A 142,268-nucleotide genomic window follows, 5' to 3' on the forward strand; every position below is an offset into this window, starting at 1 on the left:
CTTGAAGATGCATGCTTAAAGTAACATATATTCATTTTTCTGACCAACTTCTCATTTCAGTTCATGATTATTTCATTCTCGCTCGGAATGGGCCCAATTCCCTGGCTTATCATGTCTGAGGTACTTACTTTTCCATTTATCATGTATACTTTTCAGCTTGCTCTTGAATTCTCTTGGTACCTGTTTTTGACAATTTCTGAGCAATTGGAGTTGGTCCAATTATCAGATACTGTTGACTGAGATTGCCTGCTGATTGAATAGCAGCTACTGCTTGACTCTTAGTAGTGCTAAATTGTATATTGTGCACTAAGCTACTTCGCTATGAATGTGGTCATCGACCCTAAGTTGTATGTTGCACTTTAAGCTGGTTAATCGGTTCGGTCATAGATTATTTTCCATCTATCTATTGATTAGTCTCTTAGATCCCATTCGTGAATATAGACATGCTACACGTCTCATTTATCTGGAATGACACGGGCAACTGTTGATGAAATTTTTTGTGCTTGCTTTACGTTATTAAGAATTTTTTTGAACTTATTACGTGCATTGGGTATTGTAGATTCTTCCAATCAAGATCAAAGGCCTCGCTGGAAGTACTGCAACATTAGCCAACTGGTTATTCTCGTGGGTAATAACAGTGACTGCACCGTTGCTTATGGCTTGGAGCAGTGGAGGTATCTTTCTCTCTCACTTACACCACATGTATAGACATTTTGGTTCCCATAACATAAGATTCCCTCACTATGTGCACCTGTGGCTGAGCCAGAATTTTAGAGTCAATATAAAGAAGTGAAACATGAAAAAGCCAGGGGGCTTCGTCAATTGGCACCCCTCGGACAAAAGGTGGCTCTGCCACTGATGTACACACCATAAACATGTTGCTTAAAAGTTTCGGCATTTCATACGTGTAGCTTCTTAGACCTGAACTGACTTAACGTCTGCACATCTTTTACCAGGAACCTTCACTATTTACATGGTTATGTGTGCTTTCACCGTGGCGTTCGTGGCAATTTGGGTACCGGAGACGAAAGGGAGAACTTTGGAGGAAATTCAATTTTCCTTCAGATGAAGAATCTTTTTTCTATTCCACTGTTCTTTGTACTCCCTTGTTCTTTTTGTCACAAACTCAATTTCCCTTGTGCAAAAGTTTCAATTTGTCACATATATAGGGAAGAGTTAGTTGCACATGCTGCTTCAGAGTGTGTAAATTTCATCTTTGATCTTGCCACATACTGAAATTTACTGTGATTTTTTATTTATTTTTTTGTATATTAGAAGGGTGATTATATCATTCAATTTTAAATAATGTGCTAAAGGGTAAAAATGTAATCTTTAATTCAGGTGTCTGTGTAATCTTTGTTTCTGATTAACCTATGTCATTGTTTTATTTACCGTTAAACCTCTTTATAATGATGTGTTTGTTTAGATATATTTTGGTTATATTGAACATATAATATAACATGAAATCGATTAAGAAAAACTTGATCGTTATATGATAAAAAGTGGAAAGAATATAGAGGAATTTTAATATAGTTTGCAAATATACTTTATAACTCTTTGGTCCCTGTGCATGGCGTTTACAAGTTTTAAAATAAGTGTCATTTTAATTTTTTTTCCACATTCATTAGAAAAAAAATATTACGTACAAAATAGTATAGTTGGAAACAATTATTAATATTTTTTTTTTTGAAAGGTAGAGGGCACAGTCTCATTATGAGTGACACCATAATTATTTAGGGGCCCAGAACACTTCTTTTCTTTGTCCTGTTTATTGCATTTTCAAGCATCTTTTGAAAAATTTAACAGTATAACATGTGGATTTCAGTAATTTGTCGCACATATTTAATTCACGAAAGAAGTATGTTCAACACTACGTAAATGTATATTGTAAAATAAGATGCATTTTCTGTGTATAAAATAAATTATATTGACGGTTTATATAATTTAAACTCTTTTTTTAATTATAAATTTTTAATTCAGGAGTTTTTAAAGTTTGGCTGCAGTTCACCAAGTCGTTTGCATGATGATAATATTCAAAATCCCTTGGCACAGTGTTGTCAGAATCTAAGATTAGGTAATGAAAAATAAAAGCTTTCCTTTGTTGACCTTTTTTGTCTGCTGTATTTTAAAATTTATCATTCTTGATTCATTAAGCACTCAATCAATTTACTGTATCAGCACAATTATTTATTCCAATCATTTGAACGATTTAACTAAATAAACTAATCTTTAATTTTTGGTTTTAGAAATCAAACTTCGCAGGGCACAAGTTGGCGCATGACATAATTTGTTAATATTCTTGCCAGAATTGAAAAACCAAAACATTTAACTGAGAATTTTTTCTTTACTTTTTTTTTGAGGATCAAATTTGATCCTGGAATAATGCCTGGACAGAGAAACACCACCATAAATTTTTTGTCCTTTTAGGAAACAGAAAGCCAATTTTGGGCCTTTCACATTCTTCTATAACATCAGCCACAGAAATTAAAGGAGGGTAGGTTAAGAGTTACTCATGCTATTCTATTGTATTCTATTCGTTGAAGTGGGTGAAAATAACAGGAGAAGAAAGAATTATGTAATTTCTTTTGTTTTGATTGAGGAGTGCATAAACTTGCAATTTCCTCAAGTTAAAAACAAATACAAGTTTTCGTAATGCTAATGATACATATATAAATCAATTGCACTAACCCAGAAACTTCTCGGGAAATAACATAGAAGGTTCCTTCACGCAAAGAAACTTGGATGAATCAACTTGTGTCTGTTGCTGCTGCCTCATTAAGCAAGGAATCTCAATTTTACAACAATGGTTACAATCCATCCACACATTACACAGGCATCCCCCGCCTAGTGCATTTCATAGTCGAATCTTTCCACATGCAGATTTGAAACATCATCTTTGCAGCCAAATGAGGTTCTCCCTGCCCAACTATACTGGACAACAAATGAACATCAAGCAAGCCTAGATGCGAGGTCCAAAATTAAACGAACAAAAAGGTGAAGAAAACATCTCACGTTAAATGTAACTGTTATTTGCACATCTTTCAAAGTACAGACAGTCCTAAATACGCAGTCACTGGCAGTCCAAATACAGACTATCTCCCTTAATTACACCAGAGCAGGTTGACAGTATTACTAACACAATTTCCAGAACCAGGCAATACTGAGAAATCGTTAGCACTTCATTGTCATGTTAATGACAAACCTTATGTCTCACCTAAGGCCAACAAAAGATAAAAAGGACTCTCTCTTAGGACTTACTAGACTGAACTCTTGAGGATGATCAAGTATACAAAATAGATATAAACAAATAGAAATTGATGGACATGCCATTTATGGAATTTGGCTGCCAGTGAGAAATAACAGAGGTCCATTAGTAACTTGAATCCACTACTCATAAATTCAGTGTGAACAGATGTTTATCGGGAAGATAACTACAATTAAAATAGAAATTGCTACATATATGAAGTCATAGGAGTAATAGATTGAAATGGTACAGCACAAATTAGCATAAGGCCCTAAACCAAGAAAAGGAAAAAAGATACTTGATTCATGAATAGAAAAGAGAAAAGGAAAAAAAATGGAAGCAGAGCATCACTCAGCTTAAGAGGCCGTTGGACACTGAAGCAGCTACAGATAACATTGGACTTGCCTAATCATGATTTCCAAGATGTTATGATACTACTTTTCAGGCCCTTACCCGGATCCCGCGCATAGCAGCAGCTTCAGTGCACCGGGCTGCCATTTTTATGATACTACTTTTACAGGATACCTATCGATACAATCCCCCCAAGGATCATTGGAAGAAGGCTTTACATTTCGTAGTGCCTGCCAAACAGCACTGTTACATTTAAAACCGCTTCCAAATGCAATCTGCCAAACTTTGTTACCTTTCCTCATTCTTCCTTTGGCCTCTATATACGCCAGTTCATACCAGATGGAGCTGGATGAAGTATTTCCAAAGCGATGCAGTGTCATTCGAGATGCCTCAACGTGAACCTGTGTCAGCTGTAAATTCTTCTCCAGCTCGTCAATAACAGCCCTTCCACCAGCGTGTATGCAGAAATGATCAAAGGCCAACTTGAAATCTGGAATATAAGGCTTCATATGCTTATTGAATATTTTCTTAATTATCAGAGTACCAAAGAACAGAAGTTGCTCGCTGATGGGTAGAACAAGAGGACCCAAGGTAGTGATATTCGTCTTAAGCGCTCCACCAGCGATTGCCATGAGATCTTTTGACAAAGAGACCCCAGTTTTTCCAGCATCATCTTGTTCTTGGTAAACACAACGAAATGCCTTATCATCAGCCCCGCGATGCGTCCTAACAACATGAACAAGCTTATATTTCGCCCTTCTTCTATCCACGGACTTGTTAGACAGCAAAACAGCAGAACCCCCGACTCTAAACAAACAATTTGGTATCAGCATGGACTTCTTATTCCCAAAATACCAATTCTGAGTAATATTCTCAGTACTAACAACAACGGCATAGGTATTTCTGTGCACTTGCAACATGTCCTTAGCAAGATCAACCGCTATTACACCAGCACTACAACCCATACCTCCCAGGTTAAAACTCCTTATATTACCTCTCAACTTATACTTGTTCACAATCATAGCTGAAAGCGATGGAGTCGGATTGAACAAACTACAATTCACAACAAGAACACCTATTTTCTTAGGTTTCACAGATGTATTAGCAAACAATTTGTCCAGGGCACCAAACATGACTTGCTCAGCCTCTTCCCTCGCAGCCTCCATAGAAGGCTGCGGGGGAAGCTGATGCATAGCTTCAGGGACATAAGTATCATCCCCGAGGCCAGAACGTTCCAGAATCTTCCTCTGAAACTCAAGCGAAGACTCATCAAAATCACCTGTGAGCCGCGAATGCTGCATGAACCGTTCATACGGAGCCTTGAGATGCTCAGGAGCTTTATAACAAGAGTAATCAACCAAATAAACCGGCCTCGGCCGAGTCATGATGTAAACCGTGGATCCGAAAACCAAAACGGCGGAACAAATAATAACAGAGACTAGATTATACTTCAAGTGTTGCCATAACTGACGAATATCATCAGGATTCATTTGTGAAACTTCAATTAAAATCACAGCCATCACAGGAATCAAACATAGAGTCAACAAATGAGAGATCAAGTAATGGTAACCTAGTTTAACGTACTTCAAGTTTACACTCTGAAGGAAATCCGGTAACCTCCGACTCTGCTGGATCTGAACTCCGACTGTCTCATCACCACCACCACCGCCGCCGCCGTTCACGGTGTTGACTTGAGTGCCGGCGGCTCCGTCCATGGCGGCGGTGAAAGAGAGAGAGGATAAATTGGGGAAGACTTCTCTCACTCTTCTTCTTCTCTCTACTACCACTGAAGCTGACTTTTTGGAAATTGCAATTTGCAGAAAGATTCCATTATACGTAAAAACGCTGTGCTTTTATAATAGTATAACTCAACATCCATTTTCGACTAGTCATTTTCTATCATTCTCCACATAATTTTATTAAGAACTATCCAAAAGTACATTTTAATTTTTTTTAAAAAATCATATATCCAAAAGTTAAAATTTATGTGGAGTAAATAAGAAGAAAATTCAATTAAGAGACTATTATCTAAAGATATTTGGATCTAGAAATCGGAGAGGAACTTCATTTATATTTTAATTCAAAAATTCTAGCAGGCAATAATAAATCTTTTTTTTTCTCCTTCCTTCAATTCATATTGAATCCGTCTCAATAATAAAGATCTTTCTATAAAAGGTGAAGCTTTATCTTTCTCATAAATTCACATATCACGTTGGATAAAGAAGTAACTATTCAAATTGTTTGGGTAGTTAAGATATTACTAAATAATTAGCATTTAGATTAATTTTTTGTCGCACACTTAAATGAGAGACAGAGAGAGTAAGTTAATTTGACTCAAAATTTAAATTTGATCTTGAATCTTAGATTAATTAATGATGCGTGGATATAGATGATCAAACCTCCGTCTATAAGGTGGAGGTGCTTGAGCTACTCTCGACTCGCCATATTCGAGTTTTGATGGGATCTAATAGACGGAGAAGCGTGAATTATTTTTGACTCGTGCTATTCAAGTTATGATAAAACTGAATAAATGCAATACATTCGGTTTTACTTGAAAGACTAATATTCGAATTTTAAAATAAAGAACTTTTTTTCATTTTGTCATATATAAATACAAATCTAAATTAATTAAATTAATGTGTATCGAAATCAAAACTTTATAAAATTTCCAAATTGCAAATTTTATATATATAATGAATAAAGTGGGCTAAAGATAGAACAAAAAGATAATGTGATTTGAGTGATCTTGTTTGATTGCTTGTATTATCATATAAATTAAAATTGTGTTATGTTATACATTGTAGGGCTGTTATTAGTAATACTTTCTTTTTTTAATTTTCAGGACAGCCAAGGTGCTTCCTATGGACAGAGGGGATGAAACATTTGATCACTTAATTAATTTTAATAATATTAATATATACATAAAAATAAAAACGGAGCATCTCGTGATTTTGTCATTAATTTTATTGACATACTAAATTCCTTATCGACAGGTTGTACAAATATATATTTTGTTACTACCAAAGTCATACATTTCATTATGACAAATGAGTTGTTTTTTAGAACTAATTTTATCTATTATATTTTATCACTTTATGATAACTTTTTATGTGTAATAATAATAACCGTCTTTATAATAGGTAGTATACTCTTTGTATCACTACCTTCCTTTTTAGTAATATTTTAATAATTAATCATTTTTCATAGAAATAAAATCTCTAAGATTACATGCTAATAGGTCTAGAGATTTTGACTAAATATTTTGATACTTTAATATACTACATGACAAAAGATATTATATGAATATATATCTTCATCATTAAAAGAGTTTTCTTCTTTATATAGAGTATGATTAAGTTTAGATTTGAGATTAAAATTTCTTATGATTATAACATTTAAAAAACGAAAATTAGATTTTGTCTTTTTTTTATCTATACAATTAAATGTCGTTATAGATTTATAGCAACAAATCACTATAGCAGCCAAAAAATATTGAAATCAATAATATTATTATATAAAAAATTTGATTGTATAATATTTTAAATTATATATATATATATATATATAAAAAAAATATTATTAAAAGAAGGTTCGTTCACCCGGAAAAAAAACATTTCAAGGTTTGAAATGACCAAGTTCTAACATGTATTTGAATTTTTTTTTGTTAAAATCTGATCTTATTTTTGAAACATTTCAAATTGAATAAAAAAATTGTGGATTGGAATTTTTTTTTTAATCGCATCAACCAGTGAAAGGTTGACATTCAATTCATCTAGAAACCAAAAAAATCAAGATCATTTAATAGTGTATGTATAACGATATTGTTTGTTCGTATTAATTTATAGCAAAATACTACTGTATCATAAAAAATATGATAATATAGTATAAAAAATTATGTTCTTGAAAAAAGCTAATTTTTATAAACTTATAATGAAATGGTAATTGTCACATATAAATATATGTAATTATTAATTTTAAAAGTAACAACTAACAAGCATTAATCGTAAGCTAGATTGACTTTTTACTTTTAAGAGTCAAGTATGAACAGCTAATTAATATTATGAGACAGCAGCAATGGTAGACCATATCTTAAAGAGATATACTAGATAGACTAGTTTGCTTCTAGAATGCACATCACATTATTATCAATTATCAGTATGATTAAATTTAAGAGGTACTATAGGTTATTTACTTTACTTCTACGACGCAACCAACGAGAAAATGAAAAACATATTTTTTAATCTTACGATGGAGTAATTAAATTTATAATAATACTATTAAAACTTGTTTGCATGCAATTCACTTTATTTATTATTACTATACGTCAGACCCTAAAGTTCTAGATTATTTATTATGATCTAATCAATTATATTTATCCAATCAATTATGTCTAGACTAAATATAACTACTGATATTATTCCTCAAAAATTAAAACTAAACCTTTTCATATACAAATGCTTGATATATAATTGCAATGAAAGCAAAAACTCTTGCATTTTCTATACAATGAGACAAATTCTTCTTTTACATATGTATTCTTTGATAATTAATCACATATTATTAATCATCCAAATAAAATAAATAAAGTAATGATATATCTAGTATATTTCATAGGTATTTGCTTGTGATGCGGAGATTGTAAGGTCCGGAGAAGTTGAAATAGACCCTTGTTTGTAAAGACAAATTTAATATTTAAATTTCATAAATACAATTGTAAGGTCTCCATCATTAAAGCAAGAGATAAATGTCAAAATCACATCTAAAATATTTTGATTTTTTGAGTTTCATACCTATATTTTTGGGAGTGTGAGTTTCATACCTAAACTATCACTAATTAGTATGAGAAACACAATGCTCTCTTTTGTCTCACTCTCATCATGGTGTGTGTACTATGCTCTTTCTTTCATTTAAATTTTTTTATCACATCACACTCCACATGAACAAAACATTCTACCATGACAAAAAATAAATAAATTATTAGAAGTTAAAATTAAAGATTAAAGGATTACTATCCCCCCTCCCCCCAAAAATATATTATAAAATAAAGGAAAAAATGATGCCCTTAAACTATTTGAAATGAACAAAAATGTCCTCCATTTATAGTTTGGTCCACAAATGCCCTTGCCGTTGATACTTTGATCCAAAAATGCCCTTATTGTTATATAATGGATTAAAAATACCCCTACTGTTAATAAATGGGTCAAAATGTCATTTTTTGAATAAATATATATATATTTTTGAAAAAGAAATCTTCTTCCTTATAAAAATATTACTTTTAATGAACTCTATTCTTGTTTTCTTTCTTTTTAAAATACTTTAACTAATAAAAATGTAGGAAATTATAAATTATTTTATTCTTCGTAATCTCATTTTATCAATTAAAAAAGAATAATTTCATGTGTTCTAAGTTTTAACAGATTTTATATGTCATATATATAAGATCATAATAAATCCATCATTAAATTTTATTCAAATAACGATAAAAAATAATTATAATAAAATAAGAAATAGTTTTAATTTTTTTCTAATTGAAGTAGGATAAACATTTGTTAATAAAAGAAATATTATTAGGAAAAAAATATGTTCAAAAAAGAAAATAAATAATATAATTATTTGAAAAAGAGCATTTTTGACCCATTAAATAACAATAAGGGCATTTCTTGATCAAAGTATTGACGACAAGTGCATTTTTGGATCAAACTATAAACAAAGGGCATTTTTTGTTCATTTCAAATAGTGTAAGGACATTTTTGACCCTTTTTTCCTAAAATAAAATATAAAATATTTTTCTTATCTCGCTCCACCACTTTCTCTCACCATACCCCTCTCCAATTTTTCAGTTTTATTTTAATTTTTTAAATTTCTTTTATAATTTTTTTTTTAAAAATTCTTACTTCACCCCTCCTCTCCTTCAAATAATAATTTAGATATTATTTTATTTTTATTTTTTTAAAACTTTCTACCCTGCCCCACTTAATCCTCTGCTTCCAAAAAAATTTTCATTTTGTGTTACATATATACATATAATTTTAGAATTTTTTTTTTTACTTAACGTAAGATTTTTTTTAAAATACAATTTTTATTTCTGTTATATTTGATATGCAAGTAGGAAAAAATATATGTACATATTTATTTCAAAACGAGTAAAATGTAAAAAAATAAAAATAAATTAAAAGCGGAGGGTTAGATGGGGGTGGGTATAACTTTTTTTTTTAAAATATAAATAATAATATTTTTTTAGGAAAGAGTGAGGGATGAGTGAAGTATGAATTTTTTTAAAAAAACATTTATATAAGAAATTTTAAAAAATAAAAGGACGGAATTGTCGCGGGGGGAGGTGGTGGAGTGGGTGAGAAAAATATTTTTTATATTTATTTTTTTAAAAAATAATTTTGTTTTTGGGGATAAAACTACTTTAGTCTTTACTTTTAATTAATATTAATAATTTATTTAATTTTATTAAGGTAAACTATTTTATTTATGTGGAATGACATGTGACAAAGTTTTTGCAAAAAATAGAGAGAGTTTATTACATACATGAGGTGTGTTTCTCAAACTATTAAGTGATAATTTAAGTATGAAACTTACATTCTCTAAATTATAAAAATAAAAAAAAATAATTTAAATGTGATTTTGATGCTTATCGCAAATATATTTTCAAACTGCTTGTTGAAAACAATGAACCCGATATAACAATGATGAAAAAAATATATAATTCACAACATTTTTTTTGGACCAAAAAATAAAATAAAATAAAATATTTCCTTATATTTTTTTTTTCTTCCGGTGCGTTGGAAAAAATGGGTTAGGGCAATTGACCCGTTTCAAATAGTAACAGTTCCTTCTGTAAATTTCCCTCCAATCGGACCCCGCCGTTAATCCGTTCACTCTCCGGCTAAAAATGGAAGCCAATACTCCTCAGTTTAAGGTAATTCTTTCCTATTGTTGAAAAATATTCTTATTATACTTATAGTGAATTAATCTATCTACTTTCTCATTTCAATTATTGAAATCCTCTTGCATAATTTACTACAGTATTTTTTTTTGAATGCAATGATCAATTATCCCTTGTTTCCAGCTAATTTTGGGATCTTCCTCTACTGCTCGGAGAAAGATTTTAGCGGACATGGGATACCAATTCACAACCATGGTAAATATGTAATTACTTATCAAGTAGTTGTTGTTTGGTCTATGATTGAATAAGTTGCTGCACCAAGTCATTCTAATTGACATATGGTTAAGTGATAGATTGAGATCCAAATACTTATTAATTAGTAGCAATATTGTCAAATGATAATGAGTTGGCGTCATAATGACATGAGTTGAGCTTAAATAGAATTTTGAAGATACATATAACCGATTCCAATTTGTATAGGGCATTGCTAGTAAAGTTGATACCGTTTTGGTTAAGGCATTCAACATGAGACAAATCCACGAAGTCCAACAATCAATCTGTTCATCCCCACAAATCACAATATCGACCATTTCTATATGTTAAATTTGCATAGAAAATGAAAATCTGAGGATCTCTAATATAGTTAATACATCTTACCTGGAATTTGGGAGTTTCTATAGCCAATGCATCCTCTCTTCTTTCAATTTCATCACTTCTGAATGATATAGACTCATAATCATCTTGATCAATACCATGAAGTGGTTGAGGTTGAACCTGAATTCGAAAGGGAACTGTTATTTTGAAATTGCATGAAAACAATAAAACAAAGACTATATAAGTGTTGGACGTACCATACATGTAGTCCCATCAGCCTAGGGGTGACGGAAGATTGAGGCTAGTAAAACATTTGCTTTTATCCCCAAAAAACTAATAATGAATTTTTTGATTTTATTTCCACTTAAAATTGTAAAAAAGATACAAATTTATATGGTACGTCACCAAGGAGCTACTCATACATCACTAATTAAGACATGAAGTTGGTCTGAATTCCGACAATTGCACCAGAAATCAGCTGCTTAGGTGTAATTGTAGACTTAATTTCACAATCAAGTGTCACGTATTGTGCATAAAAGAATAAATGAAGCAAATTTCACAACATAATTCCATCATCGAACTAAAGTAACAATCAGTTATTACGATATATTAATTGAACCAATGTAACATGTGAGACAACCACTGCCCATCACATGCTAAACTTATCAGAAATTCACAATATCCTCAACAAAACAGCCGGCAAGGCTCAAAGAGACAAGCGCAACATGCCCTTGGGCCTTGGGTGCTAGTTGTTTGTTTAGTGCTAAAACTCTATATAGACGACACTTATTATGTTTGGTGCATTCACTGAATGTTAGATAACAAAGAGTCATATAGCAACCCCAACTAGATTGAGTTGTAGTTTATTGATTGTTTTTACAATTGGTGGATTAATAGTTTAACACATTCTTGTAATATAGTCGGCAGATATAGATGAGAAAGCTATCCGGAAAGAAAAGCCCGAAGATTTAGTTATGGCTCTTGCTGAGGCAAAGGTTTGTTTTCCTAAGAACTTCTGTTAATCCACATATGTGTGAACATATTCTTGATATCGTTTTCTGCTTTGAAATTTTTGTGGGTTAAATCACTTTTCTTATACAGTTATACATTACGGCATTGTCATTATTTTTCTTGTCTGTGGCATTCGTTTTTGATTTATGAATCACTATATGCAATTTGTGATACTTTGCTTTTAGATTATCTTGTAGTGATTTCAACCGTTATCTTAAGTTTGGTGTTGATGTTATTTGTAAAAGTGCTCTATTACATATCTTGTTGTGATAGTGTATCAGATTTGTATGGAAAATCATTTAGCTAGCGTTTGGACATAGATTTGGTTGAAACCCCAAAAAAAGATTTTTTGAAGTTGTGTTGAAAAATATTTTTGGAATTTGAATTTGTGTTTGAACTTGCATTTTCCTCGAAAAAAGTTGAAGTTTTGTGGGTGGGAAAAAAAATTCACCCAAAAACTGTCCCCGAACTTGATTTTTTTCTTTCAAAAACTGATCAAATTCCCTAAACAAACAAGGGTCAAAAAGGGCAGCCCAGTGCACAAAACATCCCACATTCATGCAGGGTCCGGGGATGTTTTCGATTTTTTTCAAAAAAAATCTATAATGTCCCAACAGGAGCTTAGATTGTTCTATTCCTCGTCTAGTTGAGTTCTTCAGTCTGCTTCATAGTATAATTGAAGCCTTGTTTTGAAATGCTTATCTTAATTCCATGTAACTGCATTGCGTCTCAGGCTGATGCTATCATATCAAAATTTCGAAAAACTGAAAACCTAGAGAAGGATGTCAATCCAACAATTTTGGTTGCAGCTGACACAGTATGTCTTGCCTCTTTTGCCTTTTCAATCTCCCCACCAGAAGTTATTTTCTAGCTTCTATTTGATGAAATGAAACCTACAATAATGCTATTTCTGCCAGTGCTTTTGAATGATGATAAAGTTGTGTGCTTTTCCTTTTCTTGTATTGTTTTTCTTGCTTTTATGCTTTGCACAGGGCCTTTTCTGAGTTTGCTTTTCTTATTTCAAAATGATTCGATTTCTTCTTGGGATATTGGAGGATAATTTTGCTGTGCACGAGCTTGCATAATTTCACAGATGTTTTCTTTTTTCATATGATAAATTCTTTGCATTTATTGGACTTTGCTATATAGTCTCAAAGCATACATCATAATTGGCATTAACCTGAATTGTTGGAACTATAATCAGGCAGAAGCCATCATACCAAGGGTTTCCATTGGTGAATCCGAAGGGGCTGCTGAGCCAACACTTCTAATTACCTGTGACCAAGTATACTTAATTTCTGTTCTTCTCATCATTTATGGTTAAATATCCGTTATTGAATTACTATACTGTTTTACTACTACATTATACACTATGTTTGTCCCCCCCACCCCAAGCTAAATTTACTACCTTGATGTATTCGTGCCAAATAGGTGAAATGTGGATGTGGATACTTTGGGGTCGTTTGGTATGGGAGATGGAATAGACAAAGTTATCCCACCATATATATGAGATAACTTATCCCATCATTGTAATACAAATGGTGGGATAAATAATCTCATGACTAACTAATACCCATAACAAACGCAGGATAAAATAATCCTGCATTTTGTCCCGGGATTATCATCCCTTATCCCTCATACCAAACGACCCCTTGGTGCTGATTCTTCAAAATACACTACCAAAAAACTGAACCCGTATTTGACACTAATACCACACCTATATTGAATACACACATGTTTACAACTCCATGTAATATAAGCTTAACAAGAAGACTGCCATTCCGTTTAATCTAAGCAGCAGAAACCAATTAATATTCATTTTAATACCTGGTTTGCTTCTAGATTTTAGAATCTGATTTTCCAGGGAAAGATACTGTAATCAAAGTTTGCGGTTTGCCACAACCTAGGGCATGTTTCATTTGGTACAGTTTGTCAAGCAGATGATTTAGTTGTAATTTAAATGATTAGTTGTTTGGCTCTACTTATGGAAATAGACTTTTGTTCAACTAGCTGACTCCACTTTTGTATTTTAGTACTTTTTAAGTTGATAATTTCACATGATCAGTAAAAGAAAAGATGAAGTTGCACTAGGATACAAAAGAGTGACTATTTCTTGTGAATTTGACAATTGAAACAGTTATAATTTGATAGGATACTTCCAACTCGCCCTTGTTTTCTTGCTTATCTGTGGTCATAATTCCTCTATTAGAGATGTCTCCTCAAGTCTATGTACCTTATGCTATATCCTCATACATTAGTCTCTTTCTGGTGATAGGACATTTTTTTTATACGTAAAGCGAAACTTTTCATTGATTTCTTTAGACTGGTAATGAAAAATCTTCTATTGATATGCTTCCCTTGAGCCGAGGTTTTATCAGAAACAACCCCTCTACCTTCACAAGGTAGGGGCAAGGTAGCGCACACACCACCCTCCCCACACCCCACTTGTGGGATTACACTGCGTATATTTTTGTTGTTGTTCTCATATACCAAAAGGTCAATAGATAAAGACAGCTAGACTTCATAAAAGATATGGATGTTGCTTTCCCTTCGAAACATCTATGACTTACCTCAACCCGAACTGGTGAAAATGTGCAGCTGTGCACAGCGGAGTGGTTCTTCACACTTGTCTCTGATCTTTCCTCAGGTCCTTGCCATCTTTGTACTACTCTGTTAAGGCCATTAGGCATCACCCACCGCACTCCATCAAGTTCAGAAACATGCATCAGATTGTCCGTTTCTTCTTACTGTGTAGAAACAGATGTCTGACACGCATCATGTTTAGCTAACTATCCGATACATGCTGCCTTAGAATTTCACTCGGTTTTCCAGATCATCCACCATGGCCGCTGTCTATACCCTTCTGTATCTCCCATTTTGCATGAATTGATAATAATATTTCAAAGTGTGGCCTGGTCAATGAAGTGGAGAGTACCATGAGGTAGCAGGTTCAAATCCCAACCCAATGGAGGGAAAAAAAAATACTAGGTGATTTCTTCATATCTTCCTAAGCCTTGGTAGGTAGAGTAATCCGTTACGTGTGCCGGTGAGAGGTAGGAAGTATCCGGTGGAATGGCGAAGCACCACCATTATTACGAAAAAAAGGAAGAAGATCTGATTGGTGTTCAGACATATAATCCCAGCAACTCTACCAGTGAAGTAAGACTCCCACAGTCCCCCATCGGTTTCGTGCTTTCGCCTCTGAAAATAGTTTGCCACTTGATTAGGTGCATTATCCTTCCATCACAATTGCCTTTCCACAAGAACTCTGGTGATGGAACATTCTAGTTTGCATGGTTGGGAACTTTTCTGCTGTCCAACCCTTCTCTGTTTTCTCCATTTATTAATGTATGCGCTTTTCTATGTTATTGACCTTATCCTAACTTGAAATGATCTGGAGGTGGTGGTCTATGAAGGTGTTGTCAGGGAAAAACCATCCAGTGAAGCAGAAGCACGGCAGTTCATGAAAGGTTTACCATTGCTTTAATTGAATTTTTTACTATATTAGTTTCATAGTTCTGCTAGTCTTACACTGTCAACTTGCAGATTACGCCAACGGACATGCAGCAACCGTGAGTTCTGTTCTTGTCACAAACCTGGCAACTGGAAGCAGAAGAGGAGAGTGGGACAAAGTAGAGGTACCTCTGTTGATTTCTCTCCTTTTGAATCATCAGATGGGTGTCTATGGCTTTTTATATTTTTGTTTTCAATGGTATTTTCGTCTACTTGCACGCTCAAATTGTTGCAATGCATACTTCTTATTTTAAATTTTGTTAAATAAAAGTCTAATACGTTCAATGGTGATTAATGACTTCTACGCATTGGGATAGGCTTATTGGATGCTTCACAAGGTTCCAATTCCCAATAGCCTTCAATGTAAAAGTTATACAGAGATGAGTTGGTGGAAAGTTGAAGTTAGTTGAAGTTGGGCCGGATTGGAACTACGTATTTGGACTTGTGGTATGAAGAAAATATTTATGACTGCGGAAATGATGTTGAAATATTGATAACACTCTATAAGATTCTCTTTCCCACGCATTCAATTACCACGTTCTTAGGTTCTCAAGATTATTACATTTAAATGTGTACCTTAATTGCTCGGGATGTTCAGCATAATAGCTTTTGTTTTTATTTTTCATTCGTCCAGGAAGACGATAATATTTCTTTTGGTTGCAGATCTATTTCCATGATATACCAGATCAAGTCATAGATAAACTGGTATAACTTTCAGCTGAACTGTTAGTTTGATCATATCAAATGATGGATGCTGTAGTCTGTTGTCTTAACACCTTTTTTTTTCCAATCAGATTGAGGAAGGGATAGTTCTTTATGCCGCTGGTGGCTTGATAATTGAACATCCTCTCGTTTTGCCTTATATTAAGGAAGTGGTAAGTGTTACACTGCTACCTTTCTCTCTAATATCATCCAACATAAATCATAGTCGTGATGGTGTTAACATTTGTTTGTTTGATCCTTTGTCCTTATAGAGACCTAAACTTTTATGAAGCCGTTGATGCCAATGTAATAAATATAAAATGACGGGACAAAATATCTTCAGAATTTCCTGACCAAACGAAAGAACTTAACTGATTTTTTCTAAGGATTCCCGGATTGTGCATATTCAGCCCCATTGCAAATACAAATGATTCCCCCCCGCCCCCCCCCCCCCCCCCCCCCCGAGAAGTGTCTTACAACATAGAAAAGATATTAAAAGTGTGTGCGTTAATCGTGAAAGGAACTTTTCCTTTGTATAAAATGTACCATTAAAGCTATACCTTTTAGAATCGCTTTTCCATAAAAATCTAAGCTTTTTAGACCATGCCACCCTTTTTTACTTGATTTTATTATGCACTAAAAGTCCTCTAAAGAATAACAAGTACCTCAACCTTAGTGAAATGCTTTTGTGACTTGGTTACCAACCACTCTAACAAACTTTTAGTACTTAAAGTCCATCTGATGTCAAATATTCTGCATAATATTAATACCATATTTTGTAAAATGATTTTTATCTGGCAGGTTGGCTCAACTGATAGCGTGATGGGTCTCCCAAAAGCTCTCACTGAAAGACTTATAAAAGAGGTTCTCTAATATGACTATGGTCCTGCTCCTACCTCATTCCTATTTTTGACATTTCTGAATGAATTTGTGATCTATAATTTTGATGTATGAGATGTCTTGTGCATACCTGTTATCTTATAATCGGGCTTCTGCAGACATTTGTAGAACATTTGTGTTGTTCTACGTTCAAATATCCTCTTACTGTACATCTCATTGTCGTAATGACATAGTTGGTTATGACTTATGGCCTATTTGATTGCATCGCGATTTGGCTATACTTCAATAAATCTTCTTGGAAGAACCAAAATAGCATCCTCCGCGATATCATGAGAAATTTTGCAAGGGGAACTACATCTATTTCTTTGTTTCACTCACTATTAACTATGGATTTTCATGTTAAACTTGGATTCATCTTTACCATTTTTCAATTTGGTCCACTAGTCAAAGTTCTTCTCTGTTATCAACTTTACCTTTTGTAATTTTAAGAATCTTGCTAGCCTCTTAAATCAAGTTATTTGTAAAAAAAAAAAGCTTTCCATTTCGAGTCATTATAAGTTCTCAAGCTATGTACTTAGGGCTTGTTTAATTGGAAAATAAGTTATTTTGTGATTAATTAATCCGGAATTAGTTATCCTGAAATTGTTAGTCCACCCTCAATGTGGGATAAAAGTAACACTAAATTTCCGGATAATTTATAACTAATCATGGATAAGTTATCCCCTAATTCAATTGAGTTGGAAGCAATAGTCAAAATGACTATATTAAACTCTATAGATACATTATTACGATGATTAATCCAAGAAACTCACTAGTATGATCGTAGAGAACTTTTTTTATCATTCTTTTGACCTTTTTCAGCCTTTATATTGTACATTTCTCCTGCAGCTTTCCCCTCACACTTGTGGTTATTAATTCTCAAGTGTACTCAAGTACACTCAAAATCATTCATGCACCAAAGGAAACTTTGTCTTTATATATACTGGCTTTAATATATTTTGATAATTTCTTCAATTTGTTACTAAATTTTATTTAGACTTTTGAATTACTGATTGTTTTAATTAAGCACCTGAACGTATGATAAAGTATATTTATTAGATACTTTCTATTCAAATTTTCATTATTTTTTTGTGTGTTTTCAAATATTTATTAGGTAGTTAAGTTCATTATATAAAATAATGTTATCTCCTTCTATTAATTATACACATCATTTTCAATTGAAACATGCTTGAGATTTTATAACTAATTAATAAAATTAATACGTATAATTTTTAAAAATAACATATTTGTCTCATATTTAAATGCTCAATTGAAATAAACCATTCAAATGCTCAAGTTTAACCTTTTGTTAGGACACTTGGCGTCTATATATATATATATAGGAGTATTTGGGTGCAATGTTAAACTTCGTTGCGAGTTTAAGTCGTGGAAAAGAAAGAGGAAGAAAAAAAACTTTGTTATCTTGAAGTAATGGAACATTCACTTTAAATTCTGAATTTACCTCTGCATGTTTATGCATAAATTTTCTCCATTTTAAAATACAGTGAATTCTTAAGGTAATGCACACCCATTAAGAGAAAAAATTTAGGACATAAATTGAACACTACTTTTCACTTTTGCACTTTTAGTTATTCTCAAACTATTCTTAAAAATATAAATAATTCAAAGTAAAATCATAAATATAAACAATTAACTCTTTTGAAATTATCACCTAGAAAATATAAATGAAGGACAAAAATGAAAGAAATTCCCAACAACTCTCTTAAACTTTGAACAATTCACTTGTTTCGAACTATGATTAAAAACTCAATAATTCACTTATTGTTATAAAATAAATTAACTTAGTAAAATAAAAAAGGAAGACAGTAGGAGAAAGAGAGAGTTGAGAAGATATCAGTGTGTATTAATTTCATAACACAGAAGGCTATTTATAGCCAAATGTGTTAAGGAGAAAGCTATAATAATAGAAACACAATGATGACCATTAAGTGAGAACATCATTATGTAGGGAAAAAGAAGAAGAAACATTAGTGGGTAGGGGAGAGTGATAATGGACGGCCATAATCCCACAAACTATTTCACAACACTCCCCTTGGATGTCCACATGTAATGTACCTCATTAAAAACTTTACAAGAAACAATATACATAGTTATGCTGAACACCCAAAGATGTTGTGCCTCGTTAAAATCTTACTAGAAAAAATCAGTGGAAAAAATTCAGTGAAAGAAAAAGAGTACACACATCTAGTAATGCGCCTTAATTGTTGCCTCATTAAAAACCTTACCAGGAAAATCTAGTGGGACAAAACCTTGGTTAAGGAAAAAAGAGTACAACACGTATTTTACTCCCCTAATGAGAACATCACTTAATATCTCGAAGACGATGCATTCCAATTTTGTATCTCATTTTTTCAAAGGTTGAAGTTGGCAATGCCTTGGTAAACATATCTGCTAAATTGTCATTTGAACGAACTTGTTGGACATCTATTTAGCCCTTTTTTTGAAGATCATGAGTAAATTTTTTTTGGGTGAAATATGTTTTGTTCTGTCTCATTTGATGTATCCTCCCTTCAGTTGAGCTATACATGCAACATTGTCTTCATACAATATTGTTGGAACGTCTCTTTTCAAAGAAATGCCACATGTTTCTTGAATGTGTTGAATTATTGATCTTAACCAAATGCATTCTCGACTTGCTTTATGAATGACTATTATATCTGCATGATTTGAAGAAGTGGCAACTATAGTTTGCTTTGTTGAATGCTATGATATAGCTGTACCACCACATGTAAATAAATAGCCTGTCCGTGATCGATCTTTATGGGGATCAGATAAATATCCTACATCTGCGTAACCAATCCACTGTGACGTGGATTCATTTGAGTAAAATAATCTCATATCAATGGTCTGTCGAAGGTATCTGAATATATGCTTAATTTCATTCCAGTATCTTCATGTTGGAGAAGAACTAAATCTTGCTAACAAGCTTACAGGAAACACTATATTTGATCTAGAATTATTGGCAAAATACATTAATGCACCAATTGAACTACGATATGGTATTTTAGCACCAACAAGTTCTTCATCATTTGCATGAGGTCAAAACGGATCTTTATTAATATCAAGAGATCTCACAATCATTGGGGTACTCAATGGATGTGCTTTATCCATATAAAATCTCTTTAAAATATTTTCAGTATATGTTGACTGATGGGAAAATATTCCATTTGCAAAATATTTAATTTGTAGATTAAGACAAAAATTTATCTTTTCGAGGTCTTTCATTTCAAACTTATTCAGACATTTTACTGCCTTTGAAAGTTCTTCCGGAGTTTTAATAATATTCAAATCATCAACATATACTGCTATTATGACAAATTCAGATTCAGACCTTTTCATAAAGACACAAGAAAAAATTGAATCATTTCTAAACCCTTTTTGTAGCAAATATCCGCTAAAACGATTGTACCACATGCGTCCTGATTGTTTCAATCCGTATAAGGATTTCTGAAGCTTTATTGAACAATCTTCTCGAGAATCCTTATATGCTTCAGACACTTTGAATTCTTCAGAAATTTTTATAAAAATATCGTGGTCCAATGAGCAATATAAATAGATAGTGACCACGTCCATTAGGTGCATTTCAAGTTTTTAATGAACTACCAAATTCATTAGATACCTGAAAGTAATTGCATCCACCACAGGAGAATATATTTCCATATAGTCAATGCCAGGCCTTTGCAAAAAATCTTGGGCTATAAGTCGTGCTTTATATCTTACGACTTCACTTTTTTCATTTTGTTTACACACAAAAATCCAATTGCACTCTACTGGCTTGACACCTTCAGGTGTTCGGATTATTAATCCGAAAACTTTACGTTTTTCAAGTGAAATTAACTCTTCTTGAATTGCATCCTTCCATTTTTGCCAATCATTTCTTTGTCTACATTTATCGACAGATTTTGGTTCAAAATCCTCATCTTGTTGCATTAGTTCAATGGCAACATTATAAGCAAAAATATTATTGATCACAATATCATTTTGGTTCCACTTTTTTTTTATCGAGACATAACTTATTGAGATTTCTTCATTCTCATTATTTTCAGGTACTTGGACCTCCTTGGTGGTATCACCATTTGTTATGTCTCTGGGCTCTTATTGAGAAATTGCCTCCAAATTATGATCATCTTGATCATTTATTCCTTTCCTTTTTTGAGGAATTTATCTTTGGAACTAATTGGTTTTCCACGTTTTAAGTGTGGCCTAAACTCATTTGCCTGAATAAGTTGTCCTATTGGGACATCAACTCGAACTTGAGCATTAGCAGCTGGGATATGCGATTTAGTAACCCATGGAATGTTAGTAAATGCATCCGGTAGTTGATTTGCAATATTCTGCAAATAAATCAACTTTTGAACTTCTTGTTCACATTGATTTGTTAGAGGATCTAAATGAGATAGTGACAATGAATTCCAATCTATCTCATTTTTCAATTGCTTATGTTCTCCCCTTAATGTTGGGTATATTGATTCATTAAAATAACAATCAGCGAATCTTGCCGTAAATAAATCTCCTGTCATAGGTTTCAAATATTTTATAATAGAAGGAGATTCATACCCAATATATATTCCTAACCTTTTTTGGAGACCCATCTTTGTGCGGTGCGATGGAGCAATTGGGACATATACCGTACATCCAAAAATTCTAAAATGGGATATATTTGGCTCCCTTCCAAAAGCCAATTGTAATGGGGAAAATTCATAAAAATTTGTTGGCCTTATGCACATAAGTGCTGTTGCATGCAAAATAACATGCCCTCATACCGAAAGAGGAAGTTTTGTCCTCATTATCAATGGTCTAACTATCAATTAGAGGCGTTTAATCAATGATTCTGCTAGACCATTTTGAGTATGGACATGAGCGACTGGATACTCAACTTTTATTCTAACCGGCATACAATAATTATTATAGGATTGAGATATAAATTCACCAGCATTATCAAGACGAATTATCTTTATTGCATAATCTGAAAATTGTTCCCTTAACCTTATAATTTGAGCTAACAATCTCATAAAAGCCATGTTGCGAGTTGATAATAAGCACACCTGTGACCATCTTATAGATGCATCTACCAAAATTATAAAATATTTAAGTGGTCCACATGAAGAGTGAATTGGTCCACATATATCACCATGTATACATTTCAGAAATGCAGGAGATTCAATCCCAATCTTAGCTGCTGATGATTTAATAATTAGTTTTTCTTGAGAACAAGCAACACAATAGAATTGTTTAGATTGAATTTTCTGATTTTTCAAAGTGTGTCCATGTGAATTCTCAATAATTTTGTGCATCATATTATAATCGGGATGACCCAACCGGTCATGCCAAATGATAAAATTATTATGGTCAATAAATTTTTTATTTACCATGGCATGTGATTCAACCACATCAATACTTTGTGTGGTATAACCCAGAAGAAAGTGCAGGTAATTTTTCATGCACAAATCTTTTTTTTTGCTTTTATTGTAGTAATATAAAGGTACTCAACATTTTCTTCATTAACAGTCTTAATATGATAGCCATTTTGACGAATAACCTTGAAACTTAATAAATTTCTTTGAAACTTACTAGAATACAATGCATTATTAATAGCAAATATTGTTCTCCTAGGCAGTGATAAGGCTGCTCTTCCAGAGCCCTCAATAATTTTTGTACTACCGAATATTGTATTAACATTGACTCCTTTCATAATCAAATGAGAGAAATATATTTTTTTAATATAGTGTGTGTTGTATCACTATCCAAAAGACACATATCTCCATTACTCATCTTGGATTCAATTGAAAACTGAGAAATTTATATATCTTCATAAAATAAAAATACATTATAAAAGATAAAATAAGTAACAATATTGCTAAAAAACATAAGTCCTCTTTTTTTCTTTTTTTTTTAAATAGATAAACGTAAAAACATGATAATCAAAAGTACATAAAAATGACAACATATTGTAAATCATATAATAAAATTAAACATCAATTATGATCCCTAAAGAAGTTTGAACCTCCAAATGAGTAATATCATTGAGGTCATTAAAATCGTCATCCTTCAAAGTCAAATTCTCTTCAATATTATCATTTTATACTTGCGAAGGTCCTGCCTTAACATTATTTTCAAATGTCAAGCGTGACTCTATCCGAGGATTACAAGAAGAGGCACCACCTTTATTTGCCTTTCTTTTAAAGGAATTTTGATAAAGCTTGACAAAATGCTCAAGCGTTCGACATTTATTTTTTCAGTGGCCTTTAATGCCTCAACGATGACAGTTACTTCTTGAAGGACCACTATGAGAACTCATATTATTCTCCCTTTTATGTTGACCACCACAACGATGATTATTATATCTTCTTCTGCCATTGCCACGTCCACGCACATTATTGTGGACTTAATTTTTATTTTATCTTCTTTCAGACTGACCATGTACTTCTACCACATTTGCTTCTGGTAACGGAGCAGTTCCAGTGGAACGGGTTTCATGAGTTTTCATTAGAAGGGCATTATGTTGCTCATCTACCAGAAGACACAAAATCAATTTAGAGTATTTCTGAAAATCTTTTTCACGGTATTGCTATTGTAATATCACATTAGAGGCATGAAAAGTAGTTAATGTCTTTTTCCACATGTCCTCATCATTTATAGTTTCCCATAAAATTTTAATTGGGAAGTTATTCTAAATACAACAGAATTATACTCAATTACAGTTTAAAATTTTAAAACCGTAAGTGCATCCACTCATAACGAGCCCTTGGCAATACCGTTGCCCTGAGGTTGTCATACCTTCCTTTTAAATTTTTTCACAATTCAAGTGGATCTTTCACTGTCAAGTATTCAATCTTCAAGCTTTCATCCTGATAATGACGAAGGTAAATCATAACCGTCTCTTTATCCTGATTGGATGCTTCATTTCCTTCGATTATAGCATCACCAAGACCATTAGCAGTAAGGTGAATTTCGACATCAAGTACCCATGACAAATAATTTTTGCCAGAAATATCAAGTGCCACGAACTTCAATTTTGACAAATTTGACATGATGAAAATTTATAAGAGACTTCGTGTTGATAACGTGTTATAAAATAAACTAACTTAGCAAAATAAGAAAGGAAAACAGTAAGAGAAAGAGAGAGTTGAGAAGATATCAGTGTATATTAATTCCATAACACATAAGGCTATTTATAGCCAAATGTGTTAAGGAGAAAGTTATAATAATAGAAACACAATGATGACCATTAAGTGAGAACATCATTATGTAGGAAAAAAGAAGAAGAAATATTAGTGGGTAGGGGAGAGTGATAATGGACAACCACAATCCCACAAACTATTTCACAACACTTATTTTGAAATGCAAGGTAAGACTACATACAATAGACCCTTGTGGTCGGATCCTTCTCCGAACCCTGGATATAGCAGGAGTTTTAGTGCACCGAGCTACCCTTTTTTTTATTTTGAAATGCAAGGAGTAATAGTATAGCTTGATTAGGGGTCAACCATAAGAATGTTGGTGAGAAATTCAATTAATTTTCTGAGAGGAAGGCGCTGCTTTAAAGTTTATGTTCCTACAATATCTTAAGTTAATATATATTAATAACTAGATTCATAGTCAAATATTTATAGATATTTAGTGAATTTTTATTACATATATAAAATCTGAGCAAAAGCTATAAAATTCCCATAAATTCGCACATCATACTCTAGATCCTCCACTGTTAACTTCATGCATGTATTAATTGTTGCTCTCAAAGGAAATTTATCCAATGAAAAGCAGAATATAAAATGTCGCTTTAAAAGAAAGACATAATTATTTGTTGACTACATTTGAGTTCCATTGCTCAATTTCTTCCTTTCATTGGAGCTTCAGATATTTCAACCTGTATACAAATTGAAGGAAAAAAAAAATAAGAAAAGGAAAAGAGTTGAATCCCAACTCATGAGGAAAAACAAACATAGAACTCACTATACATTTTCAATTAAAAATAATTTGTTTTTACGTGGTTAACGTATTGAAATAGTTTTGAAGTGTAACAAATACAATTAAGTACAACTTTTGGAGGTTGTATGAGTAAGAAGAATAACAAATATATCGTAAAACGTTACTCCATCTATTTCAATTTATATAGTATCATTTAGATTTCTAAAGCTAAATTTCTTAATTTTGACTGTAAATTTAAATATATATAATCTTTAAATTCTTTAAATAAAATTTACATATTCAAGAACTTATTAAAAAGTGTTATATATGAGTCAGAATAATTAAACAATTGAAGATATGTTAAAAGCATATGAAAGATGCGACGATCAAAGAAAAACTCATTTGACCCTCCGAGTACGAATAATCCCACATAAATTGAAAAAGAAAGAGTACATATTGATAGTTATAAAAGATTTTTACACTATTAGGTAATTTAAAACATAACCACATGTAACCGTTCAAAAAAAAAGGAAATTGAATTAGTAATCTAGAAAATAAGACAAGTTATCTGATGATATTTATACGTATCAATACATATTTACCTTTGTTCTTCATCCATGAAATTGTAGCCTTTATTGTTACGACCACCATTATAATTAGGCAAAGGAACATTTCCAGACTCAATATGCTTAATATCTTCAACAAGTTTTTCATAGTGATTTTTCACTTCTTCTTCTGTTTTTCCACCAACTGCATTGGCCAATTTACGCCACCTGTTTGGAGTGTCAGTGTCGTAAATGGCCAATGCATTCTCAAACAACTTGTTTTGATGGTGACTCCACGTCGAATTTGTGTCCATATTTTCCAAAAAAAATTGAAAGAAAAGTATGTAGTAATTAAAGAAAATGTATAGAAGGTTTTGGTGTGAAAAAAAAGTTTACATGCTTGTTCTATTTATATAGCAAAATTATATAGGAGACAGAATATGGTGGGCCGGTGAAGAGGATACTCTTTTTTTTAAAAACAAAACAACTTTATATTATTATTATTATTATTTTATTTTATTTTTGGGTTTGATATGTTGCAAATGATTTACAAACCAGGGGAAATTTTGTAAGAGCCAACATGGTTTTCTTTCCCACCAGTAGTAATTAATTAGTTAATTAATCCTGGAAATATGGTAGATTTACTATTTATGTTGTTTGATTGTTTCAAAAATATTGTCGCAATATTTGTATCGAATTCTAAAAAATGCACAACTTTCAAAGGATTCGACAGTCAACCCATGATATTTTAGAAAAGCTAGGGCATTATTAAAGGAAATTATTTTGAAAAATCCATACAAACTTCGTGAAAAAGAGATGCACATATAAGCAAAATCACTTAATTACTTTGGAAAAATATTTTAGTCATGTTTTATGCCCTATTATGGATTCATAATTATTGTTATTAGCTGAAAATATTGATATAGCCTAGACAAAGTTTCCTTAATCCAAGAAAAGTTGTACCCTAACCCCATAATTAATGTTGTTGTTGGTGTGTGTGTGTGTTTTTTTTTTTATTATTATTATTTTTTTATAAATTTCTAGTAGCTTATAGCTACATTCAAGTTGTTGGCATTTCTTAGTTGTAACGTAAAATATAAGTGTTCACTTTCCAATGTGTTGAAAAGCAAATCGTAAAATCAATTTCCAGCGGCTAAAAGTGGTTGGATATGATTCTTTGTTTTTTCATGTTTTCATATTTCAAAATTATTTTTGAAGATTTAGTACGTTATAATCAATGATGAGAGTGAGATTAAGTTGTGCATGAGAATTTAAAATTTATGTATTTTGATAACAATCTCGTATTAATATTATAATAATAATAATTAAATTTATAATCAAATATTTAATAGATTTCCAATATATATACCTAGTTTGGATGAAAATTACTTGGTTCGTGCAATTGTATTTCTAGATCCGTCTGATGACCAATATATGAAAAGTAGCTTTTCCTTTATTTCCTTTTTGGAACAAATTTTAAACGTGATAAGGCCTGCATTTTTTTTTTCACTTTCTTGTTGCCTATTTTAAACAAAATTCCATATCAATTTTAGCTGGCTAATTAGTTTCTTTCATTCCGCACAATAGCTGTACACATATGTTTGTTTAGGTTCAGTCCAGCTAAGTCCTTGACAATCTTTGTTCTTGTTTTTGTTGAACCATTCTCATGATTAATTCAAATTCATATCGAGTAGATCTACTAAAAATACCGTAAAATGCTCCTTACTAAGAAGTTTTTTATTTTCAGAGGTTAAATTTTAAATCTTTAATTAAAGATTGAGGGATTCGTACAATACACGATACATTTGTTTTGGTTCAGTCCAACTAGTCCTTGATAATCATTGTCTTGCAAAGATATTCTTTTTTAGTTAACCATTCGATATTCGAAACTTACTAGTTTAAGTCAGGTAGGGCTATGAATAGTATCGAAAAAACGCTCCTTACCAAGTAGTTTTTTGTTCTCAAATTAAAATTAAAACTTCAAATCTCTAATTGAAGAGGGATCCGCGTAATAGGTACTACTAATTTAGATTTAGATTTATATCGGGTAATGCCCACTAAAGGGGACCAGTGAAGCGCAGCACCCTAACAAAAAACCTTTTGTTCTAATTAAGACTCAAACTTGAAACTTTTAGTTAATAGTCTAGATATAGACCTTAATAACTGACAATAACATGCACATTCTTTCCTTAAATTTATAAGGTGGAATCCATCGGTGGCTTCCTAAAGTTGGCACAAACTTTCACTTAGACACCTCAACTAAGTTTTATTCATTTTAAACACTTGAAGTAAGGTCTCGGTGTGTCATTTTTGACACTTTTTTTTACAATTATCCAAATATCTAAAGTGTGTGTAATACACTTGATGTGTCAAAGTGGCCAATTAAATAAAGACACGTGACATATATATCAAAAATAATTTTGAAATAATGACTTTTGAGTAGAAAAAAAATGGTCATTAACTTGATGACATGTGACATTTTTTATCAAATAATAATTAAAAAAAGAAGAAATTCATCTTCTAAAAAAAAATGATTTTCGAAACCCCCCCCCTAGTCTTCTTCTTCACCCACCCCACCCAATCGTTTTCACCACGACTCCACTTCCACTCAGCCCAACCCCAACCCCTCCTCCGCCCTATCAGGTTGTCTTCTCCACCTCCACCCACCCCAACCTCAACTCCTTCCCCATCCATATCAAAAGAAACTATTTTGAAAAATTTATTTTACAAAGACATAATTTTTTCTTCTTTACTTTTAAAAAATCAGTTACTAATTAACAATGGAAGGAAAACAAGAACTAGATCTAGGCAATGACAATCAGATTAAGAAATCAAGGTCCAAAGTTATGGAGGAAAACATCTAGAAAATGGAGAAGAAGAAGAACAAGAATATATATATATATATATATATATATATATATATATATATGTTTTTTTAAAAAATCGCTCTTCACGCGCTCAAAATGGGTGTAGCACACACAATGTGCCAAGTCAGTACAAAGTGTCAAAATGACGCATCGGGACCTTACTTGAGGTGTCTAAAATGAACAAAACTTAATTGAAGTGTCTAAGTGAAAGTTGGTGCCAACTTTATCGTCATCAACCTTCTCTGTTCTCAATCTGTCTTCTAATTGTTTTATATAAATTGAAGAGAGTTTGTGTAGTAACACTATCAATAACAATATTTTATATTATTAGGTCATATTTATCTATTTTAGCAGGTAATCTATCTAATTTTTAAGATCACAAATCCACGTTAAAGAGACCTATTTGTAGATATCCTTTGGATAACTTTATAGGATGTATGTAACTTAAACTCTAAAAAAAAAAAAAAAAAGAAGAAATAGTCAGAGACTGATTGAATTAAGACAAGATGATATTGTAGGCTAAATGTTAAAAACAATATGCCAATACCAATAAAAGATCGTGATGGATCGATAAATACATTTTGAAGTCGCTTTATTATGAAGCGCTATTTTCAGGCGTGAATCTAAATTTAATCGACCGCGACGTGAGGTTGCATGATCTCCAGCTCATATAGTTGGAATGGAATCCTTATCATCCACGTTGGTATCCAGTAAAAATTTTCATATTTATGGATACTTGTTATGTCCTTCTCACAGACTTTAAAATCACCAGTATTATCCTTTTCCTTTCTTTTCTCAGCCCGCCCCCCCCACCCAAACCAACACCCAAAAAAAGAAAAACCATATAATTGCAACTTAAAGTAGGGCTTCTTGTTTTATATAACTTGAAATAAAACCATATACTAGATATTGTTTTTCAGCTAAATTAATTGGCTATCATTTTTACAAGAAAGAAGCACAAAGATTTGCAACATTGACCAAGTGTCCAATAAGATGTTTGATTTAATTTCATGAATGGTCATATTAAACTGGGAAGTCGATCGCATACATTTTTTTTTTGTCATAAAACTAAACTTTATTATTACAAGTCACAAAATTATTTTTCATATTATAGTAACTGAATTTTATTCAGTATAACAGTAAAGTCGTCTTGATAGATAGGTGTTGTAATTATGATGAGTAAATTTTAATGACTTCAATGGTTATAGTGGGTAAAGTTCAATTTTCTTAACGTGACAAAAAATAACTTCATGAATAAAGTTCAATAACAACAACAATCCAATATAGTCTCAAAAGCTGATTCTGAGGAGGGTAGAGTGTACGCAAATTTTACCACTTCCCCAAGAAGATATTAACTTTATCACATGTTAGTAGATTCCAGAACCTAATTTCCTTCAAGATAATGGGACTTCTTCTTAAGTTCATTTTGGGGTTTTGGCTTTCCAAATTTCTTAGGTCACTGTCCAAAAACCATGATGAAGATGCTCATGATAAATTCTATGAACATTTCATAGAATTTCAACTTTGCAACTTTCTTGGGAATCTTTTTTAAAAGTTGATATATATATATATATATATATATATATATTCATATACTCCAAGCTATACCTCATGCTACTGATAATTGGATTCCTTATAATCCTTTTGGTCTTTTGTGGTACTCTGAGATAAAAAGACTTGTATGGTTATCTCTCCCACTTCTTTGTCAAAAATATTTGGAAGGCAAAGACGGATTCATGATTTGAATTTTATCGATTCAAGTTAATTGATATACAATAATAATTAGGTTTATAGTTAACTATATATAGGTATTTAATAAATTTCTTAATACAATATACAGGATTATTGACCCATAAACGACACTCTAGATCCGCCCTGGTTTTGGGGTCTCAAGTTATTCTCCTACGGTCCCTTCTTGCATGCAATTTGAGAGCTTGTTGCCTAATATCTTTTTTGTGCTTCTCTGGTTCAAAAAGTCAATTTCACTGTCTTTCTCTAGATTCTTCCAACTCAAAGGCTAATAATGTTATTGCATGAAAAATTAAGGAAATAGTGTTTTTTTAAAAAAAATTATAACTGCAAAAGAAGGAAAGGATCTATCTATGATTATTTTCTAAATATGGAAACTATTAGGTGTGCGTAAAAGTCCCACATTAAAAAATTGATGAGATAAATAAGCAATACATAAGGTGTAGGTATATCTTACTAATGGTTTGAGCAAAAAAAATTGTACAATTTCAGTTCAAAGCAGATTAATACATTATGATATTATACTAATTACTCTCCTATTTGAAGAATTAACCTAAATAGCTTCCCACTCAACTACTTAAATTAAAAATAGCCGGCAAATATATAATATGTACATAACTACAAATAATCAATGATAATCTTTATATATTAATAAGAAAAAATAAACAGTAAATCTGACTAACTATTATGTCATGATCCCTATATCTCTAGCCGTCTTAGCCAATCAAAAACAAGCATAAAGTGATCATCCAATGAAGTGGAATATAATTTGCCTCATCCTTTTGCTTGTAGTCGAAGGATGTGATTCCCCCACACGTGTTATGCAAAGATGAATATTTTTTTTCTTTTGTAGCAAAATTCAAAAGATCACATCCAAGTCTATTTTGGGCACAAAGATATATAGATGATTAGAAGTAGAGAATTTTCCAGCCTGTAATGAACAACAACATGTAACAGCATTGCCATTTGACATGATATGCTCATGGTGAAGAAGATTCAATAGAATCATCCTTTCTTGTATGAGTTTTACTTAAAATTCTTTTTCACTTCTTTAAGAATGGAAGATGGCGGGCAATAGTGGAAATAGATGTCAGGTAAGCTCATTAAAGAGGTAAAACATCTTCTATATATAAAAAAAGGTCTTTCATTTACATAACTCAAACTCAAGATCTCTTATTAAAGGATGAGGATAATCTCAACTACAATCCTCAAAGACCTTAAAAAAAAACTAACCTCTATCTTCGTTGGCAAAACAATTTCATAATGTTCGAATTCAAATAGTAATGGACAGTACTTTAAACCATTAAAAAAGAGTGATCAGTACACTTTAAATAGTAGAAGAGAATGACACTACTATCAAGTATTTCTCCCCGGATTGATTAGCCAATCTCAAATTATTATCTCCCGAAGAATACTGCAAATGTGGGAAAAGTGATGTATCTCATCTTAGGTCCTATTAATATTCTTCAAACAACCCGCATTTATTTTAGACCTACAACAAAAAAGATCCAATAAAATCTCACAAGTGGCATCTAGGGAGGGCAGTGGCCAGTGTGTATGCAAATGTTACCTCTACCTTGAGAAGGTAGAAACTGTTTTCAATAACCCTAGACTCAAAACAGTGAAAAGACAACATTAGCAACAGGTAGGAATAACATCAAGAATATAAACTGATCACGGCTAAAGAATCAACTGATAGAAATAGAAATTTGTACGAAAATACAAGACATATTAATATTCCGGGAATGGAAAAGCAAATCATCGACCTCCACACCCTCCTATCAAGGGTCCTATCATCAGAATTTTAGACCATTCCAGTTGTTTTATATAATGCAAATGCACAATCAGGTAAGTGCATATATGAGATAGTACAAACAGATATGATACATTTAAGTTATTTTACCACCTAACATAAAGACTTTCCATGTTGGTACAACTTAAAAGGGCTGCATACCAGATGGCCAAAATCAACAAAGAACTCAAAATATAAAACATATAGATGCACCTAGAAGTTAGAATGAGCAAAGCTCTTCTTCAAAATGCACTGCCTGTGGCTCCTGGTTGATATCATCTCTTCAAATAGATAGAATGTCAAATTCATGAGGCATAAAATCCTCGCTAGGCCTATAGTACTTAGCCGGGGAATACAGACTCAAATTTGTCACTTGACTGGTATAAAGGCAAGCGAACCTTTCCACCTGTGAATCAACAAAACGTAACTTCAGTTTTCAAGTAAGGATCAAGCCCACAAAGTGCAGGAGACTTCCCAAGTATTCAATCGTACCTGATGTGCAAAACGAGAATTCTGATAACCCGTCTTCATCAGTTGTCCCCAGACCTTGTGGAACTGTAAATGTTTGATGACTTCATCAGAAAGAAAAAGGTATACTACTTTTCTTGTTGACAATCCAAATCAATTTATTGATACCGCACCAAGCCAGTGTCAAATATAACAAGAGAATAAAGTTCGCGAAGATATGCATTGACATTACAAAGTTTAAAGAAAGCATTAATTAGGTATTACATATTATTTAAAACTTATTAATACCGCACCAAGCCAGTGTCAAATATAACTAAGGAATACAGTTCACAAAGATATGCACTGACATTACAAAGTTTAAAGAAAGTATTAATTGTGTATTACATATTATTTAAAATATTTTTCACTAAAGCTTGCTCAAGACAAGAATGAACTGTTCCTAAAGAAATAATTCCACGTTTCGAGGAAATTCTCTCAACATTCATACCTTTTGGTGACATTCTCGTTGTGCTTGCTGATGACCGAGCCTGACCTCCTCACCTTGAGACTATAAAATGACACCATTAAAACACCAGATTAATTGAATCCCATTACAGAAGAATGTCATTGCCTATATACTTCAATGCAATCAAGTACGTTTGGTCCTCCAGGTGACAGATATCAATAAATAGAAATCGACCAGATATACTGTTTCTCTTATTATGTTGAAAACTATCTTCCTACTGATACTATCTTGAAATGACCAACCTGCAGCTTGTCAAGCTGTGAAAACATCTTCTCCTTGCTAGCATCATCAGTATCTTCAGACCTGAAGTATATGACAGCTCATGAAATGATTAAAGATGACAAAAGTTTTACCTTCAGCCAAATCATTCAGATGATAGAAGACTATATTAACATAAATGTAAGAGTTTCACTGTCAAAATGGTTCTACAAACGACAAAGAACTTCGTTCAAGACGCACAAATAAAAGGTTCCTTAATTTTTCCACTTAAAGGAAACTTGTCACTGCTCAGTCACAAGACGACTCTACACTGAAATAAACTCCCAGAGAGGCAGAAAATCTGTACTCATAACTAAAGGCTCTCCTTCTTTCTAATTCTCCAACCACCTTCAATCAATCATTCAATCAACTAAACCCCAATCTTAAACTAGATGAACTGGAAAGAATCATTACTTGAGAGACCACTTAAGATGGTGTATTTCATCTTCAATTTGATCACGCTGAATTCTCAATAACTGTAGTTGCTGCAAACACGTAAAAATTGCAATTATTACATTACCACTTACCATTACACCATGTAGCTGAACATAAAGCAGACTTTTAGGATTTAAAGTAAAATGCTAAAACTTCAGCTAATTCATTTGCTCCATTTCTTAGACCATAAAAGAAGATTTATTTTTGCATATAATTAGTGTTCGGCATATGGGAGCGAAGTTATTTGCTTAGATGAGAAACACAATTGCTTCTCCGCAATATTTCAATTAAAAAGTATATCAAAATACCTACAACAATAACATACTCAGTATATTCCCACAAGTGGAGTATAGGGAGGGTGGGGAGTGTACGCAGAAAGCTGTTGTTAAAGTGTCCAATGTTGATGGTGCTGGTTGTTGCCTCCTTATATGGCCCTGTACAATCCTCACCTTATGTGATAACTATTGGATTAAGTTATGCCCAAGGTCCATGTTATTTCTATGGAACAAGGAGTCAAGACCCATCCCTAGATTTGTTTCCCAATATTGAGTTCCCATGTTATATTGTCTACGCTCCGCATGTCCCGTCCTGGACGTCCGAAGGGTGTATTAAAATGTCCCACATTGGTTGAGGGATGGATTATTGTCTCCTTATATATCTTAGACAATCCCCAAAGTTAGATTTAAGGGCCGAGCTAGGTCTAAGGTCTATCTTCTTAACAGTTGAAAGTGAGCTAGCCAAACTGTGAGCGACTCAAAAGGTACATAATTTGCAACTTCACAAAAATATGATGTAATTTTAGAATGTTGATGGATGTAAGCACAAAACCAATGATTGCCAGGTGTTAGGGGGGGTTTGAACATCAACTTTGAAACCCAATGTTAATATGCTATTACATCTTTAGGAATATTGACAAATTTCCTTCTCAATTTTATTTGGACATGAAAATGGTCAATCCAGGATACTGGTTTACTAGGTAAAGACATCAATTGTATACTTCCAAGACATGCGGTTCTACACAAAGTTGACAAGCACTTTAATGATCCGACCCTTATTTTACACATCAGATAGACACAAGCACAGCAAATTTCTCCATTTGAAAGCCAAATTAATTGTTCTTGTTGATTAAGTTCTCACGAATAGAAAATGAAGTACAAGAAAACCAAAAAAAGTACAAAGAATGAGCCGAAGGATATGCTTATATACCTTGCGAGTATCCCTTAGTTTCCAGAGAAGTTCAACCTCTCTCTCAAGCTCTGGAACAACAAGCATTGTTCTCCAACCTGCTCAAACATAACAAGATCCTAAAGTCTAGAATTCAAACTTTCTTAAAAGAAGCAAAGCAAAACAAATAAAAGAGGCATGCAGGAATGCTATGGGTTGGATGTGATTATAGCCCAGATTGGACAACAGGAGAGAAAATTAGAGGACATTAATTTTCTTTCCATCCATGTAAATAATGGTTCTTGAAAATCTCGGAATATTCTTTTAACTTCATTATTAGTGCTTAAATACAACAGCTAGTCAACGGCTTTCAAGATCTAGTTGCACATGCTCACAAATAATGTAAATGCTTATCTATAATTAATTTTACTAAGGTAAATGCTTATCTAATTGTTCTAATATGGCTCTAACATACTGGAGGTATCAGTTGCTTACACCAACTATGATGAACTAGAAAAGGTGTGCAGCAGCAGTCTTAGAAATCACTACCAATATATGAAGTTTTAAGCAAGCAACAATGAATAAAGAAAGAAGGAGCACATAGAGTGGAGAATGCATACCCAAAACCTTTTTACTGCGCAAGATATCACCGTAAATGTGATCTCCAACATAAAGAACCTAATTGAAGAGAACAATATGTTACATCCAAATAAGTAAATAAAAATGCAAATTAAACACCAAATAAATCTACCACTCCTTCCCTCCGTAACTTCCTAAAGTGAAGTTAAACTCCTGGCTGTTAAGCTATATGCTGTCTCTTTCAGCCATACTGAGTACTTAAAGATATGAATTTGTGCTTGCACATAGTAAATCATTAACCAAAGGGATGCTGAAAACAGTATAAAGTAGTAATCAAGAGAAGACTATTAAATTGATGCCGACGAAATACCTGTGAGCTTGACTCAATTGAAAGTAATTTATGCAAATGGCCAACATTTCCCCCCTGAAGAGAAATTAGGAAAATATTCAGTCATTCTACACAAACCATTAAATCATACGAACTATACAGCATGAATTATATTGGCATCCACACCTGGAAAATTCTGCAGTCTTCCTTCAAGCTCTTTAAAGGCAATTTCAAAGAAGTGCTCCCCACCTAATGTATTGGACAAAGTCAGAACACGCAAAAAATGGAGGAAAGGCAGTGGCCAAGACAAAACTAAGTTTTCTGCACTGACCTGTGCCATAGGAGTCCCATTATCAGTGTTAATAAGCATGCCACTCTCAGGTTCAACCTCAAAGAGGTTTGCACGAATTTCATCATGGAAAAAACCTGGTTTTGCACTGCATAAAAATTAAGTACTTGTTTGTCAGCAAGGTAATCATAACTCTACAAACAATAGCTGGAAATATAAACAGAGACAGCCATTTGCCCTAATATGGCTGCATATGGTTGGGATCAAAAGAAGCACGTATGCATATTCACAAAAGTTTCAAGGGAAGAAATTGACCTGCCAGTGATGACAACATCAAAGTAGCGCAGCCAATCAAAACTGGAACTACATCCATCAGAGGGTTTAGGCCCACAAAGGAAGTTCATAACAATGTTTGTATAGTCCCACAAGCTGCACACATGTAATTAAGATCCTTATAAAATGTAAAGAATGAATAAACTTCAGTGAGAGAGAATAATGAGTAGTTCTATTGATGAGATTTGAAGAACCTTTCAGGCAATACGAGAATCACCTAGTACTCCCCCACCCACCCACCCACAGAAAAAAAAACAAACCAAACCCCCTAAACAAACCAAAATCTGACAGGAGTAGGGAGACTTCTGTGAGAGCATCATCACCTGTTTGTTACCAGAAAAGTAGCACGTCCAGATTCTCTAAGCATTTTGAGCATCGGAACAATTGAGGTATCCTCATTGATATATCTGATGTTGACAGGCAGATGGCAAGATTATCAAATTAGTCAAACAAGCAGTGAGTTGTGAGAATATACAAGACAATAAGAATAACAAGCCCATAGGTTTTGCATATTTCTAATCAAAGAACATAGAAGATGTTCTCAATTATTCAACACTTCCACCTGTTCTCATATCTCAAGTATCCTTGTTTTCATATTAGAAAACTATCAAACAGGTTGCATGCAACAGAAGCCAAAACTGGGATTACCCATACCACATCAATGCAAAACAAACGTAACATGTCCGTACACAACGACTAAAATGGAAAAAGTTTAACTTTAAGGCCAACACCCTAGGGTGAAGCATGTCTTGTTTTCTAAGGACCACCAAATCTAACATTCCCTGGCATATGAAACCATGCTCAGAGCTACTAATTACCACTCAATATGGTACATTCTACAAAAACAACAAAACAGTTGTCCATACCTTTTTGGATCTTTTGCAACCATCTGCTTCAAAGTCCCATCACGGTGGCACAAATCTACTGCTGCTCTAACATCCTTGTACATGCAAGAGTAGCTGCAAGAAGTGTTGGCAAATAAGCATACCATGAAGCCTATACATGGACTGAATGCTGCCATTAAAGCAGTAGAGAGTGAAACACACAAGGAATATTAATAAATGTAACCCAGAGGCTAACCATCTCCGTAGCCCTCTCCCCCGGCAGTAAGACACGTCAGATGTTTCTATAGAACTCCATACAAAGATTGAACTCAAAAGGCAACAGCATTAGCATCAAACTATAGACTCGTCCTATAATATACCCTCAAAGACCTAGCACAATGTCTGACATTCATATTTTGTAAGACTTCCGAAAAAAGAAAAAAATGTAAACAATTCATCACATGCATGCACATACCCACCATAAATTAGCAGCAACTTCCTGTTCAATGAAATTAGCCCAAGAATCCTTGTGAAAAAGCAAATCGTTGCATGGTCAAGCTGACACATGCATATCAAATTGCCAAGGTACAAGAAATAGTACAAATTAATATTTTAGATATTTTCACAATTCTGAGAATATATATCTAGAAACAGATAACAAAAGATGACAAGACCACCGGAAATTGAGCGAGTTGAAAGATAGAGCATATCTATAAAACAAGCTGAAATATATCACTTATTGAAGATACACGTATGGGACAAACTTATTGAAGAAATCCAATTGCTTCCATAAATTTACTACAAGTAAGAGCTACAAAAACAGAGTAGCTAGCATTAGAAGAGAACTGAAACTAGATTTGACCCCCAGCTTCTTTTGGTTCAAGCATATCTCGTGATAGATTGGTAGATATATTTGTGAAAAACTTCTGTTAATCTGTGTTTACACCTCTAGCTAATAGAAAAGAAAAATAAATGATGAGACAATAATAAAATAATTGCAAGCAAAGCCGGATCAAAGAAGACATTGGCAGAAACACAGATTGACATTACTGTCCATAAAACTGAAAAAGAGTACTGGTTACTCTCTTACTCTGCATCTTCAGGAACTTTTCCTGGATTTTTGTCCTTGAAGTCCACCAACTGAGCGAATAAGTAGGCTTCAGCAAGAGAGAAAAGGGTATCAATAAGTGCATAGTCAGGTTCATCAAATGAATCCCGAAGCAAGGTATTGCCATAAGTAGCGACTTTATCATCCTTGGAAAGCTCCCTAAATCCATGATAAGCTACTTTCACATATTTGTGTCGGTCCATCTGTTACATGAGAAAGCAGAAAAAGGAAGACCAGTTAAATAAGAAAGAAATGAAACTACAATCATAAGCGAGGATGAAGAGTAATTCATGATTAAGACAGGAAACAATTACAATGCAAGGACAAAGTGGCGACAAACCTTTAATATATTCCCCCTCTTTTTATCAAGAACTAAGCCTCTGACCATATAGCTCCAATCAAATGACCATTTCAACAGCTACACAACACACAACATGGTGAAAAATCTTCCAGTTATCACTTCATACATCAGTAATAATAAAAAAGGAAACCTCAGATTCAATAGTCAAATAGTCAGCCAGCACTTAAAATAAATGAGTCATAATTTTTTTACGGCAATCACCAGCTCTCGATAATGTATCCCAAAACAACAAACTGTTTTTATACCAAAGACAGAATGAGTCGAACATTCAATCTCTAAATCATGAAACAAAAACCTTAAACTCAACATTACGCATAATACATACCATAATACCAATACCACACTCTAGGTCATTGAAAGTCACACTTAATGCTAATACACGTTTAAACTGCATTGAGCATATTATCCATAAAATAAGATGAACAATCTTATTGTGCAACTGCCATAGGAATAAATGCACATTGATACAACTAACTAGCACATAAATTTGCCTCATCAATTTCTATTTTGACTTTTCCTTATACAAGTATTATTAGTACCTCGGAAGGGTATCCTAAATCATAAACAAGCTTTCTGACAGTGCCTTCATATGCAAGAGATTCAAAAGTCTCAGGTTTGTACTGTGCCAGGGTGTAATCCATGTCAAATCCAACAGCAACTATACTTCTCATGTTTAAGGACCTGTTACAGAATATCTGCTTTCCTATGACAATGTCACACCCTCCTTCAGGAGATGACCATATGCACGAACGCTGACCACCAACGGCACCATTTCCCTTCTCAATCAGCGACGCCCTGGTATCTAAACCAATGCCATCCATTGTACAACTTGTATGTAACCGATCTCTCCCTGAACAGTAATAATGAAAATTAGCTAATAGACGGTAGTATATAAATATGTCAAATTCCACAACTAATCTGAAAATTGCCACATGCATAGAGCTTCCTGTTCAATGCATGAGGAATAGGAAAAGCATCACAAACTCACAGAGGAAACCCAAACAAGAAAAGAGTTTTTGACCAACCCAATGTTAGTTCCTATAAGACAAGGCCATAATCTATCCTTAGAGATGAGAGTTACAGAGTTAGCACCCGTAAAGAGTGCATATCATCTGCTGGCCTTTGATTACAATCACTCAGTTAAAGCCTTTCTTCATAAAAGATCATTATGATATTCATCAACTGCCAGTTTACGTTGGTTTATCTTATATTAGATTGCATAACATTATAGTAATCTTTGCTTAAACACTGTATACTAATAAGAAAATTCTTTATAAGTAACAGTTGAAAAGAGAAAATTGTTGATTTAAATGCAGACTACCAAAAATACATTCTCCACAAATTTATTTATTTTAACATTAAAAGAGACAAGACCATTCACCACCAAGAGGAAGTAACTCTCAACCTCAGCCACATCTAACATAATTATTTCAAATTCCGAATGTCAATTTCCACCCACATAAAGCAACTTTGATATAATAGTAACAAACACCAAACTCATTGGCACCAACCTTCTCAACTTCCTTTGGGTAGAGGAAAGAGTACTACAGATATTAACTTAGGTACTGTAGGAAAAGAACAAGGACCATGAGTATAATTCTGAATGAAGTGACTCTTCCTAGGACCAAAATCTCAGTATTTTACCTCTAATCCCACTTGTAAAACCAATTCAAAGCACCAGGTTTATGTCCCAATGTGTAAGCCTATACTCCAAGATATGCTCCAATGAATACCTATACTTCACCAAAGTGAACTTTACTTATTACAGTCCAACTCCTATGGTAAATATGAGCCAAGCTCCAAATAACCTATTAAGTGGAATTGTCTCGTCTGGATTACCTATTCAAGAAGCATAGCCTCATAAACAGTGCTCGTAAGCAGCCATAACTTAGACAAGAAAGTGAGACTGATAGATCATAGACTTAGCCACTTGGAAAGTACATCAAAGTAACACAGAATTTACTTTCCTAGATAGCAGAACCAATTCTGCTCCTTAAACAAAACTGTTCAAAAGCTCATATCAGTAGCAAATCAAAATTCTCAACAATTTGAAGTTTCAGCCTTAAAGAAAGAGAAGTCATTTCCCATGAAAATTCCACAACTCTAAATCCAGTTTGAAATGATATTCTTAACGTCAAAAGTGAAGTCGTCATGTAGAACCCACTCAACAAAAAAACATGAAAGGGACCTCACAACACAACACCGCTAAGATACAACAGTACATTTTCTTAGAATAACAGTGTTGAGTTAACTGTTGAAAGTAAATGCAATGAATAGTAAAAAAAAACAACTAAAAAACTTCTTTTTTCTCCGAGAAAACCTTTGCTACAATCACAAACCGAGTTAAGCAAGCAAAAAAGTCACCAACCTTTGTGACGAACTGATTTCCCTCTGTTCGGAAAATGATCGGAACTGAGAATCCCCAAATGTAAATGAAAGCTTCGAGTAAAAGATGAAACCAGGTGTTTCGGAGGAGAGAAGACAGAAAGACAAACGGAAACTGAACGCTTTGGAATTCGCATCTTCGACTTAAATAGCCATTTTGGGGATTTCAAATTAGAATCAAATGCCGCGTGGAGCCGAAACTTGTAAGTATTCGAACTGGTTGATACTGATGACAACGAAGATGCTACTATAATGATGCTTATAGAATCACAACAATTTGCCCCCTTCATACATTAAAAACCAAGTGGACACTTCTCATTCTATTCTTCCTTCGACTGTATACAACTTTTCCCGGTATTCCTGATTAAACAATAATTTTCCCGATTACAGGAACTAAAGGATGGAATTGAATTCCATTTTCTCCATTTCTACAGGGAATCGGATTCCAACAGTATTTGTGAGGAAAAAGGAAATAACGTGACGTGATGTGATGCTACGGTGGGTTGCCACGTGCCTAGGGTTCAGTTACCGGAGAATTTACCGGAAAATTGGAGCTTTATTGAAAGGAAAAAATGGCGGAAGCGCAATTTAGCTAAGAGGCGTAGGGATGTAGACTGGTGAAATTTTCACTGCCATGGCAATTTTTGAGGCGACCGTTTTTTCCCCCTCATTATATATACTATATCCGGAATTTACCGCGGTAATATTCAGTAAGAATATTCCACCAATGTATATTTGATCGGAGTGGTTAAAAAATTACTCTATTATGTTTGTACGGGAATTTCACTTTGGAAAAAAATACATTAACTAAAGTTTTATAAATGATTATTCTTTTTTTTGTTTTGTATTCAGTATTTACATTTGAAGCCTGATTATCAATTTGAAATGCATCCGAAAAAGCTATCAAGGATTATTTTTTTTATATCGAAAACTTGAAATCAAAATCTCAAATAAAAAAGAAAAATTTATCAGTACTGCATTTTTTGATAATAAGAAATATTATTTAAATAATAATATTTTATCAATATTTTAAATACTAAATTTTATACTTGCAAAATAACAAAATACACTGATCGTCTCAACATATGCAGTAATTTTAACTGGCCAGTGAGTTTAAAAATAAAGAAAACTTTTAAAATTTATTACAACAACAATATATTCAGTGAAATCCCATAAATAGAGTTTGGAGAGGCTAGGATATACGCAGACCTTACTACTAATCTCATGGAGATAAAGATTCTGTTTTCGAAAATTTATTGTTTAAAACAAATTAAAAATAAATAAGTTATAAAAGTTAAAAAAATCAAATTAATTTTACATTAAAAAGTATGACACTTCATTGGGACAACAATAATATCATTTATGGCCAAATATTATACATCAAGAATATTAGTACTATATTGTAATTATTGGAAAGTTTCTTATCAAGAACTTACTTTAGCATAACTTTGGTATTAAAGAGGAAGTTTTAAGTTAATCACCAAATCATCATTATCTTCTTTATTGTTTTTTTCCCCATAATTTGTCCCATCTGTATTTTTTTTTCCACAGTACTATTTACATTGCATTTATTCACGTGGAAAAATTCATCACCTTTCATGATCATTAATGCAAGACCATACGTTCCTTATTTGTCAAACACAAGTCATTATCTAAATAAAAACAAAATAGAATCTTTTAGATTAAAAAAAAAAACAATACGTCACTCACCACTGCAGCTGGAATTAATAGCTGAAATAATTTAAAGTACTATCTAAGAATAGACGAGTTGCATCAAGGAAAAGAAAGATTCGTGCACTATGAATTACTTACTATTTTGTCAAATTTTAATTTTTTTTCCCTATATTTTATCTTTCTAAAACTCACTTAGTATGTTATTATTAAAAAGACAGCTCGGTGCACTAAAACTTTCGCTATGTGCAGGGTCCGGGGAAGGGTCCGACCACAAGGGTCTATTGTACGCAGCCTTACCTTGTATTTCTGTCAAATATTGTTTTCAATACTTGAACGGTTGAACCCGTGACCTCCTGGTCACATGGCAACAACTTTACCAGTTTCTCCAATGCTTCCCTTCTAGTATGTTATTATTATTATTGTTAATTAATTATAATTTATATAAAAACACATATTATATATTTATTGATCAGCTAAAAATAAATGATATTCTAGATAATTACTATGTTGTTATAATTATTCTATCCTTGGCTTAATCATCTCTACTTCCTTTTCTTCACTTCATATCATATGTACAAAGCACATGATACCTATCTTAAAACTAATGACTTATAAGTTTATTACTCTTCTAACACATTATATATATAGCATGAAACAACTTAAATAATATAAAATCAAAGCGCGCAAATCGCCAAAAAAAATATAATGGTACCTTACCTTAATTCTCTTTTTTTTTTCCTTTTACATATTATAATAGCTTCTTTTTTTTATTTTTTTTTATATTATAATAAATTTTGTTATGTGTGTAATTGTATATGTGAAGGGAAATCAAGTGAGTTATGATGAAGTAGATTCAATATTGGTGGATGCATGGGGAGGAAGTGGTGGATCAGAATGGAATTACAAGTTTAAAACTCCAATTAAAGAGATACTGATAAATCATGGAGAAATTATAGACTCCATCATGTTTATAACTGTTACTGAACAAGGAGATACAATAGAATCACCAAGATTTGGTGGCAATGGTGGTCGAAGAGACAAGGTACATATATATTTTCGGGATCTTCGTACAAATAGCCAGACATATATTTACTATTTACTTTTTCTAATCGATATACATAGATCACACACGATTATATACATACTATATATATATTATACATCCCCCAGCTATTTTTAGTTTAATCAGCTATTTGTGTATATATACATAAGAGAAACTTCTAATGCAACGACAAAAATAAATTATCCAAATTTTGTTTAGGTCTAGATGTGATTTTCTTGCACTTTTTCGAGATCTTCATTAAAATTTCTTACTCAGCTACTGTTTTAACCGATGTGCTGGTAATTTTCCCATTAATGACAGGTTGATATTCATTCATGGGAATATTTGAAAGGGATCAAGGGAACATATGGAAATTATGGTGGGAAATTGGTTGTAAAATCTTTAAGTTTTATAACAGTTGTAGATAATATATATGGACCATTTGGAAAGGAGGCTGGTGGAACTCCATTTTCATTTGTGATGAAAAAAGGTGGAGCTATTGTTGGATTCCATGGGCGTTGTGGGTCGTATCTTGATGCTATTGGTGTTTATTTGGAGAAACTTACGCCTGAACCAAAAGAAGCTGATCAAACAAAAGTTGAGCCAAATGAACCAATGGTTGAAGAAATTGAAATCCATGATGTACATATACTACTACTAACTTTATTTTTCTTTATTATTATGAGCTCTTTTCATGTGGAACTAGACGACAACGTCGATTTACCCGCCAGTCCAGTTTGATTTGTTGCTAGCTAGATCCTGATTCGATCTTATCAGGAATCACAAATTTGACCAATTAATGAACCTTTTCAAACGGTTTCTTTTTAAGACCCAAAATAATTTAATTTGTGTATAAAGACTTAGTTTTGATAAGGGTGGTGAATTCAATACGAATAGTCTAGTGACTTTTTGTGAGAAATAGTATTATACATATGAGGTTAATTTTTCTTATACTATCCAATAAAATGGTGTAGCTGAACAAAAAAATGATGAGCTATGTTCTTTAAGCTTGGATCTATCTAAAAACAATGTGTGTGTGCGGGGGTTGGGGTGGGGGTGGGGGTTTAAAGTTGTGTGCATATTCCAAGAAGAACATCCTCTAGAAAAAGACGCCTTTTTGCATTGCACTTATTCATGTTAACTAAATTTCAATTCTTATTGATTTTACATATTCTTTGTTTTAACCCATTTGTGACATTTTAAAATTAAATAGTCAAGGCAGAGAATAGTTTTTTTCGCTTGTCAGTATTCACACCAAATCAATAGATGCATGGTTTGCACATAAATTTTTTTCAGTATTTAATATATAGATTCTCTTGCGCGTTATTAAATCGTTTAATGATAGTAATATTGATATAAATATTGAGTACGAACAAGTGTTTATCAGTTTATAGAATTATAAACTTCTTATTTTTAACAATTGTAATTTTGTATGAAAATTATAATGAACATATAATTTTGACTTTACATATTGCAAACAGAAAATGGAGGTGATGAAGACTATTGTGCCAAGAAGTGCTGGACCTTGGGGTGGATGTAGTGGAAAAGGTTGGGATGATGGAGTATTTTGTACTATAAAACAAGTGCAAGTTCATATGGACACACATATCACAGCTATATCAGGAATTCAAATTGAGTATCTAAAGAAATTAGACAAAACAGTATTTTGGTCACACCTTCATGGTGGTCTTGGAGCTGGGAGTGGAATAATTACAAAGGTATGAATTAATATATGCATATATGTGTGTGTTCTCTTTTCATTTCTTCCTAATTAATATACTTTTTGTATTCGTTCATACTTTTGTTGTAGTAGATATTTATCCTCTCCATTAACAAAGGTCCTATGTAGATTTGGTGGACTCCAGGTGTACATAATTGTACTTAGAGATTTTCATCTTATACGAATCCCTGTTCAATTCTTTTGAATTTACTGGATATTTTACCGTGTTCAAGAATAATCTCATTTTCTTCCACTTCACTCTGAAAAACAACAAGGACAAATTTAGTCACATTTTCATGTGCAAAAGACTCTTTTATCCCCTCCCCCCTCTTTTCGGATGATAAATTTTTCTTAGAACATAGAGTGTGCGGGCAGTTAAATATTATTTCAATTAAAATTGAGATACTAATGCATGTTCTTCCCAAATTCTTCGAGAAAAAGATCCAAATTTACCAGCTTCCAGCTATTGACTATGGTTAAAACTTACCCTCTGGATAGACTTCCGAGATACTTTTTCTAACAATGAGGGTAATATACATTAGACTAAAATCTAACAGAGCACATATCGTTGTTCAATTTCGGATAGTATACGAGCAACTTTGGAAATTTTCTCTAATTTGAATGTAGATGGATGGATATAAAAGACTCATATAATCAATTTGAAATCGAAATATAATTGATTGATTTTTATTATTATTGTGAAGGGAGAAATATGTATTTATTTATTTTCGTTTTTTGGTGGCTTTGATATGCAGATAAACATTGATGGTGACAATGAATTCTTGATTGGAATTGAAGGATTTTATAGTCCAGTGGACAACAATGGGGGCCTAGACACAATAAGACAAATCACATTTTATACAAATAAGGGAAAATATGGACCTTATGGAACTGAAGTTGGAACTTATTTTAGCTCTTCAGCAGCTAGAGGAAAAATTATTGGTTTTCATGGAAAAAGTGGTGTTTACTTGAACGCAATTGGTGTTCATATGGAATATTTCTAATTTTTCATGTTAGAAAATTAAGCTTACATAAAAAATACGGTTATCAATATACGTTTATGAACCTCAGGTGAACCCAGTGTCATATTGACACCTAGAAATACTATATGTAATAAAAAGTTAGAAAATGAAAAATATTCTGACTCATCAAGTGATAAATATAAGCTTCGTCGATGTTCAAAAAATTGTTAAGGCAGAATTTGTGTTTAGAATTGAAGATGATATATATTTTTTTTTATTGAGGAAAAAACCGATTTAACTATATAAGTAATAAAAATAATCTCGGTTCACAAACATTGGGGATGTAGCTCAAATGTCGCAATTTTCGTTCTTTTGTATTTGTCATGTTGCGGAGTATATTATTTGTTACTGTAGTAAATTTTACGGTCTAAATGATTTCATTGAAGTTACAACATGAGCTTTTTCTAACTATCTAATTTAGAACAAATTCCAAATCAATATTGAACACCAAATAAAAAATAAAAGACAATATTAAACACTTATAATAATACGCCCACATTCTTGGAGTTCTATGTGAAGAAACTTTTAGAAATATTCCATGTGAACACCAACAGCATTCAAGAAAACACCACATTTTCCATGAAACCCAACAATTTTTCCTCTAGCTGCTGAAGAACTAAAATAAGCTCCAATTTCAGTTCCATAAGGTCCATATTTTCCCTTCTTTGTATAAAATGTGATTTGTCTTAATGTATCTAGCCCCCCATTTTCCTTCACTGGACTATAATATCCGTCAATTCCAATCAAGATTTCATTTTTACCATCAATGTTTATCTGCATATCAAATTCACAAAAAAAAATTAATTAAAAAATGAACAAATTAGTTTATCTCAAATCAAATTCGAAAAAAAAAATACTTTTTAATAACATTGTCATAATTCCCAGCTCCAATACCAAAACCACCATGAAGTTGTGACCAAACTGAAGTTTTGTCCTTCTTTTCATACTCAATTTGAATTCCAGATACAGCTAAGATTATTGTGTTCATATAAATGTGTACTTGTTTGATAGTACAAAATACACCATCATCCCAACCTTTTCCACTGCATCCTCCCCAAGGTCCAGGACTTCGCGGCTGAATACACTTCATCACATCTAATGTCTGTACGCAATATAAAAATAGTTAAAAAATTGTAACGTAACAAATAACTAAACTTTATCCACTTTAACAATAGTACTACATGTACACGTACGTACATTAGGGAATTTGTCACTAATTTCTTCAACTTTCGAATCTTTTAGTGGTTTACTATGTTCGGGTGCAGCAACATGCTGCAAATAAACGCCAATGGCATCAAGGTAAGCTCCATAACGCCCGTGGAACCCCACAATCGCGCCACCTTCTTTGAGCACGAGTGAAAACGGGGTTCCACCAGCCGCGGCCCCAATTGTTCCGTAAGTCTTCAAATTAGTCGTAAAACAAAGAGATTTTACAACCAAATGGCCAACATAATATCCCAATGTACCTCTAATGCCTGTCAAATATTCCCAAGGAGCGTTCTCAATAGTAACCTGGCAAACAGGGCACACTACAACAAATAAAATAAAGGATTTTGCAACAGTTAATTAGCTGACAATTATATTATTGTCGCTATATTATATTTAGTAACAATAATATAATATGAATAGTTATAACCAAAATTTTATATAAATATTGTTAAAACTTTAGCGACTTTGGATCCAATGATATTAACTCAATTACCGCTAAGTATTCTGCAACAATAAATATCACACCACTAAAAAAAAATTATTGTCACTAAATATCTCTGTAGTGGCAATCTCAGCAGTAGTATGCTCGCATCCGCATCAAGGCTTGGATTCTGATCAATATTGTCAAAAGATATGGGAGCCATAGTAGATAAACCTGGAATAGTCAAATCTACTTCTTGCAAACTGTCTACAAATAGCTGTTGTGGATCAACAGCTTTATTGGCAAATGGGAAGATATCCTCCCTGAAAACAACATCTCTACTGATAAAGAAAGATTTGTTAAGTAAGTCAAACAAAATATATCCCCTGTGCACTTCAGAGTAGCCCATATAAGCAGCTAACCTTGACCTGGTCATGAGCTTATCATGCTCAGTAAGGTTTTTAGCAAATGAAAGACAACCAAGAATCTTCAAGTGAGATAGCCCTGGTTTGATGCCATATAGTCTTTCATAGGGAGTTTGAAATCCAATTACACTGCTAGGGAGTCTGTTGATGAGATAGGCTGCAGCTAGAATACAGTGACCCCAAAATCTGATAGGTATTTTGGCTTGAAATCTCAGAGCTCTTGTCACTTCCAGCAGGTGTCTATGCTTCCTCTCAGCAACACCATTCTGTTGAGGAGTATAAGGGTAGGACCTTTGATGAATAATGCCCCATTCTTTGAACAAATTGTAGCACACAAAATTAACAAATTATGTACCATTATCAGATTTGACAATCTTCACAACTCTGTTAAACTGTGTTTTTGCATATTGCAAGAACATGTGAAGAGATACATACACACCTGACTTAAGTTTAAGTAAAAATAACCAGGTCATTCTTGAAAAATCATCCACAATTGTAAGAAAGTATTTATTACCATCAAAAGTGGTTGCATTATAGGGTCCCCAAAGATCAACATGTATCAAGTCAAAGCATTTACTGCTTTTAATACTGCTAGAAGGAAATACAGGTCTAGTTTGTTTTGCAAATGGGCAAACTAGACACTTAGACACCTTACACATAGTGGTTTTATTGTCAGCAAACATCTTTGAGAGTACTGTTGAAGAGGGATGTCCAAGCCTTTGATGCCATAGCTCCATGTCTGACTCCTTACCATTTGAAGGGATTGTATCAATAGCATGAGCAGATTTCTTGACATTATTGACACTACCTTGAGTTAAGTGTCTCCACAGCAGGTATAGTCCTCCTTTTTTCTTACCAACTTCCTTCATCTTTCCAGTGTAAAGCTCTTGAAAAACACAAAAATTAGGGAAGAAGGAGACTGAGCAGCCTAAATCCCTTGTTATTTTGCTGACAAACATTAAGTTATATTTGAACTCAGGTATATGGAACACATTTGTAATCACACTTCTAGCTGATAGATTACAAGAGCTAATGTGAGTAACTTGTGTAGTACCACCATTTGGTAAGCATACAACCTTGGGAGTGTCAAGCTTGAGGACAGATTCTTTTTGTAACATATCTAACTTAGATACCATGTGGTTTGTTACACCTGTATCCACAATCCACATATTACTATTTTTAGTTACAAACAAGGATTTACCTGTACTATTTGCCTTATTACAGACAGATGTAGTAGCTCTTGGCTGTTGGTTCATCATTTTGAGTATCTGTTCATATTATTCCTTTGTGAATGTGCACCCTTGAAGTAGTTGTTTGACATCCTTCTCAGCCTGACTCAGAGTTTTAGTTGAAGCTTCAGCTGATGTTGTATCTGTAAAGTGTTGTCCTGTAATATTCCTACCCCACACGGATTCATTAGTTACATTTGTATTCAAACCATAGGAGAAATTAGCTTGACCTGATTTCTGAGTATGATTAGAGAAGCTAGATGTATCAGCATATGTACTTTGTGCCTTCCACTTGGACTTGAAATCTGGTGGATATCCAACAACCTTATAGCAAATTTCTTTGGTATGGCCTCTACACTTACAAAAGTCACAAAGTAGAGGTGTATTCTTCCTGTATCTGTTACTTACACCTGAACTACTGCCACCTTAAGAGTACATAGCAGCTAAGTCTAGAACATATGAATGTAATCCCAAATTATTGATGCCTGTAACTATAGATTTTTGGCTCTCATCTCCTACTACCATGGCATATGCTTGGTTTACAGTTGGTAATGAATCTACCATGAGAATCTGACTCCTACCCTGAATGTATGAATCATTTAATCCCATTAGAAATTGATACAACTTTTGTCTATTCATGTGAGCTACAAATCCTTTAAACTTTTCACAGTTGCAACAAGGTGAGGGTACTAATATTTCAAATTCATCCCACAACGATTTCAGCTTTGTATAGTATACCGAGACATAGTTAGTACCTTGCTGTAGAGTAACAATTTCTTTGTGTAAACTGTAGGTCCTTGATCCATCTACTCTATCAAATCTCTCTTGTAAATCATTCCACACTTGCAATGCACTTGAGGCAAATAGAATTCCACTAAGTAAACTCTTTGAGACTGAGTTCATTATCCACGACAAGACAATTGCATTTATCCTCTCCCATTGACACCACAGTTCTTCAATGTACATGTTCTTGCTGCATGTTCCATCAACCAACCCCAATTTATTCCTCTCTAACAACGCTAACTTGACTGAACGACTCTACAGAGTGTAGTTATCAACACCAGTCAGTTGAAAGGAGATGATGCTAACTCCACTTACATCTGTAGGACTAAAGAATAACGGGTGATTATAGTCAATACCTTGCCCTTGAGTGAGACTGCTACTCGATGAAGTGGGCACACTAGCTTGTTGGTGATTTTGGTTAAAATTTTGAGGTGAACTTACTTCTGCTCCTGTGTCAACTGCCATTTCTTCAAACAGTAAGAAAATTGCGAAGTTTTAACTCAGACAGAGCTCTGATTTGTTGATCTATCAAACACAAAACAAAAAAAACCTATGAATCACTGAATCTCATTGCGATTCTTTGACTCTACAACAAGGATCAGCTTCTCACAGTGATAACTGTGATGATCTGATCTGATACCATGAAGATAAATATGAGTTGCACAGATTGACGAAGTAAGAAAGAAGAAGATGAAGATGAACAGTAGAGAGAAGAGAGAAGAAGCATAGAAACGAAAGAAGAAAGAGTAAAGTGAGAAAGAGAGAGGAGATATTTTTATTTTCAGCAGCTTAACTTCTAATTACACGTAGTGTATGTATATATATATATATACTTTGTCATACTATTTACCCAAATTAGTTACACTAATTTAACAACTTGTTAGTTACACTAACTAGTTTCTGGTAAAGTGACAATTCTACCATCCAACTAGTTAACTTCTCAATATAGACTTCATATGTTTCCTTAGAGGAAACTGGTTCTCCATTTGTGGTCATTGATTTGATGAAATTAGATGATGTTTTGTTAGATTTGGATTCAGGAACGGCTTGGGTGTAGGGTGGTGCTACGCTTGGTCAGACTTATTATGCAATTTCCCAAGGCACTGATGTTCATGGATTTGCAGCAGGTTCTTTCCCAACTATGGGCGTTGGTGGACATATTTTCGGGGGTGGTTTTGGATTTTTGTCAAGAAAATATGGATTTGCTGTTGATATCATGGTGGATGCTCTTCTTATTGATGTAAAAGGAAGGATATTAGACTGCGAATCCATGGGAGAAGACGTTTTTTAGGCCATCAGAGGTGGTGGAGGAGGAATATGGGGAATCATTTATGCTTGGAAAATCCAATTACTCAAAGTACCCAAGATTGTCACTAGTTTCATACTCTCTAGGCCTGGATCCAAACGTTACGTGTCTCAACTAGTTCACAAATGGCAACTAGTTGTACCAAAATTAGACGATGAATTTTACCTATCCGTCTCCATTAGAGCTATTGCTGGTAGAGGAATTCATGAAATGAATGCCCAATTCAACGGATTTTACCTAGGTCCAAAAACTAAAGCCATTTCAATCGTAAATGAGTTTTTTCCTGAGTTACGCATTCAAAATCATGACTACAAAGAAATGAGTTGGATCGAGTCCACACTTTTTTTGAATTAGATAGCTCTTCCAATGTTTCCCTTTTAAAACAACGCTACTTTGAGAAAAAATCATACTTTAAAGCCAAGTCGGACTATGTTAAGACCCCAATTTCAATGGATGACATAATGGCAACTCTTGATGTACTTGAGAAAGAACCTAAGGGACACATTATATTGGACCCTTATGGCGGAGCTATGGAGAGGATTAGTGAGGACGCAATTGCTTTCCCTCATAGAAAAGGTAACCTTTATTGAATTCAATATCTAGTAGAGTGGGAAGAAAAGGATAATAGTATCGCCAAGAGCAACGCATACATAGAGTGGATAAGAGAGTTTTACAATACAATGGCGCCTCTTGTTTCAAGCACGCCAAGGGTAGCTTATGTCAACTACATAGATTTGGACCTTGGAGTCATGGGCAACTTATTGCTAAACACTAATGCTGATCATGCAGTGGAAAGAGCTAGGGTTTGGGGTCAAAAATATTTCTTGAATAACTATGATAGGTTGGTCAAGGCTAAGACAAAAATAGACCCGATAAATGTTTTTCGACATCAACAGGGCATCCCTCCCTTGTTTGCCTCAATGCAAGAGTATAACTATAGTACTAAGTAAGTTGGAGTACTAACTTGCGAGGAGATTTCTCTAGGACAGATTATTAGCTTTTTAGGCCTTCAAAACATTATTAGTTTGTCTTAAATTTTCTTCATGGATGTATGTTAATATTTATTTATATATTAGATGGCATAGGCCCCCAAAAGATTTCAGCTTTTATTTGCTTATATATAGAAATATTTGAGTGAAATACTTAATAGTATTCGCTAACAATGTAAAAGTATGTGATCATTTTATCTTTAAATTATATTTTGAGATAAGTGTTAAAACACACTTAAACTATCTCCTTTTTTTGAGTTTCATACCTAAATTATTGGAAGTGTGAGTTTCATACGTAAACTATCACTTATTAATTTGAGAAACACACCTAAGTGGTATGTAATACATTCTCTTTATTTTTTGAAAAAACCTTGCCACATGGCCTTCCACATTGGCAAAAATTAAATAAACTACTATTATTAGTAAAGTTAAAGACTAAAGTATTTCTATCCCTAAAAATGAAATTATTTTTATAAAAGAAATTACTTTTTTTAAAAAATATATTTTTTAAAAAGTAAAATTTAAAATATTTTGCTCACGCAATCCTCCACCTCCCCCCACGGTCCCGTCCTTTTATTTTTTAAATTTTTTAAAATTTATTTTATAAAATATTTTTAAAAAATTCATACTTCACCCATCCCCACTCCTTTCTAAAAAATGTTATAATTTTTATTTCTTAAAAAATAAAATTATACCTACCTCATCTAACCCTCCGCTATTTTTTATATATTTTTCTTATTTTATGTTAAATATGTACATATATTTTTAGAAAAATATTTTTTCTACCTGTGTACCGAATATAACAGACATAAAATTTTATTTTAATAAAGGTCTTGTGGGAAGTGAAAAATACTTTTCTAAAATCATATGTATATATCTAACACAAAACGAGAAAAAAAATTGAAAGCGGAGTGTTAGGTGGGTCGGGGTAGAATTTTTTTCTTAAAAATATAAAAATATTTAAATTATTATTTGAGGGGGGTGGGGAAGAATTTTTTAGAAACTTTTATAAAAAAAATTTAATAAATAAAAATAAAACTAAAAAATTGGGGTTGGGGTTGGGAAGGGGGGATATGATGAGAGAAAGTGGTGGAGTGAGGTAAGAAAAATATTTTATATTTTATTTTTGAGCGAAAATTAGTAATACTTTAATCTTTAATTTTAACTAATTATAATAATTTATTTAATTTTTGTTAAGGTGAAATATTTTGTCCACGTGGAGTGTTATGTGATAATATTTTTCAAATGAACAAGAGATTGTAGTACACACAACATGATGAAAATGGAATAAAAGAGAGAGATGTGTTTCTCAAACTAATAAGTGATAGTTTAGGTATGAAACTCATCCCCCAATAGTTTAGGTATGAAACTCAAAAAATGAGGATAGTTCAGGTGTGTTTTTGACACTTATCTCTTATATTTTCAATACACACCCTCACGTGCAGGCATGATTATTTTTCATGGGGTCAAGTAAGTGCAAATTCATTTTGAGGACGGATGTAAATGCAATTTGAACTTAAGACATTTATATGCTTTTATATTATATTGAAATGTATGATCATCTAAATTCTTACGCTATTAGAGAAAGTATACTATTATTTATTTGATTATATATATCTTAAACACACAAAAATTTTAAAAAAAATTCTAAGTGAAATTCATATGAAAGACACAATTTCAACCAAATATTATTTAATTGGTAATGTTTGAACATTCTGGTAATAATATTCTACTTCTATGATTTTATAAATACAATATCAGTTGAAGAACAATAGGGATGTAGCTCAAATGGTAGAGCGCTCGCTTTGCATGGCACGGGGTTCGGTCCCCCGCATCTCCATTTGTTATCTCTTTTCATTTTGGTGAGGGAGTATGGGGGGTTGGCTGGCATGGTCCGCCATCGTTACGGTAGTTATTTAGGAATCATTTGGTAGTTGGTTAGAGTTATGCATGTATTAATACTGTATGAATTAACTATGAGGGAAGTTATGTATTATTTTATGCGTGTATTCATTATGCAGAAATTAATTATTCATATATTAGTTATTCCACATTTTATTCTACATAAAATAATACATAGGTTTTCTCATAATTTATATATGTATTAGGGTCTTGGAATATTGGGACTTTATCGGGAAAGTCAATAGAGTTAGTTAAGATTCTTAAGAAGAAGAAGATTAATATAGCTTGCGTCCAAGAGACTAAATGGGTAAGACCTAAAGCTAAGGAGGTGGACGGGTACAAACTTTGGTTTTCAGGCAAGTCGAGATATAGGAATGGAGTAGGGATCTTAGTAGATAGCGAGCTTAGAGATCAGGTGGTAGAGGTTAGGAGGATCAATGATATGATGATGACGATTAAGTTAGTCGTTGGAGGGCTCACCATGAACATTATTAGTGCCTATGCACCGCAAGTGGGGTTGGACGAGGAGATAATAAGGCTCTTTTGGGAGGACTTGGACGAAGTGGTGGTCAGTATACCGCCTACTGAGAAGCTATTCATAGGAGGAGATTTCAATGGACACATTAGGTCTGTTTCGACGGGCTATGATGAGGTGCATAGAGGATTTGGTTTCGGGTGCAGGAATGGTGGAGGAGCCTCACTCCTGGATCTCGCAAAAGCTTTTGCATTAATGGTAGCCAACTCAAGTTTTCTAAAGAAGGAGAAGCACTTGGTAACCTTTCGTAGATCGAGGGCGGCGATGCAAATAGACTTTTTGCTCCTTAAAAAAAGATGATAAAAGCCTCTGTAAGGACTGCAAGTTCATACCAAGTGAGAATCTTACGACCCAACATAAGCTATTGGTCATGGACTTGGACATAAGAAGGAAGAAGAAGAAGAGGGTCGTGGATGACCGACCGAGGATTAGGTAGGGTCGTTTGACTCCGTCTAGTGCCTTAGAAATGGGGGAGAAGCCGATGGCTATGGAGACATGGGATAGTAGGGGAGATGCGAGTAGTATTTGGGATAGGACGGTCAGTTGCATTAGGAAAATAGCTAGAGAGGTGTTGGGGTCACACGAGGCAGTCATGGTGGGCACCGAGGGGATTGGTGATGGAAGGGAGAAGTACAGGGAAAGGTAGAAGCAAAGAAGCTGGCATATGTAAAAGTTGGTAGATAGCAAGGATGACGAAGAGAAGCGAACGAACAGGGAAAAGTATAAGATCGGCGAATAAGGAGGCGAAGATGGCAGTTTCGGCGGCTAAAACAGCAGCTTTTGAACGCCTTTATGCAGAACTAGAGGACAGAGACGGGGATAAGAAGATATTTAAGCTTGAAAAGGTGAGAGAAAGGAAGGCACGCGACTTAGATCAAGTGAAGTACATCAAGGACGAGGATGGCCAAGTACTGGTACAGAAATTCCGCATTAGACAGAGATGGCAGTCATACTTTCACGAACTCTTGAACGAAGGAAAGGACAGATAATTTGTGTTGGGAGACTTGGAACACTTAGATAGGTGTCGCGACTTTGGGTATTGTAGGAGAATAAAGGTTGAGGAGGTTAAGGGAGTTGTTCGTAGGATGTGCAGGGGAAAAACGACCAGACCTGACGAGATCCTTGGAGAATTTTGGAAGAATGCAGGTAAGGTTGGATTGGAGTGGCTGACTACGTTGTTTAATATCATTTTCAAGACATCGAAGATGTCGTAAGAATGGAGGTGGAGTACAATTATTCCCGTATATAAGAACAAGGGAGACATTCAAAGTTGGAGCAACTATAGAGGTATGAAACTGCTAAGTCATACTATGAAAGTGTGGGAAAGAGTGACGGAAATGAGGGTGAGGAGAAGTGTGTCTATTTCAGAGAACCAGTTTGAATTCATGCTGGGGAGTTCGACTACAAAAGCCAGTCATATTGTAAGGAGATTGATGGAGCAGTATAGGGAGCGGAAAAGGGACTTACACATGATATTCATTGACCTAGAAAATGCCTATGACAAAGTGCCAAGAGAGGTCCTATGGAGATGCTTGGAGGCGAAATATATACCTATGACGTACATTAGAGCGATTAAATATATGTACGATGGAGCTAAGACCAGGATAAGGACGGTAGGAGGAGACTCAGAGCACTTTTCTGTCACGATGGGGGGTGGGGTTGCACCAGGTATCGGCTCTTAGCCTGTTTCTATTCGCCCTAGTGATGGATCAATTGACAAGACAAATACAAGATGAGGTTCCTTGGTGTATGTTGTTCGCGGATGACATAGTCCTGATTGACAAGACTCGCAACGGAGTTAACGATAAGATGGAGGGATGGAGACAGACGTTGGAGTCTAAATGATTTAAATTGAGTAGGACCAAGATAAAATACTTAGAGTGCAGGTTCAATAGCCTGCCCCGTGAGGTTGATGGGGAAGTGAGGCTTGGTACCCAGGCCATTCAAAAGAAAAGAAGCTTCAAGTATCTTGGGTCTATTATACAAGAAGATGGGGATATCGACGACGATGTTGCACACCGTATTGGTATAGGATGGATGAAATAGAGGCTCACCTCCGGAGTGTTGTGTGACAAGAAAGTGCCATCAAAACTCAAAGGAAAGTTCTACAAAGTGGTGGTTAGACCGACTCTATTGTATGGGGCGGAGTGTTGTCCAATCAACAAACTTCATATCCAGAAGATGAAAGCCGCGTAAATGTGAATATTGTGGTGGATGTGTGGGCATACTAGGATGGATAGAATTAGGAATGAAGATATTCGAGATAAGATGGGAGTGGCATCAGTTGAGGACAAGATGCGGGAAGCGAGACTGAGATGGTTTGGGCATGTGAAGAGGAGAGATGCAGATGCTCTAGTGCGGAGGTGCGAGAGGTTGGCTATGGACGGTTTCAAGAGGGGCAAAGGGAGGCCGAATAAGTATTTTGAAGAAGTGATTAGACATGATATGGCACAGTTACAGCTCACCGAGGACATGACCTTTGATAGGAGGCTGTGGAGTACTCAGACTAAGATAGTGGGATAGGTGGCCTATCTTTTCTCCATAGTAGTCGTAGTTTTGCTCATTTGTTTATTAACATTTGATTCCTGCATTTGATTACTGCTTATATTTGTTGGTCCGGTTTACTTTGGGTATCCTATTTATCTATAGTAATTAATGCTCTTTTCTTTTCGATCTCTCCTACCCTGACTTTCTCGCTCTTATTTCTCATATTTTATATTGTTTTCGATATACTTGGCTCTATTGATCTATGTCTTGTTTTTCTTGTTTCTCCTCTCTTGTTCTTCTCTCTTACGCCAAGGGTCTTTCGGAAACAGCCGCTCTACCTTCCAAGGTAGGGGTTAGGTCTACGTACACTCTACCCTCCCCAGACCCCACATGGTGGGACTATACTGGGCTTGTTGTTGTTGTTGTTGTTGTATTAGTTATGCTTATTTTTAAATTGTAAACCAAACGTTATATTAAGTTTATATATGAATAACTTATTTTCTATCTATCTATTAAACATCGTATAAGTTATGTAGAAATTAGTATATGAATAATGTATTTCTTATCCTGCTTACTTTAATAATTAAACGAAGCCATGCGCTCCACTTGAGATCATATATAATAATGTTATATTTTAAAAAATATATATATATACTTAAATATATATGTGTGAAGCCATGTTTAAATATTATGTAATGAAATGCGATGTTCATTTGGTGCACCTATCTAAGTGAAGTTTGAAATTTAAATCTTATATTTTTTTTCTTCTAAAATGAGATAACACATCTCTAACTTATTACTGATAGCATTTTTGGTGTTTTAATTAATAACTTTTTTTTCTTTAATTTTTCAAAAATTTCAAGTTCACATTGAAAATTTCTAATTTTTTTAGCACTATAAATTTTTATATATAATTAAATCAAATATGTATATAAAAACTAGAAGTGATGGATAATACATCATACAATCAATTTAATACCTTCATGCATGCACATACCCACCATAAATTAGCAGCAACTTCCTGTTCAATGAAATTAGCCCAAGAATCCTTGTGAAAAAGCAAATCGTTGCATGGTCAAGCTGACACATGCATATCAAATTGCCAAGGTACAAGAAATAGTACAAATTAACATTTTAGAATATATTTTCACATGGCTGCGTCCAATAGACCCTTGTGGTCGGGTTCTTCTCCGAACTCTCCGTATAGCGGGAGCTTTAGTGCACCGGGCTGACCTTTTTTTCACAATTCTGAGAATATATATCTAGAAACAGCTAACAAAAGATGACAAGACCACCGGAAATTGAGCGAGTTGAAAGATAGAGCATATCTATAAAACAAGCTGAAATATATCACTTATTGAAGATACATGTATGGGACAAACTTATTGAAGAAATCCAATTGCTTCCATAAATTTACTACAAGTAAGAGCTACAAAAACAGAGTAGCTAGCATTAGAAGAGAACTGAAACTAGATTTGACCGCCAGCTTCTTTTGGTTCAAGCATATCTCGTGATAGATTGGTAGATATATTTGTGAAAAACTTCTGTTAATCTGTGTTTACACCTCTAGCTAATAGAAAAGAAAAATAAATGATGAGACAATAATAAAATAATTGCAAGCAAAGCCGGATCAAAGAAGACATTGGCAGAAACACAGATTGGCATTACTGTCCATAAAGCTGAAAAAGAGTACTGGTTACTCTCTTACTCTGCATCTTCAGGAACTTTTCCTGGATTTTTGTCCTTGAAGTCCACCAACTGAGCGAATAAGTAGGCTTCAGCAAGAGAGAAAAGGGTATCAATAAGTGCATAGTCAGGTTCATCAAATGAATCCCGAAGCAAGGTATTGCCATAAGTAGCGACTTTATCATCCTTGGAAAGCTCCCTAAATCCATGATAAGCTACTTTCACATATTTGTGTCGGTCCATCTGTTACATGAGAAAGCAGAAAAAGGAAGACCAGTTAAATAAGAAAGAAATGAAACTACAATCATAAGCGAGGATGAAGAGTAATTCATGATTAAGACAGGAAACAATTACAATGCAAGGACAAAGTGGCGACAAACCTTTAATATATTCCCCCTCTTTTTATCAAGAACTAAGCCTCTGACCATATAGCTCCAATCAAATGACCATTTCAACAGCTACACAACACACAACATAGTGAAAAATCTTCCAGTTATCACTTCATACATCAGTAATAATAAAAAAGGAAAACTCAGATTCAATAGTCAAATAGTCCGCCAGCACTTAAAATAAATGCATTGTATTGTAGTAAGTCTCAAAGAAACTTGTTAAGTTTCAAGGTTATTCGTCAAAATGGCTATCATATTGACACTGCAAATGAAGTAAAGGTTGAATACCTTTATATTACTATAATAAATACGGAGAAGAAAATTGTGCACGAAAAATTACCTTCACTTTCTTCTGGGTTGTACCATACAAATATTGCTATTGTTGAATCACATGTCATTGTAAATAAAAGGTTTACTGATTCTAATGATTTTATCATTTGGGTCATCCCGGTTATAATATGATGCGCAGAATTATTGAGAATTCACATGGACAGACTTTGAAGATTCAGAAAATTCTTCAATCTAAGGAATTCTCTTGTGTTTCTTGTTCCCAAGGAAAACTGATTTTCAAACCATCAGCAACTAAGGTTGGGATTGAATCCTCTGCGTTTCTAGAACGTATACAGGGTGATATATGTGGACCAATTCACCCTTCATGTGGACCAGTTAAATATTATATGGTATTGATAGATGCGTCTACAAGATGGTCACATGTGTGCTTATTATCAACTTGCAACATGGCTTTTGTGAGATTGTTAGCTCAAATTATAAGGTTAAGAGCACAATTTCCAGATTATGCAATAAAGACAATTCGTCTTGATAATACTGATGAATTTACATCTCAATCATTTAATGATTATTGTATGTCGATTGGAATAAAAGTTGAGCATCCGGTCGCTCATGTCCTTACTCAAAATGGTCTAGCAGAATCATTGATTAAATGTCTCCAATTGATAGCTAGATCATTGCTAATGAGGATAAAACTTCTTATTTCAGTATGTGGGCATGTTATTTTGCATGCAGCAGCACCTGTGCGCATAAGGCCAACAAATTATCATGAATTTTCTTCATTATAGTTGGCGTTTGGAAGGGAGCCAAATATATCCCATCTTAGAATATTTGGGTGTGCGGTATATGTCCCAATTACTCCATCGCACCGCACAAAGATGGGTCCCCAAAGAAGGTTGGGAATATATGTTGGGTATGAATCTCCTTTTATTATAAAATATTTGGAACCTATGACTGGAGATTTATTTACGGCAAGATTCGCTGATTGTCATTTTGATGAATTAATATACCCAACATTAGGGGAGAACATAAGCAGTTGAAAAATGAGATAGATTGGAATTCATTGTCACTATCTCATTTAGATCCTCGAATAAATCAATGTAAACAAGAAGTTCAAAAGATGATTATTTGTAGAATATTGCAAATCAACTGCCGGATGCATTTACTAACCTTCCGCGGGTTACTAAATCGCATATCCCAGCTGCTAATGCTCAAGTTCGAGTTGATGTCCCGGTAGGACAACTTGTTCTGGCAAATGAGTCTAGGCCATGCTTAAAACGAGGTCATGATGGCACCTACTATAACCCTCTAGTAGGTAAGCCAACCCGTCAACCCGGAACTTCAAGTAATGTGTTTGAAGGTAAAAACTATATAAGAGCATTGAATTATAAAAGTAAACATAATGAATAAGCGGAAGTAAACCAAACCATGTTTTAAACAACTAAAGATCCCTCCCAGAACCTGGAAGTCACAAATACAGAGCTGCTATAAAATAAAAGACGAGTACAAGTCTCGAAAGTGGACCGGACATATATATACAACAACTGGCTAGTCTCAAAAGGCAAAAGACGGGCCATCCATTCTGAAGGAGACAGAAGTGATCCAAAAACGCCAAGTTATCACCCTAGTCTCCGAATCTGACTGCAACAAGCTTGATCTATTCGTGACAGTAGCTGGTGCTCGGTCCTGCATCACGAAAGTAGATGCAGAGTGTAGTATTAGTACCAAAACAACAGGTACCCAGTAGGCATCATAGGCCGACTGAGCAGAAAAGGTGAAAACAATATGAAAAAGAGGAATAAGCCTAAATAGGAATCAACATAAGCATCTAAAGTGAAAAGAGTACTATCTACGAGAGCTACAACTAACTATACCCAACTGGGCCCCCATAAGCCCAGCCAGGACACTCGTACGCAAGTTAAATAAAAACCCGAACGAACCCCCATAAGTTCGCCGAGTACACAGAATAGCTACAACTACCAAGGCTAGGAACCGAGAATATGCGATGTCAGGAACCGAAGTACTGTATCATTTCCAAAACCCAGAATCTCTAAGAGTCAATCGATCTAGGGGTGACTTAGGGGTCGAGGCCGGGACTGGGACCCAGATGCTCGCCCGAATATTAAAAGTGGCCAAGGCAGGGACTAGGTACCCGGATGCTTGCCATAATACATAAGTGCGGGACTGGGTACCTGGATGCTCGCCGTAATACATCGATGCGGTCGAGGCCGGGACTTTATACCCGGATGCTCACCGTAATACATCAGTATGATCGAGGCCAGGACTGGATACCCGGATGCTCGTCATACTATCAAGTCGGCGGAGGTCGGGACTGAGTACCCGGATGCTCCCCGATAATTCAGAACGGAGGCCGGGACTGGGTACCCGGATGCTCATAGATAATTTATCCCATGGTTTCGAATATATCCTTTCCAACTAATCAACAACAGTACCGAGAATTTCCTCTACAATGTGTCAACTGATATGCCGCCAAAACTTGAACCGGAGCCGAAGCCAAACGATCATGAATTCTAGTATTGCCAACGCATCTCAAAAGTTATGACTATATCGAGTTATGGGTGGAAGTGTTATTAAGAGCAAGGGTATCGCCTAGCTAAGGCCAACTACTAGGCACTAGCCCGCTACACCATTCTACAGGGATCTAAGTCCACCAGAGCGACACCGGGCATATAAAGCAAGTTTACATCCTATACTAAGGCCAACATACTCTACAATATCAACAACATGCTCATTCAACTCTCCTTATAATACTAACAAATAACGATAAGATACACATGCTTCTAAATACCTGAAAAACCTGATAACAAGCCTAAAGCATGATTTCTAACACCTATACTAAGGCCAACATACTCCACAGTATCAACAACATGCTCATTCAACTCTCCTTATAATACTAACAAATAACGACAAGATACATCTACTTCTAAATACCCGAAAAACCCGATAACAAACCTAAAACATGATTTCTAACACCTGAGATATACAATTAAACTACCCCACCAAAATCCCAACTATTTCAACATGCTTTCACACATTCCAACTCAATCTAAAGAATGGTAAACCGTAGCCTACCTGTAGGCCAAACACGCGGGCTCCAAATCACTGTGCTGGAGCTTTTCCCTTTCGAACGGCCTCGGAACACTGCCAAGCTGTCAAAAATAGAACCACAACATCGATACGGTCGTTTCGACACTAATTTCATAATTTTTGGAAATGGACCAATTTTTGGGTCGAAAACGGGAATTGTGGGACCCACATACGAAATTCCGGATTTGACCCCCAAAACAGGTTCTAAACGTCACCCCAAGCTCAAAAATCAGATTTATAATACAATTCGGGGTGGGAAATTACGCAAGACGATCAAACAACCAAAACTCATAAATTCGGACTAAAGGACCAAAAATGGCAGCATCAAAATCAGTAAATTCTGGAAATACGAGACTCTTTCAACCCAAAAAAATTGCACTATGATGATCCTTGCGAAAAACTCCACAATCTAGCCTCAAGAATCACTCAAAATGGAGTTATATTGACCAAGATACACTCTTTAAAAATTCAATAAAATTTCATTCCGAAAATCACTAAATCTGCAGCTAAAAATCAATTTATTACCTCGAACTACGTGCCAAAAAACAGATTCTGAAACTTCCACAATGTTCTCCTTAAATTTCCACGCAAGATAGCCTCTGGAATCACCCAAATCGGATTTATATTGGTCAAGAAATAACTTGTCAAAGTTCTTCAAAAATCCATTCCGAAAATGGATACTGCTGCAAATAAAATCACGATTTTTACGTGAATCGAATGCTCCAAATCAGTTTTCAATCTCTCCAATGCGTTCTCCACGAAAAACCTCACAATTTTGCCTTTTGAATCACCCAATTTGAAGCTATATAACTCAAGATAAAGGGTTTTAAAGTTGGAGAAAAACCCAAAAACGTTTTTTGCTTCTGCATCAGCTTTTTGCTGCAATAAGTGATTTTGGAAAATTCCAAAATCTCCGACGGGGTGCTCGGGATTCGTTCGGAATTCGATAAAAATAAACCAAATATGCTACCCCACTAAATTCGACATTACGGACTCAATGACGCATTCAGAATTTCCATACGAGATTATTTTAATAAAAAGTGGGCCTCACACCCAAAAGTCATTTTCCACAACGGGTCTCGATATTAGCTCGGAAGCCTCGGGAAGCGAACGAAAGGTCGTTCCTGACCAAAATTGACATTCTGGAACTAACCGCGCTGTCAGAATTTTTATTCGAGCGTGTTTTCCAAGAATGTTGACCAAAGTCAACTATAGGCTAAGTTTCAAAGTCAAAAGCGTCAAATGGCCCCAAACTCGTATCGATTGCCTCGATAGTCATTCCAACAGTGCTACTAGCCTAATTTGGTCATTCCGGAGCTGATGGAACCATCAGAATTTGAATTCGAGATTTCGTTAGCCCAAAACTCAAAAAGTCGCAACTAAACTAATTTAGGCCTTTAAAATACCAAAATGGACTCGGAACCTCTAAAAATTTAACCAACACTTCTTCTAGACAAAAAACCATCTCCTGAATCCAACGGAGTTGTCGGAATTCCATTCCAAGCATCGAAACTCCAAAAGTTGACCAAAGTCAAACCTTGGCTTAAAGTTCCTCAAATTCTCAACTCAAGGCCTCAAATCTTCGTTACAGCTCCAAAACTGATTCCGTAAAGTCTCCTAACCCAATTTAGACATTTCAGAGCTGCTGGAATCGACGAAATTCCATTCCGAGATCTGTAGCTCCGATTGACCCCAAATACCACTTTTTAATACTTAAAGCTTATGAAAACTCAAAATTTCCAAAGACTTAACTTTTCATAGGATTTTCTAAAAATCAACACCCGGTAACAATCATAAACGACTCGGGGCATCTAAAGGGAGGGGTAAAATAGTCATTTTACAAAAATTTCAAAAATGATCTTGAGGGTCATTACAATAAAATATTTGGAACCTATGACTGGAGATTTATTTACGGCAAGATTCGCTGATTGTCATTTTGATGAATCAATATACCCAACATTAGGAGAGAACATAAGCAGTTGAAAAATGAGATAGATTGGAATTCATTGTCACTATCTCATTTAGATCCTCGAATAAATCAATGTGAACAAGAAGTTCAAAAGATGATTATTTGTAGAATATTGCAAATCAACTGCCGGATGCATTTACTAACCTTCCGCGGGTTACTAAATCGCATATCCCAGCTGCTAATGCTCAAGTTCGAGTTGATGTCCCGGTAGGACAACTTGTTCTGGCAAATGAGTCTAGGCCATGCTTAAAACGAGGAAGACCAATTGGTTCCAAAGACAAAAATCCTCAAAAAAAGAAAGGAATAAATGATCAAGATGATCATAATTTGGAGGCGAGTGCTCAAGAAGAGCCCAGAGACACAACAAATGGTGTTACCACCGAGGAGGTCCAAGTACCTGAAAATAATGAGAATGAAGAAATCTCAATAAGTTATGTCTCGATAGGAAAATGGTGGAACCGAAATGATATTGTGGTCGATAATATTTTTGCTTATAATATTGCCATTGAAATAATACAACAAGATAAGGATCTTGAACCAAAATTTGTCGATGAATGCAGAGAGAGAAATGATTGGCCAAAATGGAAGGATGCAATTCAAGCAGAGTTAACTTCACTTGAAAAATGTGAAGTTTTCGGATCAATAATCCAAACACCTGAAAGGTGTCAAGTTAGTAGGGCACAAATGGTTTTTTGTGCGTAAACGAAATGAAAAGGGTGAAGTCGTAAGATATAAAGCATGACTTGTAGCCCAAGGTTTTTTGCAAAGACCTGGCATTGACTATATGGAAACATATTCCCTTGTGGTGGATGCAATTACCTTCAAGTATCTAATGAATTTGGTAGTTCATGAAAAGCTTGAAATGCACCTAATGGACGTGGTCACTGCCTATTTATATGGCTCATTGGACCACGACATTTTTATGAAAATTCCCGAAGGGTTCAAAGTCCTTGAAGCATATAAGGATTCTCGAGACAATTGATCAATAAAGCTTCAGAAATCCTTGTACGGGTTGAAACAATCAGGGCGAATGTGGTAGAACTGTCTTAGCGAATATTTGCTAAAAGAAGGATATAAAAATGATCCAATTTGCTCTTGTGTCTTTATGAGAAGGTCTGAATTTGAATTTGTCATAATAGCAGTATATGTTGATAATTTAAATATTATTAGAACTCCAGAAGAACTTTCAAAGGCAGTAAAATATCTGAAAAAAGAGTATGAAATGAAAGACCCCGGAAAGACAAAATTTTGTCTTGGTCTACAAATTGAACATTTTACAAATGGGATATTTGTCCATCAGTCAACATATACTGAAAATATTTTAACGAGGTTTTATATGGATAAAGCACATCTATTGAGTACCCCAATGGTTGTGAGATCCCTTGATATTAATAAAGATCCATTTCGACCTCATGAAAATGATGAAGAACTTGTTGGTGCTGAAATACCATATCTTATTGCAATTGGTGCATTAATGTATCTTTCCAATAACTCTAGACCAGATATAGCTTTCTCAGTAAACTTGTTAGCAAGATTTAGTTCTTCCCCAACGTGCAGACACTGGAATGGAATTAAACATATATTCAGATACCTTCGAGGTACCATTGATATGGGATTGTTTTACTCAAATGATTTCACATCACAATTGATCGGTTATGCAGATGCGAGATATTTATCTGATCCCCATAAAGGTCGATCGCAGACAGGCTATTTATTTACATGTGGTGGTACAGCTATATCATGGCGTTCAACAAAGTAAACTATGGTTGCCACTTCCTCAAATCATGCAGAGATAATAGCCATTCATGAAGCAAGTCGAGAATGTGTTTGGTTAAGATCTATAACTCAACACATTCAAGAACCATGTGGTCTTTCTTTGAAAAGAGACATTCCAACAATATTATATGAAGACAATGCTGCATGTATAGCTCAACTGAAGGGAGGATACATCAAAGGAGACAGAACAAAACATATTTCACCAAAATTCTTTTTCACTCATGATCTTCAAAAGAATGGTGAAATAGATGTCCAATAAATTCGTTCAAGTGACAATTTGGCAGATATATTTACCAGAGTATTACCAACTTCAACCTTTGAGAAAATGATATACAAAATTTGAATGCGTCGTCTTCGAGATATTAAGTGATGTTTTCATCAGGGAGAAAAAAATATGCGTTGTACTCTTTTTTCCTTAGCCAAGGTTTTGTCCCACTAGGTTTTTCCTGATAAGGTTTTTAATGAGGCAACACTCAAGGCGTATTATCAGATGTGTGTACTCTTTTTCCTTCACTAGACTTTTTTCCACTGGATTTTTCCTAGTAAGGTTTTCACGAAGCACAACTTGTTTCTTGTAAAGTTTTCTTTTATGAGGCACATTATGCGTGAACATCCAAGGGGGAGTATTAGGAAGAAGTGGATGTTCCACTTACTTTCCTTCCACTTATTTTCCCTTTTCCTTCCCACCCTCAATTGTCCCCCTACGTCCCCTTTTCCTTCCCACCCTCAATTGTCCCCCTACGTCCCCTTTTCCTTTCCTATAAATTGAGTCGTTTTACAATGTAAATGTAGATACACAGATATATAAAATCTTCCTCTCATCTGTTTTGTTTTCCTTTCAATTACTCTCTCCTCCTTATATTGTTAAATTAGTGTATTTTACAACATTTTGTCAAATTTTATTTTATTTTTCCTATATTTTATCTTTCTAGAACTCACTTATGAAATTACACTGAGTATGTTATTATTATTATTGTTAATTAATTATAATTTATATAAAAACACATATTATATATTTATTGATCAGCTAAAAATAAATGATATTCTAGATAATTAATGTGTTGTGATAATTATTCTATCCTTTGCTTAATCATCTCTACTTCCTTTTCTTCACTTCATATCATATGTACAAAGCACATGATACCTTTCTTAAAACTAATGACTTATAAGTTTGTTACTCTTCTAACACATTATATATATAGCATGAAACAACTTAAATAATATAAAATCAAAGCGCGCAAATCGAAAAAATAATAATGGTACCTTATATACCTTAATTCTCTTCTTCTTTTTTTCCTTTTTACATATTATAATAGCTTTCTTAAATATTTTTTATATTATAATAAATTTTGTTATGTGTGTATAATTGTATATGTGAAGGGAAATCAAGTGCGTTATGATGAAGTAGATTCAATATTGGTGGATGCATGGGGAGGAAGTGGTGGATCAGAATGGAATTACAAGTTTAAAACTCCAATTAAAGAGATACTGATAAATCATGGAGAAATTATAGACTCCATCATGTTTATAACTGTTACTGAACAAGGAGATACAATAAAATCACAAAGATTTGGTGGCAATGGTGGTCGAAGAGACAAGGTACATATATATTTTCGGGATCTCTGTACAAATAGCCAGACATATATTTACTATTTAATTTTTCTAATCGATATACATAGATCACACACAATTATATACACACTATATATATATTATACATCCCCAAGCTATTTTTAGTTTAATCAGCTATTTGTGTATATATACATAAGAGAAACTTCTAATGCAACGACAAAAATAAATTATCCAAATTTTGTTTAGGTCTAGATGTGATTTTCTTGCACTTTTTCGAGATCTTCATTAAAATTTCTGAGTCAACTACTGTTTTAACCGACGCGCTGATAATTTTCACTTTAATGACAGGTTCATATTGAGGCAGCTCCATTGGAATATTTGAGAGGGATCAAGGGAACATATGGAAATTATGGTGGGAAATTGGTTGTAAAATCTTTAAGTTTTATGACAAATGGAGGGAGAATATATGGACCAATTGGAAAGGAGGCTGGTGGAACTCCATTTTCATTTGTGATGAAAAAAGGTGGAGCTATTGTTGGATTCCATGGGCGTTGTGGGTCGTATCTTGATGCTATTGGTGTTTATTTGGAGAAACTTAGGCCTGAACCAAAAGAAGCTGATCAAACAAAAGTTGAGCCAAATGAACCAATGGTTGAAGAAATTGAAATCCATGATGTACATATACTACTACTAACTTTATTTTTCTTTATTATTATGAGCTCTTTTCATGTGGAACTAGACGACAACGTCGATTTACCCGCCAGTCCAGTTTAATTTGTTGCTAGCTAGATCCTGATTCGATCTTATCAGGAATCACAAATTTGACCAATTAATGAACCTTTTCAAACGGTTTCTTTTTAAGACCAAAAATAATTTAATTTGTGTATAAAGACTTTGATTTGATAGGGGTGGTGAATTCAATACGAATAGTCTAATGACTTTTTGTGAGAAATAGTATTATACATATGAGGTTAATTTTTCATATACTATCCAATAAAATGGTGTAGCTGAACAAAAAAATGATGAGCCGCCATGTTCTTTAAGCTTGTATCTATCTAAAAACAATGTGTGGGGGTGGGGGGTGTTAAAGTTGTGTACATATTCCAAGAAGAACATCCTCTAGAAAGACGCCTTTTTGCATTGCACTTATTCATGTTAACTAAATTTCAATTCTTATTGATTTTACATATTCTTTGTTTTAACCCATTTGTGACATTTTAAAATTAAATAGTCAAGGCAGAGAATAGTTTTTTTCGCTTGTCAGTATTCACACCAAATCAATAGATGCATGGTTTGCACATAAATTTTTTTCAGTATTTAATATATAGATTCTCTTGCGCGTTATTAATTAGTTTAATGATAGTTATATTGATGTAAATATTGAGTGCGTACAGGTGTTTATCAGTTTATAGAATTATAAACTTTTTATTTTTAACAATTGTAATTTTGTATGAAAATTATAATGAACATATAATTTTGATTTTACATATTGCAAACAGAAAATGGATGTGATGAAGACTATTGTGCCAAGAAGTGCTGGACCTTGGGGTGGATGTAGTGGAAAAGGTTGGGATGATGGAGTATTTTGTACTATAAAACAAGTGCAAGTTCATATGGACACACATAGCACAGCTATATCAGGAATTCAAATTGAGTATCTAAAGAAATTAGACAAAACAGTATTTTGGTCACACCTTCATGGTGGTCTTGGAGCTGGGAGTGGAATAATTACAAAGGTATGAATTAATTTATACATATATGTGTGTGTTCTCTTTTCATTTCTTCCTAATTAATATACTTTTTGCATTCGTTCATACTTTTGTTGTAGTAGATCGTCTTGTATTTATCCTCTCCATTAACAAAGGTCCTATGTAGATTTGGTGGACTCCAGGTGTACATAATTGTACTTAGAGATTTTCATCTTATACGAATCCCTGTTCAATTCTTTTGAATAATTCCATTTTCTTCCACTTCACTCTGAAAAACAACAAGGACAAATTTAGTCACATTTTCATGTGCAAAAGACTCTTTTATCCCCCCCCTCTTTTCGTATGATAAATTTTTCTTAGAATATAGAGTGTGCGGGCAGTTAAATATTATTTCAATTAAAATTGAGATACTAATGCACGTTCTTCCCAAATTCTTCGAGAAAAAAATCCAAATTTACCAGCTTCCAGCTATTGACTATGGTTAAAACTTACCCTCTGGATAGACTTCCGAAAAACTTTTTCTAACAATGAGGGTAATATACATTAGACAAAAATCTAACAGAGCACATATCGTTGTTCAATTTCGGATAGTATACGAGCAACTTTGGAAATTTTCTCTAATTTGAATGTAGATGGATGGATATAAAAGACTCATATAATCAATTTGAAATCGAAATATAATTGATTGATTTTTATTATTATTGTGAAGGGAGAAATAGGTATTTATTTATTTTCATTTTTTGGTGGATTTGATATGCAGATAAACATTGATGGTGACAATGAATTCTTGATTGGAATTGAAGGATTTTATAGTCCAGTGGACCGCAATGGGGGCCTAGACACAATAAGACAAATCACATTTTATACAAATAAGGGAAAATATGGACCTTATGGAACTGAAATTGGAACTTATTTTAGCTCTTCAGCAGCTAGAGGAAAAATTGTTGGTTTTCATGGAAAAAGTGGTGTTTACTTGAACGCAATTGGTGTTCATATGGAATATTTCTAATTTTTTCATGTTTCAAAATTAAGCTTACATAAAAAATACGGTTATCAATATACATATATGAACCTCAGGTGAACCCAGTGTCATATGTAATAAAAATACTATGTAAATACTATATGTAATAAAAAGTTAGAAAATGATTAATTTTCTGACTCATCAAGTGATAAATATAAGCTCCGTCGATGTTCAAAAAATTGTTAAGGCAGAATTTGTGTTCAGAATTGAAGATGATAATGCAAGGTAAGACTGCGTAGAATAGACTCTTATGGTCGGGCCCTTTCCCGGATCTTGCACATAGCAGGAGCTTTAGTGCACCGGACTGCCCTTTTTCATATATATTTTTTTATTGAGGAAAAAACCGATTTAGCTATATAAGTAATAAAAATAATCTCCATTCACAAACATTGGGGATGTAGCTCAAATGTTATAGCGCTCGCTTTGCATGCATCTCCTCGTATCTCCATTTGCTCTGTCTATCTTAAAATTTTTCAATTTTCGTTCTTTTTTGTTTGTCATGTTGCGGAGTATATTATTTGTTACAATAGTAAATTTCACGGTCTAAATGATTTCATTGAAGTTACAACATGAGCTTTTTCTAAATATCTTATTTAGAACAGATTCCAAATTAATATTGAACACCGAATAAAAAATAAAAGAGAATAATAAACACTTATAATAATACGCCCACATTCTTGGAGTTCTATATGAAGAAACTTTTAGAAATATTCCATGTGAACACCAACAGCATTCAAGAAAACACCACATTTTCCATGAAAACCAACAATTTTTCCTCTAGCTGCTGAAGATCTAAAATAAGCTCCAATTTCAGTTCCATAAGGTCCATATTTTCCCTTATTTGTATAAAATGTGATTTGTCTTAATGTATCTAGGCCCCCATTTTCCTTCACTGGACTATAATATCCTTCAATTCCAATCAAGATTTCATTTTCACCATCAATGTTTATCTGCATATCAAATTCACAAAAAAAAAATTAATTAAAAAATGAACAAATTAATTTATCTCGAATTCAAATTCGAAAAAAAATCATACTTTTTTAATAACATTGTCATAATTCCCAGCTCCAATACCAAAACCACCATGAAGTTGTGACCAAACTGAAGTTTTGTCTTTCTTTTCATACTCAATTTGAATTCCAGATACAGCTGAGATTATTGTGTTCATATAAATGTGTACTTGTTTAATAGTACAAAATACACCATCATCCCAACCCTTTCCACTACATCCTCCCCAAGGTCCAGGACTTCGCGGCTGAATACACTTCATCACGTCTAATTTCTGTACGCAATATAAAAATAGTTAAAAAATTGTAACGTAACAATTAACTAAACTTTATGCACTTTAACAATAGTACTACATGTACACGTACGTACATTAGGGAATTTGTCACTAATTTCTTCAACTTTCGAATCTTTTAGTGGTTTACTATGTTCGGGTGCAGCAACATGCTGCAAATAAACGCCAATGGCATCAAGGTAAGCTCCATAACGCCCGTGGAACCCCACAATCGCGCCACCTTCTTTGAGCACGAGTGAAAACGGGGTTCCACCAGCCGCGGCCCCAATTGTTCCGTAAGTCTTCAAATTAGTCGTAAAACAGAGAGATTTTACAACCAAATGGCCAACATAATATCCCAATGTACCTCTAATGCCTGTCAAATATTCCCAAGGAGCGTTCTCAATAGTAACCTGGCAAACAGGGCACACTACAAATAAAATAAAGGATTTTGCAACAGTTAATTAGCTGACAATTATATTATTGTCGCTATATTATATTTAGTAGCAATAATATAATATGGATAGTTATAACCAAAATTTTATATAAATGTTGTTAAAATTTTAGCAACTTTGGATCCAATAACATTAACTCAATTACCGCTAAGTATTCTGCAACAATAAATATCACACCACTAAAAAAAATTTATTGCTACTAAATATCTGTGTAGTGGCAATCCATAAATCAAGCTACTATAATATTATTAGAAAGAGAAAGCAAAAGAAAAACAAAGTTGGTCAAATGCATATACTCCTATTAGATTAGCAAATAGGAGTAACAACTAAAGTAGTCAAAATAAATCTAATAATTTCCAATGGAACATATGATGCTACTACACTAAAAGAACTTAATATTACTAGAACATGCTTGAAATTAAAATTACAAGTGTAAAGAATTAACAAGATTATGAGAAACTAACTACCTCATCCTAATTTATGTTTTTTTTTTTCTTTTTGTGATTCAAACTACGTGAACGTTGCCCAATATTTTAAAATATAAGTTTAATTTTATTATATTGACATGAAAAGAAGTACAACTTATAATACTTTTCATATAGTTTTTGAATAACTAAATTTAAATTATTGAGTTGGTGTAATCCAATTTAGCTTTGCAAATTGACTTTCGAAAAACAAAAAGCGTGAACAACGTTGTTTGCCATGGCTAGCGAAATGTTGTTACAATAAATATATAATTAAATAATATAACATGAAAAATCGATTTCAAGAAAAACTTGACCATCATAATAAAATGTTGTTATAGAGAAATTTTGACGATATATATTTACCAGTAGTACAACTTATGACATACCTTGAATTTTTTATTTCCCCCTCTGCCACCAAATTTTGGTGAATCAATGATACCTTGTTGACCAAGGGTTCTGAAAATAATGGAGTCTATAACAGTCTCATGAGCTATGACTATCTCTTTAATGGGATTTGTGAACTTGTAATTCCATTCTGATCCACTTGTGCCTCCCCATGATTCAACCAACATTAACTTTGCTTGATCATAACTTGGTTGATGATATTCCTTCATGAAACATACTTAATCAAACTTAGCTTTTACATAAAATAAAGTTAAAAGTACTAAATTTGTCCATATTATCATAAATTGGGAGGGAAAGCTTGGAGCAATAATTAAATTATTTCTGTGTGACTTGTATGTCATAGGTTCAAGTCGTAGAATCAGTACTATTGATGCTTGGTCATGTTAGACGGCTTACATTACACCCGCTTAGTGTGCGACTCTTTCACGAATCCAACATGAACGTGAGATACTTTATGCACTAGACTACCCTTTTATTATCATAAATTGCTCAATTTTATCTTCTTTGCCGTTAACAAATCATATCGTATTTGCCTTTGCAAATTAATGATTACATGAAATAAGGGACATGACATCACGTGTTCAAATTCATCCCTTTAACATTTCACTATATCCTCAGATTAGAAAGTTGTTTGGAACAAAAAGAAAAACAAAATACTATTTCCTAACGGCAGGAGCAATATTAGACCAAAAGTTTAGGTGAGAGCTAAGTTGCTTAATTTCAAATAATATGCGGCACGGTAGGTTGAGGAAATACTTTAGTTCGAACATAGTAATGCATGAAATTGTTTTGTTTTAAAGAGATCATAGCAAGGTTCCCTTTAACTTGGCCTCGTCTGACACACGCATCCTACTTGGTGTCCTACATAACAATTCAAATCTTATGCAACATCCTACATAGCGTTCAACGTGTATTATGCCACGTACGATAAATATATCTAGTTGTTACATTATACAAGTTGAAATGTCTATTTGTTGCACACACCTAAAGTTGAAGCCATAAATGTCAGGTGAGGCTAAGTTAAATGTCATATTTATGTATTATGTCTGTTCATTAATTGTGAAAAGAAAAACGAACAGCACAATTATAACATAGATTGCAATGAAAAATAAATAGAAGTCATGGTACGTACCATTTGGTTAATTAGCAGCTATTGCTTTCTTCACCAGATCTAATGTGTTTTAGAAAGTGACAAGAAAAAAAACTACACACACGCTCTATATATTATATATTGCGCACATATGAATGAACCTGGCAACTTGTAAAACCAAAGGTTTACATTAAAAGTAGAGCCAGGGAGATGAAGAGTTGATACTGCGAATAATTCAGGTATTAACATATATCATGATTAAATCAATCAAATAATTGCAAAGTCCCCTATTTATTGTCGATCAGCATTGGACCAATGAAATTTTTATCTATACCGACACCGATCAGATTCGGGTGGAAGATCAGGATTAAAAATGACAATTACAAATAAATGTTATGTTAAGATATCTAGATCCACATTTTATCAAAAGATAGCGGTAGATAAAAAAGTATTCCAATAAAACAAATTACAAATAAATGTTATGTTAAGATATCTAGATCCACATTTTATCAAAAGATAGCGGTAGATAAAAAAGTATTCCAATAAAACACAAAAATAGATAGATATATTTGTTGTATATATGCTGCTGTTTGCCGGCACATTTCCTAATTTACTCTACAGAATGGATGTGTGTATTGTATTTTCATGAACAACAGTACAAATATAATAAGTGTTAATTAAAACCACTTAATTTGGCCGGCACCTTTCGTTCTGTTTCATCTATTTGTCTTCGAACTGCTGTCTTTCTGGTATAAAACAGCTTCTCTGTATATCAATTGAGAAGTAAACGAAAGCTGCCATGAAACAAATTTCGATCATCTTCGTTTTGTTTACTTCGCTTGTTGTACCTTCCTTCGCTACTAATAGTACAAACCTCAATACATGTTTAATCAGTTACAATGTTAGTAACTTCACTGTTTTCCGAACAGGGGATGATAGTAATTATTACTCTAACTTGCTTGATTTCTCCATTCAGAATCTCCGTTTCGCGGAGTCCTTTATGCCTAAACCAATGGTCATTATTGTACCGGAGAGCAAGGAGCAGCTCGTAAGCAGCGTTCTGTGCTGCTTACAAGGTTCGTATGAGATTAGAATAAGGTGCGGAGGACATAGTTATGAAGGGACTTCATCTGTTTCCTTAGAGGGAACTGGTTCTCCATTTGTGGTCATTGATTTGATGAAATTAGATGATGTTTCGTTAGATTTGGATTCAGGAACGGCTTGGGTGCAGGGTGGTGCTACGCTTGGTCAGACTTATTATGCAATTTCCCAAGGCACTGATGTTCATGGATTTGCAGCAGGTTCTTGCCCAACTGTGGGCGTTGGTGGACACATTTCCGGGGGTGGTTTTGGATTTTTGTCAAGAAAATATGGACTTGCTGCTGATAACGTGGTGGATGCTCTTCTTGTTGATGCAAAAGGAAGGATATTAGACCGCGAATCCATGGGAGAAGACGTTTTTTGGGCCATCAGAGGTGGTGGTGGAGGAATATGGGGAATCATTTATGCTTGGAAAATCCAATTACTCAAAGTGCCTAAGATTGTCACTAGTTTCATACTCTCTAGGCCTGGATCCAAACGTTACGTGTCTCAACTAGTTCACAAATGGCAACTAGTTGCACCAAAATTAGACGATGAATTTTACCTATCCGTCTCCATTAGAGCTGTTGCTGGTAGAGGAGTTCATGAAATGAATGCCCAATTCAACGGATTTTACCTAGGTCCAAAAACTAAAGCCATTTCAATCTTGAATGATGCTTTTCCTGAATTGCGCGTTCAAAATCATGACTGCAAAGAAATGAGTTGGATTGAGTCCACACTTTTCTTTTCTGAATTAGATAACTCTTCCAACGTTTCCCTTTTAAAACAACGCTACTTTGAGAAAAAATCATACTTTAAAGCCAAGTCAGACTATGTTAAGACCCCAATTTCAATGAATGACATAATGGCAACTCTTGATGTACTTGAGAAAGAACCTAAGGGACACATTATATTGGACCCTTATGGCGGAGCTATGGAGAGGATTAGTGAAGACGCAATTGCTTTCCCTCATAGAAAAGGTAACCTTTACGGAATTCAATATCTAGTAGAGTGGGAAGAAAAGGATAATAGTATCGCCAAGAGCAACGCGTACATAGAGTGGATAAGGGAGTTTTACAATACAATGGTGCCCCTTGTTTCAAGCGCGCCAAGGGCAGCTTATGTCAACTACATAGATTTGGACCTTGGAGTCATGGACAACTTATTGCTAAGCACTAATGCTGATCATGCAGTGGAAAGAGCTAGGGCCTGGGGTCAAAAATATTTCTTGAATAACTATGATAGGTTGGTCAAGGCTAAGACAAAAATTGACCCGATAAATGTTTTTCGACATCAACAGGGCATCCCTCCCTTGTTTGCCTTAATGCAAGAGCATAACTATAGTACTGAGTAAGTTGGAGTACTAACTTGCGAGGAGATTTCTCTAGGACAGATTATTGATTTTTTAGGCCTTCAAAACATTGTTAGTTTGTCTTAAATTTTCCTCATGGATGTATCAACAATGTTAATATTTATTTATATATTAGATGGCATGGGCCCCAAAAAGATTTCAGCTTTTGTTTGCTTATATATAAAAATATTTGAGTGAAATACTTAATAGTATTCGGTGTCAGTGTAAAAGTATGTGGTCATTTTATCTTTAAATTATATTTTGAGATAAGTATTAAAACACACTTAAATTATCTCCTTTTTTGAGTTTCATACCTAAATTATTGGAAGTGTGAGTTTCATACGTAAACTATCACTTATTAATTTGAGAAACACACATCAGTGGTGTGTAATACATTCTCTTTAATTTTTGAAAAAAACTTGTCACATGGCATTCCACATTGATAAAATATTTCACTTTGGCAAAAATTAAATAAACTACTATTATTAGTAAAGTTAAAGACTAAAGTATTTCTATCCCTAAAAAAGAAATTAGTTTTTATAAAAGAAATTACTTTTTTAAAAAAAATTATTTTTTAAAAAATAAAATTTAAAATATTTTGCTCACGCAATCCTCTACCTCCCCCCACAATCCTATCCTTTTATTTTTTAAAATATTTTTTATAAAATATTTTTAAAAAATTCATACTTCACCCCTCCCACTGTAACACCCCCTAAAACGTTGTATGTGGTGTTTCAATTCTCGATGAAAATGATACTGTTTCTGTATTTTAGGCATAACTTTCCATAGGTTGGTCCAAATTGGGTGATTTAAATTTTTAAATAATCTTAGCATCATTACCTACAACTTTCATTAAGATCATATCTTAAGATTCAGAAGATACATAGGTCAAATAAATTAATTTTTGCAAGATATGGTGTTATGACGAAATGGAGTGTTTGTAGAAGAAAAGTCATATCTCACAATATGATGCTCCAAATTAGTTGATTCTTGAACGACATGAAATATACTTCTAGATGTACAATTCATATGAAGAGACCAAATCCTAATTAGGAAGCTATCTTATTCAAACGCAGCTCCGAAAAAGGGTATTCCGTTAAAAAAAGGTTCATCTCACCAACCATGGAAAGATCTAAATCCATTTGACATCACCCATGACATCAATAGTCCTCCATTTGACATCATCCATGAGATCACAATTCTCCATTGAATTTTCAAGATTATCCTTTGTAATTATTTTTATTTATTATTAGGTTTCTCCTCCACACTTATAAATATTCACCTTATTTCCTCAATTTATTCATCAAGCTTTTTCAAGCAACTCTTCTCTCTATACACTTCTTTACTTATTCTCAAATATAGTTTTAGTTTTTAGTAGTGTAGAAATACTATTTCAGTAATTTTTATACTTCGAGTAGTACATAAAATACTCCGGCGAGGAGAAAAGGCTAAGGTTTCAAGAGTGGTCATTGAGTTCTTCAATTCGGAGTAAAGCTTCGAATTTCAAGTATGTAAGTCTATTCATAACATTGGATTGCGTCCGTCCATGCGCTCAATATTTAAATTTATCGTAATTGAGTTATAGTTGAGTTTTACCCTAATTCTTGAATTCTAAATAAGTTAATTCTTCTTTTATTTAGTTAGATATATTTATGTATTGAGATTATTATTATTTTTATCACTCATATTATTGGAATTGTTGTTCGTGGCTACTTTTCCATGAACCCTAATTGATTTGATGTCCATGATTATTTTTTATGCATGTTTTGAGTAAAGATGTTGGCTTTTAATATGCATTGACAAAAAAAAGTGATTTGAATTAATACTATATATGTATTTTATTGAGTTTTGAAAGAGAAAAATCATTGAGTTTAAATGAATTTGATTCTTTGGGTTAAATGATGTTTTGAGTAAGATGTTTTGAAGTATAATGATTCGATGAAGAGATAATGATGATGATGCATTGAGGTGAGTTTGCTGTTTTTAATTAAAGTCCAGTGAGATTAGATGATGATGTTAATATGAGCACATATTTTGGGAGTAGTATTGAACACCGAGTTGGGTAAGAGTTTAATTGACTCAAACCCCAGAACTACGTAGCCAATGTAGGATGGAGGCTATGCCTCTTAAGTCCTAAAAGGAAGACTTTGATGATTAGATCCAAGATGGTGATGTCCTTTACCCTGGCAAGGTATTGGATGGATGTGGCAACGACATCGCTTCGTTGTATCACTACTACCTCATAAGTGATGGTTGTCAGTAGGGCTGAACACGAAAAATCAAAAAATCGAACCAAATCGATAACCAAACCAAACCGGAAAAAAAAACCCGACATTTATTTGGTTTGATTTGATTTGGTTTTTAAATTTAAAAACCGACTATATTTGGTTTGATTTTGGTTTCAAGTCTGAAAAAAATGAACCAAACCGACTTTATATATACATATTTTAAAAATTAAATTTGTATATATATGTGTGTGTATTTTAATTTTTTTATGAAAAAATATAATTTATATTGATTTTTTATATTTTTGATCTTGGGCCATTCTTTTGAATTATACTAAATAAAGTAAAAATAAATAAAATATAGACTTCATACACAAAAAAGCTACTCACAATTACAAATAGTAAAACTTTAGGTGAGTCATTCTCTATTATTAAACATGTATGCGTCAATCTTGGCTAGTAGCTACTGGGTACAATGAAATTTATAATAAGAAAATACTTTTGAAATTTATTTTCTGTTTATTCAAATAGTGACTACAAGGTATTTTAAAAACCGACAAAAACCAAAAAAACAGATAAAAACCGACAAAAACCGAATAGTAAAAACCGATATTGTTTGGTTTGGTTTGGTTTGACAATTTGAAAAACCGACTCAATTGATTTGGTTATTTTTTAAATAAAAACCGATCCAAACCGAACCGTGAGCACCCCTAGTTGTCAGTTAGAAAAACGCTCAACTGAGTAAGTATTGCTTATTATTATTATTATTTTTAAACTTGCATTACATATTGATGTTGAGATGATGTTGAGTTCTGAGTCGAGTCTTCTTGAGAGGAGTTTCTTGATATCTGTCCTTACTTTTCAGCCATTTTACATACTAGTACATTTCATGTATTGATGTCATTCGACCTGCATCGTTTTATGATGCAAATACAGGTGTTAGAGATCCTCAACAGGTGCACGTTGGAGATCATTACTTTCCAGCTATTTTGTGAGTCTTTCTTGTGTTCGGAGAAATTTTTTATCCTTTTATTGTTGTTGGGTACTATGTTTCTTTTGAGGTAGTCATGGATATGTCATTGGCACCGTCTGATAGTGTTAGAGGCTTCATAGACAGAGTTTGATGATGTAATTGGAATAGTTCTCCTTTGAAACTACTTCTTCTAAAAATTATTTCTTTCATTTGATGTTGATGATGGCGAGCCACATAAGTATTCTTATTTTCACATAAGTCTTCCGCTGATGAAACCAAGTGGTTCTCTCGGAGGCCAGAGATAGTTTCTGAGTGTCGGCCACGCCTAGGGTATCCTCTCAGGACATGACACCCACTCCTTTCTAAAAATGTTATAATTTTTATTTTTTAAAAAAATAAAATTATATGTACCTCATCTAACCCTCTGCTCTTTTTTTAATATTTTTTTTCTATATTTTTCTTATTTTTTGTTAGATATGTACATATATTTTTAGGAAAATATTTTTTTCTACATGCGTACCGAATATAACAGACATAAAATATTATTTTAAGAAAGGTCTTGTGGGAAGTGGAAAATACTTTTTCTAAAATCATATGTATATATCTAACACAAAACAAAGAAAAAAAATTTGAAAGCGGAGGGTTAGGTGGGTCGGGGTAGAATTTTTTTCTTAAAAATATAAAAATATTTAAATTATTATTTGAGGGGGGGGGGAGAATTTTTTAGGGGGGGAGAATTTTTTAGAAACTTTTATAAAAGAAATTTAATAAATAAAAATAAAACTAAAAAATTGGGGTTGGGGTTGGGAAGGGGGGATATGGTGAGAGAAAGTGGTGGAGTGAGGTAAGAAAAATATTTTATATTTTATTTTTGGGCAAAAAATAGTAAGACTTTAATCTTTAATTTTAACTAATTCTAATAATTTATTTAATTTTTGTTAAGGTGAAATATTTTGTCTATGTGGAGTGTGATGTGATAATTTTTTTTAAATGAACGAGTGAGTGTAGTACACACAACACGATGAGAATGGAATAAAAGAGAGAGATGTGTTTCTTAAACTAATAAGTGATAATTTAGGTATGAAACTCACACTCCCAATAGTTTAGGTATGAAACTCAAAAATTGGGGATAGTTCAGGTGTGTTTTTGACACTTGTTTCTTATATTTTCAATACACACCTTCACGTGCGGGCATGATTATTTTTCATGGGGTCAAGTAAGTGCAAATTCATTTTGATGATGGATGTAAATGCAATTTGAACTTAAGACATTTATATGCTTTTATATTATATTGAAATGTATGATCATCTAAAATCTTAAGATATTAGAGAAAGTATACTATTATTTATATCTTAAACACACAAAAACTTTAATTTTTTTTCCAAGTGAAATTCATATGAAAGACACAATTTCAACCAAATATTATTTAAATGGTAATGTTTGAACATTTTCTGGTAATAATATTCTACTTCTATGATTTTATAAATACAATATCAGTTGAAGAACCATAGGGATGTAGCTCAAATGGTAGAGGGCTCGCTTTGCATGGCACGGGGTTCGGTCCCCCGCATCTCCATTTGTTATCTCTTTTCTTTTTGGTGAGGGGGGGGGGGAGTTGGCTGGCTTGGTCCGCTATCATTACGGTAGTTATTTAGGGATCATTTGATAGCTGGTTAGAGTTATACATGTATTAATAATGTATGAATTAATTATGAGGGAAGTTATATATTATTTTATGCGTGTATTCGTTATGCAGAAATTAATTATTCATATATTAGTTATTCCACATTTTATTCTACATAAAATAATACATAGGTTTTTTCATAATTTATAGTAAATTTTACCTAAATTCATAGTGATTCTTCCCAATTACACTTTATTCTTACTTTTTAAAAAATCACCCGAAATTCCTTCTCTTTGATGGAATTCGGATATATCATGTACCTCAGTGATGTATCCGACGTCCTGATACATCACGTAAATGATGTATTCGATCAATAAGTGATATATCTGACGTCCTGATACATTACGTAAAGTGATGTATCCGACCGATACATTGCGTATAGTGATGTATCAGAGAATAGAAAAGAGTAGGATTTTTTGTAATTTTTTCAAATGATAGGAAATTTTAGAGAATATGGTAAAATAAGTTGTGTATTTAGATAATTTTTCTTAATTTATACATGTATTAATTATGCTTATTTTTAAATTGTAAACCAAATATTATATTAAGTTTATATATGAATAACTTATTTTCTATCTATTTATTAAAAATCGTATAAGTTATGTTGAAATTAATATATGAATAATGTATTTCTTATTCAGCTTACTTTAATAATTATTAGGAAGAGACCCATTATGGAATCATTACAAAAAGAAGATGTCTGATCAGAAAAAAATGAAGTTGCTAATTTAAAATGTGATTCATAATTTAAATAAAAAATTATATATGTAATGATATGGCCTGACCCACAGTTATATTTTTTAAAAAAAAGTCATTTATGTAATGTTGGAATAACTTCTCAGTTGCTAAAAGAGAAAGGGTTGAAAACAAAAGAAAATGCATTTGCGATTTATTTATGAGTGCGCTTTTCTTTCCTTGTTTATTTTTGAATTTATTTATTACTCTATCCGTTTACTTTTATTTTTCAATTATTTCAAATATATATTATTATTTTTTATTCGTCACTTTTAATATATTAAAAAAAGATAATTATTATTTTTTTATTTTATTCTTAACATTAATTACTTATTTACTAAATTATTTGTCAACACTTAAACTATTCATCTGTTAGTATGGCGTATCTAGGAGGTTTCTTGGGTTCACACGAAATCATGCTCTCCACTTGAGATCATATATAGTAATATTTATTTTTTTTAAAAAAAATATGCTTAAATATATATGTGTGAACCCATGTTCAAATATCATGTAATGCAATGCGATGATCATTAGGTACACCTATTTAAGTGAAGTTTGAAATTTAAATCTTATATTTTTTTTCTTCTAAAATGAGATAACACCTCTAACTGATTACTGATAGCATTTTTGATGTTTTAATTAATAACTTTTTTTGCTTTAATTTTTCAAAAATTTCAAGTTCACATTGAAAATTTCTAATTTTTTTAGCATTATAAATTTTATATATAATTAAATCAAATATGTATATAAAAACTAGAGGTAGTGGATAATACATCATACAATTAATTTAATACCTTCAAATTCAATAATAAGAACTTAAAAATTAAATTAATCAAATTTATTTTTAATTCACTTTTTCTTAAAATGCATCTATTCTGTCGAAATCCTAAATAAACCTTTGATGGTACATAGCTGAATTAATGTATTTGCAGCAACTTAATGGTTCCTAATTAACTTGAAGGAATTGTGCATGTAATAAAAGGACAGCCCGGTGTACTAAAGCTCCCGCTATGCACGGGGTCCGGGGAAGGGCCTGACCACAAGGGTCTATTGTACGTAGCCTTGCCTTGCATTTCTGCCAGAGGCTGTTTCCAAGGCTTGAACCTGTGACCTCCTGATCACATGGCAACAACTTTACCAGTTACTCCAAGGCTCCCCTTCGAATTGTGCATGTGATGTGTAGTGCATTTTTATATGTATGAACATCAGTTATACACTCTAGGAAGGGTTTCGAACTACCCGTTTTTGGAAGTTCCTCCGGTGTACGCAGTGGCGGACCCAGAAAAAAAAAGTGCTTATTCAAATTCGATCTCGTGAGCTGAGACAAACTAATGTAAAATATTGAACCCCATTTGCCACTGAGCTAGTCCTTTGACTTATGCTCAGGGGGTTCAATGTTAAATATATACACATAAATTAAAAAAATTATCTTATATATACAGTATAATTTTTTAACGAAGGGGGGTCGGATGACCCCCCTGAACTTTCCTTGGGTCCGCCCCTGGGTGTACGTAATAAATGCAGTTGAATGAGACACTCTAAAAATTACTTTTATTCAAAATATATCGAATTGTAATATGACATAATATATAAATGTGTCTTTTAATTTGGTCTCAACTAATATTGATGCTTTCTAATTTTAGGTGTGCGCAAGTAGATAATTATATATATATATACAACAGAACAAATAGACTCATTCATCCTACATGATAATTTTGTGTCCTATGTGTGTTATGTCATGTAGAATGTGTATGTCTACTTGCTTAATTTTATACAAATTTAAGTGCATATTCAAAGTTGAAAAATATAAATATTTGCTGAAACCAAGTTAAAGAGCATATTTATATATTTAAGTCTTATAATATTAATAATACTAGCCAAATATTGACTCATAATGGGGGGCACCCCCAAACTTTCCCTCCTTAGCTCATTCACGAGTTCGATCCCCGCCATCTCCATCTTTATTTAGCTAATTTTCCTATCTTATAAACTTGTATGATATTTTACCAAAAGGAACCATAACCGTTGCCTTTCAACCACCATGACTCCGCCGAGTATCTCCCTTATCCCTTCCTCCTCCATCACCACCACAATCCCTCCGACGCCCCTGAAACCGCCGCCGTTGGTAGGAGGCCAACCACCGCCGCCGCTCGAAACAAAGCTTTTCAGCCGTAGAAACGCCGTCGTTTGGCTCTCACTTATTGCCCCTCTCACTTATCCTGCCTCCGCTCTCTCCTTCGGCATATGTACTTGCTTATCTCGATTTTCTCTTCATTTTTTGAAATGAAGCATAATTTCTAAATGAATTGTTTGGTTTGCGAAAATGTTCTCAGCAGGACCAAAAGAATGGCTAAGAGGTCAGAAGAAGAAGACTGCCAAATACCTTTTGGCTCCAATCGATGCTTCTAGAAACATCCTCCGCTATGCTTATCTCTTACTTAGTACTAAAATACTGTGTATTTGGAAAAATGCCTCTTTTTTATTTTATATTCCTGCAGTTGATGAACTGAATTAATTGCTTTGTATTTGACAGCTAGAAATGAATCGGAATTTGGTGAAAAGGAACTTGAAGAAGTTCAGAGCTTATTGAGATCTGCTGCAAGGGATTGTGTGCCTCAAGAGAGGAGTTCCTTCGTTCAGTTTCAATCAAACACGGGAGTTGAGGTTTGACCTTTGTTTTGACTTTTGATTGAATAAAAGTTTTTTTTTTTACCTAACTTTACGCGTGACAAAAAAAATTCAACAAAATAGCCACATAGTTGTATATATAATGTATCGATATTGTATAAATAGTTATGTAATCATGTATATATGATTTATAACTATGTATAAGAGATGTAAAGACATCCATATACACTGTTATACGACATTTATACTTGCATTGTTCATCTTATTTACGAGCTCCCGACTGGTTCAAATCTCCTCTAAATAGTCCCAAATTTTTGATATGATCTCCTCTTGATATTTCGATTCTTTTGATATATTATTCATGCAAAACGATTCACGTTTGCAACAAGTTGAATTTTAAGATTTGAGTTTCGAAGCTCTTCAAAGGTGGATTGTTCCATTGATCAAAAACAGAACCTTAACTTTGAATATTCCTCCCAACTAAGCATATTCCCACTAAGATATTATATTCCGTATTCACTAGCCTTATGGCATTTCAAGATTCTGACAAGTGCCAACTAGAACAATGTATAAATGTGAATATAATTAATTAAATTCTATTAGATCGCTGTCAAACATGAATGTTATAATAATTGGTTTATTACTCACTCTGTTTCATGTGCAATGAGACCAGTTGCGGATGGTTCCAGATAGAATGGATAGGTCGAATTGGATAAGAGAAAAGCAGTGCACAAAATGCACTTCGTTGTTAATAACAGTTGCAATGGCCATTTTGTGTAAGAAGTGATAATTGGGTTATTTTGTGTAAAGAATTTTGACCCAATGGATATTTTGTCTAATTTTCCCTAAAAATTACCAGGTTCTTGTTATTTTGCTGGACTTCTTAATCACTTTTAACCAGAGAGTACTTACTTAAGTTAAATTGCTAATGCACTTATTTCTAAGCCAAGTGAACTAGTGGTTTGACTTAGCGTATTGAAAGTTTTGCCAAGCATAGCCAGTACTGAATTAATTGAAAAGGACACGGTACGTTGATGGATGATGTGAAAATAATCCAACGACGACAAATGATCTAATTATGGAACTGAATTGAGTTGCACGTATACAGATGATTCATATGCCCGATCTCAACTAGTTTGGGATTTTGTTGTGGTTGATTGATTGTGTGCACAAGTGGTGTGGACATGTTAATAGTTTCAATTACATGAAAAAGAAATGTAATAAGTCTCTATTCTAGATTGTGTTCTATGGTAATGCAATTTTTTAGAGTGACATGTTAGATAGGGGACGAGAAGATGTGGAAACAAAGTAAATAATTATGCAAAAAAGAGTGATTATTGATTCACTCTTTTTTGGTTCATATATCTTTTAGGACTATCAGTATATGTTGTTTGTGGCTCATGTGAAAAATTCCTAATTCTCAGGTCTGCACTTTCCAGTTGGTTGTGAAAAATGCTTCTTCTTTGCTTGCTGACAAGGACCCAGTAAAGTTAGCTGCTGAAGCCAAACTTATTGATCTCATAAGGTAGCCTGTAAAACTTATTGTGACCGATTTATCTTGTATGTCAAGCTATCAACACTTCAAGAAATAGGTTAATCTCTGTACATTTAAGGTGGAAGTTGTCTTAGCTGTTTATTAGCGGATGTTCTAGAATATGTTCTTGTTATAGTAGCTTGGTTTTTGTCCACATACGGAAGCAGCTTATCTTACTTTGAATACCTGCTGGCGGATAAAAATCTGAGTTGGGAAATTTCATATTATGTGTTACCATGGAGCTATCCTTATTAGTTACTGATTTAGTTTCTAAAAGGATATGGAGAGTGCGTACCTTTATTGCCTGTTTGCCATATTTAACGTTCTCTGGAGATGTTAAAAGTCAGTCTTGAGTTATCACAATGACACATTTGTGCATGTGTGTGTTGGAGAGATTCGACAAAAAGAATTTGACACAATATTTTCTGTATTTCATGTGAGTGCAGGTCTTTTGCTTCTCTCAGTGACATGTCAAACGAATTTGATGTACAAGTTGCTTCTAATAGGTATAATTGGTGATTTGCAACAATTTCTATTTGTACTCCTCAAAACTTGTTTTGATTTATTTTAAGCAAAATTTTCCATTTTATAAGACTGATAAACATGATAACAAGCTAGATATTTCACGTTTGATTTGTTCCCCACCTTTTTTTTTTGGGTGGGATCGTCCCGTCTTATGGCATGGAAATGCTATTTTTTCTTCAAACAGACAAAAGGTTGCAAATGCTCTCATGGATACAGTAACTTGTCTGGACAACTTTGAGCAAGGCGTCAAGGAATGCCTTGAAGTTTGATAATCCTTATTCAAGGCAAAGAAGGAACGGATGGTTCATCGGCATTTGCCAATTTGGCAGATGCTTTTATCCTTTACTTTTGGGGCGGCAAAAAGAAAAACTGCAATAGGTTGTATCATCCACTTAAGTTTTAATATTATTCTTTCATTGTTTTGATTTTCTCCTGTTAACTTCTCTTTACTTCAGTCGCTGTTAGTTATTGTTAGCAGACCTATCTTCACTTTCATTGAAATTACTAACAAAGGGTTTCTGATGCATAGAGACTCTTTTTCTTTTGTTTTCTATGTGACGAATTGATTAAAAAAATGTGATAAATTGATGGTATTACAAGTTTGTTGCTCTTTGCTCCACAAGTTACATAACATGTATCAACTCTACCGTTAGCCTTCCGACTTCGATGACGTTCTGCCCATTTGACTTGATATAGTGGACTCTGAGTTCATATTAGTTCTTGACTCATTATACAGTTACGTAGTCTATTTGATAATGGTTTTGTGGTAGTCACGTTTTATATAATGGCAACAAAAGACTAAATAACAGAGCTTGGAAGGTTGTTCTGTTGGAGCTTATGTGTATTGTACAGTAGGAAAGAAATTTTAAGTATTTAATCGGATTAATAACTTTTTCTCACAAATTCTTCAAACTTTTCTCTGTACAGTCTTGGAACACATAGATGCTCACTGTAGAAAGTCATAGGTATGCCCAAAACTTCCTGTCATTGCATACCTTTACTTTATTTCATTAAAAAGCAATAGCCTCCCAAGTTGGCCCCAACACCACCTTTATAATTTTTTTTTATTAAATAGCAGTGAACTTAGGTAGTAGGGTTTGATACAATGAAGTGGGTGAGAACCATGAGATCTCAGGTTCAAATCCCAGCAGAGACAAAAACACTAGGTGGGATGGAGTTACATGATACATATTGCTGGTGGGAGGTGGCACGTATCCTGTGGAATTAGTCGAGGTATGTGTAAGCTGGCCCACATGGTTATCAAAAAAAATGTTATTGGTGTTACCATTACATTAGAGAATTAAATTTCTTACTAAACTTGCTCAAAACTGCACTACTGTGATATGATAGTCATATGAGCTGCATTGATCTCATGGTGAGTAGATTTTCAACGTGAGATAGCGAAGTTGATTTTTATGGAGTTAAGGAATTGATTTTTTCTTGCTCTCTCTCTCTCTCTCTCTTGCTAAAGGAGAGGAAGGTGCAATCAGAACTTAGGAATGGTATGCCTGTCAATTTGTAAGTACTGAGAGATTGGATTATGCTTATACCTTGAGCTCAATTCTCTTTTTTCTGTTTGGTGCTCTCTTTTTTCTGTTTTGGTGCTCTGAAATTACATTCCAATAGAGTCTGCTCGGCGGTTCAGAAGTAAAATCTGTAGAAATTAGCTATTTGCATGTGGATTTTACGCCAAGAAATGCAGAATTCTTGTCATACTTGACAATATCCACACTTTAGCCTTTAGAGATTTACTCTTCACCAATAAGTGATAATCTATACTTTGAATCTCTTAACAGATCCACTTTTCACATGGGTTTTCAAAATTCCCAATTGAATCTGACTTGTATGAGATACTCTTCTAATGCTTATTTGCTTTATCAGGGATGACTAAATGCTTTTCAAGTGTATTTTCAATAATATGTAACTTGCCAACGCTAACAGGATGATACAGAACTTCTAGCAATAGTTCAAAGAATTGGAATCACTAGTTGGTAACTGGCTCCAGTTTTAAGCGTTTTCAGTTCTAACTATACTGCAGTAATCTTGGATTCAAGGATGACAGTAGCTGCTAAGTTCCATACTATGCAAAGAACATGCTTTTCATGCAGACAATAGTTCACTCTTACAGAACTTCTCTGTTTCTTCTTAGTCGCCATTTGGTCATACCACCTGTATTGCTCAGATCTTCCAAAAGTGCCGTTGCTCCTGACACCATTTTGGAGGATCTGACACGGTCTCAGTAGCATTTTTGGGCGATTCGAGCAACATAGCATACCACACAAAGGATGTTTTCATTTTGTGTTTTATACATAATTCAGGCCTTAGAAGCATGTGAAGGAACAAGGTCTGGGATGATTCTTGTATGAGTCCTTTAATCAAGCCCTTCTATAATAAGTGCTTTCAGGTAGCAGGTTTTGATTATCTACTACGATTATGTTTCTAATATTAAATATCTCTGCACCTATCAGAGTCTAGTACTTACGGGCTCAAGTCAATCTCTGCGTGAAAGCAATCATAGGGGATTTGGGTTTGAGATAAGTCATCCTTATCATTTGTAGGTCAAAAAAGGAGCAAGTGAACTTGCCTTTGTTTGTAAATATGAAAAAGGGTAAGTAACCGCCAATTGTGTGAATCTCTTTAGGCGTTCATGCCTTCTCCTGGTCGGTCCGACTCTTTTTGTTTGTAAATATGAAAAAGGGTAAGTAACCGCCAAGTGAACTCTTTTTGTTGTATGAATCTCTTTATCCGAAGCCAGGCAATCAGCATTAATTCCTTTAAGAAGATTCCCTTTTCTGGAAATAGAAAAAACTTTCTTTGTGAATGGGAGAGAATAGAATAAGCTCTAACAGAAGGTAAAATAGTACTATCTTGTCGCTTTTTAACTCTTGCAAAAGTTGAAAGTTGGAGGAATATGATGGGGCTGAAACATGATGAACTTGTTTAAGAATTACCTAGATCTTGAAAAGATAAAAAGTATACTAGTCATAGCTTACATTGTTGTATAACTAATGTGGTACGATGACAGTAACAATCAATGAGGAGGTGCTTCTAAGCTCTAACAGCAAGTTAGAAGTTTATTGGTGAACCATTCTTATAATATTCACAAAATAGTCTAGTTTGGTGGTTCTCCAGAAGCCTGAAGCAAATACAACCTACAACATGGTGTTCCATCATCTGGGTGAGTTTGAAGTGACCTGGGCAAGTTGCGCAACTTGTTGAACAAATTTAATGGGTCATTCAATAACCCAAAATGTGCATCTGGGTCACCAATTTGAGAAAGTTTAACATCAGAAAATCCTAGTGATGGTAATAATTGATCAGGATAGTCGCTATAGAAATGGAAATTGGAGCTGGACATTGCGGTTGATTGCTTGTTCATGAAGTCCGCTAAGAGTACTGTATGAGCAGAGGTACAGTTATTTGCAATAATCTTTAGTACTTCCATGGCATTTGAGTGAGAGAGATAGTAGAGAATGCCCTCTAATACCCACACTGTATTCTTATTTAGCTTTAAGCCTGATTCTTGAAGCTTTTCAAGCCAGTCCTTTTCTCTCAAGTCAGCTGCTACTCTGTTCAATGATTTTGCCATCATCAGTTGGTGCTTTTGTTCATCTGTTGTTTCTGTTGCTGCCTCTACAATAGTGGTTTTCATCTGCAAGACCTCTGGAAAATCAACCTCAAACAAGTTGCTGTCTTTCAAGCAACTCAAGCGATATGCCCTTGTATCCATACCTGCAGAAAAAGAATAGACATCATTGGTTTGCTCTGTAACATTTTTTTCTAAATGGAATCAAATAGCTTCCGAGGGGCGAGCAATGAAAGTGCTAGGTGAAATATGTGGAGTCTCTTGTGGTGGTCAATCATCTCCATTCAGTGTTCAATCTCCATATTGAGGCCATAACTCAAAGGAATTAAATTACATTCCGTTTACCATATTTTGATGAATGTATCAAATTACCTACTCGTTACTTGTTTTTTTCTAGAATTCTTTTATCCAAACATAGTCATAGTTGCTCCTGAATGGAATGACTGTCTATTAACTGAAAGACATATGTCACTGGACAAGAGTAGCATGTTGCAGTTGATGGCTAGTATTTGGGGATTCAAAGCTGGAATATTGTTGCATCCTGGTAATGAGTAGCTTGGTGTATGGATCTAGGAGGATGAAAACTTTTGCAAATTACAACAACAACTAAGCCTCAGTCCTAAACAAGTTGGGGTCACAGAACTGGGTGAGTGGACATTTGATCAGTTCCGTGACTGACTAGACTACTAACAGTGGGCATATCCAAGATTTTGCACAAGTGATATCAGTATATCGTCACAATTTGATTTGTAAGTTAATTTGTATTTAGGGATGTAATTATTTTAAGCCTTTCTCCGCCTCTGACTACTATTTACCAAAGATAAACTAGTCACTTGACATTGAGTTGCAAGAAGTATACATCTGTTTTAATGTGACTATTATATACAGCACAAGAGATCATGTTGGAATATCACCTACCTGCTCCAAGAATGACAACTTGTGCTCCTCCACCATCAAAAGAAGTAAGAGCTGCTTCAATTCTCTTATCAAACCATAGTGTCCTAACTGCAATGATAACACCAGAAACCTCTTTAGCATTGTTGAGTATGTCTGTCTTAATCTTCTCATACAGTTTTTTCAGGTATGTCTCCCCTGCAAGTAACTCTGCTAGTGGATCATGGATCACATGTTTCCATAGCGCCCTTCCTGCTGCAGTTTGACATGCTGATTGTCTCAAAGAATCCCAATCATGTTCTACAGCTGAATGAACTTCTCTGATGGTTTCAGTGTACAAAGAATCAGGTAGTATAAAATCTGGCAAGCTACCATTTTCTTGATTAGACATTATTATGCTGATTTTTAGTGACTACTAATAGAAGAGAAGAACTAAAGGGATAAGCCATGCAATATATACAACAGAAATAAAGAGTACTGTTGTAGAGGAAAAATAATTATTATTAAGGATAAGGAAAGACAGCCACACACAACCAATGTCTCAGAAAAGTTGCTCAATCATATCCAGCTATTCTCTGTGTTAAGTAAAGGAAGGTAATGAAGCAGGCCACGACTACCATCAATTTTCATCCCTTTGCCCTACTACTCTTTGATTCCTTTTCCCTTCTTGACTGTATCTTCAAAAAGTTAGAATTTTTTTAATTCAAAAGTAGCATAAAAAGAATCCCACATGTTGAGATGAGACAACTCAAAGATACTTTTAACGATATTTTTCATTTTGGGCCAAACTTGGACAATTTTCCCAAAATGCCTTGAACCATTCGTTTGATATGCGGACTAAATTATCACAAGATTATAGTCCTTGGACATATTTATCCCATCTTGGAGGTGGGATAAAATAGTATCGAGTTTGATGAGATAAGGTGGGATATCCAAGATTAAATTTATACTGTGTTTGGTTGACGATATAAATTGTATGTAGCTTATTTCACTTATCATCTTCAATGTAGTACTTTATACACACATCCAATCTCCCCCCCCCCCCCTCTAACTAAGTATAACCTTGACCCATCACCAAGATTTATAGGTGTATCTATAAAGCCCACGAGCCTTTTCTAATACGTTCGCCTCCAAACTACTGGTATGGATAGTAAACCAACTTGCAAATGGGTAAAGGTGTAAGTCACCCCATTTCACGCCATCATCTCTATGCTCGTCTCATGTATATTTTTAACATAGTGTGATATTGTCAGGTCTAAGCCAAGCTTGTAGGATTTTTCTCGAAAGACCTCATAATATTGTGAGTAAGCTTACATCATATATGTAGCTTCTATCTTATCAATTTTTAATGTGATATTTTGTTCCTACACCTAACACCATTATCAAGAGGAGGTAGATCTCAACAACTGGCGCAGGCACATCCACTACCTTAATTATGGCTCAATTATATATCTATCTATATACATATATTATATGTGTGTGTATATTAAACACATATTTATATTATTAACCATAGACCTAAAAAGGTCAGCACAGTAGTATTTCGTATCCACTAGATGTTGTCCACCATATGTGGTCGATTAAGAGAGAAGCTGTGGTCCAATCTTTTTTTCTAACTTATGAGCAAGTACTTATTTGTTGCATTTGGTTGCCAGATGGAAAAATTGTGTTTTTTATGTGTCATTGTTAGGTTATCTATTTCTGTACATGGTGAGATAGTTCCATTGTTGGGTGTTAGATGTTTGACTTGGGATAAGGTTCTTGGAACCTTATGAATACACTTGGTCTTTTTCTCAATATCATGTGCACCTTATGATAAGTTAACGTTTGCATTGGCATGATATGCACTCCTACCACCATGACCTCATAATTATAACTACACTCGCTTGTAAACACACACACAAAAAGGAAAAAAAAATATGGAGGAAAAACTACGATAGCTCGATATACATATATAGTCACATTTTAACCTACCTGGCACATCTCAATTTGTTTCACGGGATACTTTGATACTATCTCCCGCCTCTATTAGTTTCACGAAATACTTTGTACATATACTTTTAGCATTGACAAGACATACAATATACGATTTAAAAAATGTGTACGTATACAACAACACATGTATACAAATCATTTGCCCATAATTATTTTTAGTCTTTGGGGGTCCTTTTAAAGCATGTTCTAAAATGAATGTTCATTTTATCTATTTTGATTGTGACCACCATCACTCCGCTACGAGGAAGAAGGATCCATTTGTTATTTATTGGGTAGTTTATGTTTGGGATAATTTTCTTTGCTAAAGATACATATTACTTGATTTATATTCGTATTAACTCGTGATATATACTTTAATTCGGACATCTATTTTAAGTATATCTAATTTTGCATAGCAGGATTATAAAAATTTCGAGAAGTGACTGAGCGGATGAAGTTGGTAATGTATAATATTGCAACAGAGCTAACTGCTGAGTGGGGTTTTTTTTGGTCCTTTTTTCATATTACTAGGCAATGGAGAACTTAAAAAGAACTCATTATCTTTGTGTCTTTCCCTTTGGGAGGCCATTAATCATTATTGTATTACTTTTTACTCACATGGACAGTAATATTGAATCTTAATGATGCCAAAATGACATAAACATACACAATTGGTAATATTTCAACATAATCGGTAACAAGAATAACCACAAGTATTTCATAGCATAACCAACTAATTTAAAAAGACAATGTTAACTATTGTAAAGGTAACAATCACTATAATATTGATGATTGAGACTTATATTTGTAATTAAAAGTAATACGAAATATTATGCAAATAAAAATGAATATTCTTATTGGCCTATTCAGTCAAGCGAAATCTTAATTTTATTTGTAAATACTCTTAAAATAATTTTGAAAATTTAAGTAACAATTAACTCTATTGAAAAGGCTTTCAAGACTATAATCAACAAGAACTTACATAATATTTAAATATTTGTGTTATCATGTAACGTACAATAATTTATATATGCCTATTAATGTCTTACAAAATATTATAAAAATTTAAAAGATTACTATACAATTATCATGTATTTTCAGAATTTATGAGAATAAAATATATAAAATATTATTAAAATATCATAAGGTATCCTTTTTAAATTTTAGCTTTACGTGACACATTCGATTGAGCCGCCCTTGCTCTGAACTAATACCCCATAAATGTTCTCAATAATGACTGTTAACAGAATAAAATTATAATTGAAATTTTGTAGAGTCCTATAAAATTTCGATGTCTAAATGGTCATATAGTATTTCTTACCGAATTTTATGAAAATTGACAACAGAGATGAATAATGTGAAATCTAGAGAGATGTATAATGCCCATCTTAAATCATAGATGCAATTCGAAATCGAAAAAGACAAACAGAAATAAATAATGTGAAATTGAATTGAATAAATTTTTCATATTTATATCTATATTTTGTTCAATTGTCAAAGTTTACTCGGTTATTTGAAGGAATTTTATCAAGTTAAATTAGATTAATTATTTAGGTAAGTAAAAGGAAGGGTATTATAGTAATTTAACATTCAAGCTAGGAAGTTCATGCTTTTAAGATAATACTAGTGTTCATGAGCATGCTTTGCACTTTACTCCCTATCAATTATCATACAAAAAAGAACTCTGATTACTAATTCGAAATCCCATTCCGACACTCGACTCGGAATTCGACCCCAACACCCGACACTTGAATGGGGACTCTACTTCCAAATCAAGACTTAACCCTGACTCTCGACCCATTTTTTGATTCAACACTTGTTCCAGGACTTGACCCGAGACCCAATTTTTGACTCGAGATCTGATCTCGATATTCAAATCTGGACCCAACTCGAAACTCGACCCCGATATCCGACTTCGACACTTGACACCCGACACTGATTTGGGACCATACTTTCGATACCAACTCTAGACCTAGTACTCGATCCGAATCCCAAATTGGGACCCAACTTTCGACCTGAGATTAGATCTTACATCCGACTTTCGAATTGGGATTTGACTCCACCTGAACCTAACATCTAACACGAGATCAACCCCGAATTTTGACTCTTGACCTGGCTCGACTTTCAACTCGAGATCTGATCCCGACATCAGACTCTGGATCTGACTTGCGAACTGAGATCTGACCTAGAACCTAATCCCGACTTTCAACATAGGACCCAACTCCAACTTTTGATTTTGGACTCGACTCCAATTTTTGATTCGGGACTGACTTTCAAATCAGAACCCGACCACGAGATCCGACTTTCGAATTGAGATTTGATCCCTATAGTCGACCCTGATCATCGATTAAGGATCCACTCCGATACTTGACCTGGGACCCGACCTCGACTCTTGATCTGAAATTGACTTCGACTCTCGACACGAAACTTCATCCTAACACCTAACTTGGGACCCAACCTTGACACCTAAAAATTTTACCTCAATTTCTGATTCAGGATCAGACACTCAAATTGAGATTCGACCCCGATTCGATCCAAAATTCAAGAGTTGGGTCTTGAATCATCTTGAATTTAGAAAAAAAGAATGACAGAAGGTTGTATCTCATTGAATTGTTAATTTGAACATTGCTCTATTGAAAGACTCTATGATAGATAAAATTATCATTTGCTATTTTTCTACAATAGACAAAATTGTCATTTATTATTTTCTTTAAATAATTATTATTTAATTATCATGCAAATTTGTAGGATTTTGAAATTAATTAAAGTTATAACTATGAAATTTTTACTCCTTAAGGATACAAAAGTCGTTAATAATATTTTGGTCGACCAATATTATTAAACGTGTAGAAATTTTCTACTCATAGTTTACTTGAAATAGATTTAATGTTAAGCTCCTAGTATTAATAGGATAATATGTATCCTACAATAAACTTAGTCCTAATAGAAATATATTTTGTTTAGTCCTAGTATAGAATATTACATTTAAACCCATTAGCAATTTCTTAGATGGAAGAAATTTTAACTTAAAAGCGCAAATAAGTAAATCAACTTTTAGTAGATATTTTGATCGATCAACATTTATATTCGTGCTTTTATAATAATTAGTGTCTATGAACGTACTTTTCACGTTACTCTTTATCAATTATCACACAAAAAAGAACTCTAATGACTAATTCAGAGTCCCATTCCGACACCCGACTCTGGACTCAACCCCAACATTCGACCTCAACACCCGATACATGAATCGAGACTCTACTTTCGAACCAAGACTTGACTCTGACCCCCGATCTAATATTTGTTCAAAGACACAACCCTAGACTTGACTTCTGACTCGATATCCGATCTCGATATTTGATTCTGGATTCGACTCAAAACTTGACCTTGACATATAACCTCGACACCTGGCACCGACATTGATTCGAGACCGCACTTTCGACACCAACTCCCGACCTAAGACATGATCCGAATCTCGAATTGGGACCCAACTTCTAACATGAGATTTGACCCTGCACCCGACTTTCGAATCGAGATCTGGCCCCACCCGACCCTAACATCTAACACAAGACCAACCTCGACTTCTGAATTTTGACCCAGCCCGACTTGTTTCTCGAGATCCGACCTCGACATCAGACCTTGGATCTGACTTGTGAATCAGGATTTGACCTAGAATCTGGTTTAGGATCAGATCCCAACATTCGACATAAGACCTAACTCTAACCTTTGATTCGGGCCTGACCCGACTTTCGAAGCAGGACCCGAACACGAGATTCGAATTTTGAATTGAGATTTGATCCCGACAGTAGACCTCGACGATTGATTAAGGATCCACTTCGATACTTGACTTGTACCTGACGTCGACTCTCGATCTGAAACCCAACTCCAATACCCGACACGAAATCCCACTCTAACATCTAACTCGGCACCCAAACCTTACACCCCAAAATCTTACCTCGATTTTTGAGTCAGAATTCGACACTCAAATTGAGATACAACCCGTGATTCAGGAGTTGAGTCTCGAATCATCTTGAATTTAGAAAAAAAGGTTAATGACGAAATGTTGTATCTCATTGAATTGTTGATTGAACATTGCCTTTATTGAAAGATTCTATAATAGATAAAATTATCATTTACTATTTTTCCACAATAGACAAAATTGTCATTTACTATTTTCTATAAATAATTGTTATTAATTATTATGAAAACATGTAGGACTTTGAAATTAATTAAAGTTATAACTATTAAATATTTACTCCCTGAGAATATAAAAGTCGTTCAATATTTAATGGATATTTTGGTCGGCCAATATTATTAAACGTGTAAAAAAATTTTATTCATAGTTCATTTGAAATAGATTTAATATTAAACTGCTAGTATTAATAGGATATTATGTATCCTACAATAAACCTAGTCCTAATAGAAATATATTTTGTTTAGTCCTAGTACAAAATTACATTTATATCCATTAGTAATTTTTTAGATGGATGGAATTTTAACTTAAAAGGGCAAATAAGTAAATCAACTTTTAGTGGATATTTTGGTCAATCAATATTTATATTCGTGCTTTTATAATAATATAAATATATAGATATCGATATGGATAGATTTAATACGTCACAAATCAACAAAAACTTATTAAAACACCTATTTTCCTAATCTTCTTTAATTTTCTTGAATTTTGTAATGTACGTGAGATCATTTCCACTATATATTATAAGGTCTCATACACATAAATCATAATGGTTGAATTTCAATTATGATAATTACTGTATATAAAACTCAAATGATTTCCAGTTATATAAAACTATATATTTACAAGAAATACTTCTGGAATAATTGTAGATGGACAGATTCCATATGGGGTTTCTCATGAAAGAAATTTCATACTCATTTATTTATTCTGAAAATGATGAGTAGGAATGTGTTTCTATTACAGGTATTACATTAACAGAAACATTTTTTTAAATTTTTGTTAAATTGACTAAATAAAGGATTGGTATTAAAATATTTTTTGGATCTTAATAAGGAAATATTGAAGCTCTTGCATTTAGAAAATATTTTATTTCATAGTATGACATAATTTAATATGATAAAATCATAATTATTTAAACAACAACGTACCCAATAATATGTAATCAACAACTCTCTGGATAGCAAATGAGGTTGACTTCATATTATTTCATGATATTTTTATCTTTATTTCATGAAAATCTTCTCCCCTCACTTATAAGTCTTGCCTTCCATTATTCTAATTAAACTATTCTCTTTTACAATTTTTTTTTTTAAAAAAAGTCAAGCTAAACAATGATTTTCAACATGTTAAGTCTCTCTCGCAAAATTTATGTGTCACAATTTGAATTTCAACAGTCAAATAATTTAATTTTAACTTCACCTAATATCAAATTTCAAATTGAAAAAATTACAGTTATTTATTTTTATTCTAATCTGAAAATTTGAAAATAAATGATAAAACTGAAATGAAGTATGTATTCATATGAAGTCACACTCAAATGTCACAATGAACAAAGTGCAGCGAGAATCTATATGGTAAATGGTGAATTGGAACACGAGAATTCTCATTAATAGTACCATACACGTATTTCATGTTTGCTGACGCAATTATATTCTTTTAGGACTCTGTGAATTCAAACTCGAGAATAAGAGTAAAATAAATTGAGAATCATGATTTTTCATATTTAAATTTCAATATAATTTTTTTTTAAAAATAATTTATTTTTATTTATTCTAATTTTGATGAACAGACTTGCCATTTACTTACAAAAGTAATCAAACAAAAAATCTTTTTAGCAGTCGGAAGAAACAAGGGGAATACTCATTTTTGATTAGCCAATCCTAATAATATTCTGGGAATAAGTGTGTTGCCATCACAGTGGGCATGCACCTATGCTAAATAGATTGATTTTAATGGGAAAAAAACAGCTCACACAACAAAGAAAAAAAATCACCATAAATAAGTTTGTAAGTTAGGTAAGGTTGGATGATTTTGGGTTCTTGATAAAACAAAAAAAAATCTAATCTTTTTCCTTTTTTTCAAACTTTCTTTCAACTTGGGGGGAAAAAATGGCTGATGTACCGTGTTGTGGAACAGAATTTTTTGTGTTTATTTTGGTAGTGATAGGATTGGTGTTGTTTGCTGGTTTGATGGCTGGTCTTACACTTGGTCTCATGTCTCTTGGACTTGTCGACCTTGAAGTTCTCAGCAAATCTGGCCGTCCCCAAGATCGTAGTCATGCCTGTAAGTTTTATTATGAAGAAAATGTTAAAGACTGATGATTTGGGGTTTATTAGAAAGTGCTACAGTTTGCTGATTTGGGTTTTTTATTTATCTGTCTGATTGACTTCCATGGAAGTTTTGATGTCTTATCCTTTATTCTTGCTAGTGGCAGAGTTAATAAGAGGTTGTCAAAAATTCATATGGTATATTTATGGTCTAAAATTCTTTTTATGTGTACGAAAATTCAGCCTCTGCTAATGTTAATCAGTAGTTTTGATTGGCTATTATCTTCTTGCTATCTTTGTTACTTTGATGTAAAGTTGTAAACTTTTCTATATGATCAAGTTCTTGGGGGTACTTTTTTTCTGTTACTAGTTCTATGCTCTACTCAAACTTTTTTCTGTTTTAAATAGATGTATAGAATTGGCTGTTCCAAAACATATTTTTCCAAAGAAACAAAAAGGTTGAATCTTGATTTCTGCTAGGCGGCTATAATTTATAAATCAAGAGTAAGTAAAAGAGAGTGAATTTGTCGTTAGAAACTGAATAAATTGCATAGCAATAAGCTTGATGTGGTAGCTTTCGTTGTAGTTGAACTGCAATGCAAATTGTGGAAAGATAAAGTAAGGAATTGGTGCATCAACTATGTACCCGAACAAAGGTAATTCAATAGTTGAAGAAGTAAGAGAAAGAGGTACATGATTCTTGTCATACCTGGAATGGACAAATGAGAAAGTTAAGTTACTTCTCATATCATGATTCTACAATTGAAGCAATAATCACTGATGTCATGATAAGGCTTACACTGTGATAAGTTAGAAAAGAAGCAGTGTTATGACACATTATGAGTTGTAGAATGTCTGCTTGCATCTGCCTTTTAAAGAATTTTTCCTTTCTTTGACAGCTAAAATACTTCCAGTGGTAAAAAACCAACATCTTTTGCTTTGCACACTCTTGATCGGCAACTCTTTAGCAATGGAGGTTTGTCTAACAGTACTTATTTGGCAATACTTATCCTTTTGTTACCAGTGCCGACTTATTATTACTTTTCTCCTTTTCCTTTGTAGTCTCTTCCTATATTCTTGGACAAGCTTGTACCTTCATGGGCAGCAATACTGGTATCTGTGACACTGATTCTCATGTTCGGAGAGGTGGTCTATTCTATTCAGCAACCTAATCTTTCAGCTTGTTAGCTATTGCATTTGCTCGTCTCTTGTTCTGTAACTAGGCTTTGTTGCTTTTATGTTTGCAGATAATTCCTCAAGCAATCTGTACTCGCTACGGATTGACAGTTGGAGCTACTGTAGCACCCTTTGTTCAGCTTCTTCTCTGGTTATTCTTCCCCATTGCTTATCCAATTAGTAAGGTATAACGCTCAACAATCCCATCCTATAATTTACTATTTAGAGTTGTTAAGTTTCCATGTTTTGCTAGCAGAGAGAGGAATGCTTCACCAGCTGTATTTTTGGTTGCCAGCTTGTACTCACGATGCAAGTCAAATGACAGGGTTTAGGAAATAAAACTTAATGAATCCCACTAACAACTCATAAGATAGATCTGGACTCATATATGCTATGGAGATTAGTTTGTATGTGCTTTTCCTTTTCTGTAGCTTGGAAAAAAAAATGGAAAGAAAGCAACATAAAGTTGAATGGAGGAGCTCATATAAATGCTATTCTGCATTTATATATATCTACTTGGTTATAATAATAATAATCTCAGAGCTACTCCAATTTCTCTCTCTCTATTTATTTTTAATTTTTATCATAAGTTAGAAACTTCTCATGCTAATAATTGGTAATGTAGAATATCCATCATTTTAGTTATTAAGATATACAGACAGTCATCTTTAGTATTGAAAACAAACGCTAAAACCTCATGCAGCAAATGAGAGAATTTCTCCGTGCTACATTCTGTTGTTAAGGATCTTAAATTAGCTTGATAAAGAAGAAGGGATCTAAACTTCATCCTTGGCTTTTCTTCTAGGTATTGGATTGGATGTTAGGTAAGGGGCACGCTGCCCTTCTGCGAAGAGCCGAGCTAAAAACGTTTGTGGATTTTCATGGCAATGAGGTAATCAGTTCACCAGTTATCAATTTTTGTTGCTAATCTAAGCACATGTAATTATATCTTTAGACATGCAGTATTTGTATATATGCATGAACACAGTAGCTTACACAAACAAGTTCATCTCACCAAGATTAGGTGCTTAGCTGAACCTTGTTTCCAAATTTGTTTTGTTCATTTTTCTGTATGCCTCAGCTTGTTTGCTTCTTCTTGCTATGACAGGCTGGAAAAGGAGGGGATTTGACACATGATGAAACAACAATAATTGCTGGAGCACTTGAGTTGACAGAAAAAACTGCAAAAGATGCGATGACTCCAATATCAAAGGCTTTTTCTCTTGATTTGGACGGAACACTTAACTTGTGGGTTTATAAGTTGCTGTTCAATTTGATTTCAAGCTTTCACAAACTTTTTTTCGTTCTCTAACACATCTATCTCCCTCTCTCTCTGATGCAGGGAAACACTAAATGCTATAATGACAATGGGGCATAGCAGAGTTCCTGTTTACTACAGAAATCCGACAAATATTATTGGACTTATTTTGGTAATAAAGTCTCATCCATGCTGAACTCAACTTTTACCTTCTTGTGTATTCACTTATTGTATTGAAGTTTAATTGTCAACATCCTTTATCAAGAGTTCTTGTTTCTTTTGCTGTGTTACTTCTGCAAGGATGTGTGTCTGTAACTTACTGATATTGTGCTCCATGCTCTCTGTACTTGTCTTCAAATATTTCACGGGCAGGTTAAAAATCTTTTGGCAGTTCACTCAGAAGAAGATTCAGTTCCCCTGAGGAAAATGTTGATAAGAAAAATTCCGAGGTAAGGATAAATGCAGCAATTCTTCCCTTTGCTAAATTTATATGTTTATAAACAATCAATTAACTATGCCCCAAGCTCACCTGAACAAAACTTATTGGTTCAAGGGAAACAATTATGGGACACTCAGAAAAAGAAAAGCTTTTTTAAACAATTGAACTATAATTGCATCAATGTTTTTGGGATGGTCCATTCCCCCATCGGTACTTACTATGTGCTGAGATGGGGTTCATTAGCCAGCCTTGGGCTCCCCCACCTCAGCAGCTAGCTTTTGGGGTGTGGTTCCCCTTTAGTTGTACCAGTGGTATCAGAGCCACTCACTACTCTTCATGCCCATCGTGGCTTGGATGGTGACACCAGTATGGCAGTGTTCGCCTGGGGATAGTAATGTCTAGCGCACAGTCGTTGAGGACGACGGATGCGGAGCGTGGTGGTTTGTTATGGTCCAGTCCCACATCAGTATTACCATGTGCTGAGGTGGATTGGGGGTCTGGTTCTCCCTGGGTTGTAACAGTTTTCTGCACTTCACTTTTGTACCATGGTTTCTTCATTATATAACCTTATAACTTTGTAGGTTAGCATCCATTTTGCCTTAGTTACAATGATTTATAATCTCATGTAATGTTTAAGACATCCAGTGCTCATTTGCTGATGCAACTAAGTAATCTCCTCTAAACACAACAATTTAAAGGTACTGAAACTAACTGACCGAGGGTGCCATGGGCTAGCAATTGGTTTAGCTTCCACCATGGCTCTTTCACTTGTAGAATTCACCTGCATCTAGCTAGAGTAGGGAAGCAGCTGATATCATCTCATATTGTTCAAGCTTCATGGTTTTATACATCAAGCTTCATTTTAAAATTTATTTATCGTCTCCATTAGAAGGCTATCGGACTTCTATTATAGTCTTCTGACTGATCCAATTATCCTTCTGCGCTTTCTCTACACAAGATAACTTCCCATAGCTATCCATGTAATGAATTCTAAGATATCCACAACCTTTTCATAGATCTGCAGTTCAGATTGAGCAAACTGTAATATGAGTGACATATTGGTAGAGGGAAAAAAATCACAGTTGAATAAGATAATAGTTAGCATGCATTGCTTATTCTTAAGCTAATTGTGCAGCATTGGTATTTTTTCAGGGTTTCTGAAAACATGCCTCTGTATGACATTTTGAATGAGTTTCAGAAGGGCCATAGCCACATTGCTGTTGTATATAAAGATCTGAATGAGACGAAAGATATGCCAGTGAATAATAAAGGTCCGAAACCTTGAACTAGTCTTGGTTCTACCATGTAGCTACTTATCCTAGTTTTTCTGTTAAATCATTATTGCGAGCCTTAAACATCTTTGCACTGCAATATCCAGTTTAACTTTTTATTCATTTTGTGCTAAATGGGCTTCTAATCAACTCTCTCCAAGTCCTTCATATCTTGTAATTACCTCTATTTCAGAAAACGATCCTCAGTGATTAAACTTGACAGTTTTCTATTAAATTGATGAATTTACGATTTTTGGCCAACGTTTAAGTGTTGTATGAACTGATAATCGCAGATGCTGATAGCACAACACTAAAATCCAACTTGCATGACATTAAGACTTCAGTACATAAGGCCGATGATGACCAAGTCCCAAAGAAAACTCCTCCCCCTACTCCTGCTTTTAAGAAGAGACACAAAGGTTGCTCATTTTGTATATTGGATTTGGAAAACACTCCAATACCAGAGATCCCTTCCAATCAAGAAGTTGTTGGTGTTATTACTATGGAAGATGTCATTGAGGAGCTTCTTCAGGTGCACAAGATTCTGACTTTCATTAATATTGTTTGTCCTTTTTGTAGCATTGTTTTCATTGTTGACCCCCCCACGCCCACCCCCTTCCCAGAGACAGGAATATGTACATCACAATTTTATTTTTTTACATAGTTATGCACTTCCATAACATTCTTAAAGATTCTAACCGAACTTCTCTGTGTATTACTTTCTCATTTTGCGTTTCATTACGGCAGGAGGAGATATTGGATGAAACCGACGAATACGTCAACATTCATAACAGGTATTGTCTGTCTAGCAGTGCCAGTTTATAGTCCTTCATATTTGGTGTAGCATTGGCATGCAAATCTCTTTTAGCTAAATAACTATTTCTATGCTACTTCAGTACTATTAAAGATCAATCTTTATCGATTGCTGCCCCTCCTAAAGAAAATGGGAGGGTAGGAGAGCTACTGAGCATGGGCTAAGAAGGTTTTCTCCCCTTTGTGTGGGTGGATTGGGGAGGTGTTGTGACACTTGACAGTATTTGCCTCTGTCCTTAGAAGGGGTTAGTGTTGTCAAAGGCGGCCCATTTAAGGCGCACTTAAGCCCTGAGGCTCAGAAAAGCTCAGGGAGTGCGCTTTGGTGTAGGCAAGGCACTAAGGCGTACACCTCATTGACCATGAGTTCTATCTTGAAGGCGTGCGGTACTAAACAACAGAATATAATTGGCAATTAAGTGTATTACTAGTTGCTAAGGAAAACATTATGAATAAATTTGTTACTCTTTTTCTTGAATCACATATATATATTTTTATCTTTTTTCTTCATTGCACCCTTTTCTACAAAAGCTCACATTTCAACTGCACTTAAAGTCCCAATAGACCTGAAGGCTTGAGCCCTCTTTTCGCTTTTCGCTTTTATTAGATTCTGAATTGATCAGTTGTTTCTGATGGGCTTTTAACTACAACTTACTCCTTTCAGGATAAGGGTGAACATGAATTCTTCACAAGATTTTTCAGCTGAACAGAATTCAGCAACTCAGCTGCTCCAGGCCCTTTGACTGTGTTCAATCACTATCTTCTAATACTTCTCAATAGCTACCTCAAGTATAGCAATATGTTAAATGTATAGTTTCTCTATTCTAGCATATACTTATTCCAGTATTTTTGTATGATTATTTAAACTTAGATTAGACTGTTCCGGTAGAGCGCGAATTTGGGTAGATATAGTAGTCCTATATACAGAAGAATAGGCTGCAAATTCAGCAAGAAAGAAATTTGGTTTGGATGGTAATGCAGTGTATTGCTAGAGTTTTGAGATATACAGAGTTCAATTTACTAGAATCTCATTAGTTTCCGTGTGTTATCTGAGTCTCGAGAACTTAATTTTCTTGCAATACCAATAGGCCCTTGTATTTTTCGAGGTAGAAGTAAGGTATGCGTATACACTATTTTTCTCAGACCTACTCGTGGCATGTGGGATTACACAGATGTTGTTATTAAGCCATTGGTTGATATAAGGTTATGGTTAATGATCCAATACAAATTTATCTGATTTATGAAGAGATGCTTTCATCACATAAGAAATAAATGCTATCTTTTATTTTTCTTTTATTCTAATTAACATGATTAAAGTTTTTGAGTGACTTCATTTAATGGGACTTTCTCGCTAAAATATATTAGTTAGAGATAATAATCAAAATATTATTTTTGGGATAATTATTGGTATACCCCAAAGAAGGAAACTATTTATTATTGGATATCTCATTATTTTCATATCCCTTGTTTTTAACTATCTTGCGCATTTGGTACCATGAGAGTATATAATATACTTTGATGGTATCAAAGAGGAACAAGGGAAGGGGCACTGGCGTAAATACACATTTGACACCATGAAAGTATATATATACATACTCTGATGGTATCAAGAAGAAAGAGACAGTGATTTAGTGAAATTGCTTGATACCATCAGAGTATAATATACTCTGATTGTATCAAAGAGGAGCAATGATGCAGACGTCAACATGACATCATGCGCAAAATTAAAATGGAGAAAGTGGAGCAAGAGGGTAAATAGTTTGGGTTATGAGTCTATTAAGGGTAAATAGTTTGGGTTGGATCCAATTTGAATAAATAGTTTCACAGTTGGTCTATTTAATAAAGTCTTGAGATATAAAATGATTTTCTTTCTTAAAATTTTAAGTATAACTTACATAAATCCCATAGTGTAAGAATCAAATTATATCTTATCCCTACCCTTTTTCAATTTTAAAAAATCTCCTAAAATATGAGCCATCCGGATACATCCCAATATGCGTGATACATAACAATTGATACATTAATTAGTTGCTCTGTTATGATTAAAAAGGAAACAAATCATAAGCATTAATATGAAATCCACAAATCACGTTGATGTCAATCTCTCCCAAGTCATAACAATTTCAAACAATTCAAATTTCAAATTTTCTTCTTTCACATCTCTCCCAAATCTTTCCAAATTCAAAAACAAATTGAAAAATTATCTGGTACATGATGAATGCATCTATTTTGTTGAGACATTCAGGAATATGAAAAAGCGATGTGACCTATGAACGATATAAAAGTGATGAAATAGTTGTTGGACAAACTATGGCTTCACCCAAATTGTAAAAATTCTTTCAAAATCATTGAGAATTGTAGAGATACATCATGAATATCTCAATTTTGTTGAGACATTCATGAATTTGGGAAAACGAGGTGAGTTATGAACGATACAACACATGTATTATACTGTGTAGTAGATTTTTTTATTTATTATGTTGAGATGAATACATAAACCATGATACATTGTTGTTTCAATATTGTATACATCAGCTTGTCAGTAAGGTGTTTGATTTTAGGTCTATAGATTACTTAGTGGTAGTTATTAGGTATCAGATACATGCTCTGTAACATTTATGAATGTATCATGTCCAAAGTTTTTTAGATTTATAATTTCGATCTGGATATATAAGACTTGATACATTACTATTCCTAACATCAGTCGTAAATTGCTAAGTAGTGTAATACTACCAAATACATTGGAGAAGTAAAGATTGTCCGTAATGTATTTTCTTTTAGATCTGTTTATTATCGTGTGGTCATTATTAATTATCAGATACATGTATTGTTACCAACGAATGGGTAAGTAACAATAATTTGTATGAACGTATCATGGCTAGTAATGTGTATCGGATACATGTAATACAGAATACCTATTAATATGAAATATTGCAGTTAATATGTATCAATTACATTGTAGTGAATATGTATCAGATACATGGCATGCTAAGGACCGTACAATAGAAATGGTAAGGGGTGCTAAGGACCACCAGTGGGACTTTACTGATGTATATGTGTGCATTATACACAGAGATGCAGTCAACAACTCAATATGTTTATGTATCAAATACATTATATATTTGGAGATAGCTTCATTTAAAATTGATACACGTAATGTATCACTAAGAGTATGATGTATCTGGTGCATCATATTTTGTATCAGATGAAATGATTTTAAAAATCCATTCATGATGAAATTTATAACTTAATAAAATGCATTTGATACATTTTTTTTGATAATCATGTATCAGCTAAATACGAATTTAACATTAAAGGAAAAATATATTGTACAAACAAAATTAGAATTTATATTTATCTAACGATGCAAAATCAGGATACATTCGAACCAATGAATCACCAGAGTATCTAGCAAAAAATCATGGTCACCAACTTTATGCTCAACGTTACAAACTACAGCACCTTCAGATATAGATCCGAGTGCAAGCATATTATTAATCATAAGATTAGCTTTTTTTCCAGAATAAATAAACTGACCAGTATACATCCCTTCTATAGCAACGAACAATTCCTTCTGGTGCTATCAGAATTTTGAATATGACAAATTAAAAAAAAAACACAAAGATGAATTGTAAGTTGGAGAAGAAGAAGAACTAACTATGGAATAAGTTGAAATTGATTGACTAGAGAGAGAATCAATTTGAAATTCAAAATAGTAATTGCTATGATTGAGGGAGTGAAAATAGGAAGAGGTTGGAGGAGAGAAAATAGGAAGAGAAAACGTGAATTTGGGAGTTGTGGAGTAATTTATCCAGATGATTTGTGTTTTGGAGGAAAAAAAGAGATTTTTGAAATAGTAGGGAATAATAGAAAATATGATAAAAAAGATGTGTAAATAGATAATTTTTACATAGTTTAAATAAGTTTTCGCATTATATCTAGATATAAAAATAAAATAATCAATTTAACACTATTAAATAAATAAATAAAATTAATGGCTCATATTCACTTTTGAAGATTAATGGAGCACTCTTAATATAAATTAATTTTTTATTTAATGGGAGCATAAATTTTACTCTGTGCGCATCCAAATGATCATAAAAAAAATACTTTTTTATTTAATTGTGAGTATATTTTTTTGGTTCCCCAAACAAGTTCTTTAATCACAATTTGAGCTTCAAATACAATAAACAATCACGAGGCAGTTGAATTGAGGAAGAGAAGCAGCTACTTGTCCAATTCATCCTTCGGAATCATATCAAATCCCAAATATGATGAAATAGAATAATTATGATGAAATTTTATAAATACATAATATTTTGAATATATATTTATTATTTTTTATTTTTCAATCGTCCGAAAAAGACATAAGAGAGATTTTTATTATTTTTTATAACAATTTCTTATCTCTAGAAAATCTCTCGATAGAATTCAAACTTATAAAATATGGTCAACGGCAAAAAAATATGACTCATTTTGATAATAAGTTGGAATTCGGTGAATATAAGCATAAAAATCTTATGAAATTCCAACAAACAATTCTTGATTTGTAGTAAACTTCTCACTGGAATTCAAACTTATACAATATAAGTCAATCTGAATAGGACTAAAAACTCAAATAATAAGCTCCAGTTAGATGATTAAAAAGCACAAATATACAAAAGTAAACTCTCATTATAAGCAGGATGTGAAAAAGGATCGAGCATAAAAATCTCAAGAAATTCCAATTCAACAAGCTCTCTTTTTTAACTTAGCAAAAATTTTAAAACCCCCAAAGGTCTTCTTCTTTAATTAGTTAATTAGTAAAGATAACAGTCGCTAATCACAAAAACAAATACAACAAACCCCAGATTAAAGACCATTAATTACTTTCTAAACTAAGGTAATCTAATCTTTTATGTTTAAAAAGCATCCTTTTACCCATATGGCCATATATAGTGACTGCTCTTCTTATATCCAAAACAGAACAATTTTTAAATCTACTAACGAATCTTGACTTTTACTGTACTTTCTTTAGTTAGAACGTTACTTCACTGTCATTTCTCTCTTCAGCTGCCAAGATTCTTGTTTTGGGGTCTAAAAAGATTGTGGCTTCTTTTGTTTTTGTGTAATTCTGATTTCTGGGTATGTCTCTGATTTTAGTTTGAGTTTCAAATGAGGAAGCACAACACAGCTTTAACAAGATTTGGTCGAAAGGTAAAAGGTTCATATCAATCTTATGGTCTTGGTGTAAAGTTAGCTGCAGTAGTAATCTTGGGTCTTTGTTTTATATTCATTTGGTCTGTTTTTTCACCTTCTTCTTATTCAGTAGCCTATCAAAGGGACACTTTTGATGATATTAGAGAACCTATATCATCTGCAAATAGGAAAAAGGTCACATCTTTGGTTCCTTCAACCAAGAAAGAACAACCCCATAACAAGAAATTGAAACATAGATCAAGTTCAGGTGAGAAAAAGAAAAGGGGTGATAGGTCTTCTTTGCCTTCAAAATCTGGTAGTTGGCATAGAAATGAGAAAAGTGGAGTTGATAGGAAGAGAAAGGGTGAGGATCTGAAGGTACCCAAAAAGGTTGATGAGGTAAAGGATCAAGATTTGGAAGGATCTGAAACTGAGGAGTTGCAGAAGGAGAATGAAGAAGTGAAAATAGAAAATGATAAACAAGAAGAAAAGAAAAAAGGAGTTGAAGTTAAAGAGAATGAGAAAGAAAAAGCAGAAAATAATAGTAAACAAGAAGGAGAAGAAGATGAAGGAGTGGATGGTAAAGAGAATGAGAAAGAGGAAATAGAAAGTAATAAAGGAGAAGGAGAAGGAGAAGGAGAAGGAGAAGGAGAAGAAACAGTAGATGGTAATGAAGGTAATGGTGAATTAGCTAATACTGAGGAGTTGGATCAAGAGGCATCTGAGAAAATGGAGGATGAGGAGGAGAAATCTAGAAATAATGGGAAGAAGAATAAGAATTTAGGACCATTATTTGATCCAAAAGCACATTATACTTGGAATTTGTGTAGCACTAGAAGCAAGCACAACTACATTCCCTGCATTGACTTTGAAAGTGCAAGTGGAAAGTTGCAGAATTATCGGCATCACGAAAGAAGTTGTCCTAAAGCACCTCAAATGTGTCTTGTTCCCCTTCCTCCTGATGGTTATCAGACTCCAATAAGCTGGCCTGAGAGTAAGTCAAAGGTATGAGAATCAAGCTCATCTTCAGTAAATACAGCTTTAACTGTTCTCTCTTATATTAAGTTCATAATTTTTGCAGATACTTTATAAAAATGTGGCACACCCTAAACTAGAGGCGTTTGTTAAGAAAGGGAGCTGGGTGGTGGAGTCTGGAGAATATCTCACTTTTCCGATGAACCAATCTATACCCAAAGGTGGAATTCAACACTACCTAGATTTCATAGAAGAGGTGAGTCCCTTTTGTTGACTCTTGTTTCTCTAGCTATTGCAGTGCTCAAAGGTCTAATGATTATCTTATACAAATAAAATCATATAAATGCGCCCACATTGTCTATGAATCTTCATATGTATATATTTTCCATTACACCAAAAATACAAAGACTATATACAGTTCATTTTAATTCTCTGTACAGAGTTACTATTGTCTTGACAAATTACCTTGCATTTCTCACTTCCCATATAGTCCACCATATACAAGCTGGGATGGAGTTCCACCATTTCTTCTGCTTTCCCCTAACTCCACCTTTTTACAGCATTTCACAAATTCAATTGTAGACTCTGGCATTAGCAAATTCAGACCAGTCATGCTTGAAAAAAATCTGCCAAAGCTGTCCTAGCCTTGGTGGTCAGAGTTACCTGGTACCTGGTACCTGTTGCTGGTGGGAGGTGGCAGGTATCCCGTGGAATTAGTCGAGGTGTACGAAAGTTGGCCTAGACACCACAGTCATCAAAAAAAAAAAATCTGCCAAAGCTGATCAGTAGTGTAAAAACAGATGGCTATTGTTTTCTGCATTTTGCTGACACAAGAAGCATCTTGAGCTGCTCTACTCTTGTATTATGATATTTTCCCTTAGTAGAGAATGAAAGATGACTTGTCTTCAACTTGCAGTAATGCTGGTGCGATTTCTGGTTGTAGTTGATTTGGAATCGGTTAAATCTTTGTTAATTATTTCTCTTACTGCAGTTGCTAGATTCAAACACTAGGTGTATGCCTGGCTGGTTTGAAATAATACTGCTAACTGTAGTATGATTATTTACTTATTTAGTTGTCAGTTGAATGCTACTTGCGAAGTCTCTCCTTGTGTTTGATGTGTGAATTGATATTGGAGATTGGTAGATGGTACCAGACATTGAATGGGGGAAGAATATCCGTGTTGTGCTGGATATTGGATGTAAAGATTCAAGCTTTGGGGCTTCTCTACTTGAAAAAGACGTGTTAACACTTACTCTAGGCTTAAAAAATGATCTTGTGGATCTAGCACAAGTTGCACTTGAGCGTGGTTTTCCAGCAGTAGTTACCTCATTCAGAACTCGGAGGCTTCCCTTTCCTAGTGGTGTCTTTGACGCTATTCACTGTAACGATTGCCATGCATCTTGGCATTCTAGCGGTTAGTGTTATTGCTAGAGATTTCTTTTTCTTGTTTCTGGTTCTTTTTCCGTAATATCAGGAGGTTTAATTAAGTTTATTTTCAGGGGGAAAGCATCTTATAGAGATGAACAGAATTTTGAGGCCTGGAGGTTATTTAATTTTGTCTTCAAAGCACAGTAGCATTGAAGTTGAAGAAGGTTTGTTCTCTATTTATGTTAAGGAAAACAACTTCTGTTTTTCTTATTTCTTCTTTTTTTGATGAAAACGGCTATTTTGTTACACTTTTGTATGTTTTAGTCTAATGAATAAATACTTTCCTGAATGATGACAATGCCTTTAGCAGACCTAATGCCTTTAGCGGACCTTATCTTCCTACAAAAAAAAACATTTCACAGTGGACACTTGTCCTCCACTGTCATGAATATTATGAAATTACCCCTTCTAATTTCTCATTCAATGTCAAGCTTCTTGTTCTTGCTAGTATCTGATATTCTCATATCACTTCCAAAAGATCTGCTACTAAATTCATGTTATTTTCGCTAAATAAACTATCAATTTGGATGGGATGGATCATTTTCTGGCTTGTAGCTTGAAATTGTCTTGCATTGTTATAAAGTCTTTTTTTGTGTGTGAAACTTGAAAGACGAGCCATCATTTTGATTTCATCTTTTTAATATTTTCAACTTTGCATGCTTTACTTTTCTTTTCAGCATGTATTTACGAAAGCCCTTTTTGTAAAGTACTCATGATCATAATATCAACCTTCTTTTCCAGCCATGTCCACGCTGACAGCGTCAATTTGTTGGAACATCCTCGCTGATAAAACTGATGAAATCAGTGATATCAGGATTAAATTATACCAAAAACCGCAAGCAAATGACATATATCAATTGAGAAGGAAAAAAGTTCCACCTCTATGCAAAGCAAATGAGAACCCAGATGCTTCCTGGTGAGTTGGAAAAGCTTGTGTTGTTCTTACTTGTCTCTCTTTTTCTCTTTTCGGTCATTTTGCATTTCCTTTGCACATACTTCCACTGCTGCATACGGACAAGTAATCTTGAAAAAAAATGCACACCTCATCATTGTATCTCTTGCAAAATGTGTGGCCTTTGTCTGAATTTCTGTTTTTTTTTCTTCTCAAAAAAAATGTGTGGCCTTTGTCTGCAATTAAAACGTTTCAGTCATGAGGTGGTTTGGTATGGATGGATCCCACTGTTGAATCATGTCTTATACTTTTGTATCATCAATGACGACTGAGAACAAAGACTTTGAATGTCAGACCTGCTTTTCATTTACATTTGTGTGCATGCCTTGAAGTGGATTTCCCATCGCTTTTATCAAAGCATCCTATGTCATTATGCAAATAAGCTACAACTCTCTCAGAAATGGTAGAATAAGCATGGTTTATAGTAAACTTAAGAGTCGAAAACACATTAGCTCTAAAATTCTTTAGTTTCTTCACCTGCAAAGAGAAGCAGCATTAAGGCTTTAGAAAATGTCATGCTTCTTTATTCATCCTCATGTTAAATTTCACTTAATTTGTCCGCAACAGGTATGTGCCAATTAAATCTTGCTTGCACACAATTCCTGAATCCATAGAACAACGAGGAACCGAATGGCCTGAGGAGTGGCCAAAGAGACTTGAAACTTTTCCCGACTGGATGAACAATAGAGAGAAATTGATAGCAGACAGTGAGCACTGGAAAGCTATTGTTGACAATTCTTATCTAGCTGGCTTGGGTATTGATTGGTCCAACATTCGAAATGTAATGGATATGAAAGCCATCAATGGAGGGTAAGCCCCTAGCTTTGGTTCATCTGATGAAAGAGGCTCAAACATTTGCACTTCATTAATATGTTATTGGATCTCCCTCTTCTTTTAATTGTATACACAGATTTGCAGCAGCTCTTGCACAGCAGGAGGTGTGGGTGATGAATGTTATTCCTGTACATGCACCAAACACCCTTCCAATAGTATTTGAACGAGGACTTCTTGGCATGTACCACGATTGGTGCGAGGCTTTTGGTACCTATCCAAGATCATACGACCTTCTACATGCAGATCATCTCTTCTCAAGACTTAAGAACAGGTTACATGACCTTTTCCCCTTTATTTGCTCTCTTGTTTCAGTATTCCCCTCATAAAATATATGGATGATCCCGTCTTTCTTGATTATGAATCAAGAAGAAAGGTCGGATGTAGTTGTTCAGGTCTGGTCTACTTTTGGTCATTCTTCTATCTATCTGAAAAATAGAGTACTGCTCAAAGAAGGTGACTCGTAGTCCCTTTTCGAGTATTATCTTTGCTGTGGATGATCCAGTCGGTGTGCATATGAACGAACGGATTTCACTTCATTATGGACTACTATATGCCCTGCTTGTCCCCCACCCCCCATACCCCTTTCAAAAAGGGTTGCTGTGGTCTTCAAGAAATTTTTTTCTGACCTCTGAGGTGGTCCGTCAAGTCCTCTAGCCTAGGGTAGTCAAAATAAAGGCAGGAATCCTAGTGCACAGTAATTTTTCTTATAATTGTAATATTGGGACATCAATGTGGTTTTGCTCCCCCTCAGGAGAAAATTTTTGGCCCCCCTCACTAGCTAAGATAAGCATTTGAAAATTCTCGCTGCTCCTTTGACTCCTTTCTTTATTCTCTATGTTGAGACGTCTGGACAAAAGAAGAATCAGATCCCAGATCTTTCCCAGAGTCCCCACCATACACTGGCTGTACTGTTACTATCACGGATATTTCCTCGGATGCCAAGGGTTTTGTAAAGTCTAAGCCATAGAAGAAGATTCTGCTTGTCATTCTTCTTGATGTTCAACTTGCTATTTTGGAACACTCAAGAAATCAATACAGTTACGTAATTCCTATAGTTTTAGCTTTGGGTCACGCTTAATAAAGTATGCAACAACATACCCATCGTAGTTCTACAAGGTGGGGTATGGCGAAAGTAGATTGTATGCAAACCTCCCCAACCTCAGGTAAATATTAAGAGCTTGTTTGCTTACTAAAGTATGATAATGGTAAATATTAAGTTTGAAACTTTCCATTTCCAGACTTTAAATTTTCTTCAGAGGTAAAGTGGTTTGTTTTCATGATCATTCATTGCAGGTGCAAGCATCCCATTGTGATTGTGGTTGAGATGGACCGTATATTACGGCCTGGTGGCTGGGGAATTATACGTGACAAGGTCGAAATACTTGATCCACTAGAGAAAATATTGAGAAGCTTGCACTGGGAGATACGAATGACTTTCGTGAAAGACAAGGAAGGCATCCTTTGTGCACAAAAGGCAATGTGGAGACCTTGATGAGTGCTTAGAGGCAAGTCATTTCATTATTTGGACTACATATGCTTCCAGACTTCCAGTCATTTTCTAGCAAGATCTGCTGTTTGTCAATTCGATATTGTCTATACTCGAGTAACACAGTGCCATGTTTGCCTACAATTGACTCCTTGTACCAATTTCTTGGCCTCCCTCTTCACACATTGCAAAAGAAATAGTCGTTGATCTAGAATTTAGACGTTGTGGGTTGTGAGTATGAGAAAGTGAGTTTGGTAATGTATATTAAAGCTTAATATTCATTGTTGGATCGTCGCTGGGAAGAAATTATTTTGTAGCAACTAGTGTGCGAGTGATACATTTTTGCTCTTACCATTGATTGACTACTGATACAGTCGTGCATATATTGAAATCTCTTTTATCCAACCTTACCTCTGCTGTTAAAGAGTACTATGAACCTTATACTGTGATGTGGTTTCATTAATTATTCTGATGTGGTGTTAATCACAAATTTGATAGTAAAATCACAAAAGAATTGAGCATCTTTTCACCTAATCATTACGTTGTTATCAAAACATCCAGAAGCCCTAGGCACCATGTAAAACTTCATAACTATGGCCATGATTTGGCAAGTTTCATTCAAAAGAATTTACAGACAAAAAATACAACCCATCTATAGTGGCCAACAAGCAATACGATTTGCTTCTCTTCCCTCCTGAAAAAATTGCAAAATTATAATTAGATCTGGAAAAACTTATGGCCGCTGCAAGCATATATGTATATACTGAGAATAAGATGATGAACAAAATGAAAGGGAAGAGAATGCCCACAGTATTCTAGAGGTTCATAAGTGAAATTCAACTGGACAAGCTGTAGTATGAGGCTTTATCAAAAAATCAAGTTGATTCATTTCTCAAATCCCCTAGTCTTAGCTGATCGTAATTTGTAACTCACGTCAACTTTATATACCCTTAGGATCACCTCACTCCACCACATCATATGAGCTTTTTTCTGAAGGAATTAAATCCAACAGATCCTTTGAATCCTTCCCTTCATCAAATAGATCATCATAGGTGACGGGCATCCTTATTCTATCATGAACAGATGCACGTTTTGCTCCACTATCTGACTGTTCAACAGGATCTTGCTGCAGCAAAACATCTGAAGAACTGGCTGTAATCTTGTCTCCCATTGTCTGACTAGATCTCTCCAAAGAAGCTTCTTTGTTTTGGAGCGGTTCTTGCTTGAGATTAGCCTGCCTAAACTGCTTCTGCAAAATTATGTTCTTAGTGAGCACTGATATAGGCACACACAATAGAACAATAGGCAACTAGCAGATCAACAGTTCAAATTATGAATGCAATTGTTTAGAAAACACAGCATACTAAGCTGAAATCTTTAGTCATAAGAAAAATAGCAACCAGTAAACAGAGATTCACATTTTGATGGGAGAGGTAAGTTTTGTCCTCGCAATTAGAAATGACCATGGCTACCCAAGGGCTGGAGGATTTTTCCCAATAATATGCATTTTAATTTCGAGGAAGTGATCCACAATACAGATAATGAATCAAAATTCAAAATTTTAACACATCCAAATACGCAGTGTGAAATTTAGGCCATTTTTATAGAGCAATGAGAAGAGATACATTGGTAATTGCATTATATTTGTCTTGCAATGAATACTGCAGAGTTCATAATAAACTACAAAAGCACCTCCATAAGGCCTTTACTAAAGATTCTTTCCTTTCTTTAAGGTTACCTGCTTTATTTTTTTTCATTTGTTTGAGTAGAACAAAAACCTTCAGCATTGTCAAAAAGATTCATGTTTACTGATCCTGATAATGGAAAATTCATGATCAATGATGGTGACTACCTAGTTTCCAGGCTGGGCAATAAAACTGCCACATGCACTGGGGATAAAATATTCATGTTTACTGATCCTGATAATGGAAAATTCATGATCAGTGATGGTGATTACCTAGTTTCCAGGCTGGGCAATAAAACTGCCACATGCACTGGGGATAAATATGTACTAAATGAAGCGTAAAGAATTATGACCTACCTCAAACTCCTTCCCTTTCTTCATTATCTCTTTGTATGCATTTGGATCTCGTACTTTAAGGATGCTCCACAATATTCCACCACCTGTTCGGTAACGCCTGCCATCAGCTGTCTTCTGGCCACCACAAGTCTGAATTGCATCCACCTGTAAATTTAACTGCAGCATCATCAACTGATTCATAATTGGAGAACTCAAGAATCATATAAAATGGTTCCAGCAAGTAAGATCTTCCTCAAGAAAAAAGGATGGAAGGATGGGAACTACCTAGAAAGTGAATTTATACGAAAATTGTAACTTTTCTCTTTGATTTCACACTAGATATCCAGAAAAGGGATATGATGACCTAAGCATATTGTCATAGCCAAAAAATCATTAGATGTTAACACATACATGCTATCCCTCATTAACCAAAGGTCCCTTTTTTCTAGAATAGGTAAGTATCATCTTCGTTAACCAAAGGCAAAGCTTCTTTATTTTTTGGTGGCTAGTTATCAAAGGCAAAACGCAACCCATTTACCTTGCCCTTGTGCAAAGGGCTCCATAGCCATATAGGCTCCAGAGCAAGATTTTCATTTCCAATCATAAAACTCAAAAGCTTCTTTTTTTTACAGAAAAAGAAAACTCAGAAGTTCTGCCTCTTTCAGTGTCTAGAATCTTAGTTCTCTTTATGGCCTAACTTTTCAGCTAAAAAAAAATATGCAGTAAACTACTCACAAACCCTGATAACCATAGAACCCCCAGGGAAATACACACCAACCAACGTACTCACAAAACCATATACCAGTATGAACTTTTTGACAAAGGTAACAGGTTTGTATATAAATCTTCAGAACTAAAGGCTAGGATCCCAAATTTACACCAGGGAGCTTACACACAGTTGAGTAGACTCAACAAATCTAAAAACAACTAGGCCCTACTTCATCTTACCATATGTATGAACTCACCACTATTGAACATTCAATACGAAAATCTTAGTTGGTTTCAATCATTTTTGCTTTATCTTTGATCTTATTATTTCTCCTTTTCCCTTTTTCTGTTAAATCTCTTTTCCTGGATGAGAGAAAGATATAGACAGATTTATAAATGAGGAAAAGAAGATAAAGTTTACAAATATAGATAGTCTATGAATTCTTAAGCAGAGAGAAAATTGGGGAGATATGGCAAACTGGTAGAGGAAAAGGAGAGAGAGTGGGAAAGTGGTTCTTTTAAAAGATAAAGAATAAGAGTAAGCGAATTGTTTAGTGGGACCCGTAACGCCACATGGCCAAGCAACGGCAAAGTCTCACACTATTTTTTGTGTGTTATATTTCATAAAACATAAATTTTCTCTTCCAATATACCCCAATGAAGACTTCCTTCAATGCTTCAGTTGAATGATTGAGTTTTAATATTTTTGTAGTATACAAATCAGGTGAAACATCTTCCACATACTCCAACTAACCCAAAGGTACACAATCTCTCGCCAGTTCTTTTATAGACAGTTATTAGTGTGAGAAAAAACAGAATCTATAAGTTTACTAAACCAGAAGCCCTGGAAGAAAAGATGGGTTTCTAGAAGTTCATTCAACCATATATAGATAAATAAAAGAACCACCAAGACTTCCTCTCCATAATTAAGACCACCCTACATTGAGCACCACCTTGTGAGTGTTTACTAACATTTATTAATTAAAGCAATTCCAACACAACCAATGTTCTAGCAAATCTTTTTTTATTTAATATTTTCATAAAGCATGCTCTAGAAATTCACTAACCTAGATAGAATTGTTTTGGAACTCTTTCTGAACAAAAAAAAAAGGAGAGGCAGCAAGCAAGAGGTTCTAACTAACTTGGGGAAAATACAAAATGCCCATTATTTGTCAAATTAATACACAAATAATTTTCACTACTTAAACTCGGAGCTCTTTCTGATAGAGTTGCTTGGCATAACGGGACAAATAGGAATTAGAAGATTCCACGTATGGAAAACACTTACACCTAATGCTTCAGCCGTTGTTGCCATTTCCTTTTTGACCCTTTAAGAGTTCCCACTTACTTTCTAAAACACTTTCTCCACTTTTCCATCAACCCTCTGACTCCCATTAGAAAAAAAAAACAAAGGGAAAAAGAAAGAGGAAAAAGATGCAATTTTCTGCATATCGCATTTCTATGTGCATACCATGGGGTAAAACAACAAAGACAGGAAAAATCATTGTAATCAATCCAAATAGACACCACAAAGTAGTTCCGCCAGAAGCTATCTTGGAAGAAAGGTCCACGGTACGAAAGCAGTGAAAATGGCTTCACCAGGAGGCATCTGTGAGTATTACAACATTGAGAATCAGAAACTACAAAAAAAAACATTAGACCTTAAATTAATCGTGTTAAGAGTCAGGCCCATCCTTCACCTCTTAGCAATCACTGAACAATTCTCAATCTAGCCAAGACCAGGGGATAGATAATTCTAGAATGCCCAATCTCTGGTATCAAGAAAAATAATTGGCACCAACATGGAGATGGAGGCCCATAAGCTTTAGTGAATATGAACTAGGGGATGGCAAGTGGTTTTGAGGCTAATAAGCGTATTTGGTATAACTTTTACACTTCCCATCTAGCATGCAATGCCTTCTAAAACATTAAAAATCATTTGCATTGCAAATAAATAGAATGTTGCTCTTCATATGATAGTTATGGAAAACACTTACACCTAATGCTTCAGCCGTTGTTGCCATTTCCTTTTTGACCCTTTAAGAGTTCCCACTTACTTTCTAAAACACTTTCTCCACTTTTCCATCAACCCTCTGACTCCCATTAGAAAAAAAAACGAAGGGAAAAAGAAAGAGGAAAAAGATGCAATTTTCTGCATATCGCATTTCTATGTGCATACCATGGGGTATAACAACAAAGACAGGAAAAATCATTGTAATCAATCCAAATAGACACCACAAAGTAGTTCCGCCAGAAGCTATCTTGGAAGAAAGGTCCATGGTACTGAAAGCAGTGAAAATGGCTTCACCAGGAGGCATCTGTGAGTATTACAACATTGAGAATCAGAAACTACAAAAAAAACATTAGACCTTAAATTAATCGTGTTAAGAGTCAGGCCCATCCTTCACCTCTTAGCAATCACTGAATAATTCTCAATCTAGCCAAGACCAGGGGATAGATAATTCTAGAATGCCCAATCTCTGGTATCAAGAAAAATAATTGGCACCAACATGGAGATGGAGGCCCATAAGCTTTAGTGAATATGAACTAGGGGATGACAAGTGGTTTTGAGGCTAATAAGCGTATTTGGTATAACTTTTACACTTCCCATCTAGCATGCAATGCCTTCTAAAACATTAAAAATCATTTGCATTGCAAATAAATAGAATGTTGCTCTTCATATGATAGTTATCCTGATAAATGCAAGTAGTCCTCCAAACAAAAAAGTGAACTTGATTTGTCATCCATTAGACCTTACCAACACAAAAATCCGAATTTGTGGGTGTGTGACAAAAAGATTAACTTATTTATTTACTTTATATGGAGGACTCAGACTAAGGTAGTGGGCTAGGTGGCCGATCGGTTCTCCATAGTAGTCGTAGTCGCGCTCATTTGTCTTAACATATGATTTTGCATGGGATTACTGCTTATATTAGTTGGCCCAGTATACTTTGGGTATCCTATTTTATCTATAGTAGTTAATGCTCCTTTATCCCCGATCTTTCCTACCCTGACTTTATCGCTTTATCGCTTTATCGCTTTATCGCTCTCATTATTCATATCTTTATATTGTCTGTTATATGCCTGGCTTTACTGACCTATGTCTTGTTTTTCCTTGTTTCTCCTCCCTTGTTCTTCTCTCTTAAGCCGAGGGTCTTTCGAAAACAGCCGCCCTACCTTTTAAGGTGGGGGTTAGGTCTGCGTACACTCTACCCTCCCCAGACCCCACATGGTGGGACCACACTGGGTTCGTTGTTGTCGTTGTTGTTGTTGGGGGAGGGGGCAGTTTGTTGAAATTATGCTAACACTATTGTCTAAATGCAAAGTTTAGCAGTGAAACCATCAAGAAATTTGACACAAGCAAAAATCAACCTTCAAGAAAACAAGTATACAGAACAAAAGTCATACCTCTTTGACAAGATCACTCAAAGCAGATACGCCGAGACAACCAACTGCAGTCCATATGAGATAAGATTTCTTCTCTTTCAAGCGTTTACCGACATCCAAAACGAATCTGAAGTCAAAAATTCAAAGATAGAGAAAAGTCAGAGCAAAAGAAGATGCAAATTCGTGTAACAGACAGCGGTATACAAAATGAAGCAACTTTGACACAACCACAGGAAAGTGATTGATAGCAGGGGCGGAGCTACATGAAGCTCAGGGGTTCATCCGAACCCCCTCGACCAAAAAAATACACTGTGTATATAGGATCAAAATTTTATTTTATGTGTATATATTGAATATTGAACCCCCTCAAACACAAGTCCAAGGTTTGGTTCAGTGGCAAAGAAGTTGAGATTAACGCAAGGTCACATGGTTTCGAATCCCTGTTGTGATGCCTTTTCAGCACTTTAGCCGCAGGCGTTTGGTTTTTTCTTCTTAACAATTGGAACGGCTTCTTTCTCTGTTAAAAGCTCGTCACTCCACATTTTCGTCTTCTTCTTTGTTATATGAAATAGTTATTTTTCAAAAATCTTTTGGCTCGAACGTAACCAATTTTGATATGCTCTAAGGTAAAATAATAAAATAATTTTAGTAACCAATCTCTTGGCTAAATACTATGGAAAAAATAAAATAATTGTGTTTTCTGAGGTAGAGTTGAGCTTCATCTAGCCCGTTTATATTTGACCCGACCTGTTCATATTTGACCCGATCCATTTTTTTTAAACCCCCTAAAATCCTGGCTCCGCCACCAGTTGATAGCAATATAAAATTTCATGAGATCACTTCCCAAAGCAAAGGAAGGAATGTTAACTGGGACATATAGCTAGATTAACAAAGCAAATAAACCTATGCATCAGTCATATGGTATCCAATACAACTATCTTCACTTGATTACTCTTAAGGCAATTATCTTGTTAATTATATCCAAAGGTTTGCCGCACAATAATGCTTTCATTGTGAAAATAACTATAATATGCATTTGGTGAACAACTATAATTAGCATGACAAACCTGTTAATGTCTGTGATTGGACCTGAAGAAACTCTCTTACGTTTGTTCTTCCCCTTGTTCTTCCTGCGTCTACGATTTTTTTTGCCTGAATTAGGATTTGTAGAGCTGGCACATGCACCACCCATTTCCTCTAATCCAGTCTTGGAAATCTTCTCAACCAGTTCTCCTTCCTCAATATCATTCATTTTAACATCTTCATCATCCTCAAAGCTCTCATCTTCATCGGAGAAATCTAAAATGCTATCCTCTAGCTCCATTGAATTAGAGAACAAACTGCACGAACGAGATTAAATAACTATTATTCCTCAAAGATTTATGGGTCATAACAAAAACATCCCAGTTCTTGACCTACCTATCCGATTTATACAATAGATATTCAAAATCGAAAGATAAAAGAGACAGCAAGATACAAATTCTGGCTTCATACCGAGATTTGATAAAACAAAAAAGGATAAAAAAAGAACCCTTACCGAGTTCTCTTTCTTGAGAGCTTGTTCTTGTCTTTGGGGTTTTATAGATAGGGTTTGGGAGGGATATTTTTGGAGAAAAGGCTGATGGGTTTAGTGCCAAAGCTTCAAGTTATACAAAAATGGTGAAGCAAACATTTACCCCAAATTCTTGAATTGAATAATAGATTTATTTTCCTTAAACCCTAACTGGATTTAAGTGTAATTACGCAATATATTTGTCTAGCTAAATAAATTAGTTGATCAGTATATAAATTATGGAAAAGGGTTAAAATTACCCTCTAACTATTCGAAATAGCTTACATATATAATTTAATTATTTTTGGAATCAAATATACTTTTGTTGTTATAAAAAAAACTATAAATACCCCTCTATTTAACGGTTGATCGTTTAAGCTGACGTGATAGTATCACATGAAAAAAATATTCACATGAATTGTCACGCCAGCCTCTCTTCCTCTTTAATTCAATATTTTTGACCTATTTTTTATAATTTTAGTTTTTTTTTCTAAATTTCCTACACCATCACATACCTCCTCCCTCCACAACTCCACTCACTTTTTTTAATTATTAATTATTATTAATGGAGTCATCACTTCATAGAGTTATTATTAATTAATTTTCTTTCATTGGTAAATATTTAACAAAATCTAAAAGTATTTAAATTTTGATAAACTTAAACGGCCAAAATTATTCAATACAGGGGACTATTTTGAACCTATCCTAAACATAAAGTACCATTTTTGTCAATCACTCAAACATTAGTATTTCAGCCCTTAATAGCATTTTTCGCCATTGATGCACTGAGATCAAAGCTCTCTTGAACATGTGACAATATTATAGTAGCTATAGATCAAATCTCCTTCGCTTGTAAGAACAAATTCTAAAATACCCATCATGTCCCTATCACTGTCTTCTTACCCCACGCGCTTCGCCATCCTCACTCTCCTCTCCGCCACCACACTCTACTTCTTCTACAAATCACGCCGTCATCTATCCAAACGCCTCAAATCCTTAAACCCCACTTGCCAAAACCCTAATCCTAAAACCCCAAGAGGCAAAATCTTCTTTATATCCCAAACCGGCACTTCTAAAACCCTTGCAAATAGTCTTCACAGTTTGTTAAACCTTAACGGGTTTGAATTCGATCTTGTTGACCCGAAAGATTACGAGCCTGAGGATTTGCATAAAGAAAGCTTTGTAGTTATTGTAGCTTCTACGTGGGAAGACGGGAAACCACCTCCAAATGCTGGGTTTTTTGTTGATTGGTTAACTGAGAGTGCTGATGATTTCAGGGTTGGATCTTTGTTGCTTAGCAAGTGTAAATTTGCAATCTTTGGAGTTGGGAGTGGGTCTTATGTTGAAACATTTAATGCTGTGGCTCGTGATTTTTCGAAGAAGTTGAGGAAACTTGGTGGGGTTGAGGTTTTAGAGGTGTGTGAAGGTGATGTCGATGAGGGTAATTTGGATGAGGTTTTTGGTAAGTGGAGTAAGAGGGTTGTTGGGGTTTTGAGTAATTTGGGTGAGAATGGTGGGTATATGGAGAATGGAGTTGGTGATGGTAGTGAAGATGAAGCTATGAGCGAAGGAGATGATGACGAGGAAGATGATGATGAGTTTGAAGAAAATGACGAGGGGTCAGAAATTGTTGATCTCGAGGATATTGCGGGTAAAGGGCCTTCAAGAAAGAAAGGAGTTGGAGATAAGTTAGTTAATGGGAAGGTGAATGGTGGAACTGTGAACGGAGAGAAGGCAATGGTAACTCCAGTTATTAGGGCAAGTTTGGAAAAACAGGTATCGTGGTCAAATGACTTAACTTCTATTGTATCAAATTAATTAGTTGGATTAGTTGGTGGATTTATGTTAAGGTAGCTTATTTGGTGATGAAATTGCAGGGATATAAAATAATTGGTTCGCATAGCGGTGTGAAACTTTGTAGATGGACAAAATCACAACTTAGAGGGCGCGGAGGTTGCTATAAGCACTCATTTTACGGCATTGAGAGTCACAGGTGATTATTTTTCTTCCCAGTACAGATGATTGTTTATAGCTTTTACATTTTTACTATTGCATTCTGTTTATGAGTTGTGTAGTTGTTGTTTGATCCTCGGTTGACATGATTGTAGTTGAGTTTTCAACAATATCTTCTCTGTGTTCAAGTTGCAACTTTGTGGTACGACGATGAGATCCAGTTGCTGAAACTTTTTTAGAGTGTTAGAATTCTTAGAGTTGATGAAGTATGCAGTGAATAAGAAAATAAAGTTTGCAATTAGGTTTGCATGTCCTTATCCAAAAAGGGTGGTGTTTTAGAGGCATGTGATTTGGAGTAGGAGTAGAATAGCGAGGAAACCTTCCATTTTACACAATGAACAACTAGAAAATGAGCTGGCACTTTTTATTGCCTCAAATAGGCCCTCAGTGGCACATCTCCTATGAAGTAGCTGGTTGAACCGCCTGAAGAGATTACTAAAGTAAACAAGCTTTTATAGCCTTTTATAAAAAAAATGAAAGTAAAGGGATTCATTGATGGGTATCAAGAAGATTCAGTAAGTAAAATGAGAGTTCGCTCATATACTTGTCTACTGCCTAAATAGCTAAGTTGCTTGGATTCTTCAAAATATTTGTGCCGCACCCATATCGGATTCTTCAAAAGTTTTTGAAGGATCTGACACGCACCGATGACATTTGTGAAGAGTCCGAGCAACATAGCTAAATAGATCATGGAGCTAACAAGAAAAGGTTCTACTGCATTGACCTATTGTGCATCATTAAGTAGGTTCAGTGTTTATTGATTTCCTAGCCTTAAATTCTGATTTTAAAGCTGGATTTGCATTTACCCGCTGCATAGGTGCATGGAGGCCACTCCAAGTTTAGCATGTGCGAACAAATGTGTTTTTTGTTGGAGACATCACACAAACCCTGTTGGGAAGAGCTGGACGTGGAAAATGGATGATCCTATTGAGATTGTCGACACAGCTATAGATTTGCATACCAAAATGATAAAACAGATGAAAGGCGTTCCAGGTTTGTTTTGTGGTACACATGAACATATATGTTTCTCTGTGAATTTGTAGGGAAGTTGAGCAATGCCACATGAGAAATAATGTGCTTGGTTGAAATTATTTGGTGATTGTATTCAACATGTCTCTGTTAGGTCATTTTGTTTTGTCCATTCAAAAAAAAGTACCTTGGTTGAGTTGTGTTTAATTTTGATGCAACGTCCTTCCGATTTCCGAATAAAAATGGTAAAACTGATATTGTGAACTGCTGGTTCTCCATTTGCTTCCTCCTACTTTCCCTACTCCTTAAGGACATGAAATGTAGAAGTGGATACAGAAATTTCACAATTTTTTAATTTGTCTGAATAAAATTGATGTCCTTTCCACCTTACATATGTATTTTTGTATTAAAAAAATAGATGTACTTCCACTTTTGTGCTCGTATGACCCTCCAAATAGCCATCCCAAAATCAATAATATTATTATTTTGTTCAGGACGTGGTGGTTATTGACCAGAATATCTCCCCTTGCAGGTGTTAAAGCTGAGCGCTTGTCTGAGGGTCTTTCTCCTAGGCATTGTGCCTTGTCACTGGTTGGTGAGCCTATTATGTATCCAGAAATAAATTCACTTGTAGATGAGCTGCACAAGAGGCGGATTTCGACTTTTCTTGTAACGAATGCGCAGTTTCCTGACAAGATTAAGTTATTGAAACCAATCACACAGGTCTACTAGGCTGTATTTGTCTTTCTTTATCAATCTTTTCAAGTATGTCAATATCCAAATCTAAATCTCGCATCATCTTTAAATGTACAGTTGTATGTCAGCGTAGATGCTGGTACAAAGGACAGCTTAAAAGCAATTGACAGACCACTGTTTGGAGACTTCTGGGAACGATTTCTTGTAAGTGTCATGAATATAGAGATACTTGTCAGATTCAAACTAAAAAATTAAGGAAAATCCAATAGGTGCTGTTATTGTTTGCATTGGCTATTTCCGAAAAATGCACCTGATATTGAAGTGATGCGATGCTAGGAATGGCCAGAAATCTTGGAGGGTTACTATGCATCTTTACTGATGAAGATGTGTTTTCTTATTTTCTGTTGAAACTTAACGGAATGGCACAAAAGTAAAGGGAAAACAGACCTTATCAAAAAGTAGGGGAAAGCAAAGTCCAAAAGCACAGTTGGAGTTGTCAGCTTCATACTAGTAAACCATGGCAGTGGTATCAAACTGTTGTTTTGTGATATGCCAGTGAGAGGAAAGTTTAAAATGCTGACTTTACATCATTGGTTAAAAAGATTTGGTGGCCACAGGAAACAAAATTGAAATTTGCCTTATTTTTTCTCTGTTTTTTCATATTTGTATGCTACTATTCAGACTGCTGACTGTTGGTTTGTGTTATTCTGATTTCATTAGGATTCCTTGAAAGCTCTCAAGGAGAAGGAGCAAAGAACTGTTTACCGTTTGACACTCGTTAAAGGGTGGAACACAGAAGATGTGGATGCATATTCTAGTCTATTCAGCATTGGAAAACCTGATTTCGTTGAAATCAAAGGTGTCACTTATTGTGGATCGTAAGTTCTCCCTCTTGCTTTTTTTCTTTTTCTTTTTCTTTTCTTCTTTTCCCCTCTTCTACTAGGTTGATTTGATTTCAAAACTCAGTTCATAAGTGCTCAGTTAAGTATTCACACAGGTCGGCTACATCAAAGTTGACAATGGAGAATGTCCCTTGGCATTCTGATGTGAAGGAATTCTCTGAGGCCTTGGCTAAAAAGAGCAATGGGGAGTATGAGGTTGCTTGTGAGCACGTGCACTCTTGCTGTGTTCTTCTGGCTAAAGTCGATAAGTTTAAGATAGACGGACAATGGTTCACGTGGATAGACTACGAGAAGTTCCATGACCTGGTTGGTTACTTCTCTTGTTCACGTAATTATAGCTATACCATTCTCATTAAAATAGCATAATCAATGTTTCTTTAAACTACAGGTAGCTTCTGGAAGACCCTTTACGAGTAAGGATTACATGACTCCTACACCATCTTGGGCCGTCTATGGAGCTGAGGAAGGCGGGTTTGATCCAGAGCAATTGCGTTATAAGAAAGAACGGCACCACAGATCATCTCGTAGGGAAAATGGTTCTTGAAAGTTGCACAAGTTGTCACTGATATGAAAATTGGCCTCGTCAGTTGTGACTGAGGCTTTTCTTTGAGCTGTTATAATCAAATCATCTGTATTACTTAGCAATGTAGGATACGAATACCATTTTTAGACACAGTTGTACATTTGAATACTAATGCTTATAAGCTCAATTACGACTGAATACCTGCTAAGCTCAATTACAATACAACTATGAAATTGAGTGAACATGCTTATTAGCTCAACGGACGATTAATGGTCCAGCTCTCCATCCTTTCGTCGTTTAATTGTTACTAAGCTCTCCTTATAATAAAAAAACCCCACAACGAGCAATTTCTGCATCTCTTCTCAAGCGTGAATGTTGAAATCCAAGTTGCTTCGTCTTGTTAGTCCGAACATTAAAGGAGACCAGTCGAGAAGCTTTAGTTACCAAAATGAGAGAGCCACCATACATAGCAAGACACAATCTGTGGGAAGCATTGAAAGGTAATAAGTTTGTTCCATTACCCATATATCACAAGAAGATCTATCTTTTTTCGAGTTCAAGATGGCAATGGAATCATCAAGCAACATCATACCCAACGTAAAACTATTATCAGAGTGATCATGTGGCTCTTCAATCTTTTCAATAAAAGAATGATGTTGTTACCAATATTAACATCCTCAATATGCAGCCAGTAATAAGCTCCATTCAAATAAGCACTACCATATGTGCGTCTCACCTTTCAAATAAGCAATTTGCTGCTTCTTTAAATAGACAAGGAAGAAATTCCCTCATTCTTATCCTTCATTTCTGTTACCATAATTCATGTTACCACCATTAAATTTTATTCTACATTTTAGGAAAAAATTATTATTATTATTGTTAATTCATAAAATATATATTCAAAAGAAATATATATATTTCAATCAAAATAGAGTAGTCAAAGTTTTAACTTGTAAATAACTAAACATTTAGTTTATACTAATACTCGGTTGCATATTTGTTAATAACTAGTTTCTGCACCCCGTTTGACATTATATTTTGCTATCTAAAAATAACAATTTTTTCACTACATTCACTTTTATTAGAAATATTTAGGAGTTACATTATATATGTATCGTATAATTATTTTATTTTTCTTTAAAAAGTACATTCTCAAACAACCGTCTAAAAAGAAATTGAATACATTTACGGTATATATTGTATAATTATTCTACTTTTCCTTATAAAAGAATTCACCAACAATCATCTAAAAGAAATTGAATGCAGTTACATCATAGATAGTATAATTATAAATTTTTTTCTTTAAATAAACATCCTCCTATAGAAGTCTAAATGAAAATAAATGAAGTCACATTATATATATATAGTATAATTATTTTTATTTTTAAAAAAATAAACATTCTCCAATCAACAACCACTTGGCCTGATCACACATTCACTCATTCAGCGGAAGACTTAATTTAAAAGAAAAACAAATTTTAGTGGGCTAATTCAATCAACAATCTCAATCATTCTAATCGGAAATATAGTTTGAATGAAAATTAATCAAGAGTTAAAGATATCAAAACAAATCCATCATTATCTAGTCTATGAAGCCTCTATCTCTACTATCTAGATGGTGTCAATGACAGGTTCATGGTTACCTCAAAAGAACTACTCATAAGCAATGGAAAGAATGAATATGATCCCTCCGAAAGTAAGGAGGTCTCACCACTATCAGGAAAGAAGTAGATCTTCAATGAAGCGTCTGTTGATGATCTCTAATATATGTCCCTCTATCGTAAAACGATTCAGGCCCAAATGGACGTTACTACGTGGAATGTACGAGTATGTAATATGGCAGAATAAAATAACAATAGATTAAAGGTACTTAAGATAGAATGAAACTCACCAACTCGATATGATATGCAAGTATAAAATATATTAATGCTTTAAGAAGCACTCAATAATATGCAATTTGTTTAAAACATGTCATATACTTTCATGCACAATCTGGGAGTCTCTCTTAACTGAAAATAATTCCACCACCTACAAGTAGGTGATGTACAACGAAACGACGTCGTTGCCACATTCATCCAATACTTGCCTAGGTAAAGGACAAATCTACCAATCTAGATCCACCAATAATCAAGTCGTATTTTTTCAGGATAATGAAATAAGGAAACATTCAACTTTAACGGTTCAATCCTCTCCTACGCTGGCTACGTAATTATTGAGTTTTACTCTCACTCAATTCAGTGCTCGATACTATTTCCAAAACTCAATATGCTCATGCAACTTAAACCAATCAGTTCAATCAAAACTTTCGGCTAGTCTCATTGGACTCTCAGTAAAACTCCATCTCATCTCAGTCATTATGCTCTTTCAAATCAATTCAATCAAATTCACTCATTTAGATTAAATACTCAACTCTTTTAATTCTCTTTAAAACATGCAATCTCGACTCAAAAAAATGCATAGTGAAATTAGGATCCAAACATTTATAATCTTGAAGACTCTTTCAATTCAACTAGGGCTTGGCTCATGTTCAAATCATCAAGTTCTTTCAGAGAAATATATTTTTGAAATCAATCACAACTTATTAAAACTCTCTCTCAAAACCATCATTTTTGCTCAAAATATTCATGTTCAAAATAATGAAAACTTTCAAAGACTCCTCAGACTCAACACTTGTGAAAACTCAAACTCTTGTAAAATATTTGCTCAAAATCAAATATAATCCTCAATTAGGGTTCATGTGAATGAAGACATGAACATGGATCCAAATCAAATACTCAACCCATGAACAACATCAATACGTATTTAAATAAGTACAAGGAACTCAATAAGATAATAGATAACTCAAGAATTCAATTTAAGAAACTCGAAAACTCCAACTCAACTCAACTCGAATCAATAAAGATGAAGGGGCACATGGACGAACTCATTCCAACGTTGTGTTAGCCTTACATACCTGAAAGAAATAGATTCTTGAAGAACTCAATGAATGCTCTTGAAATCATAGCTTTTTATCCTCTTGAAAATAATTTAGAACGTGTGAATTTTGATTTTTCTAAGGGTTTGGAATGAATAGGGATGTTATAAGACAATAAAGTACACCTAGGTAAGTTAATTGAGGGTAAAAGGTCAAGAATACCCTTTTAAGAACGTAAGAAAACCATAAAAATTAATAAAACGATCTTTTAATGAATCTCGTCGGCCAAATCGGCGAGCTAGAGTTCTCCTCTACAAACTATTCGGCGAGTAGCCAAAAAGGACTTTAGCTCGCCTAAAATAACAGTTTCTGGAGGATTTCGGGTCCATTCAGCGAGCTAAGTCGGATCTCGCAGAACTATTCGGCGAGTCGCCAAAATGGCTAGTCATCTCGCCTAATTGTCCTGTCTGGACACCCTTCAGTAACTCTTAATATTCTGAGAGATATGGCTATTTGAAGTTTACCCTCATATGTTCTTATACAAAAACTCAATCGTTAAAGGATATTTGAACTCGACTTAGTACTAGAGGTTCCTTATGACCTTAATTCACCTCGAATACTTAAGAATTGATCATAAAACATATATACAATTAGAAGTTATCGGACTCAGGCCTATACGCATAAAAAGAATGGCTCGGGTCTTAGCTAAATTTTTTTTTGGGTAAAACAATTCTTTAATAACATGTTTAAGGAAGATCTTATATAAGATTGGACGAGCTTATTTACTGGAATGAAGTACATGTAACGTTGCTTGAGAGGCGATAATAAACAGGCTCCTAATGATCAAGATGGAGGTGAATGAGGAAAATGCTGATCAAGTTGAAGGCGCTAAAGAACAGGATCATGATCAAAATAGAGGCGCTAACGAACAGGGTTCTCATGATCAAGATGGTGGCGCTAATGAGCAAAATGTTGATCAAGAAGATGGAGACGCTAATAAACAGAATGATGATGAAGATTGAAGCGCGCAAATGAACTGAAAAAAGATGTGGATCAATTGGCTGATAGAACAGATAATATTGATGAAAATGAAGATATTGATATGATGTTTGATTTTGGGATTACAGTACATGTTATTACTTACTGAATTTTTTACAGAAAAAAGTTATTTATATGGGACGGGGGAATATGAGAAAGACAACATAATTTGAGACGAATATTTTTACTAACCTGGAAAAATAATTAAGTTCATGTAAACTAAATAAAAGACGTTATTAGAAGTGTAGGCTTTGTTGTAGTATGATTTTATTGAAGCTCATTTATAGGTTAAGACAACATCAAAGAATAAACATCAGGAGCTATGGGGGTCCATAATTCATCAAGTGTTGATGAATGAATTCAGGGTCGTTTGATGAGAGCGTACTAGTTTTGCAGGCACATTTGAATAGCAACCAAGATTTCACAGGCAATCTCACCAGAATTTCCCTTGCTAAATCCTTCCAATAAGAGTTTTTCTTATAAAGATGAACTTTTCTTGGTGCAAGAGATGTGCCACATCACCAGATCTATGTCTCCCTTTATATATATAACAGTAAGTATAAATTGATGCATCTCTTTATTATTTTTTATCGGGGGTAACATGACTGTTGCAAATGATATATCTTGAAGATTGCAACACTCATACCATTATAAATAAAGGACACAAATTCATTTAAGTTAATCAAAGTATTTTAGGAGTTTTAACATTATATTTAACTCACACCTTTGTAGCAAGCATCAAATTCACAGACTCAATAATGGAAAAAAGAACAAGTATCATCTGCTCAAGTAATTTTACATACTTACAAGTTACAAGCTTAATTACAAACACTCTATGCATACAATAGAACTACGAAATTGAGTGAACATACTTATAAGCCCAACGGACGATTAATGGTCCTCCAACTCTCCATCCTCTTGTTGTTTATGTTAGAATATATGAAAATATATTCTGACAGAATGTAACAGATCGTATGTATTTAGTTCCTAATATAGAGATATTTAGTTTCCTTAATTATAGCCTAACTCTTGTATTTCTGTATATAAACTATTGAGGTTAATGAAATAAATCAAGGGATTAATTGTCACTAAGCTCTCGTTATAATAAAAAAAAACCACAACCACCAAATTTTGCATCTCTTCTCAAGAGGGAATGTTGAAATCCAAGATGCCTCGTTTTCTTAGTCCGAACATTGTAGGAGACCAGTTGAAAAGCTTTACTTGCCAGAGTGAGAGAGCTATCATAGCAAGACTTAATCGGTGGGAAGCATTTAAAGGTAAGAATTTTGTTCCATACCCCTGGGCCCTGGTTGGATCCACCAACGCAGAAGTATAATCAGAGTTCCGATCTGGCACTTCAACCTCTTAACAGCCAGTAATAAGTGCCATTCAAATAAGCAGTATCACATGTGTTTTTGCACGTCTGTATAGAAGGAGAGTGATTCTCTAGAACCACTTTATAGTCATTGGTCAAGGGGTCCAATACGAACCCCAACACAGGGGTATCATGGATTATGGGTGCAGGGAGCAGGGAGCAGGATTCCACAATGCACACGAAATCACACTATCAATTGCTCCGTACGTACATCAAAAACAAGCCGTCCACAGAACCTATATATGAGGTATGTCATACCTTTGAACATTTGCGCATCATCAGGGGTACCAACAGTATAAGTGAGGAGTTGTTGGGGGGCTACGATTCTTCAAGTGTTGTTGAACGAATTCAGGGGTTTTAATAAGAACATACCAGCTCTTACAGATACATTTGAACCGCAACAACGACTTTACAGGAAAATAAATCACACAATCATCCATTTTTAGGTTTCAACAAAAGCAATTTGCTTCTTCTTTAAATAGACAAGGAAGAAATCCTTCATTTCTGTTACCATAATTCATTTTACCACCATTAAATTTTACTCTACATTTAGTCATCCAAATCTAAATACTTTTGACTACATTTCTCATATTATATTTTATTCTGCATTTAGTCATGCAAATCTAAATACTTTGATTATGCATGTAATCATGCAAATCCTTATCCTTTTGGAGCTGACGTAACAAACTACGCGAGCCTCCCAACGAAGCCAACATAAATCCGATCCGAATAAAAAAGGCTACCTTCTCAAGGAGGAAGACTTCTTTCAATATAAAGCAAGGTGGAGCTTTGGCTTTGGTTTGGACCTGTACTAGTCTGAGAAGTGAGAGCACCGGTCTTCCTTCCATCTTTAAATGTTGGTTCAGACTCAATCGGCTGTCCTCTCCGATTGGCGATCGTCCTTTGAAGATATGATTTTCTCGTTTGGATTATTTGATTGGGCTTTCAATGACAGCAAATTGACTTGGAGCAATAATCAAACCGGTTTTGATAACATTGGAGAGGAATTCAAATTAGGATAAATTCCAATATGAAACGTAAAGATTTGAGATAAGTCCTTTTTCTCTTACTATTTTGATAGAGGAGACTGCCCTTTGACTAGTTTGTAGTTTTTTCTGGGGAATTTGCTTGTCAACGAAATTCCACTGGAGTTCTTCATAGATTTATTTTCTGAAATAAAGTAGAAAGCAAAGAAGAATGAAAACCTCCTCAAATAAAACATTATCGAGATAGGCAAAAGATGTGTGAAAATTGACAACATTTCTCATATTAAATTTTATTCTGTTATTAGTCATGCAAATCTCAATACTACTCCCTCCTCCTCATAAAATTAATACAACATTGAAGAATAAAGATCATCAACTTGATAGTACTATAAAACAACATTGGTAGATGTTTTTTACATATTTTTTTTATAAGCATCTCTATATATTCCTCACAATCCAACTAGATTGTTATGATTTCTTCTCCCTTAATTAGAAATTTTTAGTTTGAGCATTAGATATGAAAAAAAGTATTGATAGAGAGCATTCTCTTCTTCAATGAATTTTACGTGACATAAATTGAGATTCAATGCGAATATCGGACAATATATAAAGGTTTTACAAGTAAATAATACTAAATAGGTTTATTTAAAATAGCAGCTATGTCAGTGCACGTTTGGAAATATTCCAAAGTGGGAGTCCATTACTTAAGAAGCTTCAAGTATCTTGGGTCTATTATACAGGAAGATGGGGATATCGACGATGATGTTTCACATCGTATTGGTGCAGGGTGGATGAAATGGAGGCTCGCCTCCGAAGTGCTGTGTGATAAGAAAGTGCCGCCAAAACTCAAAGGCAAGTTCTACAAAGTGGTGGTTAGACCAACTTTATTGTACGGGGCGGAGTGTTGGTCAGTCAAGAAATTTCATGTTCAGAAGATGAAAGTTGCGGAAATGCGAATGTTGCGGTGGATGTGTGGGCACACTAGGATGGATAGAATTAGGAATGAAGATATCCGAGACAAGGTGGGAGTGGCATCGATGGAGGACAAGATGCGGGAAGCGAGACTGAGATGGTTTAGGCATGTGAAGAGGAGAGACACAGATGCTCCAGTGCGGAGGTGCGAGAGGTTGGCTATGGACAGTTTTAGGAGGGGCAAAGGGAGGTTGAAGAAGTATCGGGGAGAGATAATTAGACAGGATATGGCACAGTTCCAGTTCGCCGAGGACATGACCTTAGATAGGAGGTTGTGGAGGACTCAGATTAAGATAGAAGACTAGGTGGCTTATCTTTTCACCATAGTAGTCGTAGTTTTGCTCATTTGTCTATTACCAGTTGATTTCTACATTTGATTGCTGCTTATATTTGTTGGGCCAGTATACTTTGGTTAGCTTATTTATCTATAGTAGTTAATGCTCCTTTCTTTTTGGACTGTCCTACTATGACTTTCTCACTCTCATTATTCCTTATTTTCATATTGTTTTCGATACGCTTGGTGTTATTTGATCTTTGTCCTGTTTTTCTTGCTTCCCTCTCTTGTTCTCCTCTCTTGAGCCGAGGGTCTTTCGAAAACAGTCGCCCTACCTTTCAAGATGGGAGTTAGATCTGCGTACACTCTACCCTCCCCAGACCCCACATGGTGGGATTATACTGGGCTTGTTGTTGTTGGAGTCCATTACTTAATGTGCACATACAAAACTTTTGTCTACAAGAGTAAAATTTGAGTGTGTATTATAAATTAGAATAAAGGGAGAAATCAGTACCCATTCTGAAATATATAAAGCTGTTTTACCGAAGTTAGCTAAATATATTCGTTTTTTTTAATATGCAAAAGTAATACGAATGTTTTAACCAGTCTTTGCTGGAGATTGAAAAGCTTTCTCATTAGAAAAAAAAAAGTGTAGAAAAAATATAAAAGAAATGATATACTCCGTTGCTGATACAAAGTGCTCCTATTTTATAACGATAGTTATGACCTTTTTCTTGTTGATTTCAATAGTATGAGAAATTCGAAGTCTGAGTCTCAAGTGAGCAAATAGTATTTCTAATCAAGCTTACACCTATCATGGTGAAGAAAAAGCCAAGTCTGTCATGATCAATTAATGAAGAGAAGAAGGAAATTTCTCGTCTTAATCTACTTAATACGATATAGATATATAATCTAGATAGAAATTAATAAATAGTATAGATGAAATTAATTTTTTATCTGAAATCAAAGAAATATAACACATGGTTTTTATGGCGTGGCTTGGAAGGCGCCAAATATTTATTTGTAGTTCATGTTTGCTATTCATCTAGATTTGGATCTTTTATTCGAACTTTCACCTTAATTATTATTTGAAGAAGTAAAAGTTTTATTTTTATCCTAATGAAAATATCATTTCTCTATTTGCATGTTGATAGAATTTTAAATATATAAAATCTGAAATAAAAATTATTAGTTCACCTAAATGTTATAACATATAAGCTAGCTCCGCCACTAATCTAGCTACCCTCCCTTTTTTTTTTAATGAGAATACACATCATTCGTCATGATTAAATAAATAGTAGTAAAACTTTACACATATATAAAACAAATCTTTTGTATTCATTGTGTGATTAAATTTTTTGAAGACAAAAATAAAAGCTGGTTGGTCCATTATTATTATTATATTCATAAGACACCATAAATTATGAGATTTTTTAATGACTGCAAAAGAATGCAGAGAAGGAAAAATGGATCACGTCTACCAAAATCATGAAAAGGACATTCCCTAGCCACAAACTTTTTGACAATATATCACCTCAAACTTCCTCTTTACCAAAAGCAAATAAAAGGAAACTTCTTAATTATTTAACACCCTATTTAGAATAAGAAATCAGCTAAATAAGTAGACTAGAGTGCAACATACTTGTAAAATAAGGAAATAATAATATATTTAATGTAATTACATAATTAAAGTTTGTGAAAGAATATAGGCCGACTGTATTCTTATTTTTGTGAATTTAAAAAAAGTAGAATACAAGTATATCTTATTTAAATTTTTATAAGATAATAATATTATTTTCAATAAATTCTCGATTCAAAAAAAAAATATCAACATATGAATACAAGAAAATAAGATAAAACAAATAACAAAATCTAAATCAAATGAAGCAGTAAATAGTAATGCACGTTAGAAAATAAGAAAATATACAACTACTAATAAGGAGATAAGATCAGTCTGGCTCCGTACCTTTCCCACGTTAAAGTGTGACAATACTTACCATATACTAAAATAATGTAATTTACCTGTGTTGATGGTTTAAAAAAGAAAAAAAAGAGAAGTTGAATAATTAATGTATTTGAACCTGTTATAATAAATTATATATTTTATTTTCAACTTATTATTCCCACTTATTATAAACAACTTTATGTATAAAGATTCTTCTAGCACTCACAGTTGTTAGTATAATAAAAATTAAATTCTAACGAAAAAAAGTGGCTTCTTTTTTTTTAAAGTTAACATACATAAACTATACATTAATTATATGGTAGAGATAGTGTCAAAAACATATCTAAACTATTTTCTTTTTTTGAGTTTTATATCTAAACTATTAGAATTGTGAATTTCATACATAAACTATCACTTATTAGTTTGAGAAACACACTTTGATGGTGTGTGTAATACACTCTCTCTACTCTCTCTATTTTTTAAAAAAAATCTTGTCACGTAGCATTCCTCATGGATAAAATATTTCACTTTGACAAAAATTAAATAAAATATTAATATTATTAAAATTTAAAGACTAAAGTATTTTTATTACCAAAAAAAAATATTTTTTTAAAAAAGTATTTTTTAAAAATAAAATTTAAAGTATTTTTCTCGCCCACACCGCCACCTCCTCCCCTCCCCGACAATCCTCGTCCTTTTATTTTTTAAAATTTCTTAGATAAAATAATTTTTTTTAAAATCATACTTCACCCCCTCCCACTCCTTCCTAAAATTAAAATTTATTATTTTTATTTTTTTAAAAGCAAATAAAATTATACCCACTCCATCTAATCCTACGCTCTTAATTTATTTTTTATATTTTTCTCATTTTGAGTTAGATGTGTACATATATTTTTAGAAAAATATTTTTTCTACTTGAGTATCAAATATAATAAAAATAAAAATTGTATTTTAAAAAAAATCTTGCTGCAAGTAAAAGATATTTTTCTAAAATCATATGTATATATCTAATACAAAATACAAAAAAAATTGAAAGCGGAGAATTAGGTGGGGCGCGTAGAATTTTTAAACAAAATTAAAATAATTAAATTATTATTTGAAAGCAAATTTAAAAAATTAAAAATAAAACCAAAAAACTAGGAGATATGGTGAGAGAAAGTGATGGAGTAAAGTAAGAAAAATATCTGATATTTTATTTTATAATTATTATCTTTTTGGAAAAGAGAGGAATAGTGATACTTTAATTTTTAATTTTAACTTTTAATAATTTATTTAATTTTTATCAAAATATTTTGTTCATGTAGAATTTGATGTGACAATTTTTTTAAATGAAAAAAAATATATAGTACACATCATAATAAAAGTGAAATAAAAAATAAAATGTATTTCTCAAATTAATAAATAATAATTTAGTTATAAAACTCACACTCCCGACAGTTTAAGTATTAAACTAAAAAAAAAAATTAGATGTATTTTTTACTCTTTTATCTCTTACATGCTACTATAAACATATTTGTCAAATGCATGTTGCATGAATTGGTCTATACAGAGCTTATCCAACTTTCTTGAACTGAGATCACACTTAAAACACAAAAGACATTACAGGTCAAAATCACAATTCAATCTAGAGTTTAAAGCTAATCAATTCCTTCCTAACTAAAATGTTTCTCACAATTAAAATGGACATACTAAACATCAAATAAAATAAAAAATAACAGCACTAAGAATTAAGCTAGGAAAAGAACAAAAAAACAGTAGATGGCATCAACTTGTTCATCTTTCATACTTTGTTTCAGAAATTACCTAAAAGAAAAAAGTGGAATTCTTGAAACTGATTTTCAGCAGCTTAAGTGGTTTACCACCTTCATCATCGATCGATAGATTTAGGGTTCGATCGGAGGATAGGTGAGAACTATTGATTACTTCGGAAGTGAGTGGAAAAAATAATAATTTAGCAGCTCTTTGTTGGTTTGCTTTTTCTTCTAGCTCTGCTCCTTGTAGGTTGCTGCTGTTGTGGTTGTAAATTTTTTTCCTCTTCAAATTCTTCTTCTTGTTTCTTCTTTTCTCCTTGTGATTCTTCAACTTCACTTGTTTTGAGTTTCTTTAATTCAGCAGAAACCTCTTCTTCATCTTTTACAATAATCTTCCTTGGCCTTCCTCTTTTCCTAGGAGTAATTTGTTGTTGTTGGGAATCTCCACTCATTGCTGATGATTCTGCTATTGCTACTGATAACTCCTTTGTTTTCTTCACAACTTTCTTCTTTCCCATCAATCTTTTTTCACAATCTACTAAACTAATTCAGTCATTTTAAAAGCTAATATGAGATAAAAATACAATCTTGAAATTCCCAGAAATAAAAATTCAATTTTTAAGGTTTCTAATGCTCTCTTTTAGTATATAACAAAATCCAATCTTGAAAACTACCCAGAAATAAAAATCCAACCTTAAAGGTTTCTAGTGCTATCTATTGCATATATAACCTTAAAAATCCATTCTTGAAAACTACCCATAAAATAAAAATCCAATCTTTAAGGTTTCTAGTGCTCTCTTTTGCATATATAACCTTAAAAATCAATTCTTGAAAACTACCAATAAAAAAAATATCCAATCTTTAAGGTTTCTAGTGCTCTCTTTTGCATATATACCTTAAAAATCAATTCTTGAAAACTACACACAAAATAAAAATCCAAACTTTATGGTTTAGTGCTCTCTTTGGAATATATAACCTTAAAAATCCAATCTTGAAAGTACCCACAAAATAAAAATTCAATCTTTAAAGTTTCTGGTGCTAATAAAATCCAATCTATACACCCTTAAGAGTATATGATTAAGAAATCCAATCTTGAAAATTACTCAAAAGCAAAAAAAGTCAAATCTTTAAGTTGTATGCTGCTCTGTTTTGCATATATCTATAAACCCTTATACCCCCTCGCCCCCCCCCCCCCCCCCCCCACAAACCAAAAGATTAAAGGCACAACATACCCATAGCAAAGATTATGAGTAAAAAAAAGCAAAAAAATGAGTAACTTACTTTTGTGAGATGATAGAGCCAATAATCATAAGAAATAACTCATATGTTAGCTCTTTTGGTGCTAAGCAAAGCCTTTCATCTTTCCATACAGAACCATAAAGAGAGAGAGACTTGAGTTGAATAGAAAACCACAGTCAATTAAATATGAAATATTAGAAGCTAAAAAGCAAATATTTCCTTTTTTCTTTGACTTATCTATTCATTGAACCTTCTTTTTTTCCCTCTTTGCTGCCAACATGGAAAACAATAGTACCATTTGAAAAGAAACTTATATTACTTAGTATATATATACAAAATAGTACCAATTGTAATTGGCTGGACCAGCTGTTTAGCAGAGAAGGGAAGAGATAATAATGTGGAAACAAAAAGGGAGGAAGAAAAAAAGAAGTGAGACAAATAGGGGGTACTAATATTAGGAATTTTGGTGCGCGAATAAGATTAATAATTTTCGAATAAAATGATAAATTATTTTATTTTATATTTGATTATGATATTAATTAATTTTAAAATTATTTTATATAATTATTTATATATAATAATGCGATTAGTTATCTCATATAAAAATAGAATAACTAATTCAATTTTATAAAATATTTTTATCTATCTGCTTATGCAGATCGTTTAATTAGTGAAATAAAGTTAACAATTCTGAGACAAAA

The 142,268-nt window shown here is 33.9% G+C and overlaps 17 protein-coding genes and 1 pseudogene across 31 annotated transcripts in view; 10 read left to right on the forward strand and 8 right to left on the reverse strand.

The window, feature by feature from the left end:
* Positions 1-1,340, forward strand: part of LOC129902917 (sugar transporter ERD6-like 6) — a 6,908-nt gene extending 5,568 nt beyond the window's left edge. The window contains exons 16-18 of the mRNA XM_055978364.1: positions 61-120; positions 560-674; positions 957-1,340. Coding sequence (XP_055834339.1) covers positions 61-120; positions 560-674; positions 957-1,069 — 288 coding nt within the window. The 3' untranslated portion in view covers positions 1,070-1,340. The remainder of the gene's footprint in view (positions 1-60; positions 121-559; positions 675-956) is intronic.
* Positions 1,341-3,432: 2,092 nt separating this feature from the next.
* On the reverse strand, positions 3,433-5,442 carry LOC129904689 (3-ketoacyl-CoA synthase 4). The gene has a single exon (XM_055980267.1). It carries the CDS (start codon positions 5,308-5,310, stop codon positions 3,745-3,747), a length of 1,566 nt encoding a protein of 521 aa, XP_055836242.1. The 5' UTR covers positions 5,311-5,442; the 3' UTR covers positions 3,433-3,744.
* A 4,929-nt stretch (positions 5,443-10,371) lies between these two features.
* LOC129904690 (uncharacterized) lies at positions 10,372-17,404 on the forward strand. 5 transcript variants are annotated; one of them, XR_008770473.1, is made up of 11 exons: positions 10,372-10,523; positions 10,674-10,745; positions 12,005-12,079; positions 12,829-12,912; positions 13,300-13,380; positions 15,496-15,565; positions 15,642-15,733; positions 16,272-16,313; positions 16,403-16,483; positions 17,112-17,250; positions 17,322-17,404. XR_008770473.1 is itself a non-coding variant. In XM_055980268.1 (10 exons), the coding sequence occupies exons 1-10, from the start codon at positions 10,497-10,499 to the stop codon at positions 17,181-17,183; spliced, it is 696 nt and encodes a 231-aa protein (XP_055836243.1). In that variant the 5' UTR covers positions 10,372-10,496; the 3' UTR covers positions 17,184-17,404. The 5 variants fall into 5 exon arrangements, 4 of the variants coding, with proteins under 4 accessions (XP_055836243.1, XP_055836244.1, XP_055836245.1 ...); XM_055980268.1 differs by having other exon boundaries at positions 17,112-17,404; XM_055980269.1 differs by lacking the exon at positions 13,300-13,380 and having other exon boundaries at positions 10,373-10,523; positions 17,112-17,404.
* Positions 17,405-24,797: 7,393 nt separating this feature from the next.
* Positions 24,798-26,033, reverse strand: LOC129903135 (protein RADIALIS-like 3). The gene is made up of 2 exons (XM_055978636.1): positions 25,721-26,033; positions 24,798-25,077 (listed from the first exon to the last, which is right to left on the reverse strand). Exons 1-2 carry the CDS (start codon positions 25,975-25,977, stop codon positions 25,053-25,055), a joined length of 282 nt encoding a protein of 93 aa, XP_055834611.1. The 5' UTR covers positions 25,978-26,033; the 3' UTR covers positions 24,798-25,052.
* Positions 26,034-31,419: 5,386 nt separating this feature from the next.
* LOC129902313 (uncharacterized) lies at positions 31,420-41,764 on the reverse strand. Of its 3 annotated transcripts, XR_008770073.1 has the most exons (18): positions 41,092-41,764; positions 39,263-39,573; positions 38,703-38,780; positions 38,345-38,565; positions 37,297-37,389; positions 36,754-36,837; positions 36,413-36,526; positions 36,140-36,245; positions 35,995-36,057; positions 35,851-35,904; positions 35,522-35,579; positions 34,944-35,020; positions 33,717-33,787; positions 33,287-33,347; positions 33,027-33,086; positions 32,564-32,626; positions 32,285-32,477; positions 31,420-31,771 (listed from the first exon to the last, which is right to left on the reverse strand). XR_008770073.1 is itself a non-coding variant. In XM_055977502.1 (17 exons), exons 1-17 carry the CDS (start codon positions 41,396-41,398, stop codon positions 32,355-32,357), a joined length of 1,944 nt encoding a protein of 647 aa, XP_055833477.1. In that variant the 5' UTR covers positions 41,399-41,764; the 3' UTR covers positions 31,954-32,354. The 3 variants fall into 3 exon arrangements, 1 of the variants encoding a protein (XP_055833477.1); XM_055977502.1 differs by lacking the exon at positions 31,420-31,771 and having other exon boundaries at positions 31,954-32,477; XR_008770074.1 differs by lacking the exons at positions 31,420-31,771; positions 32,285-32,477; positions 32,564-32,626; positions 33,717-33,787 and having other exon boundaries at positions 33,049-33,086.
* Positions 41,765-43,464: 1,700 nt separating this feature from the next.
* On the forward strand, positions 43,465-46,768 carry LOC129904133 (agglutinin-like). Its single transcript, XM_055979667.1, has 5 exons — positions 43,465-43,490; positions 43,606-43,824; positions 44,146-44,466; positions 45,306-45,542; positions 46,300-46,768. Exons 1-5 carry the CDS (start codon positions 43,488-43,490, stop codon positions 46,546-46,548), a joined length of 1,029 nt encoding a protein of 342 aa, XP_055835642.1. The 5' UTR covers positions 43,465-43,487; the 3' UTR covers positions 46,549-46,768.
* Positions 46,769-50,373: 3,605 nt separating this feature from the next.
* Positions 50,374-52,889, forward strand: LOC129902374 (berberine bridge enzyme-like D-2; annotated as a pseudogene).
* A 2,389-nt stretch (positions 52,890-55,278) lies between these two features.
* On the forward strand, positions 55,279-55,665 carry LOC129902375 (uncharacterized). The gene has a single exon (XM_055977599.1). The coding sequence runs from the start codon at positions 55,279-55,281 to the stop codon at positions 55,663-55,665; it is 387 nt and encodes a 128-aa protein (XP_055833574.1).
* A 3,695-nt stretch (positions 55,666-59,360) lies between these two features.
* Positions 59,361-59,992, reverse strand: LOC129904135 (uncharacterized). The gene is made up of 2 exons (XM_055979669.1): positions 59,919-59,992; positions 59,361-59,781 (listed from the first exon to the last, which is right to left on the reverse strand). Exons 1-2 carry the CDS (start codon positions 59,964-59,966, stop codon positions 59,557-59,559), a joined length of 273 nt encoding a protein of 90 aa, XP_055835644.1. The 5' UTR covers positions 59,967-59,992; the 3' UTR covers positions 59,361-59,556.
* Positions 59,993-68,317: 8,325 nt separating this feature from the next.
* On the forward strand, positions 68,318-71,566 carry LOC129904131 (agglutinin-like). The gene is made up of 5 exons (XM_055979666.1): positions 68,318-68,327; positions 68,449-68,667; positions 68,989-69,315; positions 70,140-70,376; positions 71,110-71,566. Exons 1-5 carry the CDS (start codon positions 68,325-68,327, stop codon positions 71,356-71,358), a joined length of 1,035 nt encoding a protein of 344 aa, XP_055835641.1. The 5' UTR covers positions 68,318-68,324; the 3' UTR covers positions 71,359-71,566.
* A 492-nt stretch (positions 71,567-72,058) lies between these two features.
* Positions 72,059-74,143, reverse strand: LOC129904134 (agglutinin-like). The gene is made up of 4 exons (XM_055979668.1): positions 73,958-74,143; positions 72,706-73,062; positions 72,419-72,652; positions 72,059-72,320 (listed from the first exon to the last, which is right to left on the reverse strand). The coding sequence occupies exons 1-4, from the start codon at positions 74,141-74,143 to the stop codon at positions 72,072-72,074; spliced, it is 1,026 nt and encodes a 341-aa protein (XP_055835643.1). The 3' UTR covers positions 72,059-72,071.
* A 1,722-nt stretch (positions 74,144-75,865) lies between these two features.
* On the forward strand, positions 75,866-77,500 carry LOC129902376 (berberine bridge enzyme-like D-2). Its single transcript, XM_055977600.1, has one exon. It carries the CDS (start codon positions 75,866-75,868, stop codon positions 77,498-77,500), a length of 1,635 nt encoding a protein of 544 aa, XP_055833575.1.
* A 7,619-nt stretch (positions 77,501-85,119) lies between these two features.
* On the forward strand, positions 85,120-91,675 carry LOC129904258 (uncharacterized). 5 transcript variants are annotated; one of them, XR_008770407.1, is made up of 9 exons: positions 85,120-85,360; positions 85,448-85,555; positions 85,648-85,778; positions 87,167-87,267; positions 87,723-87,782; positions 87,986-88,179; positions 88,729-88,766; positions 88,877-91,211; positions 91,310-91,675. XR_008770407.1 is itself a non-coding variant. In XM_055979799.1 (6 exons), exons 1-6 carry the CDS (start codon positions 85,156-85,158, stop codon positions 88,068-88,070), a joined length of 690 nt encoding a protein of 229 aa, XP_055835774.1. In that variant the 5' UTR covers positions 85,120-85,155; the 3' UTR covers positions 88,071-88,327. The 5 variants fall into 5 exon arrangements, 1 of the variants encoding a protein (XP_055835774.1); XR_008770406.1 differs by having other exon boundaries at positions 88,880-91,211; XR_008770405.1 differs by having other exon boundaries at positions 88,729-91,211.
* On the reverse strand, positions 90,760-92,691 carry LOC129904257 (uncharacterized). The gene is made up of 2 exons (XM_055979798.1): positions 92,306-92,691; positions 90,760-91,533 (listed from the first exon to the last, which is right to left on the reverse strand). Exons 1-2 carry the CDS (start codon positions 92,670-92,672, stop codon positions 90,914-90,916), a joined length of 987 nt encoding a protein of 328 aa, XP_055835773.1. The 5' UTR covers positions 92,673-92,691; the 3' UTR covers positions 90,760-90,913.
* Positions 92,692-100,050: 7,359 nt separating this feature from the next.
* On the forward strand, positions 100,051-106,475 carry LOC129904210 (DUF21 domain-containing protein At1g47330-like). 2 transcript variants are annotated; one of them, XM_055979748.1, is made up of 12 exons: positions 100,054-100,511; positions 101,395-101,471; positions 101,558-101,641; positions 101,743-101,856; positions 102,477-102,563; positions 102,780-102,919; positions 103,014-103,101; positions 103,302-103,378; positions 104,521-104,639; positions 104,933-105,171; positions 105,387-105,433; positions 106,114-106,475. In XM_055979748.1, the coding sequence occupies exons 1-12, from the start codon at positions 100,337-100,339 to the stop codon at positions 106,190-106,192; spliced, it is 1,326 nt and encodes a 441-aa protein (XP_055835723.1). In that variant the 5' UTR covers positions 100,054-100,336; the 3' UTR covers positions 106,193-106,475. The 2 variants fall into 2 exon arrangements, with proteins under 2 accessions (XP_055835724.1, XP_055835723.1); XM_055979749.1 differs by lacking the exons at positions 104,521-104,639; positions 105,387-105,433; positions 106,114-106,475 and having other exon boundaries at positions 100,051-100,511; positions 104,933-105,063.
* A 3,769-nt stretch (positions 106,476-110,244) lies between these two features.
* Positions 110,245-129,271, forward strand: LOC129902377 (uncharacterized). Its single transcript, XM_055977601.1, has 18 exons — positions 110,245-111,632; positions 111,709-111,858; positions 112,747-113,017; positions 113,103-113,195; positions 113,773-113,947; positions 114,551-114,793; positions 114,894-115,088; positions 116,111-116,304; positions 118,073-118,311; positions 124,003-124,077; positions 124,805-125,746; positions 125,848-125,963; positions 126,801-126,976; positions 127,485-127,675; positions 127,766-127,852; positions 128,369-128,526; positions 128,646-128,856; positions 128,939-129,271. The coding sequence occupies exons 1-18, from the start codon at positions 110,604-110,606 to the stop codon at positions 129,092-129,094; spliced, it is 4,701 nt and encodes a 1,566-aa protein (XP_055833576.1). The 5' UTR covers positions 110,245-110,603; the 3' UTR covers positions 129,095-129,271.
* Positions 116,807-124,164, reverse strand: LOC129904211 (uncharacterized). 3 transcript variants are annotated; one of them, XR_008770401.1, is made up of 6 exons: positions 123,956-124,164; positions 123,486-123,758; positions 122,440-122,545; positions 118,345-118,488; positions 117,113-117,552; positions 116,807-116,997 (listed from the first exon to the last, which is right to left on the reverse strand). XR_008770401.1 is itself a non-coding variant. In XM_055979750.1 (5 exons), the coding sequence occupies exons 2-5, from the start codon at positions 123,740-123,742 to the stop codon at positions 117,265-117,267; spliced, it is 795 nt and encodes a 264-aa protein (XP_055835725.1). In that variant the 5' UTR covers positions 123,743-123,758; positions 123,956-124,164; the 3' UTR covers positions 117,091-117,264. The 3 variants fall into 3 exon arrangements, 2 of the variants coding, with proteins under 2 accessions (XP_055835725.1, XP_055835726.1); XM_055979750.1 differs by lacking the exon at positions 116,807-116,997 and having other exon boundaries at positions 117,091-117,552; XM_055979751.1 differs by lacking the exons at positions 116,807-116,997; positions 123,956-124,164 and adding an exon at positions 123,838-123,943 and having other exon boundaries at positions 117,091-117,552.
* An 11,033-nt stretch (positions 129,272-140,304) lies between the features above and the next one.
* Positions 140,305-141,867, reverse strand: LOC129902811 (uncharacterized). 2 transcript variants are annotated; one of them, XM_055978220.1, is made up of 2 exons: positions 141,610-141,867; positions 140,305-140,850 (listed from the first exon to the last, which is right to left on the reverse strand). In XM_055978220.1, the coding sequence occupies exons 1-2, from the start codon at positions 141,636-141,638 to the stop codon at positions 140,529-140,531; spliced, it is 351 nt and encodes a 116-aa protein (XP_055834195.1). In that variant the 5' UTR covers positions 141,639-141,867; the 3' UTR covers positions 140,305-140,528. The 2 variants fall into 2 exon arrangements, with proteins under 2 accessions (XP_055834195.1, XP_055834194.1); XM_055978219.1 differs by having other exon boundaries at positions 140,305-140,871; positions 141,610-141,865.
* Between the last annotated feature and the right edge of the window lie 401 nt (positions 141,868-142,268).

Source organism: Solanum dulcamara, chromosome 9, assembly GCF_947179165.1.
Source record: "Solanum dulcamara chromosome 9, daSolDulc1.2, whole genome shotgun sequence".
In the NCBI taxonomy this organism is placed as follows: Eukaryota; Viridiplantae; Streptophyta; class Magnoliopsida; order Solanales; family Solanaceae; genus Solanum; species Solanum dulcamara.

Excerpts from the sequence above, each read along its gene's own strand:
- LOC129904689 (XM_055980267.1), bottom strand. The coding sequence starts at position 5,310 with ATGGACGGAGCCGCCGGCACTCAAGTCAACACCGTGAACGGCGGCGGC.
- LOC129904210 (XM_055979748.1), top strand. The coding sequence starts at position 100,337 with ATGGCTGATGTACCGTGTTGTGGAACAGAATTTTTTGTGTTTATTTTG. Across the intron at positions 101,857-102,476 it reads TTGCTTATCCAATTAGTAAG|GTATTGGATTGGATGTTAGG; the intron begins GTATAACGCTCA and ends CTTTTCTTCTAG. Across the intron at positions 102,920-103,013 it reads TTGGACGGAACACTTAACTT|GGAAACACTAAATGCTATAA; the intron begins GTGGGTTTATAA and ends TCTCTGATGCAG.
- LOC129904690 (XM_055980268.1), top strand. The coding sequence starts at position 10,497 with ATGGAAGCCAATACTCCTCAGTTTAAG. Across the intron at positions 13,381-15,495 it reads TTCTAATTACCTGTGACCAA|GTGGTGGTCTATGAAGGTGT; the intron begins GTATACTTAATT and ends AATGATCTGGAG. Across the intron at positions 15,734-16,271 it reads GAGAGTGGGACAAAGTAGAG|ATCTATTTCCATGATATACC; the intron begins GTACCTCTGTTG and ends TTTTGGTTGCAG.
- LOC129904131 (XM_055979666.1), top strand. Across the intron at positions 68,668-68,988 it reads ATGGTGGTCGAAGAGACAAG|GTTCATATTGAGGCAGCTCC; the intron begins GTACATATATAT and ends CTTTAATGACAG. Across the intron at positions 69,316-70,139 it reads AAGAAATTGAAATCCATGAT|AAAATGGATGTGATGAAGAC; the intron begins GTACATATACTA and ends TATTGCAAACAG.
- LOC129902811 (XM_055978219.1), bottom strand. The coding sequence starts at position 141,638 with ATGATTATTGGCTCTATCATCTCACAAAA. Across the intron at positions 140,872-141,609 it reads GGCTCTATCATCTCACAAAA|TTTAGTAGATTGTGAAAAAA; the intron begins GTAAGTTACTCA and ends TGACTGAATTAG.
- LOC129902375 (XM_055977599.1), top strand. The coding sequence starts at position 55,279 with ATGACGATTAAGTTAGTCGTTGGAGGGCTCACCATGAACATTATTAGT.
- LOC129904211 (XM_055979750.1), bottom strand. The coding sequence starts at position 123,742 with ATGGAGCTAGAGGATAGCATTTTAGATTTCTCCGATGAAGATGAGAGC. Across the intron at positions 122,546-123,485 it reads CCAATCACAGACATTAACAG|ATTCGTTTTGGATGTCGGTA; the intron begins GTTTGTCATGCT and ends TTTTGACTTCAG. Across the intron at positions 117,553-118,344 it reads AGAAAGGGAAGGAGTTTGAG|AAGCAGTTTAGGCAGGCTAA; the intron begins GTAGGTCATAAT and ends ATAATTTTGCAG.
- LOC129902376 (XM_055977600.1), top strand. The coding sequence starts at position 75,866 with ATGAAACAAATTTCGATCATCTTCGTTTTGTTTACTTCGCTTGTTGTA.
- LOC129904257 (XM_055979798.1), bottom strand. The coding sequence starts at position 92,672 with ATGTCTAATCAAGAAAATGGTAGCTTGCCAGATTTTATACTACCTGAT. Across the intron at positions 91,534-92,305 it reads AGTTGTCATTCTTGGAGCAG|GTATGGATACAAGGGCATAT; the intron begins GTAGGTGATATT and ends CTTTTTCTGCAG.
- LOC129902377 (XM_055977601.1), top strand. The coding sequence starts at position 110,604 with ATGAGGAAGCACAACACAGCTTTAACAAGATTTGGTCGAAAGGTAAAA. Across the intron at positions 114,794-114,893 it reads ATGAAAGCCATCAATGGAGG|ATTTGCAGCAGCTCTTGCAC; the intron begins GTAAGCCCCTAG and ends TTGTATACACAG. Across the intron at positions 127,676-127,765 it reads TATTGAAACCAATCACACAG|TTGTATGTCAGCGTAGATGC; the intron begins GTCTACTAGGCT and ends TTAAATGTACAG.
- LOC129904133 (XM_055979667.1), top strand. Across the intron at positions 44,467-45,305 it reads AAGAAATTGAAATCCATGAT|AAAATGGAGGTGATGAAGAC; the intron begins GTACATATACTA and ends TATTGCAAACAG. Across the intron at positions 45,543-46,299 it reads GGAGTGGAATAATTACAAAG|ATAAACATTGATGGTGACAA; the intron begins GTATGAATTAAT and ends TTTGATATGCAG.
- LOC129902313 (XM_055977502.1), bottom strand. The coding sequence starts at position 41,398 with ATGAAGGGGGCAAATTGTTGTGATTCTATAAGCATCATTATAGTAGCA. Across the intron at positions 35,905-35,994 it reads AAGACTGCAGAATTTTCCAG|GGGGGAAATGTTGGCCATTT; the intron begins GTGTGGATGCCA and ends ATTTCTCTTCAG. Across the intron at positions 35,580-35,850 it reads CAATTGAGTCAAGCTCACAG|GTTCTTTATGTTGGAGATCA; the intron begins GTATTTCGTCGG and ends CTCTTCAATTAG.
- LOC129904134 (XM_055979668.1), bottom strand. The coding sequence starts at position 74,143 with ATGTTGGTTGAATCATGGGGAGGCACAAGTGGATCAGAATGGAATTAC. Across the intron at positions 73,063-73,957 it reads GGGGAAATAAAAAATTCAAG|GTTACTATTGAGAACGCTCC; the intron begins GTATGTCATAAG and ends CCTGTTTGCCAG. Across the intron at positions 72,321-72,418 it reads GAGCTGGGAATTATGACAAT|ATAAACATTGATGGTGAAAA; the intron begins GTTATTAAAAAA and ends TTTGATATGCAG.
- LOC129903135 (XM_055978636.1), bottom strand. The coding sequence starts at position 25,977 with ATGGACACAAATTCGACGTGGAGTCACCATCAAAACAAGTTGTTTGAG. Across the intron at positions 25,078-25,720 it reads TTCATGGATGAAGAACAAAG|GTTGAAATATCTGAAGCTCC; the intron begins GTAAATATGTAT and ends ATTTGTATACAG.
- LOC129904135 (XM_055979669.1), bottom strand. The coding sequence starts at position 59,966 with ATGGTCAGAGGCTTAGTTCTTGATAAAAAGAGGGGGAATATATTAAAG. Across the intron at positions 59,782-59,918 it reads AGAGGGGGAATATATTAAAG|ATGGACCGACACAAATATGT; the intron begins GTTTGTCGCCAC and ends CTCATGTAACAG.
- LOC129904258 (XM_055979799.1), top strand. The coding sequence starts at position 85,156 with ATGACTCCGCCGAGTATCTCCCTTATCCCTTCCTCCTCCATCACCACC. Across the intron at positions 85,779-87,166 it reads AATCAAACACGGGAGTTGAG|GTCTGCACTTTCCAGTTGGT; the intron begins GTTTGACCTTTG and ends CCTAATTCTCAG. Across the intron at positions 87,268-87,722 it reads AAACTTATTGATCTCATAAG|GTCTTTTGCTTCTCTCAGTG; the intron begins GTAGCCTGTAAA and ends ATGTGAGTGCAG.